Genomic DNA, 144,179 nt, shown 5'->3' with positions numbered 1-144,179 from the left:
TCCTCACGTTTGTTGTATACCTAAAACTATTCTTTAAAAAAAAATAGGTCTTGAAAAAAATCTAATCTAGTTGATGACATAGGTAATAAGAACAATTTGCTTTCATTGTTAGTTCACTTGTGACCAGGATTCAATCCTGACCAAATACTGACCGGACAGGTGGCCTCCTCTGCCCTTATAACTCTATTTTTATCTTTCTAAAGTCTTCTGGCTTTCTCAGAGTTGACGCACTCTTCTGTCCAGAGTTTCTGAGAACTATGATTTTTCCCAAGGAATGACACAGAATATTGGTATTTGAAAAACCTTTCAACTTCTTCCCAATACTTAAATTGTTCCTACAAATCCAAAGCTATATTTTCTCCATAAGAATAATCCTAGGTACATCCCTAGGTTGTTCAATGGTTGGGAATCTGCCTGCCAATGCAGGAGACATGAGTTTAACTCCTGGTCCAGGAAGATCCCTCATTCTGCAGGGCAAGTAAGCCTGCCAGCTACAACCACTGAGCCCATGCACCCTAGAGCCTGAGAACTGCAGCAAGAGAAGCCACAGCAGTGCGAAGCCTGGCACAACTAGAGAGCAACCCTTGCTCACCACACCTAGAGAAAAGCCGAGTGCAGCAATGAAGACCCAGCACAAAAAAATAAAGTAAAAATAATAATTCAAAAAAGAATATTTCCTTTTTTTTAAAAAAAGGAATATTTCTAGTGATAAAAGTCTAATTCAGTAGGCAGTGAGATTAACATGGAAAACAACTGCTTGGACTAGCGAATAACGTGGATTAAATGGCTACAACTAGCTGACTGTAACAATAACTCATATTTTATAGCATTGTGTAAAATTTTTACAGACTTTACAAATTCCCTTCATAAATTCATATCTTGCGAAATATTTGTGTCAGCAAAATATCCTGGTCCTTTAGGACTTCCCCAGCAGTACAATGGCTAGAACTCCACCTTCCAATGCAGGGGGTGGAGGTTCGAGCCCCAGTTGGGGAACTAAGGTCCCTGGGTGTGGCCAAAAAAATTTTTTTAAATACCCTGGTCCTTCAAACAATCTTAAGAGATGGGCAAACTAAGGTGCCCACTTTAACGATGGTACTCATTTAGATGAGGAGATTGCAACTTAGATAAAAGCTAAATAACTTGCAGAAGAACTTGAACTTGGGTCTTCTGTTTCCATATCTATCACTTTTCCTATTATCCTATCATACCCTCATATGATGCACTTTAGTGTTCTTATAGAACTTCACAAATCTCCTAAGTGCCTTCTCCTACATTTTCTCATTTCTCCCACAAAGATAACTTTCTAGTAGAATCACATTTTAAAAGATATTCTTCTTAAACTAAAGGATTAGTCACATTTCAGGCAGTATGACAAATCCATGGGTGATTTATTTTGAGTCTTTCAACACAGGGAGCCATATGCTCCCAAGGATGTACCAAATAACACTAAAAAGAGAAATTTAACCTAGATAAGAGGGATGATCCTTTAACTTGGAGATGGGTTAGAAAAAAAAAAACAGAAATTTTCGAGTTAGTTATTCCTCTATTTCTTAAGAAAAAGTGCAAAGAACTTCGTAAAAGATAATTTCGTTAAGATTTTTAAGACTTAGGGAACATAACATTTTGTTAGCAATTTATACTCAGTACTTTCCTAGACATAGAAGCTCACTGTAAGAAGTAAATGTTGCTTAAAAACAAAGAAAGAGAACATATTGCTTGTGTCATAAAGAATTTATATGACAAAGCAAAATATCAACATAGACAAAATCATATATTATAAAAGTAGCCACAGACTTCAGAGTGAGGGAATGATCAGCTGGGGCTGAGGTTACTTGAAAGTTTTCAGGAGGCAGGAAGATTCACAAAGCTCCTTTGGTGATATGACAGAGGGAGGAGCATTTTATGTGTTTTGTGTGGCATGAGCTTCCCAAGAAGCTGGATATATTACATATTATATAATGCAATCTTCTAATGTACATAAGAAACCAGGAAGAAAACTGCCTTGTTGGTAAGAATGAGAAGATGAGAAGCAACAGGAGCTGAGAGTCTCTCTTTTCTGACTAAGATGTGGAACTTGGAATGGCATGGTAGCCAGTCATATCCTACCGGAAAGTTAAGATACGAAAATGTTTTCATAGGAAAACGTTTTCATATGTTTTCATAGTTAAGAAAAAAATGTTTCTGTTCTGTTCAAACAGAACAGAGCAAGCGTTCTGTTTGCTCTGTGTGGAAGCAATGAGGAGGAGCCAGGATGTTGTGTAAGAAGACCACGTGTAATAACAACAACCCACAGGCAGTGAGCTAGGCACCAGAGCTTCCAGCAGAACAATCTCATCCTGTTTCCAATGTGTTCCCAAAAGGCAGCAGGGGATAAGGTGGAAGTCCACCATACCCTGTGTGGGTGAGAGAAGATTTCTGGAGGAAATATGGGAACTGATGTGAAGAGTGGCTACGTGTGAGTCAACAACAGGGAGGAATGCTGAAGAGGGCATTCACAACAGAGAGCAATGTCCATGCAGAAAGAAGGAGATGGGGGAGAGCCGGTTGGAGCATCACTGAGAGAAGGAAGTGGAAATGTGGCTAAAAGTCCTGAGGATGAAAACAACCAGCAGAGAAATACAGGGGAAAGGGCAAAACTGAGAGAAAATGTGAACCAGGAAGTAAATGGCCTTGCTGATAAGAATGAGATGAACGAGAAAATATTAGCAGGACTTGGTTACTGACTGGCACTGGAGGATAAAAAGGATGATGGGGTTTTAAAAAGTCCCAAATGTTGTGAGTCTTGGGGACCAAAAGAATGAGAGTAGTGTTGGCTATAACGGAAAGGCAGGAAAGTACTGTGTGAGGAAGGAAGAGAAGCTAATCTTGACCTTCCTCTTGCTAAATTTCAGGTAACATTAGAACATACAGGTATCAGGTGGGGAAGAATTTGGGGATTGAAGAGCATGTGAAATTGAAGGATGGGGCTGAGAGCTGGAGACAGATTTAGGGATAGTCCAGACACAGATGGAAGCTAAGACCATGTGTACATGAATTACTTGAAGGAATTCAATGTATTTGAGAGTATCAATTATTTTCTAATAGAACTCACACACACAAAGAATAGATCAGAGTATGGCATAACCCTACTGTACACCTCCTTCAGACATTTGGAGTACAATTAACAAAGGAGCATAGTGTTGGTAAACTAGATCTACTGACTCTTACATGTCAATATCCAGTTGGTGGACTTCCCTGGTGGTCCAGTGGTTAAGACTCCCCTGCCAAAGCAGAGGACAGGGGTTCAATTCCTGGTCCAGGAACTAAGATCCCACATGCCTGGAGGCCAATAATCCCAGGCACCAACTAGAGAGCCTGCATACCACAACTAAGACCTTATTCAGCCAAATAAATATTTTTTAAAAATGTATCTAGTTGGTTTCTGTCAGGAACTATGAAACTGACACTTCTCAACTATTTATTAAGATCTACTATGAAATTTGCATTTATTCTCTCCACAAAACTTTTTCACTTGTATGGAAAAGTTCAAGAGATACAAATATATCTAGTGAGATATCTGTCTAGACATTAAATATCTTTTGATAAAAGAATATCTTGAGGATTAGTTGAATTTTAACACACATATACCATATTTCCAATAAAACATAAATAGGCTTTAGAAATTAAAGAAACTTAATATAGCAATTATATATTGAACCCTAGTTCACCTGATTTGAAAAACTTTTAGATAAAATTATTATCTAATTTTTCAGGTCTAATAATTTTCCCTAAGTTAAATCAATGGGATCTGTATGAAAAGTTATAGATAAAGTAATAAACCTAATAACAAAGTAACCACTAACATAATTTACTCTGAATCATCTATTAGTGACCTGGGTAATTTTACTATTTTTACTAGGTTACCAGGTTAAACTAGACATCTGAAAAAATAGGCTCTATAAGAAATTCAAATAGCTCCTGCCATTCTTGAAAATAAAAGAATATCCCTTCACAGAGTAAATAGACATAGCCTTTCATTTTAGGTGGTCCCAAGGATAGGCACTGATGACTAATATTGGGCAGATATTTTTGACCGGCACTTTTCAGAATATTATAATATTACAAAAGAGAAACATCTACTGAAGTCAATTCTGTGTATAAGTTTGTGTGCTCAATTGCTCAGTCGTGCGTGTCTGACTCTTTGCAACCCCATGGACTGTAGGCTCCTCTGTCCATGGAATTTTTCAGGAGTGGGTTGTGATTTCCTCCTCCATGGGATCTTCCCAACCCAGGGATTGGACCTGTATCTCCTGAGTCTTCTGAATTGGCAGGCATATTCTTTAATACTGTGCTACCTGGGAAACCCAAAGTCAATTCTACCACTCACCTTTTGAGGAATTTGAACCTTACTAGTTAGAATTCATATTTTGTTGTTTGCAATAAATAAGTACTGTACTAACCTCTGGATATATAATCACTATAATATTTATTTTAGTAAGCTATAAAAAGCAGCAGGGCTTCCTTTATGGCTCAACTAGTAAAGAATCTGCCTGCAATGTCGGAGACCTGGGTGGGATCCCTGGGTTGGGAAGATCCCCTGGAGAAGGGAAAGGCTACCCACTCCAGTATTCCAGCTTAGAGAATTCCATGGACTGTACAGTCCATGGGGTTGCAAAGAGTCGGACACAACTGAGCCACTTTCACTCACTCACTCAAAAAGCAGCAAGTATTATCTTCAAAACAAAATAGGTCAAATAACTCAAGGAATTAGTATGAGATTTAGAAAGAGACTAATTTTCCAGATGATTTAACTGAAGACCTATTGAAACAGAGTTTTATTTTCTATGAGATAATTAATAAAGGCTTGTGAAGTGAAAGTTGCTCAGTTGTGTCTGACTCTTTGTGGCCCCATAGACTATACAGTCCATGGAAATCTCCAGGCCAGAATACTAGAGTGGGTAGCCTTTCCCTTCTCCAAGGGATCTTCCCAACCCAGGGATCGAACCCAGGTCTCCTGAATTGCAGGCAGATTCTTTATCAGCTGAGCCATCAGGGAATCCCAAGAATACTGGAATGGGTAGCCTATCCGTTCTCCAGCAGATCTTCCCAACCCAGGGATCAATCCCAAGTCTCCGCATTGCAGGCGGATTCTTTACCAGCTATGAGGTAAGCCCTTATAGCTTAAGGCTTAAAGCTCCGTAAAAAAAGTGAGTGTCATTATAAATGGCTGGAAGGGTATTAGCAAGGAGATTTGTATCTCTAGATGGTGGAGAAAAGGTAAGCAGCAAGGCTGCATACTTTTCTGTGTCAGAAGGAGAGAAAAACCCTCAGATCTCTTTGTTGAACATGCTATGTTGGGGGTCCCACCATCTTTACTCTGGATGAATTGTTAGGTTTCCTAGGACACAGAAGCTATTACACCAGTGCTTACAATTTGTTACAATGAAAGGATACAGGCTAAATTCAACATGGGGAAAAGGCACATGGGGCAAAATTCAGGAGAAACCAAGCACAAGTTACCAGGTGTCTTCTCTCCGTGGAGTAGCAGAGACCCATCTAATTCTCCTGGCAAAGATGCACATAAAATAAATAAATAAATACTGCCACCTGGGAAGCACACCCAAGTGTTGGTGTCCAGGGCTTTTACTGATCTCACCCACTCCAGCCTCCCCTACCTCAAGCAAAAACAAGATAGTCAAACATAGAGCCCTTTATTAGCATAAACTATCTGGTCAAATCAGCAAGGTCTCAGACATACAACACCTTTATCTAGCAGAATAGTGCCAGGATTCAGCACTTACCTCCCAGGAGCCAGTCAAGGTAATCCTGAAGACTGGCCTTTTGGGGGATGTGCAGGGATAGAGCCTCCCAGGCCTGCTGGGGCACACACATTAACGACAAGACTTCCCACTAAGCATACAAATGGTATTTACTAGGGATCGAAAGATAATGGTGAGAAATCTATACCTATAAAATGTTGTTAGGAGGACAAATACTATGTATATGCTTATTCGCTCAGTTGTGTCCAATTCTTTGCTATCCCATGGATTGTAGCCCACCAGGCTCCTTTGTCCATGGGATTTCTCAGGCAAGAATACTGGAGGGGGCTGCCATGCCCTCCTCCAAGGGGATCTTTCCAACCCAGGAAAAAAACCCACGTCTCTTGCATCTCCTGCATTGCAGGTGGATTCTTTACCATCTGAGCCACCAGGAAAACCCTGTGCATGCTATTTATTATAAATAAAATTAAAATTTACAGATTTATGGGTGAGATGGTTTGCTACAAAATGAGAAATGATCATACAACAGGTAATCAACAGGGTGTGTAGAAGAAAAGTTTCATAACCAAAACTATACCATTTGTTTGAATAGTGTCTGCAGACAAAGTGAAAGTGAAAGTCACTCAGTCATGTCCAATTCTTTGTGACCCCATGGACTATAGAGTCCATGGAATTCTTCAGGCCAGCAAACTGGCGTGGGTAGCCTTTCCCTTCTCCAGGGGATCTTCCCAACCTGAGGATCAAACTCAGATCTCCAGCATTGCACGCAGATTCTTTACCAGCTGAGCCACAAGGGAAGCCCAAGAATACTGGATCAGGTAGCCTATCACTTCTCCAGAGGATCTTCCTGACCCAGGAATTGAACCGAGGTCGCCTGCATTGTAGGCGTATTCTTTACCAAACGAGATATCAGGGGATGACTGCAGACATTGCTTATAAGGAAACTCGTCTGTTTAATCTAAAACCAAAATTTATCCTACTGCAGGAGAACAGGGACATTTTTGGAAGCTCTGCTGAGTGGTATCAGACTTTTCCAAGACTATTTATTTGTGCCTGATGTTTCCCTGAGTTTCTGAATCATTAGTCAAGTTTGGTGCTGGTTAAAAGCTAGAATTCAAGAGTCTAAATTGAGGATTCAAGCCTCTGCTGTGTTCACAAGGACATAGGTGGATGAGATAACTCCTCTCAGATTTAAGACACATTGTTCTAGGTATGAATCAAATGGTACAAGATCAAGATAGCAAATAAATGGATAATATAACAACCCTGGGAAAGAGAGAAGTCCTTTAAACATTTAGTGGAATATTCTAATCACATTCCGAAACCACATCCCAATAAATACCCAATAAATAGACTCCCTAAATAAAGATGTAATGTCCCTAAAGAAGGACTTCCCAGGTGGCTCAGTGGTAAAGAATTAACCTGCCCCAGGTTCAATGCAGGATACAGGATGCTTGGGGCTGGTGCACTGGGATGAAACCAGAGGGATGGTATGGGGAGGGAGGTGGGAGGGGGGTTCAGGATGGGGAACACGTGTACACCCGTGGTGGATTCATGTTGATGTATGGCAAAACCAATACAATATTGTAAAGTTAAAAAAAAAAAAAGAATTAACCTGCCAATGCAGGAGATGTGGGAGAAAAGCAGTTTTGATCCTAGGGTCAGGAAGGTCCCCTAGAGTAGGAAATGGCAACCCATTCCAGTATTCTTGCCTGGAAAATTCCATGGACAGAGGAGCCTGGCAAACTACAGTCTATAGGGTTGCAAAGAGTCAGACGTGACTGAACACACACACACATACGCACAAAGAAGCTTTTCCTTTTGGACCCAAGAGTGTGACTGTCTTCTTCTTTCTGTATCTAAGACTCTGTGTCTAAGGACACACATTTAACTCAGCCACTAAATCACCATGGTAACGAAATGGGTGAAGCACTGACAGAGGCTGCTACAAAAAATAAACACTTTCAACCAATCATTGCTGTAAACCCACAGTGAGTTCGTAGTTTGGTTTCTTGCATAAAACATGTGTTTGACTTTCATGACTATTCTGGCAACAGATTCTTTTTTTTTTTTAATTTAAATTTATTAGATTCTTAAAGAGAATTCCAAGGAGTACTGACATGCACCCTGTATATTGAAAAGTAAGAAACATCATTGTTTCATACAAAGTAGTAATAGCAGTGTTTATTAAATATGTAACTAACAAGAAAAAATAAAATAAATTATATATATTAGGTGGGAAGGGGTGGGAGGTGAGAGGGAGGTTCAAGAGAGACGGGACATATGTATACCCATGGCTGATTCATGTCGATGTATGGCAGAAACCAATACCACAGTGTAAAGCAATTATCCTTCAGTTAAAAATAAATACAGAAAAAATTATATAAGACAAAGCCTAATTTTGTAAATAATACTAAGTAAATATAAAATTCTAAATAAATCTAAAAAATATGTCAAATCTGGTTTGGAGATGGTATGTATACTAAAAATACTTTGGGATTTAACTCCCTGACATAGCACCAGTACAAGCAAAAGCTGTTTTCTAAAAACTTATGTCTGAAACTATGGAATTTTAAGCTAAAAACACTACTGGGTTATTTTTATAATTTCTATGTTTTGTTTATACATGACAAGAGGGGACAGATTTCAGGCTGCTATTTGCAAGCACTCTGCAAATAGCACACTGTGGGTGCAGATAGGCCCCTTATTATCAATAAATGAAAAACCAAATTGGAAAAAAAAAAAAGAAACATCATTTCATTATAGATAATGAAGACGTATCTGTTATGGTACTTAAAGTAATTCATTCTGGGAGAAAAAGAAACTAATATTTCTAAACAAAATGCCTAGGGTAGTAAATTCTTTTTTTCCCATGATAGCTGTGGCTTAAAGAATATTTTTTTTTAAACCCAAATTAATTTTCTATTGTTTGATTTTATTTTTAGGTTGAATGATAAATTTCTTTCTAGTAATAAGTCACATGTATTATTACTATTATTATTCACTGGATGATAAATACTTCCAATGAATATATTCTGATGTGTGGCATTTGGAGACCAAGAAAAATATGAGTACCCTCTCAAAAACAGGACTAAAAGCAGCTTGTGTATCTTTATCATCCAAATAATATTTATTGAATACCTACTATGTGCCAGATGCTCTTTTAGGTTATGGCAATACTGCAACTTTTAAAAAACTAGGAAAAAAACTTTATCCAAGGATCTTAAAATTTTACTCATTGATAGTTTTCAATAAAGCATCAATGTTTGACCCCACTGTGGTAGAGGGAATAGCAGAGTCAATTTAACCATGATTCACAGCTTCTTCTGGGGGTTCACATACAGTCTAGACCTGGCAGGAAGGTGCTATTCCAGAGCTACATACGGACAGCAACCTGCAATCTAACAAGAGCTTAATCCTATTTATAAGCTAGAAATTAAAAGATGTATTTAATTATCGGTTCTCTGGTGCTTCTGTTATCTTTTGGTATTTATGAGAGTTAATAAACTGCCATGGTTTCTGCAAATATAACTGGCAGTAATCCACAATTGCTTGAGTTAATTAAGCAGAACAATTGTCAAGAGCTAAAAATAAAGTGAATGTGTATGGATGGAACAGCACCAAAGAGTGCAGACAGTCAATTTGCAGATTTTCCCTAATAAATGGTGTGTTTCACTAGTAAATGCTTGTTCTTAATGTATTATTCTATAAAGCATAGCATATTCCCAACATTCAGAGTAATAGAAAATAAATTTTTAGAAATTCAGTCTTTCCAATAGCTTGACTATATAATCCTTTTTAAAAATACTTATTTATGTACTTATTTACTTATGTTGGCTGTGCTGGGTCTTCTTTACAGTGTGCAGGCTTTGCTAGTTGCGGCACACATGGCATGGTTGCAGCATGTGGGGTCTTAGTTCCCTAGTCAGGGATCGAACCTTGGCCTCCTGCAATGGGAACATGGAGTCTTAATCACTGGACCTCTAGGGAAGTCCCTGTGATACTTTCTGGTGCTTAAATTATCATATAATTAAAGTATCTTCACATTATGAATGCCCTTTTATTATTAATCATCTTTTGATTCTAAGATGAAGGTGGCAAAGATGTTGATGCTAGGGTTGCTTTATTCAATTCAACATATTCATTAAAAGTTCAAATATTCTTTTGTTGGATTATTATGTGTGCTACGCTCCAAGGAATCTGAGCTACAGGATATTCCCTTCTTACATCCATGAGTACTTACTAGGTATCAGACCCCAGATAAGGAGAACAATAACAAAAGACTAGAAGAAGCAGAGCCTCAGGGATTTGGGCATTGAATTGGTATGTCTCATATCCTAATAGGGCATATTAGGATAATATCCCCTAAAATTATCCTAATAGGATATGCCCTAATATCCTATTGCTCAATTGGTAAAGAATTGGCCTGCAATGCAGGAGACCCAGGTTCAATTCCTGGGTCAGGAACATCCGCTGGAGAAGTGATAGGCTACCCAATACAGTATTCTTGGGCTTCCCACTAGTAAAAAATCTGCCTGCAATGCAGAGACCTGGGTTCGATCCCTGGGTTGGGAAGATCCCCTGGAGAAGGGAAAGGCTACCCACTCTAATATTCTGGCCTGGAGAATCCCATGGACAGTATAGTCCATGGGGTCGCAAAGAGTTGGACATGACAGAGCAACTTTCACTTTCATATCCTAATATGTTTGGTCATCATTGTTGACGGTTTTCTTTCTTAAGTTTACTTCATCTATCATGTTTATTTCACTAATTCTACTCTGTCTATTCCAGAGCAGTTACTCTTACATGGTATTTCAAACCACACAATCCATAAACATATATTTCATGCAAATACAGAGGATTTCAGGAGTTACAAAATCTAGATGCCAACACAGAGTATGTACATACGGAGATAAATATGACCTAACAGTTTACTCCAAGTCTTGATGGAATGGAATTCATGAGTGGACACAGCAGAAGAGATTTCATGGCAGTGCTGAGTGATGGCATGAAATGTCACCTGAGGTGAGGTCTTCCTGAAAGTATGTGTGAAATTCTAGCTCTAGAAGTGTTGGAACCAGTGCTACTGGTGTTAAGCATTTGTGAGTTCATGATGTCATCTACTACTATGTAGTCTATTTCCTCAAGGAGTCAATGAACGATATTTGAGAGAGCCTTGCACCCAAATCCAGGTTCTGTTACTCCCAGGATAATCTGTGATCCTAGAATAAGTTACTTAACCCTTAAGCACCAGTTTCCTGCTTTTTGTAAAGCAAAGTAGAAGCGAAAGATAACTATATCAGAGATTTGTTGCAACGATGGAGTGACTGAAACAGACGTGGTCTCTCCCTTTCAGAGAATAGTCAAGTAAAAAGATTACTATACCCATGGACTGTAGCCTGCCAGGCTCCTCTGTCCATCCAATTCTCCAGGCCAGAATACTGGAGTGGGTATCAGTTCCCTTCTCCAGGGGATCTTCCCAACCCAGGGATCAAACCCAGGTCTCCCACATTGCAGGCAGATTCTTTACCAACTGAGCCACAAGGGAAGCCCAAGAATACTGGAGTAGGTAGCCTATCCCTTCTCCAGTGGATCAAATCCAGATCACTTACACTGAAGGTAGATTCTTTAGCAGATCTCCCACACTGAAGGCGGATTCTGAGCCACCAGGAAAGCCCAAGAACACTGGAGTGTATACCCTATTCTTTCTCTAGCAGATCTTCCTGACTCAGGAATCAAACTTGGATCTCCTGCATTGCAGGCAGATTCCTTACCAGGTGAACTACCAGGGAAGCAAAATCTCCTGAATGTCATCTTGACTCAGTCATGTTCATTACGGGAAATGATCTAACTGCAAAGAACAGAGCCACACTTTTAATGAGAGATAAAATTCTAATATGAATAAGTGGCTTTTCATTTCTGAAGCCCCAGGAATTTTTCCTACAGGAATCAGAGCAGCAGAATCAGGAGCTCGACTGATTGAGAAGGTAGGGACAGAGAATGTACTGGGGGGAGATTTTATAAGGGTGTTACAGTGTTGTAATTCAGGAACTGCCTGTTGTATTAACATTTTAACTTAAAAGTTTTATCAAGTATTAATTACCTCTTAAATAGAATATCAACTCTTGAAAATTTTCCCTTACCTGTTCTGGGCTGAATTTTGTGTATCCCCCAAAATTCAAGTGCTAAACCCTAAGCCCCAGTGTGATGGTATTTGGAGGTGGCATTTTGGGGATATCATTAGGTGAGTAGAGCCCTCTTGATGGGGTTAGTGTTCAGAAGAGTCACAAGAGAGCTGAGCTCTCTTTGTGCCATGTTAGGATACCGCTAGAAGGTGGCTGTCTGCCAACCAGAAAGAGGGCCTTCACTAGCAACAAAATTTGCCAGCACCCTAGATGTGCAGATGACACCACCCTTATGACAGAAAGCAAAGAGGAACTAAAGAGCCTCTTGATGAAGGTGAAAGAGGAGAGTGAAAAGCTGGCTTAAAATTCAACATTAAAAAAACTAAGATCATGGCATCCAGTCCCATCACTTCATGGCAAATAGAAGGGGAAAAAGTAGAAGCAATAACAGATTTTCTTTTGGGGGGGGGGGCTCCAAAATCACTGTGGATGGTGACTGCGGCCATGAAATTAGAAGATGCTTGTTTTTTGGAAGGAAAGCTATGACAAACCTAAATAGCATATTAAAAAGCAAAGATATCACTTTGCCAACAAAGATCAGAATAGTCAGAATTACGGTTTTTCCAGTAGTCATATCTGGATGTGAGAGCTGGACCATAAAAAAGGTTAAGTGCCAAAGAATTGATGTGTTTGAACTGTGGTGTTAAAGAGTCCCTTGGAGAGTAAGGAGATCAAACCAGTCAATCCTAAAGGAAATCAACACTGAATACTCACTGGAAGGACTGATGCTGAAGTTGAATCTTCAAAACTTTGGCCACCTGATGCAAAGAGCCGACTCATCACAAAGACCCTGAGCTGGGAAAGACTGAAGGCAAAAGGAGAAGAGGGCACCAGAGGACAAGATGGTTAGATGGCATCACAGACTCAATGGACATGACCTTGAGTGAACTCCAGGAGATAATGGAGGACAGGGAGGCCTGGCGTGCTGCAGTCCATGGGGTTGTGAAGAGTCAGACACGACTGAGCAACCGAACAACAACCATCTACAACTTCCCAGCCACCAGAACTTCAAGAAATAAATGTCCCAGCCTATGGTATTTTGTTAAAGCAGCCTGAACTAAAACATTGTACAAATACATTATTATACTTATTAGCAATTTCTCTTTTTTGTGTGACTCCCTCTACTTGTCCTCTTTGACTCTCTCGCACTAATTAGAACTGACTGATGGCAGTGTGCCAAGTGCAAAGCATTTCACAAGCATCAATTTATTTAAGCTTCACAACTCAATAATGTATTTATTTAGATACAGTCCAGATGTATATGAAATACAGATGTAATTATACATCTGTAAGTATCTATGTAAATACTGCATTTACAACCATCTGTATCATCTGGGTATGAAAGTGAAAAGTGAAATTGTGAGTTGCTCAGTCGTGTATGACTCTGTGATCCCATGGCTGTAGCCTGCCAGGAGACTTGGGTTTGATCCCTGAGTTGGGAAGATCCCCTGGAGAAGCGAAAGGCTACACTTCAGTATTCTGGCCTGGAGATTTCCACGGACTGTACATCCATGGGGTCGCTCAGAGTCGGACACAACTGAGCGACTTTCACTTTTAAGTTATCTGTCACATTTGTTTCTTTATCTTCTGGGTCTAGGTCTTCATCGATCTTTTACTATGAAGTTGGGAGAAATCACATCAAGGCAGAAAGCCAGATTCCCTTTCAAATCCAGATTGGCAATATGTGGTTGACAGAAAATGAGCCACTGCCAAAAAGACTACAGCCCAGGAGAGAACTGCAGTGTTTCCCAGTCTTTACACTCTGTGACACCTGTAGACTTCATCAGGGTTTCTTCCAGTGATCACAGAGCTTCAATGTAGCAAAGCCTCCAAGTGGAAATGCTGTGGCAGAACATATAAATACTTTAAAATAGTTTTATAGTTTCTATTATATGCATCAATTGCCCTCCAGAAATGTGATTTGCAACCCTATCCATAAAATTTAAGCAATAATTTTAAAAGTACTCATTTGAGCGGCAAAATTGTATTCCATTATTTTAACTTGCATTTCTTTGACTATTAACGAGAGAACATTTTTAACATTTTAACATTTTTAACATGTTCATTAACCACTTTTACTGCTTGTTTTTTAAATGACCTACTCATGTCCTTTACTTAACAGGCCATTCAAAAAATACTGTGTACAATTAAAGGATGCAGTTTCATGGAACAGATCATTTAAAGGCACTAAACAAAAGTATTATTGTCACTATCAGGTAACAGGTGTAACTTGGAGAATGACAAGTAAAAATACAATTTATCTAACATTTTAAAGCAAAGGTTTTTATTTATGTTCTGGGAGTACTGTCAAGGGTAATTCCCTAAGTCTCAGGAAATTTATAGTAAACCCTTTTCCTTGTGGGTTATTACCACCATCCCTCACATCCAAACTTTATGTTCAGCTCTTAGCAACTGATGTTCCTCATTCATTACTTCAATCGAATGCTACATTTCTAGATTCTTTTCCTAGGATTATTAATAGGCCAGAAGAAATTTAGATAAAAACAACCACATTTTTCCATGCTGCACAATATGGCTAGAAAAAATCCAGCTTTAGAATGTCTCTAGAGTTGTCATTGAATGTTGTATGAGTTTCACAAGAATCTTATTTCAACATTTATACAATTCTACCAGGAAATTTCAGGAATTCCTTTCATCTTCTAAAGTGCTTTGGGGTCCATGACAATGTTATTATTTCTCCTTGGCGTATATACCACTCCCCTTGTAAATCTCTGCTTTGTAGCTACATCCAGGCAGTTGAGCAGAGGTACCGGACTGTTGGAAGAAGTCATCAAGAGGACATGACTACCACTTGACACATAAGCTGTGTCTGGACAATCAGAAGCTCCCCACCCCCTCCCCGGCCTTGGAATGTACATTCTGCTCACTGTTTCCACAGCTAGAGCCATTTTCAAAGACACAACTTTGAGAGATCAATGGACTGTTGAGACTATCTGGACATTGAACGCAACTAAGGCCTCTGTATTTTTTTTAATTTTTAAAAATTTTTGGTCATCCCCTACAGCACGTGGGATCTTAGTTCTTTGACCAGGGATGGAACCCATGCTCCCTGTACTGGAAGCATGGAGTCTTAACCACTGGACCACCAGGGAAGTCCCTCTATATCAACTTTTAAGATACTACTAGCAGGCAAATGCAGAGATTACTTCCTATGGCCACCCAAGTCAAGCTTCATTTTAAAGGTCCTTTGCTGATTAAACTGGCCACCTACCAAAATTTGGAGTGGTCTGCCTCTCTTTGGTCTCTCATCCTCCATGTCCAGGGGCCAGTTTCAGATTTCACCTAGGGAGCTCCTAAGGTTTTGAACCAATACAGATACACCCTTATTTCATATCCATGATCTTTAAAAAATTTCTGCCCAAAGTTTAAGAATCAATTGGTATATGCAGTACAAATAATAAAAGGAAAATCACCCTTGCTTTATATTTGAGTTACACTTAAAAAGAAAAAAAAATATTTAACACCTTACAACCTCTAACTACTTCCCTTGGGGTAGTTTCTCACTGATGAATTCCTAGAGAACATAACAGTTTGACTGTAGAAAGTCTTGGCACAGAAACTGAGGATTTGGGTCAGTCCAAGTTCTGCCCATTAGGGTGAAACAGGAAGAGTGAACGCTAGTGCTCAGATGCAGTTTTTAGGCAGACTAGACTAATAATAATGATAAGAGGAACCTCAGATCTCCCAAGGGGATATTAATGGGAAGGCAGAGCAAGGAACTTGGAATGGAATCAATGCTGAAGGCCCAGCTTTATGACCCAGGGGCCACTAACAGCACAAAATGAACCTCAGAGAATAATGGCATCCACTGGTCAATGCTGAACTGATAAACCCCAGGCTGAGTTGGCAGTTGGGTAACCTGTATGGCCAAGCAGAGATCCTTAAGTACAGAGTAATATCAAAATTTCCTTGAAATAGCTTAAGCTCTTCCTGCTTCTATCTATGGTTCTATAACTAGAGCAGAAAAGGGCCTAAAGCCTGAAGAAGCATGTGTTTTTGAGGGGCACAGGAGATCAGACTCAGCAGTGAGATGGAATAGGCAATTTTCCAAGCCAGGTTTCCTGTATTCCCGCTCCATTCATACTCTCCATGCACTACCTGGACAGTTCCTGCATTGATGGGAAAGTTATTTGATTCTCTAAGCTAGTGGATATATAGAATTCAAAGAGTCAGTCTTTTCTTCCTTTAAAAATTAGGTACAGTAAAAACCATTTTGGAAAACAATTCGGCAATTTCTTATCATCTTAAACATATGCTTATCATCAGTTCAGTTCAGTTCAGTCACTCAGTCGTGTCTGACTCTTTGCAACCCCATGAATCACAGCACGCCAGGCCTCCCTGTCCATCACCAACTCCCAGAGTTCACTCAGACTCACGTCCATCGAGACAGTGATGCCATCCAGCCATCTCATCCTCTGTCGTCCCCTTCTCCTCCTGCCCCCAATCCCTCCCAGCATCAGAGACTTTCCCAATGAGTCAACTCTTCGCATGAGGTGGCCAAAGTACTGGACTTTCAGCTTTAGCATCGTTCCTTCCAAAGAAATCCCAGGGCTGATCTCCTTCAGAATGGACTGGCTGGATCTCCCTGCAGTCCAAGGGACTCTCAAGAGTCTTCTCCAGCACCACAGTTCAAAAGCATCAGTTCTTCAGCGCTCAGCTTTCTTCACAGTCCAACTCTCACATCCATACATGACCACTGGAAAAACCATAACCTTGTGATGCTGCTGCTAAGTCGCTTCAGTTGTGTCTGACTCTGTGCGACTCCATAGACGGCAGCCCGCCAGGCTCAGCCATCCCTGGGATTCTCCAGGCAAGAACACCGGAGTGGGTTGCCATTTCCTTCTCCAATGCATGAAACTGAAAGGTGAAAGTGAAGTTGCTCAGTCGTGCCTGACTCTTAGCAACCCCATGGACTGCAGCCTACCAGGCTCCTCCATCCATGGGATTTTCCAAGCAAGAGTACTGGAGTGGGGTGCCATCATAGGACCTAGCAATTCCACATCTATGTATTTAGTTAATAAGGTAGCTATTATCACCCGTTTTATAAACGAGTAACCCTACAAGGCTGCATGTAGGGTAAGCGACTTGCCCAGAGTCACAGAGCTAATGAGTTGTGGGAGCTGAAATTGATACTCAGTGTTATGTCCCCTCTTCCCCACCAAACCTGGCATTTCATTATATCAAGGCATCTCTTGAAAAAAAAAAAAAGGAAAAAAAAATATTTTACCCCAAGTTTAGCTTAGGAAGGTAAAATGGAAACATCTTTTTAAAATTAATAATTCATTATTGTGAAAACTGTATTTTTGTAAATATTTTTATCAGTGATTTTAACAATATCATTCGTGTTTCCTGTTTTATTAAAATATTTTAATATTTAATACATCAAATCAATTGCCTATGGTATTGACTTCATATAAATGGAGGTTGTATGATTATTACTAAAACACTTTACTAGAGCCTTCATGAAAACCAAATTCTTATCTCAAGACCAGTTTCTGAAAGAATGAAACAAGCCCATCTGGTTAGCTGTCAAGAGTTACACAAGAACTTTTGTTGCTGTTGTTACACAAGACTTTTTTTTCCCCTGTAAATCAATTTTACATTCATTTCCAATTTGTTTACTAGCACAGAATTATAAGTCTGTCTTAAGTCTGTATAAAGTTACATTTAGTAACTTCTCCATTCTCTAGATATAAACATTAGAAAATGTCTCCCTGGACCTCCCCTCCCCCACCGCGCACGCTCCGCCCACCGCGGAGCCGCGCCCTCAGTCACGAAGAGCAAGTGAGCGCGAGCGACGGCATTCTCGCGCCCTCTCAGGGAAGAAAGCGCCTTGCTTCGAGCTTGACCCCACCAAGGCGCGAGTGCTCTACGATGCCAAAAATCGTCGATGTTTTTGTTGGGAAAGACGAAAAAGGCAGAAAGATCCCAGAATATCTGATCCATTTTAATGGTTGGAACAGAAGTTGGGATAGATGAGCAGCAGAGGATCATGTCCGTGACGCCGATGAAAATCGGAGATTACGGCGGAAATTGGCCAAAAAGGCTGTAGCTCGCCTGAGAAGCACAGGAAGAAAGAGGAAGCACGACAGGTTACCTGGGGTGGACTCTGTCTTAAAAGCCTCCCTGCTGACGAGAAAGATGAAAACGAAGAAAACTCAATAAACAGTTCCTCTGACAGTGAAGAAAAGAACGGAGAAATAAGTGAAGAAAAAGATACTGAAAGTCTGAAGTGAAGGAAGGACCAGGGCTGCACGCAGAAAAAAAGGAAATGGAAGAAAGAACAGTAACTATAGAAATCCCTGAAATTCTGAAGAAGAAGCTTGAGGATGATTGTTACTATATCAACAGGAGGAAACGGTTAGTGAAAGTTCCGTGCCAGACCAACATCATAACTATTTTGGAATCATACATGAAGCATTTTGCTATCAATGCAGCCTTTTCAGCCAATGAGAGGCCTCGTCACTATCATGCTATGCCACATGCCAACATGAATGTGCATTATATCCCAGCAGAAAAGAACGTTGACCTTTGTAAGGAGATGGTGGATGGATTAAGAATAACCTTTGATTACACTCTCCCATTGGTTTTGCTCTATCCATACGAACGTGTTCAATATAAAAAGGTGACTTCGTCCAAATTGTTTCTTCCCATTAAGGAAAGTACCACAAACAATAATAGGAACCAGGAGGAGCTCTCTCCAAGTCCACCTTTGTTGAATCCATCCACACCACAGTCCACAGAGAGTCAGCCAAACTCAGGTGAACCAACCACTCCCAAAAGGCGCAAAGCCGAGCCGGAAGCCTTACAGTCCCTGAGGCGGTCCACGCGCCACTCTGCCAATTGCGACAGGCTGTCCGAGAGCAGCGCCTCGCCTCAGCCCAAGCACCGGCAGCAGGACATGTCCGCCAGCATGCCCAAGCTATTCCTGTACCTGGAAGAGAAGACATCTGTTCATAGCAGATCATCCTCGCCTGTTCCTCTGACCCCTAGCAAGGAAGGGAGTGCAGTGTTTGCTGGCTTTGAAGGCAGAAGAACCAAAGAAATAAATGAGGTCCTCTCCTGGAAACTTGTACCTGATAGTTATCCTCCAGGTGACCAACCACCTCCACCCTCTTACATTTATGGGGCGCAACACTTGCTGCGTTTGTTTGTGAAACTTCCTGAAATCCTTGGAAAGATATCCTTTTCTGAGAAGAACCTGAAGGCTTTACTGAAGCACTTTGATCTCTTTCTGAGGTTTTTAGCAGAGTACCATGATGACTTCTTCCCAGAGTCTGCCTATGTTGCTGCCTGTGAAGTGCACTACAGCAGGAAGAACCCCAGGGCGATTTATTAAGGTTTTGATGGTCCTAGAACAGCTTCTTAATCTCTTGGTTCCCAGTAAAGAACTACAGAGTCCGTGGACGTTCTTTACACAGAAAGCAAATGTGACACCCTGGGGGGCTCTGGCAGAGACGGGTCCATTTGTTTGAGTTGCTTATCTACTGTAGTTATTTCTGTTAAGGATTACCTCCTGGGTGCCTCGATGGTCTCCAACATTTAACCCTTGCCACCATACATGTGATCTGTGATGGCAGGAAAACAGCAGCTATGTTCACAATGAATCTTTCATAAACACGTGCTTAGGTTGGGCTGTTTCAGTAGACCAAGGTACTTGTTAGCAGTGACCATGTCTTTTAGTTATTTGTTAGCATTAAAGAAAATCGTTTTGCAAACTGTTTTCATTCTTGTGATGAGGCTGAGCAACTCTGTCCCACAAATTTTTAGTTTTGCTTGGATACTGCAAAGTAGTCCCCACATATTTTAAAGGGAATTGACATTGCTGGCAAAAGAAAATTTGCAGCTATACATTTGCTTGTTACAGTTATTTTTCTATAAAGCCTTGTTTTTGGTGATCTAAATAAAGCTTTGCCTGAATGTCTAAGATTTTGTAGCTACACTTGGTTGTGTAATATTATGGTTCCTTTTCTGTAAAATGTTATTTTTGGCCATTTCAAATAAATCATTGTCCATCTTATTGGAAAGAAAAAAAGAAAATGTCTCTCTGATTAGAGAATTTAAAAATTACTAAAGCTGTGCTCTACGAATCTATAATATTATGCTTGCAAATAAATTAGAAATGAATATAAAATTGTTTTCAAGGGGGAAAAACAGCAATTATACACTTTGATTAATATAAATAGGCCAGAATTTTACCTCTAATTTAAAATAGAACCACAAAGTGTTTGAGAGGGCTGACAGTAAATCAAAATAAAAATCATGACTGCACCAAAGAAACTTTTTACCTCCTCTGTGGTAAGAACTGATTAGAATTCAAAGAGCACAGCTGAGAACAGTTATCTCTGTAATGTACTGCTGGCATTACTCTGGTTTAAGAGGAAGTAGCTATTACTGAATTTTATTGAAACAAATAACTTCACTGGAATAAAGTGTCTTACTTATATATGAATCATTATTTTTAGTAAGTGAAGATCTGCCAACAAAAAGAGTCAAAAAAAGAAGACAAATGAAGAAAACCTACCAACATTTATGGAATCATAGATCAGGCTCTGTGTAGAACTTCCACAATCTTAATTTAGCAATAAATGCTTGCCTGTGAATTCAGGCTTAAAACTCAGGAGCCTAATACAAATCCAGTGACAGTCCTTAAATAAGTAGACTACTTTCCTCCTGTATTTTTCCATGTCCTCATGAAATTCTTGTGCTTTTATGAAGAGGTCATTATATTTTCAGCATGTATCTGCTACTGCTGCTGCTGCTAAGTCACTTCAGTCGTGTCCGACTCTGTGCGACCCCATAGACGGCAGCCCACCAGGCTCCCCCGTCCCTGGGATTCTCCAGGCAAGAACACTGGAGTGGGTTGCCATTTCCTTCTCCAATGGATGAATGTGAAAAATTAAAGTGAAGTCGTTCAGTTGTGTCCGACTCTTAGCGACCCGATGAACTGCAGCCTACCAGGCTCCTCTGTCCATGGGATTTTCCAGGCAAGAGTACTGGAGTGGGGTGCCATTGCCTTCTCCTCAGCATGTATACTTACAATTTTTTACTCATAATATTTGTATGAAAGTTCTGGGTTAATCAATTAAAAATATTTGCTAAATGCTTTTAAATCCACAGAGCAGTGCGAACTAGGAAAACACCCACATTGTCAGACACCCTGTGAATTCAGTGCCTCCTGGGAACTCTTGAATGGCATGGCCACTGAGTCGGCTTGATAACTTAATAAACAAAAATAGATTTGAATTCTGTTAAGAGCCCAAGTCAGCCTCAGGCACTGAGGAAGGATACCAGCTCTGCCTATGAGATAAAACATGCCTGAATAACTGAGCTTCTCCCTCATTTTAATCTCAATTCCTGGTTTCATGCGTACACAGAGCCTATTTAAAAAAAAAAAAGACCAGAGTTCTCAAGTTCCTGAGGAAAGGGGGAGGCATGAGGTGCTGAAGGCAATCATCTATCAAATGTCCCTTAGATACATACAAGAGGCATTTTCCATTAAAGGGGTGGAAATGGGAGCACCTAATAGGGAAAGATGCAAGTGGGACTGGTTACCACAGAGAAGAGAGCTCATATATGAATATGACCAAGGCATCTGCTAAATATGAATCAAGAAGTAAAATCTGTTACTCAGTGGAACCTAGATTTTAATAGATGATTCAGATGAGTGTTTTCTTTTTTCTTGTTCTTACTTAATTGCCTGTGTGGGCTGGGGAGCAAGTCCAAAAATAATAGCTAAAACCCTGTGGGTCATTGTAAATGAGTTTCTTCTGGTCAATTCTTGTGGTGACATGAAATTTCAACTTCAAACAAGGACAAGTTTTACAAAAATATTTAGTCTCCAATCCAACAAAGCCTATCTGATGAAAATCACCTATTTGCCAGTTCTAATTTTATTTGTATGTACAAACTATGTTAAAGTGCAACAGCAGGTGTCTGGATTTAAGTAAGAACTTGTCTAAAATAATAAGGATAATAAAATTTCTTCCCAAGCTTGCCTGGTTGGTTTTCTTTGTAATATTTTTTTAGAGTGCTCATTTACATTAAATAGCATAGTATTTCAAGAAATACCAGGTAATGGTGTATTATTTTGGCAAAAATGCAAGCATTACTGACAGAAAAACATTAAATAACATGGTAAATTTGGCATGCTGTTACAATGTGTGATATGGCAATGGAGACATTAATAATTCCTTTTTTAGAATTATTAACACCTAAATATCCTGTTAGACTCTCCCAGGCTCTGTATGAAGTAGGCTACGTCCAGTCACTTTTGTTATATATGTGGAGGAAAAAAGCCCTAAACACTATTGGGCTTCATGGAGAGCTGGAAAACACACACACACACACACACACACACACACACACACAGAGTCCTAGCTTCTAAACCACGCTCAGGACTCAGCTTCCCTCTCGGTTTCTCCCTCTGTTGTCTCAGCGTGCACATGCACACACGCACACACACATTTGGCACCATCCAATATGGAGCTGAGTCCTATTGGACTGAGTCCTCAAACCAGATCACCTCATTAGCTGGTGGGCTCTGCTTCCCACCTATTTGGAGAGTTGCTTTGGGCATAGAAAAAGATTGAATCAATCAGTAAGGGTCATGAAAATTAAGTCATATGACAAGAAACTTCTTCAGTTTCTTCAACTATGGCTAAAAGTAGTAGCAGTTTGTCCCTAGAGTGCCATGGCCTTGTCTCATAGTTAAGTTACGCAAAGAATTGTTATGGAGAACACAAAAGTAAGAAGTCTCTACCTTCCTAGGGAAAGAAAGTGAAAGTCACTCTGGTCATGTCCGACTCTGTGCAACCCATGGACTATACAGTCCATGGAATTCTCCAGGCCAGAATACTGAAGTGGGTAACCTTTCCCTTCTCCAGGGGAATCTTCCCAACCCAGGGATCGAACGCAGGTCTCCAAATTGCAGGCGGATTCTTTACCAGCTGAGCCAGCCACAAGAGAAGCCCACCTTCCTAGCAAGAAACTTCCTAGGGAAGTTTCAAACTATTAATCATTTGTTTTTAGGTGGGATTTCATATAATTGTCTCACAGGAGTTTAGAGTTCTCCTTCTGCCTTAACTTAGAGAAACTCCCTCCCTCAGCTATTCAGCATGTTAAATGACAAATGCTTTAAAATTAGGTGCTTTATTTAAACTTTCTTGATTATCACAGCAGGGATATATCACTTTACAAAGAAGACTGCATCAAGGTTACATCTTAAAAATGAATAAAAGATTTTTGTAACTAATTCTCAATTAAAAAAGTGAAAAACAAATCTTTCTAAATTCACTTAAACCACATTCTTCCAATCAGCAAATTTGGTCATCATGCTAACTGAATAAACATATTCAATCAGAGAATGTTTACCTCTATCAACAAAATGGATGTTTAACAGTCTTTTTTCATATCTTGGGCTTCCCAGGTGGCACTGGTGGTAAAGAACCCGCCTGCCAGTGCAGAGACCTAAGAGAGGTGGGTTTGATCCCTGGATTGGGAAGATCCCCTGAAGGAGGGCATGGCAACCCAGTCCAGTATTCTTGCCTGAAGAATCCTATAGACAGAGAAGCCTGTTGGCTACAGTCCATAGCATCACAAAGAGTCGGACATAGCTGAGTGACTAACACAAGTGACAACACATTCACATATTATGGTTGTTTTCTAATCCATTGCCACCACTGAGCTTACAGCTCCTTGAGGCTGGGAGTAATATCTTTCATTTCTGCAGCAGCAGAACCTAGTCAAGACCTAGTTCCAGATATGTTTGTTGATTGAATGAGTGAAGGTATTGCCTGGATTTCATTAAAAAATAAATGTCTTTTCAATTTTAAATAGTAATCAACATGTAGTTAAGCCATTTAATTTCAAAAGCATGCTAAATCAAAAGTAACCTTCAAAGGAGCGATCAGTGTGCACAGAAAGTAGACTGTAGAGGATGAGGTGAGGTGAGGATGAGGGAACAATGAATGCAGCATGTGTCTTCTCAAATTCTGTAACAGAAGGAAGAAGGAGAGGATCATGGCACTAGGGAAGGTTGAGAGAGAAGATTGGGTGATTGGAACTTCAACAAACCAGCATATTGAAAGGAAAGAGTAAATACAACAGAAGTAGTTAAAGGTACACGAAAAATAAAGGCTACTTTTGGAGAAAGATTCAGCAGGAGACAGGAGAGTAAAGGATCAAGAATAAAAGAGAGGGTGAGAGGAAGTGGAAGTCTGGGACTGACACATATACACTGCTGACCCATAAAAACAGATGACTAATGAGAACATACTGCACAGCACAGGGAACTCTACTTAATGCTCTGTGGTGACCTGAATTGGAAGGAAGTCCAAAAGGGAGGGGACATGTTGTGTATATGTATGACTGATTCATTCTGCTGTACAGTAGAAACTAACACAACTATTCTTCAGTAAAAATGAATTTGAAAAGAATAAAAGAGGAGAGACATTATCTTAGAGAGGAGAAGATACTCTTCCTTTCAGGATGAGGCTGACAGGAATACAGACGAATTGAGAAAAGAATTCATCTAGTTCACACACAGACCTAAAATATTATATAAATGTAAATAGACGATACAGTAATACTGAGGACTCTGAGGAGCCATGAAATGTCACATGAACTGTAAATCGAACATTTTCATGGATTCTGGGTTCTCCTTATTCTAAAAATGGGATTTTGTTGCTGCCCTCAAAACAACAAAACTCTTCATTCACACACATGTACATGTTGTTCTGGAACGACAACTTTTAGTTTGCAATTTTTCAAATTAGCAAGTGTTATAGCAAATATTGGTGCCAAAATTAAAACTTGCAAAACTCATTTATGATTATTTAAACATAAAAATTTTTAAATCATCAGTTTATTTGCATATTGCTTCATGAGTTAATATACTAAAAAATAGTTTCTATTATGGCTTCCCTGGTAGCTCAGTGGTAAAGAATCCACCTGCCAATGCAGGAGACGTGGGTTTGATCGCTGGGTCAGGAAGATCCCATGGAAAAGGAAATGGCAACCCACTCCAGTATTCTTGTCTGAAAAATCTCATGGGACAGAGGAGCCTGGCAGGCTACAGTCCATGGGGTTTCAAAGAGTCAGACACGACTTAAGAGACTAAACAACAATATAGGTTTTCTCTGGTTAATCAAACTTGGTTAAAAGCAAAGCAAAAACAAAAGAGAGTGTTTTAGAAACACCCAGCTGTCGATAATTTTCCCAGTGAACCTGAATACACACACACACGCACACAGCAATTTGGGAAAATGTTGCAAAATCCAACAAGACTTGGAAACCAAAATAACACGAAGCAAATAACCATCGGTTGATTTATTCCAGGGAAACCCTCTATTCATTTGGTGGCTTATTACCACCAGGATACATGATAAAGTGTTGCTGATATAGTATGGAGAATAGCACACACCACGCTGATGAACAGTAGCAGATAGAAGTCCCATTCCTGTAGCAGCCAGCCTGAGCGTTCCCAACAACAGCTTCCCAGCTTGGATGAAGGCAGTGAGTGTCCACCTTCCATCATAACCAAAGAGCTTGGATTTCTCAGTCATCTCATCCAGTTTCTTCAGGGTCACCGATAATTATATTCACGTCCAATGGACAGAGGGCTTCCCAGGCGCTCGTGGTAAAGAATTCACCTGGCAATGCAGGCAATGCAGTTCGATCCCTGTGTTGGGAAGATCCCCTGGAGAAGGAAATGGCAACCCACTCCAGTATTTTTGCCTGGAAAATTCCTTGAATAGAAGAACCTGGAGAGCTTCAGTCCATGGGGTCACAAAGTCGGACACAACTGAGCAGGCACACACCCCACAGTGGACAGAAGGAAAAAGCAATCCTCTGAAAGTAAGGATAATCCTTGTAATTTCCACCTCTGAGCATTTAGAGATGAACAGAGATAAGAAACACCAGGAACCCTGTGCAAGAGAGATGAGACCAGTCAAAACAGATGCGACTAAAGGAATCATTTCTAGAAAGAATCTAGAGGTGTGCACTTCTGGCAGTAACTTGAGCTGCGCCACTCTAAACAGTAAGTTCTTTAGTGATACCGTGCTGCCATCTGGCCCTTCAAGTGTTGTTACTGGAGAGGATGGTGACCGTCAAAGAGTGTGGGGGAATGGAGCTGCCAGATAGATAGGTTTTTCCTGATAAAGCGGCAAGTTAGTGGCAGAAATGGCCATCAAATTCTATGTGGAAAAATCTAGAAGCACCTACCAAGTTCTGCTACCAATACACAAAAGAACAATTAATTATATCCTAACGTTCTTGAATAATCTTGGTGTTCAACAGTACTTTCAGGATGAGAAGCTAAAAGGCAAAGATGGTGGCACCATCAGGAGTCTGGTTTAGGGTTTATACCTTCCCGGAGCACACCCTGTCCAGGTCATAACGTGTATCTGTGGATAGGGTCACACCCAGCTGGAGGTAGTTTAAGGCATATTTTTGCATACTGAACTAATTAAAAAAATTCTCTTCCTGGTATACTATCATCTATTCTCATTGTTTCAGATAACAGGATTTTAATTAGGAGACTAGATCTTTTTAAAAATCATTTTTAAAACAGTTACAAATAGGAAGATCCCCTGGAGGAGGAAATAGCAATCCACTCCAGTATTCTGGCCCCAAAATCCCCAAAGACAGAGGAACTGGCAGGCTACAGTCCAAACAGTGGGACACAACTGAGCATGCACAGCAGCAGCCCCTTAGACAGAGAGAACACTGTAACAATAATCTGACACAGCGTTCAGATATACTCTATGAAATATCATCTGACTTGGCCTCTACTTCTGGCCAAAGTGAGGTAATAGGGACCAGAATTACCCTCCTGTCTGAAACAATCAAGAAAACCAGGCAAAATATACAAAACAGCAATTTTCAAGACAGGGTAGATATCAGCCAATCAAGGACAGGAATCCTGGAGAGGAAACAAGTCCTGAGTGTCCTCAGTTATGTCTGGAAGGACCCTGATCTGTTCCTTGGGGTAAGGAGATAGCTGAGAATCCCAGGAAACCAAGACCCTCAGTTCTGAGGTCAGAGTACTGGAGAGGAGAGAGCTGCACAGAGAGAGAGAGAGAGAGACCCAGAGATCTGTGGGGGATGGGTATCCCGCAGGACACTGATCTGACATTCATGAAGACTACCAAGGACAGGGACACAGCGTCCAGTTATCCCTCATTATCTTTGAGGAAACAGTTCCAGGCCAACCCAGATACCAAAAGCCACAATTGCTCCAGTCCTTTACAGCTGACCATCCATATCCATGTCTGTAGAACCCAACTGGTATCTTCATTTCACTGGCTTAGCTACTTCATATAGAGCAGCTGGTTTTTGAAAAAGGGAAAGAAAAAATATTTCAACAGGCTAGTAAGGACAAAAAAGACCCTCTAATTTAATCTCACTAAAACCAACATCTCTAAAGTAGGCCTATTCCTATCCACTGTATAACAACTCATTTATTTTTTGTTTTTGTTGTTCTGTTTCTGTCGGAATAACAAAGCCAGTATAGACAGTCTCCAGATATCCTGCACCCTGTTTCTCCTACTACTTATATCTTACATTTATTAAAGTACAACTGTCACAATAAAACAGTGTAGAAACATTATTAATTCAAGTCCACACTTCCTTGAGATTTCTCCAGTTTTTCCTAATGTCCTTTTTCTGACAGTCACTTATTTGTACAGCCTTGAAACTACTATTTCAGTGATGGTATGAACAGAAAATGCATCAAGCATGTGCTCTTTCAAATGAAAAGCTTTTAGTGTTACCCTCATTTGTAAAAAAGTTACACTCATTAAAAAATACTGCTATTTCCAACTTAAACCTCCAAATGAAAACTACATATTCTGAGATGTACACACTCTTGTAAAAGAATAACTTAGAAGACACTTAGGACTCTGGCAAAGATTTGGGGGACTTGGGTTCCCCTAGTCCCACTGGTCCCTCTAAGGGCTTCAAACTGCTCTCCTAGCAGATTTGGAAATCTTAGGATCAAGTACTTCAGAGCCCTCTACTGGTCACTGCTCACCACTGCAACCTCATTTTGGTTCATTCTTGACAACAGTAATCTCCCTGAAAATATCTTCCTCCACCAAGGACATGAGGGAGGGCAGTTTTCATGGCACCATGCTAAATGCCACATAAGTGCAAACAATGTCCTAAAGGTGAGAATTTATACAATTTAAAAAGTTTTCCACTCTGCCACACATAATGTGGCAAATTTGAAAAATGTTAAAAGTAATAATCAGCAAACCACCACCAAATTCACGGCCAAATTCAAGACAACTGACTCCAAAGAGAGTTAAAGGACATTGACTACAGTAAAATGATCTTTTCATAGATTTTATTTTCAATTTAACAAGTCAGGAAAAGATATAAACTTTAAAAAAATTTTAATTAAAAAAAAAAATTAAACTTTCAAAAGGTGAAGACATCAGAAAAAATTCCTAGATCAGCAACCTGTGATTTCCTCATGTATTTTACTCATGTCTATCAGTTTCAAAAACACTTTACTTAGATCTCTGCCTCACCTTTCTTCTCTTTTGCTTTGGCCTAAGACATTGGTGTGCATGCTCTAGAACAAAAATTTGGGGGGGAGGAGGCATAAATTGTTAACAAGAATGAAATCATACCAAGTATCTTTACCAACCACAATGGAATGAAATGACAAATTAGTAACGGTAGGAAAACTGGAAATGTCACAAAAATGTAAAAATTAAACAACGAAATATTGAACAACTGAAAGATCAAAGAAGAAATCACAAGAGATTTAAAAAAAAAAAACCTCGAGATAAGTGAAATGTAAACACGACGTATCAAATTTACAGGAGGCGGTGAAAGAAGAATTAAGAGGGAAGTTCAAAGATATAAATATGCACATTAAAAAAGACCTCAAATCAATAACCTAACTTTATACCTTAAGGAATCCGAAAAAGGAGAATAAACAAAATGCAAAGTGAGCAGATGGAATGAAATAATAAAGATTAGAGCAGAGATAAAATAGAGAATGGAAAAACAATGGGGAAAAAAATCCAATGAAATAAACGGTTTTCTGCCACAGCTGGGGGTTTGGGGAAGCAGGCCAGGCCGCCCAGGCATCCCTGGGGGCAGGAGGCACCTACTCTGTCCAGGGGCCCTCACTGTTGTCAGGTGAGTCCCGGCCGTGGTGGGTGGGAGCTGCCGTGCTTACAGCTGCAGGATGCAGTTTATGGTATCCTCTTCAGGGACCCTGTGAAGAGTGGGAGCAACTAATGATAAAGCCTGCCCTGGAGGTGGACTCAGCCGTTCCCCACTGGGCAAGGCTGACCTTTCTTGAGCACCCTAAGGAAACACAGAAGAACTGAGGAAAAGGAGATGAACAGAAAAGGCCAGGCCCCTACTGGGTGAAGTGAACCTAAGGATTTAGCACCCCCCTTTCTTAGATCTATAGAGAAGGGTTATTTATTAGAGAAAGGCTTCGATTCTCCCAATAGAAGAAGGACAGAATGAACAGAGGGCAACACAGCTGGGCCCAGGCTAGGCTTAGGCGCCAACTCCCATCTCCTTTTGTTAATTTCCTCAAGCAGATTCAAAACAAAGTGAAGTTGATTCTCAGTTTATTGTAAGTCTTCTTTTTACAGTGTTAAGTTTCCAAAAGGTCAAGGCAGTTTTATCTCTTAAATAACATGTCAATGATATAAAACAGCCGGAATCAAAGTAGAGAAATATATACAATATAATACACTAAGTATTTTCAATATTGTTAATTGGATTTTTCATATTAAATTAAAAGAGGCTATTCTGATTTACAATGTCATTTCTCTCATTAAAATTAAACCTATCAAAGACATAATGTACATTTTTCTTTTACAAAACCAGCACAGCAGCATTAATAAAACTGCGCATGATTGTAATTTTTATTTTTCTATAATACAACTGCACCCGTGTTACAAAAACAAACAAAAAAGGCATTGCACTAGATGGTTTGAATACTGCTTAAATCAGTATGTTAACACTTGAGGAATAATGAATGGCCTAGTCTGTTTTATCACCAGGCTCATTCACAAGGGTTTGTACTCTGCTAGCTAAAGCAAACTTTCTGTAGGTAGATAACTTTCCTCAGCAGTTTTATATAAGTCCACCATTAATGGGTAAAAAGCCAAGGAACAGCTAATGCCACAAAAACCAATACAACCCTACTATTTACAATACCAAATAAAAGCCAAAGCTAGAAAACCATTCATTTGCTGAATCAAGGGAACAATTATAAGTAGAACATTCTGTATCTATAAATTTGAGTATCTATAAATTTGAGTATCTATAAATTTAAAACATTCAATAGACTACAAAAGGGCTTGCAACAGTTTATTCCCCTTGTTTTTCTCAGGCTTGGGTAAAAAAGAAAAAAAGGAAAAGGAAATCTTTATATTTTTAGTTCTGATGGCATTAAAACAGTTTATATCTGTAGATAAGATTTTTATACAATGCAACATGTTTACATAGCTTTCTTGTGCTACTATCAACTATTCTCAGAATGTGTTTTTTATGCTACAGAGGAAAGTATTAACATTCCTTCCTCATTCTTAATTTTTCAGCATCAAGGTTCTCCAGGCCTCGGTGGGGAATTCAACAGAGGTAAACAGTTACTCGGTGCCTAACACTGAGTATACAGTATTTGAAAAGGCTTATATATCTGGTAGTGGCCTAAATAAGAGCAGCAGGAGGCCAGGTATACAGTTCTACCACTCATGACAAATTAAGTTTTATATTTTCCCTTCATTAAGACAGTTTTAAATGGACAGATCACACTTGCAAGGAAACAAGTATTACTTCAGATTACATTACACTGGAATTTTTTAGCCACAAAAATACCTAAGCAACAGCAGTACTTAAAAAAATAATAATAATAATTGGTTCTTCAAGTCATGGGCAAGGAAACCAAAATCAAGACACATTATTGTCAAGACCTATTTCAATGGAGCATTCAAGCTGTACATAAGGTATTGAGACCAAAACAGATAAACAATCTGATTGCATCTGGAGGAAGACACCTGCTCCTGGAAGTGTTCCTGACTACAGGTGTGAGCAATGGATAGGGTAAACAACCCTAAGTATCCTGACACAAAAAAATAAACAGAGACGCCAAGACATGTTTACACTCAAAATGAGATGCAGTATCCATTGTTCCTGGACATGAGAGGAGTGGATATCTCTACATCTTCCAGTTCTGGACTGGTCTTTGACAACAAAACCAACATCAGGGCTTTGTATTGTTCAAAAGGCACACCGTATGTTTTAAAAAAAAAAAAAAAAAAATGCTTGTCAGACCAGTTAGAACCCTTGGTCAGCTTGTTTCTAGTGCAAACCATGTCTCTAATAAGCACCAAACACCAAACACCAAACTAATGCTTTCATTTTCTCAAGTAAACTTTCCAAAATGTTCCTATTTCATAAACTTAAGTCTCTGTAACTGGAATGTATCCAGACTTTTTCTTATTATGTGGAAGCTGCAAAAGAAACATGCTACTATGGGAAGCCTGAAAGGGTGGAAACCTTAAAATGTTATAAATCCCCAAATTAGCCTTATTATGGAAAGAAGCCACAAGAAAGTATCTGGGGTTGTGTTGTTAGCCATAGTTTAGTAGTTCTGATCACTTTTTAGACAAACAGAAACTAGTAAACAAGGAGTTTCTTACTAAGAATACCTTATTTCGTAATATTTCTCAACAGTCAGAACTGGCCTAGAAATTCGTACAGAAAGTTAGAGAACAAGGACGTCCATATGGGAAACATCGTAATTTTATAGATGCTACAGAAATCACTAGTTATACCTATAGTATACACTACAGGTCCTTTACCTCTACAAAGAACAGGCCAAGTGCTTCCCTCGCCCAATTTCTTGGATCAGGCCTAATTTTTCTTTTTAGATTAAAAATAATCTTCCATTAATAATTATCCCTTTGGGGATTTAGTCATTTTAGACTCATTTAGTAATATCTCCCTGAAGTAGGAGAAAAACCTAAACTATGAGCACGTGCAGACAAGTGCAGTTCTGCATATTACTTGCACAAAAGTTGTAAACAGGCTTAAAAAACAGCTCCAGAAAAAGGCCTGAAGTTAATGGCTGTGGCCTCCTGTCACCCAGACAAGAAGTGATAGAACTTGAAAAATATCAAACATACTTGAAAACAGGGCAAGATACAGAACACGACAGGATTCCCAATTTAAGTCAAATTCCTCAGCAGAACAAGAACAGCTTGCATCCATCTCTTTAACTGGCCATTGATAGAATAATTCAGAATTGTTTTAGAGTTTCAGAAATTCTGCTAATAGGCAAACATTAAATTGTTACATAAGAAACACAAGAAAAATTCACCAGCTCTACCAATCCTTTCCAGAAAAAGAATGTATCCAATGTGAGGCCAGGAGAGTCACAATCTATGACACACTGTTTGCTTAAGGGGACTGTCAGCAAACATGACAACCCATTGTTCAACCAATCTCATCTCCAACCATACATTTGTTCTCATTTGAAATGAATCTAGATTTCAGCTTATGTGAACAAAATACTTGTGCAATTTCCCAGCTCACGGTTAGCTAACTTGTAGGTATCAAAAACCAAAGTGCAAATCCATGGAGTTTCAACCCTTCAGCTACAGATGGTCTACCCAACTTCAGAACTGAAAGGCCTTTGCACACTGTGGTGAATGTGACAAAGAAATAAAACATGTAGCTGACTTGTGGTCCTTTGGTTCCAGGCCCCCTTTTCTTCCTGGTCTGTTTCAGAGTATGTGCTTCATTTCAGCAGTTCAGACCCAAGCCTGTCCAGTGGTCTGGCACCATCAGGAAATACTTGTCCATGGCTTCACAGAATCTAGTCCTGTACAACTCTGGAGAGACCACGGTCGGCATTTTACCTAGGATTACAAAAGGGTAAAGGGAAAATAAGGAAGCTGTTACGTAACTGACCAGACCACTGACTTTGACTGCTATGTTCTTTTATGTAAACGAACATAAAATGCCATGTCATGTAAGCACACACACTATGATGGGCTCAGAAAAAAGGGAGGGTGCTCACTGTACGACATGACAAGGGACAGGTCCTTCCTGGTAGGACCTTTTTATTTTAAAAGACGCTCTTGCCTAGAAATGAGAGATGTCTGAAAGCACACCTGGTGCTCTCAGTGCTCAAAGAACTTAAAGGACTTCAAGCGTTAATCAGGACAACCTCCTGTTCAGGAACTCTGGCCTTTCTTTAACTTTTCATTTTGAGAACCTCTGGTTTCTTACCAGAGTTTCCCAGATGATGCAGTGGTAAAGAGTCCACCTGCCAAAGCAGGAGGCACAAGAGAGGCGCATTCGATCCCTGGGTCAGGAATATCCCCTGGAGTAGAAAATGACAACTCCAGTATTCTTGCCTGGAGAATTCCATGGACAGAGGAGCCTGGTGGGCTACAGTCCAGGGGGTCTCAAAGAGTTGGACACGACTCAGCATGCAGCAGGCACCGCATCTTAACACATATTTAAGATCCCATATTTCCCCATTTAAACAATTCCTTTTATTATTTGATCATTTTGGAAATGATGATAAAGTCAAAGATAACCAGTTATGTTTTATAATTTTTTCTGAAGTATCCATTTGTTATATGTTAACTGATGAGGAAGATAATGAGAACAGTTTAAAGAGTAAACTGAACAAAAATTCTGCTCACCTTGTCCTCCTAAAATTCCTGTTGATTTCACAACCATCTCAAGCTTTTTGTCCCAGGTAAATGTTCGGATATAATCTGTTGCAGGGGGTGAGATGAGCAGTAAAAGCTCTCTTAATAAATATAAGCAGATAACAATCACAATTACCACTGCTATTACTTCTACATTAGTTAATATTGAGTGCTGGCAATATTGTAGGTGCAGACAATATGCCAAGGGCTGTCCTAAGGGTTTTTTACCATATGAATTCTTCCAAACCTCATAACAACCTCACAGGGCTTTATCTTAAGTAAATTCCTGAATACATATATTTTTGATAATGAAAATGGAAATGAGAAATATGAATCAAAGTACTAGAACAGAAAAACTATTATTTTTAAAATTTCAAATGAGTTTGTGAAAACATTCAATAAGCTATTACTACAACAGGCTCAGTATAGTCTTCAAAGATTACTCTGGCTTCAATCATGAACTGCACGTAAGACATGCTCATCGACCTACCTATAATTCCAACTACTAGCTCATTGCTGGTATCGTCTCGCCCAACTAGCAAAGAATAGTCTATAATGAGGTGGCTAGAAAGGAAGTGGGAGTCGCTCCGGATCGAGGCTCTCAGCACAGCTTTGGAATGAGAACGGATATACAGAGGGTTGTCTCGAACCATCTTTAAGAGATTTTCATCCAGAAGAACAACATCACAGCTCTCTTTCCCGGTATCGGTTTTTACATTTCGATTCCTAAGTGAACCCTTCAAGTCAAAAACCTAGCAGAAAGAGAATTCTCTGTCATTTATGTGAGTTGCTACAAATGGTTAATTAATATAATTAAATTTAAAAGGCAGAAAGCTTCCTGTACCCACTATCCTTATAAACACTTTAATATTTAACTTTAAAATTTATAACTTATGTAAGTCATTGAATGCATACACTGTAATTATATAATACAAAAAGCAAATGGTGATATAATTGTATCATATGAAACTAATAACTAGGTACCCAAATATTCAAATATGTCAGAAATATACTGACCCATTTAATCAACTATAAGAAACATTAACAAGTAACTCCAAAAGTATATTGCTGAACCATAAAGCAGTTTGAAAAACAGATGTAAACAGTCTTAGGAAATTTCAAGTTTTGATATCAAAACTGTGTAGGACAATGCAGAAGCAACAGCATATTTCTAGGAATTTCTAGACAGTAGGAAAAGCAATGCTAGTCAGGGGACTTGGGAACTAGACCAGTGGAACCGGAGGTGTATTCTACAGACCAGCTAATCAGTTGTTCCTGACTCAAGATCAAAGAGAAGCTGGTGCCAGAATGTAAACTGATTACACATCATTAAACCTACAGTTTAGTTCAGCAGCAGCTTTTGCTATAGCAAGACTTTCTCAATGAAGAAAGCAGTACATTAACTTACATTCTAAAAAAAAAAATTACATTCTCGTTCAAGCTCCTAGCTCCACAGACTGGAAACAGTTCAAAGACCACTACATTGAAGAGCACTGTTCTAGAATCTAGACCAACTTGAATTCTAGGAAGAGCTGTGAGACCTTGATAAACTCCTCAATTCCTCTGAGCCTCAGTTTCTTCATCTTTAAAATGGCCAGATCCATTGGATCTGCCTTCTTACTCTATAATTCTGTGTTCTAGGATATTGTTTATGTTAAATTTTAGGACCAGTCCACAATATTCCTCTTTATTCTTTCAGTAACTCAAAAGTTAAAGCTGACCTAGTAACCAAAGTTTAATATTTACTATCAAATACCATGTTATTCTCTAATCAATATGTTCAGGAACCAGAAATACGAAGGGATCCAGCAGCTAAATAGTTCGCGTGGTTCATTATCCTTACCTGTGCCATCTTTCTCCCGTAGAAAAGATTTTCCATGACAAGGAGATCTAGCTTCTTCTCAGTGTTGTTCTGAGAATTCTTATAACCAATTCTGTAAACTCCAAGAATCTTGGCCAATGCAGTAGGCCTCTAATTCAGCAAAGATAAAAGTAACCTCTTATCAAAAAGGATTACTTATGAATATTATGCTTAGTGAAGTCAGTGAAAAATAGATATTGTATGATATCACATATGATATCACATATGTGAAATATGTGAAATCTAAAAAATATAGATACAAATGAATGTACATGCAAAATAGAAACAGACTTAAGAAATATAAAACCAGCTTGTGGCTGCCGATGCAGAGAAGGAATGGGGGAGGGACAAATTTTTTCTATGAGAGTAACAAACTACTCTGTAACAAACAGAAAAGCATAGAGAAAACTGCCCTTAGGACTTTCAGGAGGTTAAATGGACCAGTAAATTCTAGTTACAGATCAGGGTTTAGGTTTCTACCTTTTGCTGAACGGCATTTGTAATGTAATTGAAGTAGTGTGGTGCGAAGTCAAGGAAAGACTGGACTTCCAGACGAGGCATTTGCTTCAAAATGAATCTGTCATCTAAAAGGCAAAAATTTCACGTTTATTCAGTTGCAATATTTACTGAGGTAATCTAAAATAAATCATTCTAAGAATCCTAAATGACTTGCTCACTTCATGTTTTGAAGGGATACTTTTAATATGATAACACTGAGAAGATTTTGATCAGAATATAGTTCTCAAGTTGAAGGTTTGGAAGGGCTTCTGAGAATTTATATAGTCAAGAAAACTCTACATTTGACAGTTGCACACCTGAAGTCATAGCTAGATGATCTACTTTTTAAAACTACCAAGTAAAATGTTACAAACTCCTTTGTTAGCAACCCAGGAACTACCAGTTATAAAAGTGCCTATCAAGCACATCTTTCCTGATGCATTTTCTCAAGTAACTGCACTTTCAGTGAGTACGGAGAACTCAAATAGTAGTACAAATGGTCACAATCTGCTGTCAACTTCTGCAGGTTAAGAACTTGGCCTTCCAGTTTTCAAGTCAAATGTTTCTTTTTTTTTTTTTTTTTATTTTTAAACTTTACATAATTGTATTAGTTTTGCCAAATATCAAAATGAATCCGCCACAGGTATACATGTGTTCCCCATCCTGAACCCTCCTCCCTCCTCCCTCCCCATACCATCCCTCTGGGTCGTCCCAGTGCACTAGCCCCAAGCATCCAGTATCGTGCATCGAACCTGGACTGGCGTCTCGTTTCATACATGGTATTTTACAGTTTCAATGCCATTCTCCCAAATCTCCCCACCCTCTCCCTCTCCCACAGAGTCCATAAGACTGTTCTATACATCGGTGTCTCTTTTGCTGTCTCGTACACAGGGTTATTGTTACCATCTTTCTAAATTCCATATATATGCGTTAGTATACTGTATTTATGTTTTTCCTTCTGGCTTACTTCACTCTGTATAATAGGCTCCAGTTTCATCCACCTCATTAGAACTGATTCAAATGTATTCTTTTTAATGGCTGAGTAATACTCCATTGTGTATATGTAGCACAGCTTTCTTATCCATTCATCTGCTGATGGATATCTAGGTTGTTTCAATTTTTATCTTTTTCCCATCAGCTCTGAGGTACCTTGTGAGTTTTCTAGAAGTTCTCTGTTACTATTTACATGTGGAAAACTCAGGACTAGAAAGAATTTAGTAGGGATTTGATCAATACCTGTCTTTCATTATACACTGTACACCATGTATTTTTTCAATGTTCTTCTTTCATCCTCTCAAGCATGAAAAGAAAAACATGTTTGCTAAATGACACATCACATTACCTCAGTTCAAGGGATTCATAAATTATCCGAGTGAAAAAAGATGGATGCCGCTTAATTAGCAAATGATCAAAAAGGCCTTGGAGAAGGAAATGGCAACCCACTCCAGTATTCTTGCCTGGAGAAATTCTTGCCTCCAGTATTCTTGCATGGACAGAGGAGCCTGGCAGGCTAAGTCCATGGGGTCGCAAACAGGTGGACACAACTGAGCAACTAAACAACAACAGCAAAAAGGCCTACCTTCAGTAGCGTAAAAGGCAGCTCCTGATTTGCCTCCTCGGGCCTGCCACGGAGAAGAGTGAGAAAGGGAACGAATGAAATCTTCTTCGCTGCTGCCCAGAATCACTTCTCGCATCTTATGAAACTCTCCCGCATAGTAGAGCCGACAGTAAAACTTGGCGTTGGCATCCGAAAATTCTATAAACAGAAATGTTTTTAGAAAAAAGCTCTTCTGAATCAGAAATATCTTTTCCTTCTTGCCCACTCCCCACCCCCACACTAAATGCAAGCATTTAATTTTCTCCATGATAGTATTTTTCATGTTAAGTCTACTACATCCCTGTTTATCACTATTCTGTTGTCTTCAGGAAGGATTAAAAGAGTACCTTAGGACCACCCTTACATATTTCTAGAAAAACAACCAAACATAAAACAAGACTCGGTTCTAATTTTATGCTGGTTACTGCATTTTCATCGTTGTATGATTACATCTTAAATTTCACTGTGTTACTATCCTGGGTAACAAAACATGTACACACAACTCCAGATGTCTTGGTAAGGTACTATGGCTCTAAATTATACAAGAACAAATTATTTAAACCTTAGACATCTAATTAAATTAAAATTTATAAATTAAATTCAATTTACAAATAGATTTCCTTTTAAATTAAATAATGTAAAGTTTATAAACTAAATCTAGATGAAACAAATGCTCATCAGCACAAAGACTTAGTATTCATTTCAAGAGATAGGATATTTATCTAGTGTGAAGCTAGGAGCTTCAAATAATGGAGTTTGTTCAATTATAGTCCTGGGTGCCCAAACCAGAGATTTATCTCATACTTACGAAGCTCCACATGAGGATTTGTAAGTTGTTTCTTCTGTGTATCTCCTCCATCTACTTCATCTAAAAGATTTAACATCATTAGTAGAGCCAAAGTTTTAGGCAGTTATCAGTTAATTTTGTGTATTCTTTTTCCCTGATATAAACTAAAAACTAAGTCAGTTAGTATTATCCTAGTCAAGCCACGCTCAAACAAGCATCATGCATACAATTAACTGTAAATTATTACAATAAAAATGTATGTACATTTTGAAAGATCAATTTTAGATTAAAAATCAGAGAATTCAGATTGAAGAATAATTTTTCTTATAGTTAAATAATCCCTATGATAGCAATAAACTTACTCAATTCTAACATCAAGACTTTCTGTGGCTATTTTACCAAAGTTTATGAGCAGTTTTCCCTGTGTATAGAGTAATGCTTTCCCAATATTCTGAGATGCTTTATCATATACTAAGATATATGTACACTATAGAAAATATACTAATATCTACTTCAGAGCTGTTTTGTTTTTCTTATTTGACTAATGTGTCTGGCAAACTTATTGCCAGACAATTATTGTGGAGTTGTAATATATTTTAACTCTAATTACTATAGAGTTGTAATACATTTTAACATCTAGAAGAACAAGTCATCCTCTAAGTTTCCCATTTCAAAATTATTTTTTTCAAAGCATCAATGCCTTCTAAGGATCACAGCCTATAGAATACTAAACACAGATCTTAATTATTAATGAAAACGTATCATGCAATTTCTATTTCTTAAACTACTAATTCATGCTGTAACCCAGGGGTTGCCAAACTACTCCTCTAAAGGGCCAGATGGTAAGTATTTTACTCAGTTGCCACTACTCAACTTGCCAATATAATGGGAAAGCAGCAGACAGTAAGTAAATGAAAGGGAGGGTGTGTGTGTTCCACCACAACTTTATTTACAAAGACAGGTCAGCTTAGTTATCTGACTCCTGGTCTAACCCTGTATTCAAACACCACCAGGTAGATGTATTTTTTTAAATACCTAAATGAAGGTGGGTATCAGTAGCTTCTACCTTACAGAGACTGGAGAAGAAAGGGGATGTCTGAGAGGGCAATGGGATGACCTCATTTGAACATACACTGTGAGCTACACAGTGAGACAGATGCCTAATGTCACTTAGTCCTCAGTAAACCTTGGAAGACACTGCTTTTCCATTATCGGTACAGCAAGTAAGGATTTCTGATTCCTCTACTCGGGAAGTGAGAACAGTGATACCTGAAACCAGCTGGATTCTCCCAGCACCAGGCTTTTCCCACCCTACCCCACCACGGTGTGAGAAGAGCGGGAAGGCCCTGATTTCTGCAGTAGAAGTATCTACTTAAAGCTGTAAGGAACATAACCAACTGAAGTAAGTAAACTGAAGCCTAAAACAAGCACATTTGGTCTCCTTCAACACACCTTGAGGCTCAATGCCTTGATTCTCCGTCCCCTCCTTGCCCGTCTGCCCCACTTGGTAGTAAGCACTATCTGCTCCACGTAAGGTCTCTCTCTTCTGGGAAGAGAGGTCAGGGCTTTTCCCTGCTGTCCCTCGGAAGAAGGACAACATTCCAGAAGCCTTTTTGGCTAAAAATAAGAGGTAACATATTAAGTACAGGTCACTGCACGTAGAAAACTAAAAATTTAAAATTCATTCCTGTGTAAGCAGTAACCATTATATCAAAGTAATAAATAAGAGTAACACTGATGGATTCATTTGCACAGATTATTTTTCCATATGGTTTACGGAGGCTTTAGGGGGCAACCAAGCACTCTTATTATCAAGAACAGAAGAAAAGCAATGTTCAGATAGCTACATACCAAAATGTGAGAAATTATTAAATATAGAGAAAGACTTTAAAAATTTTCTTTCCAAGGCTGTCATAGTATCTTAAGCAACAAGTTTAAGATAGGGCTACATTCTTATAGTATTACAGTACAGCTCATTAAACTAACACAGAACAGTATTCCAAGCTACGAGGATTCAAAGTTAAAAGTAACATATTTATATCATCTGTGTTCCTATATTTTAACACAGCAAAATATATAATTTGAGTTTTAGCATTTTTCAAAAATAAGTAGTATAGGATGACCAAAGATATCACTAAAGCTTGCTCTATACTTTTATTCTTCCTTTTGAGCTTCATCATATCATTAATACATATGATCCTAATTTGGGGGTAGCCTTTCCCTCCTCCAAGGGATCTTCCCAAGCCAGGGATCTAACTGAGGTCTCCCGCATTGCAGGCGGATTCTTTACCAACTGAGCTATCAGGGAAGCCCTTTGTACATTTACCATTAACAAAATCCACACTAAATCTCAATCAATAAGTGCTTACTTAGAGTGGCAGACACTATCACATTCTCCTCAATACCCAATCCCACCTTGCTCCTTGCTAACAGAGCTCCAATTTTCTTTAGGGCAGCAGCATGCGGAGTCCCAGGAAAAGAATCATGATTTGTATAAACTAGCCAGGACAATGATGCTCACCACTTTCTCAGTCTCCTTTGCAGGAAAGGGTGGCCATGAGACTCAGTTCTAACCAATGAGACTGAAAAGGAAAGGGAATTTCCTAATAAAAGACAAGAGCAGAAGCTTATACTTCCCTTCCTTCTGCCTCAAATGCAGACATTAGAGTGGGACATCTCTGACCATGAATAAAATTTAAGAGAAATCAAAGAGAAACTAACCCTTATGTTGTCATGACAAAGCCAAGTAGCTGAACCAATGCCAGCAACTGCGCATTTGCAGACGTTGCTATTTTAAAAAAATAAACTGTCCTTTGTTTAAGCCCCAGTAGATTTGAGTTTTCTTTTCAGTTTAGTCACTCAGTTGTGTCCGTCTCTTTGCAACCCTATGGACTGGAGCATGCCAGGCTCCCCTGCCCATCACCAACTGGGTTTTCTGTTACTTGTAGGGAATATTCCTAACTGACAAAGTCAAAGAAACACAACTGCAAATCTCTGCTCCCCACTACCTGTGTAACCTTGAGCAAAGTGCTTAATCTAAGTCTTAACTTACTTTCTGAAAAATGGAGATATGTCAAATATGGGGTTATTGTGGGAATTAAAGAAGATAAGACATGAAAAGTTCTTTTCACAATGCCAACAATGCTACAAAAACAAACAAACAAAAAAAAACTGATACTATATTTCTTATGTTGCATGCTTTAAACTGAAAGCTCTAGCCAAGAAGGCCGATCCTGCTTCTTTTTTGCATGGACCTTCTTTTTGCATGAAACGCTTCTAGGCGTTTCAAACTCAAAAACTTAAAAATCAAAGAAAAGTGAAATATACACAAAAGAAAATATATAAAAATTTTACAACCATATTATAGTTCAAAGACCAGAAACAATAAATCCTTGCCAGATGGCATTTCTTATTTAACGTGTTTTCTTCTTCAAACCACAATTACAAACAAAAGTACTTCTCCATCTGTAATCTTACTTGGCTGTGGTTCTGCTTCTACCGCACGGTTTGTCTGTCCTCCACTGATCTCAGGTAGTCTAATTGGGCTGCTACTCTTTGGTCTGCTGTCTGAAGTACTAAAATGAGAACAGAAGAAAAGTTGGTTTTATATGATTCAGACACAAAACAACAAGTACTCTAATTCCTATATTAATCTACTTCCCACCTAACCCCACCCACAATATCAGAAATCTGGTTCATAATTTATATAAACACAGGTTAGCATGGAAGAAAAAGTCTTGAAATGTATACTAGACTTTTAAGAAAAAGAAAAATGTTAAAGCTATAAGAATACAGGGTCTTAAAATATTTTTCTCAGGTCTATCAGAGCTATATTATAGCACCCATAAGTCAATGGTGACAATTATGACAATTTCTGTCTCAAATACCTAAAATACCAAAAATACTTAAAAGAGCTGATTTGGCAGAGGTTTGCTTTGTTTTTTAGCTGTTAAGATCTTTAATTATTATGGAAAATTCTTAAATTATTTAAAGTACAAAGCTAGGCAGTAGTTTACCAATTTCAGAAATTAATTTTCACAGCAAAGAGAACTTAAAAACTTAAAAATGTAAATATGCAATACACTTTGAACTTCTATGATAATTATAAGAAAACTGTAACCTAGCAGACTTTTTAAGGTCTTTTGCTATACCTGAATTTTGTTCTGTCAATTACTGGCTAAAAAATGAGCGCCACTGATTAAACTCTAGAAACTTTTACATCAACAATAAGCTGTAATAAAACTGAAATACGAACACCTAGAAAATGATATAGTTCAATTAAAATAAATTTTCCTCAATCACGTATCACCTGTTTGTTGGAAGCCCTTCTTCAGCACTGTTCCGCTGAGTGGCTTTGGACAATTCCTCTAAGGCATTCCGGTATTCTTTACAACTTAGGATGGAAACAGGTTGAAATATGTTAAACATTAAGGTCTTCTTTTAAAGTAAATCATATGCTTTAGAATAAGCTTTGCATTATAGAAACACAAACATTATAAGCATCTACATCTAATGTACTTAGACAAATAACATTAGAGTTAAATAACAAAAATTATCAAGTAGAAACTTCATGAAGAAAGTCAATATGTACACCAAAAAATAATACAAAATATAATCCAACACACCAGCCAGACTCAATATCCTAAACAATGATTGTGAAGGCCTCCATACTAACATTTAGATCAAATGCCTTCAGGGTTGAACAGCTAATTGAAAAGCATGAAACTTCACCATTTAGTGTAATAGGGAGGAAAGGGACTTGAGAGTGCTTTTCAACTTAAAAGTGCTAAACTTTAAGAAAAAAACATTTTTTTTTTAAAGTTGCACTGTCCAACAAAATCCAACTAGCAGCCTGGGAACCCTGGTTTAGATAAATCAGATGTGAACATGTATTATTTTTCCAAGATATTAGAAAAAGGTGACGTCAACTAGAAAATCCGCTTCCTAATAGTAAAAAACACATATTTTTTTCATTGACTTTCCTGCCTTTCTTATCTATTCATGTAGTATGTTCAGTTCAGTTCAGTTGTTCAGTCGTGTCCAACTCTTTACAACCCCGTGAACCCCAGCATGCCAGGCCTCCCTGTCCATCACCAACTCCCAGAGTCCACCCAAACCCATGTCCATTGAATTGGTGATGCCATCCAACCATCTCATCCTCTGTTGTCCCCTTCTCCTACTGCCCCCAATCCCTCCCAGCATCAGAGTCTTTTCCAGTGAATCAGCTCTTCACATGAGATGGCCAAAGTATTGGAGTTTCAGCCTCAGCATCAGTCCTTCCAATGAACACCCAGGACTGGTCTCCTTTAGGATGGACTGGTTGGGTCTCCTTGCAGTCCAAGGGACTCTCAAGAGTCTTCTCCAATACCACAGTTCAAAGGCATCAATTCTTCGGCGTTCAGCTTTCTTTATAGTCCAACTCTCACATCCATACATTACCAATGGAAAAACCATAGCCTTGACTAGACGGACCTTTGTTGGCAAAGTAATGCCTCTCCTTTTTAATATCCTGTCTAGGTTGGTCATAACTTTACTTCCAAAGAGTAAGCATCTTTTAATTTCATGGCTGCAATCACCATCTGCAGTGATTTTGGAGCCCAGAAAAATAAAGTCTGACACTGTTTCCACTGTTTCCCCATCTATTTGCCATGAAGTGATGGGACCAGATGCCATGATCTTAGTTTTCTGAATGTTGAGCTTTAAGCCAACTTTGTCACTCTCCTCTTTCACTTTCATCAAGAGTCTCTTTAGTTCTTCTTCACTTTTTGCCATAAAGGTGGTGTCACCTGCATATCTGAGGTTATTGATATTTCTCCTGGCAATCCTGATTCTAGCTTGTGCATCCTCCAGCCCAGCGTTTCTCATGATGTACTCTGCATGTAAGTTAAATAAGCAGGGTGACAATATACAGCCTTGACGTATTCCTTTTCCTATTTGGAACCAGTCTGTTGTTTCATGTCCAGTTCTAATTGTTGCTTCCTGACCTGTATACATATTTCTCAAGAGGCAGGTCAGATGGTCTGGTATTCCCATCTCTTTCAGAATTTTCCACAGTTTATTGTGATCCACACAGTCAAAGGCTTTGGCATAGTCAATAAAGCAGAAATAGATGTTTTTCTGGAACTCTCTTCCTTTTTCGATGATCCAGCAAATGTTGGCAATTTGATTTCTGGTTCTTCTGCCTTTTCTAAATATCTGGAAGTTCACGGTTCATGTATTGCTGAAGCCTGGCTTGGAGAATTTTAAGCATCACTTTACTAGTATTTGAGATGAGTGCAACTGGACGGTAGTTTGAGCATTCTTTGGCATTGCCTTAGGGATTGGAATGAAAACTGACCTTTTCCAGTTGACTAACCAATAAAATGAGAAGCAAAAACTTCATGAACATCAAAAGGCAATGATAAAAAAAATGTATCATATGGAATCTTCTAAAGGAAAAAACTCCTTATTGTCCAAATAGTAACTCTAAACTCTATAAATGCTGAAGTCTATAAATCTATCTTGTTTACCCCTTATACCCAGTACCTAGTATACCACACATTGCAACATTCAAATATTTGTTGAATAAATGGACAACCTGTAACCAATAATAAAAATAAAATTTTAATTTCAATGTCTTTCAATAGGGAAAAAAATTTTTATTAACCATCTTAGATTCTACTTAAACTAGGTACTATCACTGCCAAGACATCATTAATATTAAAAAGCTTTGTTATTTTAGACACGATATATAAAAATTTCTAAACAGGGGCCCTTCTTTAAGACACATAATTGTGGCATGTAAATGAATTAAGGCCTAGGAACAGCATTACTCTAGGGAAACTTGACCTTCTATGTGTGGGAAGCAAGAAGGAAATAAATGAAAAACACAAAAAAGATATTCAGAGGATTAAAGGCAGCTATGTTCCAAGTATTATATCAATATATAAACCAAAGGAAAGGATACAATGGACACGTATTATAATATAGAGAATGGACAGAGGATATAAGAATTAGCAAATAACTTGCGTAGTTAACTTAATTATTAGAAGCTTGCTTAAGAATCATCCTGTTAATACTTGGGTAAACAGTACATTACCAGATACAAAAAGAATAAACTGTCGCACCCAAAGGATATATATTCTCTACTTATATTTACTACTTTACATTTACTTATATTTTGCTCTACTCTATGTAACAGAGCTCAACAATACAGCAATTAATAAATAAATTCACATAAAATATGAAAATACGAACACAGGTGAAAAAGCCCTATAATACCTGAGAGCAAAAGCAATGATGGAGCTGGGCTCCTTCTCACAGACTGCAATGGGCACTCGTTCATGTTCATACATTAAGTAGTGTTTATCTGGATCGCTGTTCAAAAACACGTAAATCAGAACAAAATTAGCAGAAAATCACATATACAACCCATTAGCACAATTACAAGTAAATCTCAGGACAATTTTAAGTTAACTAAATAATGCATAATTACATGAACATAATTAAGCCAAAATGTATGCAGAACTGGAACAAACAGCCAAGGAAAACAGATCAACAGAAAGTTTTTAAAGGCAACTGAAAATTATCAGAACTGTTTTTCAAATCAGAGGGTCCTGGAATCATCAAAAAAAGTTTTCCACGTTGGCAAAATGTTGGGCCATATTTATCTCAAAAGGTATTTACAATGAATAGCAGAAGTTTAAGAGATTTTGTTCTACTGTAAGTTTGAAAGAAAAGTCTTTTGGAAACTGTGGAAATGTACCACTAGTCCAGCAGTAAATGACATAAACTATTCAAGTCTGAAGCAGAGAAAACAGAGGCCTTTTACACATTTATACCACAGAACACACAGCTCAAGACATGAGCTCCTGAGAGCAGGAATTTCCCTTACTGATCTTTCTCTACATCCTGAGGCACTAAAGCTGCCACTCTGTAAGTTTAAACATTAACTGAATAATTAAATACAGAAGTCAATTAATTGAGAACAAAATCCATATTAACATACATCTGTTTCACAGGAGCAAGCATCATCAGCTGATAGCCAGACATGTCAACCAATGGAAGAAAAACCCTCACAGCCAGCCTACGTTTTTCCCCCACTATGAGAGAACCTTGTACACAAAAGATCACACAAAACCTTGCAAGGGCCATTGCAGTTCATCACCACTGTTAGAAACACACCATGTCCCAGTAAAGTACTGGGTCAGTAATACCCTCATATACAATCAGCAATATGTTTTTATGATCATGAGATCAATTGTTGTTGTTATTCAATCGCTAAGTCATGCTTGACTTTTTGCAACCCCATGAACTGCAGCATTCCAGGCTCCCCTGTCCTTTACTATCTCCTGGAGTTTTCTCAAACTCAAGTCCATTGAGTCAGTGATACTATCCAACCATGTCATCCTTTGTCATCCCCTTCCCCTCCTGCCCTCAATGGAGCAGTATATCTTTTAAAATGTATATATAGATATAAGCAATTCTTTATTAATCTATTTATCTACTGTTAATATATAAAGACTACATGTTCCACAAAGTAAATTATACAAAAAGACATCTCTTTTATGGTAATGGAGGATAATTTTGGATTGAGAAATACGTATATAAAGTTAATGGAGAGTATATCCATAGAGAAATCTTTAAAATGAAGTGAAAATAAAACCACCCAACAGCCACTGGCTTATATAATACTTACAAAGGAAATGGAATAGGGTTATAGCTATTTCCTGGAAGCAAATTTGCAAAGATGGCTTTCATGGTTGATTTTTCCTTCACCTGGCTGTCTGTAGATCCCAGCAAATGTCCATCAAATACATCTAGAATGAAAAATATTCTACTTATATATTAATATTCAGGAAGAGTAAAAGTATAAAGTGTCAACTATATTTCTTTTCCTTTTTGGAACACAGACATGGGCACACCGTAATTACCAATTATGGTGTAAAATTTTTGATCTAGTAATAATGACTATCTAACAGGAAGCAACCGTGAAGCATACACAGCTCTGACCCCAAGGGGCTTGTTTTTTTTACATTTCAACATGTTTGAAGTTGAGATCATCCTGCAATCAACAGCCTCTTACCCTCAAGGGGCCAGGCAGCAGCCGTGGTGAAATTACTGGCCAAGCATGCATGAACTCAGTCCCAGCTGTTCCTGTTGCCACTTCAACTCAGTTATGAGCACTGTGGCTATTATATTTGAGCTTAATTGCAATTTAAAAGTTATGTTTAAAGTTTACACTATAATTAAGTAGTTGGTGCTTAAACAGAAAGCAAGGCAAGAGAGGGAAAAGGCATACATCTATTATTGGCGAAACAAATGTTTGTCGTTGGAGAAATGGTTGAAATTTTCTTTCTTTCTTATAAGGGAACAATCGTGTGCTTTATGAGACTTAAGAAAATATTAATAATATCCCCAGAAAGTAGATAAAGCTGAATAGCATTTTGTTACTGAGACAGTCACATGTCAAGCAGTGCAACTGAAGGGATATGGTAAAAAGCTACATCTAAAAGAGCACTTTCAATGGTACAAATTTTAAATCCCAAGGGATAAGAAAGCATTGTGCCCCAGTATTCAAGAGTGTTTGTCTTTACTGGATGAAGTACAGAAATAGTGACTTGACCTGTACCTTCAGAACTGCTGGCAGTATCGAGTTCTGGGGGCCCTCCCATGACCTGCTCAGGCACGCCTTCAGGAGAAGTAGGCAGCTGGAGATGGGGGGAACTGGTGGAGCTCTGACTGGACAGGGTGGCTAAGAAGCGGTCCTCTAAAGAAAAACACCGTGCAAATGAGTCACTTTAAAACATTATGTCCATTTCTACCTAATAACAATATTTTCAAAAGGCCAAAACCTTTTTCTACTTCATAAACCAAAGAATTTCAGCTTCTTAAATAAAGTTACATAGGTCATTTCACAAATGAATTTCAGAAATTTTAAAAATGGACACAAAAATCCAGACAGGTTATATGACGACCACAATCAGATCTTAGTGACAGCAGGATGACTGGCAACCAAGTCTAGTACCACCCCAATATTCTTTGCACCAGACCATAATGCCTGGGCTTCCCTAGTTGCTCAGCTGGTAAAGAATCTGCCTACAATGCAGGAGACCCCAGTTTGATTCCTGGGTTGGGAAGATTCACTGGAGAAGAGATAGGCTACACATTCTAGTATTCTTGGGCTTCCTTGATGGCTCAGCTGGTAAAGAATCTGCCTGCAATGCAGGCTACCTGGGTTCAATCCCTGGGTTGGGAAAATCCCCTGGAGAAGGGAATGGCTACATACTCCAGTCTTCTGGCCTGGAGAATTCCATGAAGTTTTTATTTCAGCCCATGGGGTCACAAAGAGTCAGACACGACTGAGTGACTTTCACTTCACAATGCCTACTTAAATATTTTGCTCATTCAATTTAATAAGGAATGAAATTATGACACTATTGAGGGGGAAAAAATTACGTTTATTCTCAAGGGGGAAATTCACTTAATTATAATAGAAAAATGCCAAGAATTCCAAGTTGAGTTTCTATTCTACCAAGATAGTCTAAGTAAATTTTCCTTCCAATTCCCTAGAGTGGCACCAAGTTATTCAATGAAATATCGATGAAAAACAGGCTTAAGTCAAGAAAAGATTTTAGCGATACAAAAATATCAACTAAGCTTTGTCTGATTTTTTTTTTTCTATGAAACCAGGGACTTAACTGTAACACAATTAAGAGAGAAATTCAGTTTCATCTTTCTGTTCTTCCCCTAAAAAGCAGCCTTCTCTATTGATCATCTGGCTTTCCTGGTAGCTCAGCTGGTAAAGAATCTGCCTGCAATGCAGGACACCCCAGTTCAATTCCTGGGTTGGGAAGATCCACTGGAGAATGGATAGGCTACCCACTCCAGTATTCTTGGGCTTTCCTGGTGGCTTAGCTGGTAAAGAATCTGCCTGCAATGAGGGAGACCTGGGTTTGATTCCTGGGTTGAGCAAGCCCTGGAGAATGGAAAGGCTACCCACTCCAATATTCTGGCCTGGAGAATTCCATGGACTGTATAGTCCATGGGGCTGCAAAGAGTCAGACACGACTGAGCAACTTTCACTCACTTCACTATTGATCATCTATTTCTCTATCCTAACTTAGGCAATGCATTTTACAATAATCTTAAACTGAGACTGCTTACAAATGTTTTACAGCAAGGAAAAAAATGTCTTTGACCGACTGCATCAGAAAAAATTCTCAAAATTTAGTGTTTAAACAACTTCTAGACTAAGAAACATCTTTAAATTCAATGGCAGGTGATCACCAGACTCAAGGACCAACCTTTTTCTCCATTTGGAAGTCCTGGAGAAGCATTCCGTGGAGATGCATCCACTGCACTTATCTGTAGAGAAGGAAATATTCTGTTCTTAAGGAAATGTTGAAATCACACTAAAAAAAATTTTAACAAAGTAAATCTTACGCTTTCAACCTCTTAAGAATTATTGATATTGATTCATTTAAAAATAATAAACCCATTACATATTACTATAAACAATACATTTTAATTAAAAACAGATTTTTTTTTAATTGGTAAAAAAGTGACATTGTTTTATGCTTTTACAAATATTTCAATGTCTAGAAGACATTAAAGTCTTCTTTTAATAGAAGACAGTTAAATTCCTCTCTACTTCTGCATTTAATCTGTTGAGCTATATTATTATGACTGAACTTATAAAGATGATCTAGGCTCACACAGTTATGCAGTTGAAAAGGGGAAATCTCTCAGAGCCCTTGAAAGGGTCGAGGACCTCCAGGGTCCTTGAACTACATTTTGAGAATTCTGTTCTACACAGTAGCTCACAGACCCATTAAAATATCCAGCAACTACTTATGATTATCCATTAAGCCCAGCAACCTTTATTATCCATTGGATTTTCTCAAGTCCCATAATCCATTGATAAAATATATATTTAAATGACTGTCAGCCCTGTGTATAATGTCGTTAAAAGTCATTTCTTACACTGCTACTTACAATGTCCTTTGATTTGCTCACCCTAGCAGTGACTGCCCTGGTCATCCTATATAAAATAACTCATCATCACCAACTCCCTTGGCATTCCTCTCCATTTCTCGTTAATTTTTTCCTCACAGCTTTGTTTCCACTTGTTTTTTAAATGTTTATTGGTTCATCTGTTTATTGTCAGTCTCATAAACAAACGTTCCATGGGAACAGTAACCATGGCCTTCATCCACAAATGTGAACTTTTGTGTTCACGTTTGTGAACCCTGAAAGCCCTGCACTCAGAACAGTGTCTAAAAGCACTCAATAAGTATTTATCAGATGAATGAATATAAACACAAAGGCAGTGCTACAGATTTTCAAATCAACTTTCAATCTTTCAAAAAGAAAATCATCCATTAACTGACTTTGTATTTTCAATTCCATGTCTTACAGCACTAGCTTCGCAGTTTCATCAGTAGGCAAACAGAAAGGCCTCTAGCAGTGTGTGAGAGCCATTAACGGTCCCAGACTACTTGAAAATACTAATAAATCATCTTCATAATTCTTACTCTCACTCAAACTTTAAGGAAAAGTGATTCCTACACAGTTATTTATGAGACAAAAAGGAGAATTCATTGACACAGTGTTCCTAAACAATACAAAGATCTAAGGCACTTGGACCCATCATTCCATGAAAATACTCTGCTATAAGTACTATACACTTGTACAAAAAGAAACATTCCCTCAAAAGCCCTCATGGTATCAGAATATTAAGTCCTTAAAATATACTGACATTAATTCATCTGTTCATGGTTAGCACAGTGGCAGAATTTGGTGATGATACCAAAGAACTGCGCACCCTGAGACACACACACACACACAGCACACATACCTTCAATCAAACATGAATCCAGATGCTGTCGTGAAAGGATTCTACCATGTATGTAAGATCACAAATCAGTTAGCCTTAAACTAGGGAAATTAAGCAGGTGGGCCTGACCTAATCACGCATCCTTTAAATCTGTGTCCAGAGGTTAGACACAGAAGAACTCAAGAGATCTAAAGCATGAGAAGGATTCAATCCACTGCTGTAGGCTCTGAAGATGAAATGGGCCACCTGCAAGGAATCAGGCAGCCTTGAGGAGTTGAGACTTGCCTCTAGTCAAATGCCAGCAACGAAAGGGGGACCTCAGTCCTATAACCACTAGAATTGAACTCTGCCAACAACCTAGATGAGCCTGGGAAAAGATCCTGAGCCTCAAATAATCACCCCATCCAAACCTTCATCTCAGCCATGAGATCGAGCAAAGAACCCAGCCATATACTCTGCCAGAGTCCTGACACACTGTGAGATAACAGATTTATGTTTTAGGTCACTAAGTTTGGGGTAAGGTGTTATACAGCAAGAGAAAAGTAATACAGTTAGGAAAGGTTAATTAAATCAACATATAGAACTATTAAATCAACATATAGAACTGGTGCGACCTCTTAAGAAAAACTTCCCACTAAGCACAAAGAACACCCAAAACTCATAGTAAAATAGGACTCTGTTATGCAGTCCACTGGGTCGCTAAGAGTCAGACACGACTGAGCGACTTCCCTTTCACTTTTCACTTTCATGCATTGGAGAAGGAAATGGCAACCCACTCCAGCGTTCTTGCCTGGAGAATCCCAGGGATGGGGGAGCCTCGTGGGCTGCCGTCTATGGGGTCGCACAGAGTCGGACACGACTGAAGCGACTTAGCAGCGGCAGCAGCATACACCCAGTGCGTCCACACCTTCTCCTTTACAGCACCTATTGCCTCTGTGATGCTATCCTCAATGATGCCAGTACACAGCAGCTTTTGATAAGTATTTCAAATAAATGAATTATAATGTATTTTATTTCAGGCAAAGATAAAAAAAATTAATCCAGGTCATACCAAGAAACCTGACTGCTTCAAAATTAAAAACGCTAACATTATCAATAAAGTATGTATTAAACTACCACTTCTAAGTGGTATAAGAGAAATTAATTCTATTTATCACAATGAAGGCCCCAATACAAAACATTACCTTGCTTTCTTCACCTTGTCTCAGTCTTCCAGGACTTGGAGGAACTGAAGGCCGCTTCCTACCCTTCTCTTGTTGGAAAAGGTCTTGCAGCCTACAATTAAAGAAAAAAATGAAAAGTGAAAAGAAGAACATAGTTTTCTTTCTAATATCCTGAATAATGCATACACATATTCTCCTTATAGCTTTGAAACCACAAAAATTAATTTTCCTATTTCAAATGCAATAGATTTTACAGCTGTAATAACTAAGAGTAAGTTTTGTTTTATTTCTAATCAACTAATCAGTTGTTATTGATATGATTATGGTTAGAAAAGAATAGCAAGTTATAATGAGACACCAACAGACCAAGGCCCAAAGCCCAGCTCTGAAAATCAACAGCTGTATCACTTGGGCAAATCCCTTAGTCTCGTAGAGCCACAGTTTCCTCTGTAAAATGAAAGCAGTATATACACATGTGGGACTCAACATCAAATAAAAGAGTGCATGTCCATCCGGTGCCTTACTTAATGCCTAGCATCATCCAAGTGCTTAATAAATAAATGCCATACTAATCCAAGTGAACTTGTCAATATGCATTAAAAGAAAACATTTCCCCAAATAAATATTTAAATACAGGTATAACATACACAAAACAATCAGTTGAAACTCATGGCCTAACACCCAATAATTACTCTATGGTTTACTATTACAGATAAATTAGATTCAGTTAGCACACATACTGGAGAAGGCAATGGCACCCCACTCCAGTACTCTTGCCTGGAAAATCCCATGGATGGAGGAGCCTGGTGGGCTGCAGTCCATGGGGTCGCTACGAGTCGGACATGACTGAGCGACTTCACTTTCACTTTTCACTTTCATGCATTTGGAGAAGGAAATGGCAACCCACTCCAGTGTTCTTGCCTGGAGAATCCCAGGGACGGTGGAGCCCGGTGGGCTGCCGTCTATGGGGTCACACAGAGTCGGACACGACTGAAGTGACTTAGCAGTAGCAGCAGCAGCACACATACTATATTAGAAACAGCAACAAAGGTTATTCTCTCTTTTTTTTTTTTATCTTTGCAAACTGCACTTTAAAGGATGAAAGAAGTGGAGGGTGGTAGGAGCGATAAAAATAAAATGTCCTAAACTTGAGAGTAAAAGGCAACATCCACAACTAACAAGGATATTTAAATCAAAAACATCATGGCAGAGCACATTTTGCAATAATATGAAAGAAACACCTGACTGCAGAGTCACACCTGTTATTCCAAGCTTGCAGCACCTCACAGAGGCTTTGTTTCTTGGCGATGAGGGACTCGAAGACTGACTGCAGTTGCTGGGGGGTCTCCATGGAGGAAGACAGGAGCCGTGCCTGCATCTTCTCAGTCCAGCTCTTGAACTCACTTTCTTCCATCTAGGGGAACAAAAACCACTCCAGCAATCTGAGACGCACCCAAAAGGAACTTCTAACAAGTTCACAACTAACTTCTGGGTTTCTGTCAGAAAAATGAATTACCTCTTTTTGTGCAAAGATATCTTCCATTTTTTCCTCTCTTGATTTGCTAAATGTATCAGTTTTCAAAGACGCAAGTCTTTCATCCACAGCAAGATATACCTGTGAAACTCTTAACAAACATTAAACACTTTAGAAAAGTTAGAATCAAACTGTCTAATCTCACACAAGTAGAAAAAAGATGGGCAAAACCACTATAATATTGTAAAGTAATTAGCCTCCAATTAAAATAATTTTTTTTTAAAGTAGAAAAAAGATATACACAGAACTTTACTAATATCTTATCTAATTAAGAATCACATATAATTTTGAAGAACAAAAAAGACCTGAAAGGATGTACATCAAAATTTAACAGTTGTTATGCTTGGGAGGGTCTGATTTCTTTTTTAATACTTTGGTGTATTGTCTACATTTTCCCATTTTTACATCAGACATATACAAAATACAATTAGGAAAATAGGTTATTTCTGTTTTCAAAGAAAGCTGACTGAACAAACAAGATATTTAAAGTAGTTCAGATTTCAGGTAGTACTAAACAAAAACAGATGATCAAAGAAAATGAAACTTACTTCTGAAAGAAGTCCTTCAGATCCTGAAGAAGGGACACTTTTAGTGGGACTTGACGTTTAATGAATATTTTGGGAAGTGGAACACACACTTCAAGAAGCCGAATGGGAGAATAACTGAGAGGAGAAAATACAAGTAATAGTAGAAAAGTGAAAAATATTTTAATATTTTGAGTAGAAGTGTATCATGACAGCCAACTAAGTCTTATGGGCATAAGAGATCTTAAAGTTTCTATAAAATGGCATTTTCAAACCAAAAATACTGAAGACCACTTTCAATCATTACCAATATCCTTCCCAGTTTTAAAAAGATTTTGTTCTGTGTTGTTTTTCCCCTGCATTGTGCTTTCATCATTTATCTCCTGAGGCCACCCTCGTGTGCTTTAAAAACAAATGACTGGGATAGAAACCTCCAAGAAGAGAGAGGAACTCCTTCCTACAATTAGCTTGGACACAGGTATTCACTACCTTCTCAGCTCCCAAGGATTCTTCATGAGTTTCCTTTCCACTTGAAGTTCATGTTGTCTAGTGAACACTATATCCAACCTAGGCCCTAGGTTCATGGTTAATAGCTCTTGCTTGAAAAAGGATATAGGTTCAATTACAAACATTTTCTGAGGACTTATTATGTGTCAGATGCTGTTTTAGGTGCTGAGCAAGGGCCAAAATTCCTGCTGTCATGATTCAGGAACAACAAGACTTGGGCAATAAATAAAAATGAATACTTAAAACATACCTTATGCCAGAGAGTAGGTGCTACAGAGCAAAATAAAGGGCGAAAAAGAAGCAAGGAGTGCTAGGGGTGAGAGGGAGTCAGGGCAGGTGAAATCTGAACAAAGATCTGAAAAAAGTAAGGAAAAATAAGCAAATGTCTAGAAGCAGACAGCACAGAGATGGAAGAGCAATGAGAGGCTCCCAGGAAGGAGGTTACCTGGCATAACTGAGGCCCAGCCTGGAGGCCAGCGAGGCTGAAACACGGTGAGCAAGGGGAGAGGAGAAGGGGTGAGAAGCCTGAGTACGAGGGGCTTAGAGACCCATAAATGGACTCTGGCTTTCACTCAGGGTGAAATAGACACCGCTGGAGGCTCCAGAGCACATGAGTGGCCTAAGCTGATTTTCATACAATAGGACCACTCTGACTGCTGTGCTGCAGGGCGAGGCTAAAGGGAAGCCGGTTGAGACTATTGCAATAATCTAGGGAAGGACGACAGAGATTCAGCTCAGAAGGGGAGTGCTGAAGGTGGTGAGATATGTTCAGATTCTGGATATATATGGCTATGCTGGGTCTTTGCTGCTGTGCGTGGGCTTATCACTGCAATAGCTTCCTTGTTGCAGAGCACATCTAGGGGGCAGGCCAGGCAGTTGTGGCCCAGGGGCTTAGCTGCTCCACAGCATGAGATCCTCCTGGACCAGAGATCAAACTCATGTCCCTTGTGTTGGCAGGCAGATTCTTAACCCCTGGACCCCCAGGGAAGTCCCTAGATTCTGGATATATTCTGAAGGGTTTCTCAGTCATTTAAAACCATTCTTTGAACTAGTGATTTCAGCTCTATCCAGTTCTATCCAATTATCCTTATGCTAAGTAATGTCTTAGCAAAAATTCTGACAAGCTCTCAGATGCAAAAGCAATGGTTAAGAGTCACACCTACAATAGCAAATCTACCAGTTTATATCATGACTCCATCACTTGCTAGCTCTATTTGTAGCTATAAGGTCTCTAAGTGAGGGTAATAGTAACACATTTCTTAAAGAATAAAATAAATAATAGCACTGAAAGCTCTTCACAGAGTAAGGCCCTGCATTTGCAAGGCTGATGGGTGGGGAACAACACACACCAAAAGTGAGTTCAATCTACTAACAGTGGAAATGCTACAAAGCCTTCCAGGGAGTATGTGTCTGTGACAAGGTTGCTCAGACTTCTTACCTGAAAGACGCCACCATCTGGTTATAGGAGAAATACTGGTGATAATCGTGGTGGATGGAGTGACCACATGGCTCAGCATTGGCTCTGCGGGTGTACTGGTGCCCATAAAACCTAAGTTCCAGGTATTTTGCAAACGACATGGACCAAGACTCATTGGAAAGAGCAACAACTGGTGTTACCTGAAATTCAGCATAAATTGTTATCTAATCACATACTGAGATGAGAATCTCTTTAAAAAAATATATGTATTTTCTTCTTTAGTACAAACCTAGTATATTCTGACTGCAGAAAACTAGAAAAACAAAAAAATATTTGGAGGTGGGTGGGGTGAGGGATGGCTACGGACACTGTCTCATCAGTAACCCTACCACCACCATCAATATGCTAGTACATTTGCTTTCTTTCCAGACATGAAAGCATATATCCTTAGCCAGGATGTTTATAAATAAAAACTCTTTCTTGTAGCTTCATAACCTTGATTATTAGTAATACATCATATTTTCCCACATTGAATATTCTTACGCAGCTTGATTTTTAACAGCTGCAGAATATCCTATTATACGGACATGTTTAACCAATCCCTATTGGTGGGCATTTAAAACATTTCAAGCTTTTCATTATTTTGATGAACTTTTCAATGTGGGTATATAAAACACACTTGTAAGTATCCATAACGATTTCCTTGCAATAAATTAATAAAAGTGGAAATTGGTAGGTCAAAGAAGGGCATGAACATTTATCTGGTCTTTGATACTTTCTGCCATACTGTATAAACCAGTACACCTATTTGGAGACACAATTACCACCAGTATCTGAGAGTATCCATTTCCCTACTTTCTTACTGAGGTCAGGAATTATGTATCTTTGAAATGTGACTTATTTAAAAAATAAATAAAAACATACTTCACTTATTTTATTTATTCATCTTTTATTATTACTAATGAGTAACATGTATTTGCACATGTCTACTGGCCATCTGTATTAAATTGCTTTCTCATGCCCTTTGCCTATTATTTCTATTACGGCTTATAGAAGTTTAATAGTAAGTATATTAATATTGGGTCATATATGTTGTAACTTTTTTGTGACACATAAAATTTTTCACTTCTGTGTAACAAAAACTGTTTACCTTTTCCTTTCTAGCATAACCCCAAAGGCTGAAGTTTTGTTTTGCAATCATGTGTATATACCAAACATACAAGATATAAAGATCAAATTTAAGTTACTTATTTCAGTAGACAATCTACAAAAGTTCACACATTCTACAACAAAATATTGCCAGCTGCCTAACAATGACTAAAGGCCTAGAAGAACAAGCATATAAAGACCAATTATTGCAACACATGATTTCACAGATGTATGTTTCTACTGAAGACTATCTATCTTTGACTTTGCCCTCCTCAACCACTAATATTGAAATAGGCTGCACTATTATTTTGTCTGTAATTCCTGTATGTGATTCCAAACACACTCCAAAATAAGCCAATTAATATAACAATGAAGTTAAATCCGGCACATACACATTACAAACAATTTGAATAAAAAGTATGTATTAAAAACAAAATACTAGCACCAAATATTTCCTCCAGAGATAGAAAAGCACAGAGAGGAAACAAAATATACAGTTTTGTCCCCAAGAATAAATATGAGAAACAGCAGAGATCAATTAAACATGGCCTCATCTGCATCTCTTAAGACAGAAATGTTGATCTAGACTAACTTACACAAGCATTCTAGCACACTGTAATTATTGTGTTATAAGACTGTTTCCTCCCCGAGAGGACAGGAGCCAACACCTTGTTCTTTCTTCATTCCTAAGGCCCAGCACAGTACCTGGTACCTACGCGGTGCTAAATAAGTGTCTGCTGATGAATAAACAAACATAATCGAGAACAGTCAAGATAAAGTCTCCATATATTTTACTGGACATGGTACCTATATTTTATATAATAACTGATAAATCCTAAAATGGAACCTTCAGGAAATAAACATTAAAGGGAACATACAGCAGGTAAAATAAATAAGAGCCAAAGACAAATGTCCAATCCAAAATAACAGAGGCCACCCTCCCCCACAAAGAAAGAACTATAGAAAGAAATGATACTACACGAAATAGTACAGCAACAGGGTACACTTACCTGTTTGCACATTCTGCACCAGGAGTAGGTGAGAATTGTATGCTGATATCCAGGTACTGGAGAATCCAGCTCCTTTAGGATTATCTGCACACAGCCTTGGCCATGGACAAAGCGTCGAATGTGGTGCACCATGGGGGTATCACAGAACATGCTAGGGCACTGATAGGAAGGCCTTTGACAAAAAGAAAGTCCTCACATTAACCATGAAACCGAGGAGCCATGTATAGTGAATGCTGGCTAATCAGGACTGCATACGATAATGCAGCATCCTCTGCAGAGTAAGGATGATGGTGGATGATCTGATCAGGGTACCACTTGTCCTGCTACGAGCCTGCAGAGTTGAACACTCTGCCTTCAACCACATCACAGTGATACGTTCCAACTGTTAAGCACCTTCCATTTGCCAAGCATTTCTAAAACATCATCTCATTTTACTTATTAAAACTCTTGATGTTTGTGAAGTTTGTTAAAAACTATAAAGGGGGCTGGTAAAGATTAACCCAGGTGATGCTAGTGCTAAAGAACCTGCCTACCAATGCAGGAGACACAAGAGATGAGGATTAGACCCCTCGGTTGGGAAGATCCCCTAGAGAAGGAAACAGCAACCCCCTCCAGGATTCTTGCCTGAAAAATTCCATGGACAGAGCAGTCTGGGGGGCTACAGTTCATGGAGTCGCAAGGAGTTGGACACAACTAAGCATGCACACACAAAGATTAAGTTACTTGCTCTTTGTCATGTAAGTGGCAAGCGAAGGCACTAAGATTTAAACTGAGGCCCTTAGTTTCTCTTGTCTTTCATTTGAATCACTGTAAAAACAGACATCCTAAAAAAAAATCTGCAGGACTGCAGGGCAATTAGATGGGCATAGATCTGAAAAATGAACTGGAGAAGACTTCCTGGGTTGAATATAAAACAGATTACTTCTCTGTACAGTAAGCCCTGATGTGAGGCGTGAACAGGAAGGTCAAACAACAGTGCTCCAACTCATGTTTATGTTTAGGTTGAAATTCTGTGCATCAAAAAAAGCATAAATAGAACATAAGGAGAAAACTGGTTCTTACCGGAAACAGTATCTCTCTAAAAATATTCCTAATGTAAGATCATTTTTTCCATAAAATTCCATTGTTACAATCCTAAAAGAAAAGATCATTTCTTAGAAACATATCATTAGAATTACAACCCAGCAAAGACATTTTCATCAGACCCCAAATTGCTATCTGTTAGATGTACTTATAATTCAGTATTATTACCAACAAAACAGGTAATATTCTTTTGTTGTTACAGAACAGGTTTTACCTTATCTGATATAATAGGTTTGGACTACCATATTACAGCATCATATCCATTCCCAGTCCATTAGTATCTTATGAAACTATTTAATCAAGATACATAAACAATAACATGAAATGGGTAAGTCTGATTTGCATTAGGAAGAAGTACAAGTTTCCTTTACAAAGCTTTAAACTCCATCAATATAAAATGGGACTCCTGTCTCTGCTCTCCAGTCTATACCATTACTAAGCACGAAGAGCAGCAGCTCATATTCTTCCAGGAGAGCCAGTTCCTAAATTTATATCCAACTTTATACCTAAATAAGAGAGTTCAGCTACACATACCCTTTTGAAACTGACATCTTATTCAAACTCGACCTAAATTCCCAGAGAAAATTCCCATGGGCTCAACCAGACCCAAGTCAGCCTGATGAGCAACACCGATGTAGAAGACTCCCTGATCTCACTGGTAGAAATGAGTGTTTCTGGTGTCAAAAATTAAAATATGGAAGACATTCTTTTTGTGGCAAGTACTCCAAAAACAAGCAGTTATGTTCTATAGTACTTAAGACCAGAGGTAAACTGTATAATAACTAGACTTTGTGACTATCATTGGAAATAAATTATAACATTATAAAATGTGTTTCTATCAATCTACTTAGAATTAAGTTTTAGAATAAAACTTAAGGCAAAAAACTGACTTTTATGAAAACAATGCCCAAAGAAAACCTGCCTGATTTGTGCATGTTATCAAAGTGCTTAAAACTAGCTTTTATGTAACAACTTTAACTTTTTTATAATTACAAACTGTTCTTGCATCCCTCTTCACTCTTAACATATTTTTATTTACTTCTACCCATGAACAAATCCAAATTTCATAATTTAATTTACAAGTTAAAAGTTCCATCAATTCACATATGACCAGCAGCTTGCCGTGTACCTACACAGCCTAATGGCTGAATTTTTTTCAGTTGCTGGAATTGTGTTCTTAAATGCAACATGCAAGGGAGGGAAGGAGTCCTACCAAGGACTGACACAGGCACTGGGAGCATTGCTGGACTGGGCAGAAGAGCTGCTGAAGAGCACACACAGCCTCTGGTGGTTGACAGGGTTCAGACAGTCCACCTGGAAGGGAAGGAACATCTGGGTGAGCACTCCAACTCCAACGCCTGCCTTCAACATCCAACACACTCCACTAGGTTTGTAAAGCCTCTATCAGCACTACAGGGGTTCCAGTGAAGACTGAAAACTACAGGGAACTAAATATAAGGAAGAAGAGCAGTTAATTTTTAAGTTAAAACAATCCGAAAGGTTTAAAAATGCAAGCATGTCTAAACTTGTTTTCTTACTCTTTATATGTACAAAACTACATTAAATTATTTGGGGAGTAGTTATTTAAATATGAAACAGTCTGAATTGATAGCTGGATATAATCTCAACCTGAGACACCCAGAAATCTAAATTCTAAGGTATTTATTTGTATTTTATACCTGCTTTTGATCATTACAAAGGTAACATCTGTCTCTGTAAAAATTTAAACAGCTCAGAGGAAGATGCAAAAGTCCCTGAAGTACATAAAGCCTCTCCTCCTCTGAAGCTGCCCCACCTCCTAAACTGATAAATTTGACTGTGTGGTTAAAATCATGTATTTGCGCTAGCTCATACATATATAAACATAAACACCCACAGAAGTATACATAGGTGATTCTGTTTTTTTATAAAAATGGGATGATGCTACATATATTAAAACACAATCTGCTTTTTAACACAAGAAAATATGTCATGGGCTCTCTCTGGGTCATTCAATGAGATCCAACTCATCCTTTTAACAGCAAACAGTCAGAAATAACCGCTTCAGTAAATATCCTTGTACATACATTACAATAAAATGTAAGCATCCTTACACAAAATGCTTACTTATCTGTGTTTTATAGATAATGTACAAGGAATGAGTTATAAAAGATAGAAATCATGAATCAAAAATATATATGTGCTCATGTAAATTTAAAAGACCCCCAAATCACTTTTAATAAGTTTATATAAATGTATAAAATATATATTTATATTAAGTTTATTGTAAGCATTTTTCCAAACTTCATTAACCATGGCTCTTATCACATTCCTTTTTTCCAGTTTTATGTATTAAAAACAATATACTATCATTATTTAATCCTTCCTAGACTCGTCTATGGGGTCGCACAGAGTCAGACACGACTGAAGCGACTTAGCAGCAGCAGCAGCAGCAGCAGACTTGTAAAAGTGAACATCTATTTGTTTTATTAAACAACTATATTTTCTCCTCAAAAGATGGATTTGTTCATGAGTTTTATCACCTATAATTTCCTATAATAAGGAAAAAAAACACATCCATTTCCTATAATAAGCTTCCAACTCTACTCTCCTGCTGGCTACCATTAAAAGGATCAACAAAGACACATCACATTACACCCAAGTCATCATGTCAGAAATTTTAAGCAGCTCCACACTGCCCCCTACCTCACAGTTCTTCTGAGTTTGCTGTGAGCTTAGCCTGAAACCTTCAAATCTAGTTTCATCACATTACACTCCTATTTCTTACATTTTAAAGCAACACGTTAAGACAAAAGAGACCAAAAAAAAAAAAAAAGCACAGATGAAATATTTAATAAATCTGCATGCAAGCTGTCATATTTGACTTTTTTACCTTGCCATAGCAGAGATTTTCCACCCATCTTAAATGTACACAAGCACAAAAGCAGTCTTGCTCACCTTTGTCGACCACACTGCATCACTTGTAATCAACCCTTTTTCTTCATCACCTTCAGTTCTGCTTCCTGATTTTCCACTTGAGGTGCCTGACGCCTCCTTTGAGTAAGCAAAAGGGTCTGAGTTTTTTTGCTGGATTCTTCCTCCTCTGGCCCGATAATCGGCTAGCATTCTCCCCAAGCTCTGGCTGTCCCCCAGGTGCTCAGCAATTCTGGTGCTCACGAGCTCATGTGAGGGCAGGACTTGAATGGACTTGGCCTGAACACTTCCATTCATGCCCTGAAGGCCAGAGAGATCCCTAAGCATCTGTTTCTTTCGCCTGCTCTCCATTTCCTTGAACTCCTTATTGATGAGAGGAGACCAGTAAACCTGTTCCGCAAAATAATCTCGGGTAGAGCATCTCATGCCCTTGTCAGTTAAAAGGAAGGGCTCTCGGAATGTGATGACTGGCGAGATACAGAGGATCACATCTTTCAACTCTTGCTTAAAGGTCAAAGAATCAGTCTTCCGTTTATCTTCAGAAGAGGTAACTTCCTCGGTAACATACAGGCCAGTGTCATCCTGCAGAGGGTCTCTAAAGGCTCTCATCTGGCTTGTGGGATCCGGAAGCTCCTCTGTTTGCTGCAAAGCCTCTGGCTGCTCACTGCCTATGGCGTCCTGTTGGTCATCCACATGGAGCGGAAGCAATGACTCTGGTACTGATGGAAAGAGAGCACAGGGGGCACCCATCGGGCAAGCTGCTGGGGCATGCTCTTGAGGCTTCAAAGAGGCAACATCCTGTGACACACTCTTATTTTCCTGGTCACCCTTCTCAAACAGAATCCTTGTTTCTAGCAAACTGCCATCATCAGAAGGCAGAAAGTCTGGGGGGAAGTCAGGCTCCCGGGGGAGGGGACTTCCGCTGAATGGCTCCTGTGAAGCCCCTTCATCCTCCTGTCCTTCAATCAGAGAATGGAAGGAAGGGTTTTGCGTTAATGTAGGAGGCATAGCAAATTCATCCATAAGGAAGGAGATTTCTAGTTGAGAATGATAAGCTACACAGATCATAAATATTAAGATCTCCTTAACTCGAGCCAGCTCATAATCAGAGCCTCCTCTAAGCTTGATTGTACAGCCCAGGTGCTGTGGACAGCCTTCAAAAAACATCAGTGTCTTGGTTTGTTCTACAAATAAACAAACACAAGGTTAAAAAGGTTTAGGTGGCAATCCAGAAGTCCAGACAGAATTAGTTCATTATTTTAATGTCTACCAGACAAAAACTCTTAAGTAAGACTACTTTGTATGCTAATAGCCATTTCCTACTATTAATATATCAACATCGTCGTTCTCATGAGTTTCATTTCCTCAGGTCCCCCCTTTCAGGTAAATCTACACTAAAGGTCACTCACCATTAGGCAACTGAAACATCTGCATGTAAAATTTGTGACAGGTGCCCAGGTGGGGTTTGGTAAGCAGCTGGTCCATTGACATCACCAAATCACCTTGGGTCATCCGGCTAACTCGTTCTAAAACTTGCTAGAACACAGAACAACATCATATTACAAAATTAAAGAAGAATAAAATTTTAGTACATTTTATATGGAAAAATAATAGAAACATTTGAAAATGCCCTCACCAAAAAAAAAATAGAAAATAGAAAATGCCCTATTTTCTTTCAAGATGAATTTCCTTGATTTTAGTAATTATATGACTTTTACTGATTCTAGATAAGTCTACACTTAGCAATCAATATGTGCTTACTAAAATAAACCATACTCACATTAATAACATCAAGATATTTAAGCATTATTCACTGGCACAAGACACTGATTCAGGGGTGGTGGGTGGGGAATTTCCACAACTGACCTCTATACTAAAGAAGGTAATTTTTCAAGGGAGAGAAAATTTTCTGCTTTGTACGATTTCCCAAACAAAATGACGCCTCCACAAAGACTACTTAATAACTAATGTCAACTACACCTATGGTTTGGTAGACACTTAATAACTCATTATGTATGAGTGCTACATTAATTATACTTTCTTCGAGCCTGAGATTCTCCAGTCTTAAATAAGGACAGCGCTGCCGTGCCTGTGCTTTCAATATATATAGCACAGCTAAGAAATAAACAATCAAAGAACACTGTATATCTACCACACATGCATATAAATTTACAAGCTGTCATTTTTATAAATAACAGAAAAATAAGAACACTCACTGATTTTACATTAATGACCAAAGTAATGCCGTGTTCCAGCAACATATCCTGTGCAATTCGAGATACCGTTTTCTCAACCAGAACCAGTGTGGGTCGAACATCAACTATTCGCTGAACATAATTCTTTAGGAATTCCCTTTCCTAAGTAAGATAAATAAAAAACATTGTATGTGGTACAAATCAAGATCTAGATAAGTAAAAATACTAGGGCAGTGTGACTAGTAACATCAAACTAAGTTTTCTTCATTCACAAACCACTACTAATAGAAGTTTCCTACTAAGTAAACATTGTACTGACGTGTTAACTCATTTTTCAGGTCCTCAATCTCAGGTAAAAATTGGCTAAATATCACTTACCACTGTGTAAGCAAATTAATTCAAACACAACCAAGAATACTATGCTAGAAAGAGTTTCAGGAGAAACTTTATTCTCCAACTCACTAATTTTTCTTTGAAGGACTTTGAGTTCTTAATAACTTGTAATAAAAGCCAAGAATCCAATTAGCTAGCTCTTGAAGCTTAAAAAATCAAAAAATTCTCACAGCTTCCCAAATGAAAGCAACTAAGTATTTTTAATATAATTATGGATTTCCCCTTTTACATTCTGAAACTAACCAGAATATCTCTTCTTTCAAGGTATTTGAATAAATAACTAACAGATACTATTTCAACTACTTCCTAATTTCTATCTCCCAACAGATAATATTCTACTTAGAACAGTGGTAGTTACAAATTCAAACAATGTTTAATACAATTTCATGACAAAGGCTTACTCTCAAAGCAAATGAATGTTGTAAATAACAACTAGAGTTTAAAAAATATAATTAGTTAATGGCTTTATAAAATCTCTGGACTCAGGAGACAATGGAAGGTGGGGACACACCTGTCACTTCTGCTCCAAATGCCCAGTGTTTTCTGAGTCAATTCTGTATTCGTGGTCAGAGCCGCCAGCAATGGATGAGCCTATTCCCTACAATGAACTTGCCCTGTTGTATTTCTTTTCACCTTTCTCTGTCTTACTGATAGAAAGTGGACATTCTCAAATTCTCCATTAACAAAAAGAATTTTTTTTTCCCATTTTAAAATTTTCTTAATTTTTATTTACTTATTTTTGGTTGCTGCACAAGGGCTTTCTGTAGTTGTGGGGGCTACTCTAGTTGCAGTCCATGGGGCTTCTCATTGCAGTGGTTTGTCTTGTTGCACAGCAAAAGGCTCTAGGGCGCGTGGGCTTCGGCAGTTGTGTTACATGGGCTCTAGAGTGCAGGCTCCGTAGCTGTGGCCAACGAGCTGAGCTGCTCTGCAGCATGTGTAATCTTCCAGACCCGCATTGGCAGGCGGATTCTCGACCACTGGACCACCAGGAAAGTCCCAACAAAATGAAATTTTTTTCCCTGAAATGTGTTAATTTCCTACTCTGCTTATTAAATTGCAATTTAATGACATCTTAGATTACTTTATTTGTGCAGCTTCAATAAAGAAGAACTAAAATTCATTTTTTTTTTAAGTTTCTGGCCTCCAATATAGGGATAGCAAATACATTTCCTCACAGTTCCAGCTCCAGTCAACTATTATGATTGTACATGCAACATCTTGCTAAAATTGGGGCTTGGACCAGGCTCAGCAAGGAACAAGTATCAGGAGGCAGGCCAGGAAGACAGAATGGAGCAGGGGTAGAACAACAGACCTCTGGGGCAGACCTTGTGAAGACAGTATGATGCCCAGCCTAATTTTATCCTTGCCCTTTTTTTCTCACTCTCCTTTTTTACTAGCTACCTTTCAGCTTCCTCTTTGACTGGTCATGCCATGATGAGTTCCCCCATTCCAAGCAAACGGCAGGGGTGGGGGTGTTAAATCAACTGACATTTTCTATCAATTCAAACTAAAAACCTGAATAGGTCAGGACTTAAAGATATAATAAACTATGTTCTGAAGCACTGATGAACAAGATGCTTTGTTGCTGTTATTCAGTTGCTCAATCGTATCCGACTTTTTGAGACCCCGTGAACTGCAGCACGCCAGGCTTCCCTATCCTTCACTATCTCCCGAAGTTTGCTCTAACTCACATCCACTGAGTCAGTGATGCCATCCAACCATCTCATCCTCTGTCGTCCCCTTCTCCTCCCGCCTTCAATCTTTCCCAGCATCAGGGTATTTTCAAATGCGTCAGTTCTTCGCATGAGGTGGCCAAAGTATTGGAGTTTCAGATTCAGCATCAGTCTTTCCAATGAATATTCAGGACTGATTTCCTTGAGGATTAACTGGTTTGATCTCCTTGCTGTCCAAGGGACTCTCAAGAGTCTTCTCCAACACCACAGTTGAAAAGCATCAGTTCTTCAGTGCTCAGCCTTCTTTATGGTCTAACTTTCACATCAGTACATGACTACTGGAAAAACCACAGCTTCGAGTATAAGGACCTTTGTCGGCATAGTGAGGTCTCTGCTTTTTAATATGCTGTCTAGGTCTGGAGCAAGCGTCTTAATTTCATGGCTGTAGTCACTGTCTGCAGTAATCCTGGAGCAAAAATAAAGTCACTGGTTGTCACTGTTCCATTGTTTCCCCATCTATTTGCCATAAACTGACGGGACTGGATGCCATGATCTTAGCTCTTTGAATGTTGAGTTTTAAGCCAGCTTTTTCACTCTCCTCTTTCACTTTCATCAAAAGGCTCTTTAGTTCCTCTTTGCTTTCTGCCCTAAGAGTGGTGCCATCTGCATATCTGAAGTTATTGATATTTCTCCCCGCAATCTTGATTCCAGCTTGTGCTTCATCCAGCCTGGCATTAAACATCTTCTCCTATCTTAAAGCTTCTTTTCAGATTATGGATTTACTCAGACATCCAATTGTGCGGTAGTTTGAACGTTCTTTGGCATTGCCCTTCTTTGGGATTAGAATGAAACTGACCTTCTCCAGTCCAGTGGCCACTGCTGAGTTATCCAAATTTGTCAGCATATTGAGTGCAGCACTTTAACAGCATCATCTTAATATAATTATACAAGTTACAATTAACAAGTTATATTAATTAAATCATGTTTATTAATATACATTTGCCCAGAGCATATGTGTCCAACATGAAGACTTCAGTCTATTAACCTGGTCATAAAAGGGGAGTTACAGTGGATAAATATAAGGACAACTTTTTGGTAACTAAAAACAATTTTACACATTTTAACATCTCTGCAATCAGGATGCATCTTGCAAACCATGTGGTTGTGATTTAAGTCTGTAAGTCTTCCACTGACACCGGTGAGATCACGAAAATTCCCAGCATCAAAGTAACTCTATTTACCACAAACCATAACTGTGTTTCTTCTGATTCCTTATTTCAGTTCTCACTGAAAAGTCATAGTAAATCAGAGCTAGAAGGAATGGCATAAATCTGGTTGAAACCCCTCATTTTTACTGATACCTAGCTGAATTCCGAACAGGAAACAGTCCCAGTTAACAGAGTTCATTAAGCAACAGAGCATGGTGCCTTTCTCCACAGTTAAATTTTTTCTGTGTCTATGAATTGAGAACAAAAGTTTCCCTGGTGGCTCAGTGGTAAAGAATCCGCCTACCAATGCAAGAGACATGAGTTCCATCCCAGGTCCGGGAAGATCCCACATGCCTTGGAGCAACTAAGCCTGTGCGTCACAACTACTGAGGCTGTGCTATAGAGCCCAAGAGCTGCAATTACTAAAGCTACGAAACCTAGAGTCCGTGCTCCACAAGAGAAGCTGCCACAATGAGAAGCCTGTGCACCATACCTAGAGAGTCGCCCCCACTCACCACAACTACAGAAAAGTCCATGCAGCAACCAAGACCCAGCACAGCCAGATAAATTAATTTTTTTCTAAAAAGTGACTACTCCTATCACTTGCAAAAATGTGTTCATGAATTTCCAAGTAATGCTTTTCCTAAATGTTTCTGGAACCAAATATTAAGTGTTTCTGCTATAATAGGAAAAACACATTTCTGAAAACCTCCCATTCTGAACAACTGCAAATTAATTAATAGCATTTATGGGAGAAAAGAAGTTGGGGCAGACAACCTATGCAACTTCATATCAAGAGCACTAATAAGAATAATAAGTGGTACCTTGACAGAGAACTTGGACAGCCCAGCCAAGCAGCTCAGCCTAGCTGGAGGTGGCCTCAAGGGAAATTTTAAATGTACAAAATCAATTGCAACAATACAACTGGAAATGGAGCTCCAAGCAATGAGTGCCCAAAAGCCATCCAGGACCAGGGGCTGGGTCTCCCTGGGGAGAGGGCTCTTTCAGCAGGAGCTCATTTCTAATCTCTTAAAATGGAGCTAAAGGGCTGTGTAGGAACTGAGCCAAGGCTGTTCTTCCTTCCAGCTGAGGGCTATAATCCTACTAAAGCTATTCTGGGCCTCCTCACTTAAGAAAAACCACACAGAAATGGACACAACTTCCATCTGACATCACTCCCTTTTATTAACTATATGTAAGACACTTGGTGTTCTAGAAACATGTTTTAGTAGAACGGTCTGTCCTGAAAAACAGGTGTTACCACTGGGAACCTGATTAGGTTAGACAAATCCTTAATGTAAGTTCATGACCCCAGTGGGAAGAAAAAACAGGATTTGGATTTTCACCTTTTTTTCAACTACTCCCCAAAAGTCACATGTTGCCATTAACACTTTGCAACTAAAAACAGTGACAAAGGCTTTGGTAAGCTTCTAAAGTATGATGCATAAGAATGTCTTCTATAATACATTTTTTTAATGAAACAAGAGCAATGAAGTTTGCCTATCAAATTTAACCAGCTGGAAGAAAGCATAAGAGATGACAAGTATCTCAGTATACAAACATTCCTCCAGATTATGGTTTCAGTAAGGAGTTCTTACCTGAAGCACAATAGGATCAATGCAAGTAAATTTGGTTTCTTCTCTGTAGAGATATTCAATGGAACACTTCAGCAGAAGAATTTTGGGGTTTTTAATAGAAGAATTCATCTAAAATATAAATGAACAGTTTGCTAAAACTTTAAAAGTTTGCAATTTATAGACCTCCTTTAATCACAACTCTAAGTTCATACTGGTCATAATTCCCCTTAAATAGATTCTCTCGTTATATTCAGATTAAAATACTCTCATTTATTTTGTGCTATTCTTATTTTTTTTCAAAGCAAATAATTAAAGCCATGCAAAGTTCTTTAAAAACTGGCTTCTTTTTCACTAATGCTATTTCACCCAATTTTCTATACTCTTAACTATCTTTTTTTAAATCTCTAATGTTTTTAAGAAAAGATATCACACCCTCAGTAGGAGGGAGAGGGACTTAAAAAATAGGCTACTTGATAAACTCCCAGAGACCAGCAATTCTAAAAGCAGAATTTAACTTTTCTAAGATTCAAGAAAAGTAGAGGAGGGAGAAAGGAATTAAAACATCTGCTGAACATATTTTTGATGGAATAAATTTCTAACGGTCTTAAATTCGCAAGACAAACTGGGAAACAACAAGTTAACAACAGAAAATCTTAAAGCACATCCAGAAGTAGAGACTCAAACAATATACCCTCACCACACAACTAAAGCCACAGGCAGAGGAGCCTGCCTCCTGCAACACAAGTTTCCATCTGACCAAACTTAATAGGTTCAAACTAGTAAATGCGCCTGAAAACAGTGATTCATCAGCTGGGAAACTACATTCAGGGCTTTTTTAGTAACTACAAATTAAAGACTATCTCTAAACATGGTCATTGGGCCAGACAGTCATTCACGCATATGTGACCACCACACTCACATAACCGTTTTTAATTCTGGAGATGAGCACAACATACCTACCTCTGAATTCAACAATCATTTACTCTGATTTAAAGTACTACTTTGATGGGTACAGTGCTGTTTTAATAAGACGCTATGTAGAAACATGGACTATGGATCATTGCTATGAAATAATATCAAATTCAAACATAATTTTATTTATCTATGGTCACTAATACTTTTCAGGAAGTTTAATATCTTATAAAAAATATATTATTATTCTCAGCTTAGAAAAGAGTGAAAACAGACTGTAGTTTATCGATTCAGTTGCTCAACCTTGAAATTTGCCTGAGCTCTCACTGCAACCAAATCAGTAGTACCAGAGATGAGGCCAGGTGTCTCTATTTTTAACACATTCTCTTAGTGATTCTGAAGCGCAGCAAGGTTTGAGAACACTGTTACAGATCATCGGTTTCTCTAAAACTGAGAACCAGTAAACAAATAAACAACACTGGAAACACCCAGAGTGACTCCATTAAAAAGTCCCACCCAAATGCAAATTGGTGCAGCCACTATGGAAAGCAGTACAGAGTTTACTTAAAAAAATAAAAACAGAGCTACCATATCATCCTGCAATTGCACTCCTGGGCAGACGTCCAGAGAGAAACTCCAATTTGAAAAAAATACACACACCCCAATGCTCACAGAAGCACTATTTACAACAGCCAAGACACAGAAGCCACCTAAATGTCCATCCACAGATGAATGGATAAAGATGTAGTAAATACACACACACACACACACACACAGGAATACTACTGCTGCTGCTGCTGCTAAGTCGCTTCAGTCATGTCCAACTCTGTGCAATCCCATAGACGGCAGCCCACCAGGCTCCACCGTCCCTGGGATTCTCCAGGCAAGAACACTGGAGTGGGTTGCCATTTCCTTCTCCAATGCATGAAGGTGAAAAGTGAAAGTGAAGTCGCTCAGTCGTGTCCAACTCTTCGAAACCCCATGGACTGCAGCCTACCAGGCTCCTCCATCCATGGGATTTTCCAGGCAAGAGTACTGGAGTGGGGTGCCAACAGGAATACGGAATACTACTCCGCCATAAAAAAGAATGAAATCATGACATTTATAGCAATAAGGATGGAGATTATCATACTAAGCAAGTAAAAGACAAGTATCTTGATTTCACTTATATGTGGGATCTAAAATATGATAAAAATGAGCTTCTTTAAAACAGAAACAGATTCACAGGCACAGAAAACAAACTTATGGTTAGTTACCACAGAGGAAAGTGCAGTGTGGGGGGCAGAGATAAATCAGGAGTTTGGAAATGGCAGCCACTGTGTATAAAACAGATAAACAACAAGATCCTACAGTATTGCACAGGGAACTATATTCAATATCTTGTAATAAACTTAATGGAAAATGTGAAAAAGAATATGTATACATGCATATACCTATAACTGAATCACTTTGCTGTATACCAGAAACACAACACTATTAATTAACTACACTTCATTAAAATAAAATTTCATTTAATTAAAAAGTAGTCCCACCCTTCCTCTACCCACCCCCCCATTCTCACTCCCCTAAAACTACTAAATGAGAATTTCTAAGGTTTGAGCTTAGGAATCTACATTTTTAAAAAGGTCCTGATACACATTACATTTGCTAACCAGCAGCCTTCAGAATAAAGTGAGAGACAAAGCCCTCATCTGCTTCCTCCAGCCTCATTTCCTGCCAGTTCCTATCTGGCTCCTTAGGATCTCAGACTTTCCTTAGTACAAGGGGTTATTTACCCTTCTCTCTGTGCTGGTGCTAGAAAGAGGCCTCACAGCTGAAGGTACAGAGAAAGATACAGAATTCCAGTCATAATTCTGTGTTCAGCCCTATGAGGAAGAACAGTTTTAAAATGGTAGGCCTCTGGAAGAATTCTGGTCTGTTAGAAAATCTTTTATCCCTGAGATGTGGTAGGGTCAAGGGAGAAATGACACCAGCATCCTCTCAGCCTGTTGACTGGGAAGCCTTCTTCCGTCTGATGAGTTCTCACTGTCCAAGTGCCTGTCATCATCAGCTCTGGGAGACTCTCCCTGAACCCCCAAATTTTACTGCTAGTCACTCCTCCCTGTCCAATCTCCTTTTCCTCCATGGTGAGGGCATCCTCAGCTTGTTGGCTTGGCACACAGTCATAGTTTGCTGAACTTCAATGTTGAACTGAATCACATTACCTTTTTATGTGCAATATTCTTGGTGCAAACAAATCCATTGACAACCACAGAATCAAATTTCTTTCCACCTGGGATCTAAGAAAACAATACAATTCAATACACATCTTTAGAATGCAGTCAAATGAATTCTCTAAGTATTTATTTCCACTTTTTATTTTCACTATTATGTAACCAAATAAGAACAAAAAGTTCTAGGATGCACTTCTTCCTTTCAACCAATAATTAATGGCACCTTCCTACAATCATCAACTCTCTAACATACTATTTGGTACTCTAAAATACCCATTTGACCAAACAAATTAATGCCAGATGTCAATTAAAACCAGTATTAAACACCATAGGCAAAAATTATAGGCAAAACTCCACTACTCTCTAAATAAAACAATTACCCACTGCTTTTCCTCAGAACAGTAACAGCCATGACTACTCTCTAAATAAAACAATTAGCCACTGCTTTTCCTCAGAATAGTAACAGCCGTGTGTGAAAAGAGGCCTTCTTATAGATGACACATCAAGAAGAGGAAGTAGGAAAGTTCGGGTTTCCTACTCATTGCAAGCCCAACTTAGCCCCACCCCCACTCATCTCTCACTTCCTAAGAGTGGCTTTTATGACCTTTAAGTGCACTGCTACCAAATAGGACAGAAAAACTTCCCTCTCCTCACCGAGCATCCTTCCTGGTAACGACCCTTTCAGATTACCATTAAGAGACAAATTACTAGTGGGCCCATCTCATGAATGCCGAACAGGAGAAAAACATTGGCAGAGCTCACTTTTTTGATGTGGACAAACTGGCGGATATCCATGTCATCATCCCGGTTCTTGACGTCAGGTCGGACTGTCTGAACAACCTGGCAGACCAGGGATACGATGATGTCCCTCCAAGACGTTGACAATGACTCACTATGGAGCAACTGTTGGAGCAGCGCCATCATGTGGTTATGATTAGCTGAACTACAAAAATGTTACAGGAGAGACAAGTTTGCACAGTTAATACTGCCAGAGACAACAGCTCTGAAGATGCAACACAGTCTACAAAGAAATCAGCACATGACTTAATGGCTTACAGGTAAGATCTTCTTGGTCATTTTATTCTTTCAGCATATCTGCACCTTAATGCTTTTGCATATAAAGAAAATCTGTGAATATCTTCAATTAAGATAACCCATTTAAGGGAGGTTCAAGAGGGAAGAGATATATGCATACTTGTAGCTGACTCATGATGTTGTACAGCAGAAACTAACACAACACTGTAAAGCAATTATCCTCCAATTAAAAAATTGAAAAATAAATAAAACAAAAAGTCTATGGGTTTGATAAAAAAAATAAATGCCCTATTTAATTCAATTAAATTTTAACACATAAAAAACAACGGGGATAGACAAGCACAACTAGGATGCTCTGCTTTATTAGAAGTTTCACCAGAACAGGCTTCATTTCCTTAGTAATGTTAGCATGTTTGACTTTACAAGGAAGAACTATACAAATGCCTATCAAGTCACTTAAGGTTAGAAAAATGGCGAATTAAAATGAATAAGCTCACTGCCTTACAGCAACCTCTCCATAGCTTGTTTCTCTCCATTCTCCTCCCTCAGCAGCTCCAGGTTGTTATGATGCCAGCCCAAAGGTGTGAAAGGCAGTTCTTTGGATTTTTCCTCAACTCGACGGTTAAATAAGGATTCTAAGTGTAAAATAAGAAATTATATTCATGGTCAAGTTTTATACCATCTACTCAGAGATTTAGAAATCACCAACTTGTCTTTTTAAAATTTTTAAGTTAGCCAATTCAAATTATTGATGTAAAAAAAGCAAGGACATGTTTAAATTCATAGATAAAAAAATTAAGTCTGAGTTAGATCGTCAACATTCTCAACAGCCAAAATCAGAGACAGAAGTGTTAAGAGTAAATTTACATAAGCAACCAGGGCTCTCAAAAAAGTAACTATAAATACGGCTTTTGAAAAGCAAATGAAATGAGATTTGTTTACAGTCTTTTTATTTATTTGGGGATATTAAAAAAGAGAGGTGGTTAATTTTCCCTATAAAATCACAAACTGAACACTGCATTCAACAGATATCAGAATGCAAGGAGAACTTGTGATAGTGTGGGTGCTGAGAAAAGCTCAGCTTTGATTCATCTGAACCAGGATATGACAGTCTAGAAAGTCTACTCATACAATCCTTTCAGTGTTTCTTTTTCAACACTAGAACAAAAAAGGCTTTCTTCTTAATTGGCAAAACTTTTACAAGTCAGACCAAAAAATTAACTGTGAAGAAATCAAAACATGGTAAATAGTAATTTATATAAAATTTTGTAAATGATCAAAACAAAAAAAAATAGGTAATACTAAATGCTTTGCAAAAAAGATGCTCACTAAATAACTTTTGAAACTGTGATTGAATAAATGGAAAGAAAAGAGGTAAAAATTCTCTAGTCTTTTGCCTCTTAAACTGAACAAATGACAAAAAACCTTCAACTAAACAGTCCAGCAGCCTCCAGATAAAGGCAGTGTCCATGACAAGTGAGGTACAAGAACAGCACATTTCAATTATGTAAAACCCTTGGTCTATAAACATCTGGTTGAACCAGACGCTTGAAGGTGAATTTAGAAACACTAAGTTGTGACACTATCTGTCAGCAGCTGCCCTTGTACCAGCTCGCCCTCTTTTATGTGAAACCCTCCCATTATCTGAGGCCTAAGCTGTAGCGTGTTATGGACCAAATAAGTGTGTCTTCACTCCACAGCAAGCTAAGTAGGGATGGGGTTAGGAAAAGTTCGTATTCTTCTGTACTTCCTTTCGTCCCCATGGAAATGATAGGCAGAATTAGTTCTTTATTTCCTTCAGTCCACTTGTTGTCCAAATCCAGAGAGCAAGCAGCATCCTCAATTAGATGTGATCTGCCTGTGGCTTTTTGATAAGCTTGACAATCACTTGATGATATGTCTATCAATACTTAATACTATATTCGTGATACAAAAAAGCATATTCGTGATATAGAAAAGCCTTTAAATGAATAAAATTCAAAATCTAGGTAAAGACTTTTAAACAATTATTTTTCAGATCAGAGACCTCTCAAACTAAGTCCAAGTTTATATTTTTGGTTCTCAGCAGTTTCAAGGCTACTACCCATATTGAAAAACTGTGTTCCTATGGTACTAAAACAATATAATGCATTGTCAGTACTCACTCAGTGCCAATCAGTATCCTGGGCCCACAGTATATCTCCATGAACAAGAAACATCATCCCATGTATAGCTTTTGATAAAATTACCTTTGATGAAGGCGTCACTTATTGATAGCTGTTGTCCTCCATTGTCAGAAATCAAATACTCTGCATGCCAGGGAGAGAACAGAGAGAGGAGGAAGGAAAGGACAGGCCCATGACTGTAACAGGCTAGCATAATTATACAGAAAACACACCCACACACAAAGTATTACTCACACTAAACCCATCACAGCCAAGTCACGGAAACTTTAGGCTAAAATATCGATTTATAACTTATTCTGCACACTTCATACTAAACTTGATATACTTAATAACTCAACAGAGCCATGAGACAGCAATGACAGATAATCTTTTTAACAGACCACTTTTCTCTTATCAAATCTGAACTGCTTTATGAAAACTGAGGTCTGTCACAGATTTGCATGACAAGCCTAAAAAGTTACACTCTTTTTCTCATCCATAGACATATTATGTAACAAATAATGAGTTCAGATAAAGAACACACTGCATAAAGAAAACATAAGGTGGGATTTTTTGAATTTCAAAATATAAGCTATAAAACAAATTAATACAAAAATGATAATGGAAGAGAATTAAGATATAACTTATCAGGATTATATTAGTTTTTAATTTGAGGTTTTTTTTGTTGTTTTTTTTTTTCAACATCTTTAAAAATGTGTTTATTTTTTAAAAAATCAGTTGTGTACAAAAGTGTTTCGTAGTTTTTAATTCTCAAGACAAATACCCAGCCCTCCACCCCTGGCCCACCCTGCTTCAATGGTCTTTCTGGTAACCCACCCATTTTCCCCTTACAGGAAGTTAACGGCTCAGAACAGATCCTCCTATAGAATTTATCATCACTAACAGATTGTTTAGAATAGAGATCTAGAGAAGCTAACAAGCAAGATTCTTTCTCGGTGAGGTTAATGAGTATCCCTATAATGGCAGTAGACTTCCAGCAGACACCACAACAAAGCACCATCAATTGCTGAAAGCTAAAAAATAGATATTATTTTCAATAGTATTCCATTTTCTATTGGAAAAGTCTTTAAATTACATTAAATAAGTCTCTTTCCCCCCAAAGAAATAGTCTAGCTTTTATTACGATGCCTGTAAAAAGTAGGTAACAGCAAGCACACAAGGATCATTTAACAGCACAGTGCAAATGATTTCTGAATCCATTCACCCCCAGGACTTTTTTCTCTTGTCTTATATATGTTTAGAAAAAGAACAGTAAAAGTACAGGTCTAGGGAAAGCATACCCTGTTGGAAATTATTTTTATAATTCTCAATGGTTTGTGATTTGTTAGTTGTAAAGGCTTCAAAAATTATAGTTAAATGTATGTGTAGTTTTATCCCATCTGGGCAGATAATTTGCTACAAGTCACTGATACTCAAATAGTCTTCTGTGATGATCAGGTCTGTTTCCTGAGTGTGTGTCTGACTTTTAAAAGAACAAATAATTAGTTGTGTTAGTATTTCAGTACAGACTGAATGAATAAGTAGCAGTTTGTGATCCAAATAAGTATGCGGTAAGGTATATAAATATTTGAGGAACTTGGTACTAAATTAGATGCCCCATGCTGGCTCCCCCAAATGTTTGGAATTGTGGCTGTGATTTACATAAACACATAATGCATTCAAGTATATATATGTGTGTTTATATTCTGACCATTTTGCTTTTAAGAAGCATCTTCTGGGAAATGAAAGGCTGGGTTTTTTTCTTTTTTGGGGGAAGTGTTTCACATTTGTGATTGCTGATAGTGCATAAAACTATGCAAAATAATTTTAAAGTATGAGAAAGAACTGGCAGATAAAGTACATATTGCTTATTTTTGCAGTACAGAATGCAGCATGTTGTGTTACTGCTGCTTAACAAGTTTATCAGTGTGAAAAGCAATTATTAGCTCTAAGTGTATGCCTGATTTGAGCTTTTAAAACTCTGCAATAGGGGTGTAATAATGTGTCCACGATCCTTGTTAGTAACACAGGAAACAGAAACTTTGTTTTTTTAGTTTTGTTTTAGAGATAGATTTGGGCATGGGACAGTTGGAGCCATGTATACTTTCTTGTACATAGATGGAAACAGTGTTTGGATAGGAAAGAGGAAGCTGTTTACAGTTAACTTTATTTCATGGATTTTTACAAAATAATGTATGACTCACTTTTTACTTGTACGAACCACTGATTTTGAAAATTTGCATTTCCATTCTTTTAGTACTAGTTAAAAATAAATGCTTAACATCAGCTGTTTACTATCACTGGGGAAGAAGTTAACTTGAAATATTTACTGATAAATAGCCTTTTCTTAAAGTGTGACTTTTCTGCCTTGTCTGCATACTATGTCACATGTTCTATTTGCACTGTTGCAATATGGGTGAAAAGTCTTGTGGCATAGGGCTAGGGAAATGTCAGTATCTCACTTGTCCCATTTGTTCTGTTACTGTTCTGTGGGACTGATCTACCCTCATAAACCTGTGATCATCGCCTAAATGTTAAGTTGTGAATGTGTCACCTTTTGCTTGGTTATTTCAACCAGGCATTGAATATATATGTATATGTATATATTCAGTGCTGCTGTATATAATCAGATGTGGCACAGTTTATCAGTTTGGTCCTGGGGGTGAATGGATTCAGAAATCATTTGCACTGTGCTGTTAATTTGAGTTTTAATGTTTCAAAAATTCTAACCGAACACTTACAAATAGTTGCTAAAAGATAACTTCTGAACACACTCTGAATGTGTTCTTTCAAAACTTTTAGAATATTAAATATTATAAGTGAAACTTATTCTTTACTTTCTCATGACCTTTCCTCTAGGTCTGTGACCAAGCACAGCTCAAATGAGGTTCTTTCTACCGTGCAAATTTAACCACAATGCATTTTAAGTCTTTTAAGGTAAAGGTGATCCACAAAATTCTTTTCAAGTAGATCTCATTTATAAACAAAAGGGCTTCAAAAGCCAATACACTCATCCTTCAAAACAAAAAAGCAGAGAGAAAAAAATTTAGCAAGTTCAAGTGTGCCATGCCAAATACAATATAATCAAATACGTGGACCAGTGAAAACAGGTATTATACTTTATTTCTACACCTCCCTCACAGAAATTAATAATGCCAATGCCTGTTTATCCAACTAATATACAGAGGCTTTAGAAGCTTTACTCTTCAGTCTAAAGGATATATATGTACATATATATATATAAAATTTCAGAAGCAATGGATTTTCCCCATTTTATTATGAAAAAACTTTAAACATACAGGAAACCCTATATATCCTCCACCGAGACTGAACAATTGTTAATGACTTGCCATATCTGATTTCTCTGTGCACTTTTTTCCCAGACCATTTGAAGTTACACGTATCATGACATTTTACCACTAATACTTCAGCATGCATCTCTTAAAAAATAAGAGCATTCTTCTCTAGAACCATAATATTTACACACTTAAGAAAACTGACAATTTCTTAATATCATCATATTAGTCCATATTCAGGTTTATCTGTTTCCAAAATGCTTTAATAAATTTTTTCCCCTCAAACCTGGATCCATTAAGGGTCATACATTACATTCTCTTCATTTTCTCTTAATCTAAAGTAGACCTTCTACCTTTTTCTTTCTCCTGATATTGAATTTTGAAAGAATTCAGGCCAAATGTCACATTCTGGATTAGATGGATTGTCTCCTCACGGTGCTGTTTAACTTGCTCTTATATCCCCATGTTTCCCTATAAAATGTGGAGTTAGGTCTAGGGGTTTGAGGAAGTCATGCTTTTCATTTTCTTTTATAGGTACTACCTGCTAACTTTCTAAGAACAGTTCAGAATCCTGCTTCCAACACATAATAAAATATATTTTAACTGCATAACTCTCCATAACAAATAGTGAGAAATTAATCAAACCAGAAGATCACACTGACTCAGTTTTACAAGTTTCTGAAAATGAGTTAGCTTATGTAATACAAAAAAACATGAGCATCTTTTTAAGCATAGATACTTAAACAAATGTTAAAAATTTGTATTTCCTCTGTGTTAAAAGCTAGAGAATGATCCCTAAGAAAAGATTTAACAATTTTAGTAACCATTATTTTTAATGGAAAGATAAGAATCACCCATTCTCATTTGTATTTAAGAGAAATGAACACCAGACGCAGGAGAAATCTACTATTCTTCATTTTCTGAATTAGATCATTCTGATGACTTTATTTTCTGGTAACCAGTGCTTCTCTTAATTACAATGTAGAAAAAAACAATTTATTATGTCTCAACTTCACAAAATAGAAAAAAAAAACTCTTATTATGCTAAAAGCTAACGAGAGAGAAGTGTGAAAGCCAGAAACATTTACTAAGGGGTAAAAGTCCTCAAATTACAGGCTCTCTGAAATCAATACTAAGAAAGAAGGTAATTATTCTGGTACGTGTGTGTATACACATATATGGGCTTCCCTGGTGGCTCAGACAGTAAAGAATCCACCTGCAATGCAGGACACCTGGGTTCAATCTGGAATGTTACTCAGCCATGAAAAAGGAATGCAATCTTGCTATTTGTGAAAACATAGGTTCACCTAGAGAGTATTATGCTAGGTGTAATAAGTCAGAGAAATACAAATACTGTATGATTTCCCTTATATGTGGAGTCTAAAAACAAAACAAATGAATAAACAAAACAGAAATAGAGTTATAGATACAGAGACCAAACAAGTGGTTGCCAGAGAGGAGGAGAGTGGAAGAAGGGAAGAAATAGGTGAGGGAGATGAAAGGGTACAAACTTACAGTTGCAAAATAACTAAGTCATGGGTATGAAATGTATCATGTGGGGAATATATTCAATAACTGTAGTATCTTTATATGGTGACATATTGTACTGAACTGGCAATCATTTCAAAATGTATAGAAAGACGGAATCACTGTTGATCAATTATACTTCAAAAACAAACTCAGAAAAAGAGATAAGATTGGTGGTTACTAGAGGGAGGGCGTTGGGGAAGGGGAACTGGATGAAGGCAGTGAAGAGGTACAAACTTTCAATACCAGGGACGTAATGTATAACACAATAATCAACACAAGTATATATCATATGTGAAAATTTTTAAAGTAAATTCTACGAGTTCTCACCATAAAGAAAAAATTTTTTTCTATTTCTTTAATCTTGTATCTATGTAAGATGATCGATGTTCACTAAACTTAGACTGTGATGAAGAACTGAAGTTACTCAGTCGTGTCTGACTCTTTGCGACCCCATGGACTGTTGCCTACAAGGCTCCTCTGTCCATGGAATTTTCCAGGCAAGAGTACTAGAGTGTGTTGCCATTTCCTTCTCCAGGGGATCTTCCCGAGCCAGGGATCGAGCTCGGGTTGCCCACATTGCAGGCAGACACTTTACCGTTTGAGCCATACTGTACATCTTAAAATTATATACTGCTTTTTGTCTATTGTATCTCAATAAAACTAGAAGGGGGGAAAAATAACAACAAAAACCAGGCACTCTCCATCTCCTCATTATCTTGGATTTCACTTCTTCTTAGCAGTGAGTGTTCTTTCTTATCTTGACAGAAGTTTTAAAAAAAAAAAAGCTTCAGTTAATATTATATCAACTTCCCCAAATAACTGACCTAACTTTTCTTTCTTTGCATCACAATTTTAAAAATCTTTTCCAAGATATCCTTGACATTCCCTGCAGTCTTCAGTATAGTCTAGACTTCTGTTTACCTGCCACTTTTTTGAAAGCACTGACTCCTCTTTTCAGACTGATCCTCATATGAAGGCTAACTCTCACAATTTTTGTAGAAAAAAAAATTTTTTTAAAGGTTGAGGTCAGAAAATTGCCAGTGGAGTTGTGACAGTTTTTCCAACTGTCGGTGCTTCCCCTTTCATTTTCCTTAGAGATGCGATTTGAGGGTGCACTGTCAAAACGTCAACGGGGCCTTCTATTTCATTCTTCTCCTAAGATTATGAAGTTGGGTTTCCTAAAGCAAATGTTTAACTGCGCTCAGCAGCTCACTTTTTGCTATTATGAATTTCATGATGTCAGTTCACTTTCTTCCTGATTTCAAAAGCTCCTTAACTTTCCAAGAGATGAAATCATCAAGTCAAAAATGTATTCTATAACTCTACTTGCAGCACAATGAAATTGCCACCAACTACATCCAGGGAATAGATACCTCTATCAAGATAGATCATGCCACCTCTGAACCACATCTGTCATTCATATGACAAAAATCCAAATCCTCCACATGACCACCATCTACAGTTAATTCTCACCCAAGTGCCCAGTCTGCTTCACTTTCCTACTCACCCAATGTTCACCACCATTTTTCCAATTTCTGCTTTGAGGATTCTGATAAAGATGTGTATCATACTCATGTTCAGTGCTAGTCAGGTCTCTCCTTTTCTTAAACCTAAACTGGCTTTTAATTATATCCAACAAAGTAAGCCTCATCATCTTTTTTTTTTTTTTTTTTTTTTAAAAAGCATTTCTTTTCTGCATCCTGCTATGGTCAATTTTACTAATGGCTTAACCTTATTTTTCCTTTTATACCAAATGTCCTTTGAATTAAGATTTTTGAGTCAGTAGACTAAAACCTCAAATAGAACAGCTAAAAGAATGATTTTTTTTTTTTGTATTAGAGAAGAAAACTTTTTTACAAATACAGCATGTACACAACAAGCATTTTAAGTAATAAAGATGCTTTGGAATGTGTGATGTTCTTCACCAGTCTAGTTCAAGCACCTGGAAAGGTTTAGTGAAACACTATGCTACTGGGTCACAGAATAAGTAAAGAGGCTTTAAAATATTAAATGAAAAAAGAGAAATGAATAGAGCAGAACATCCATGTTATAATGCAAAGAAATGCCACCTTGGCAGTTGCACATTATGCTAAGGGAAAAGCAGTCAGATGCTGTTCCCTTTAATGACTAAAGCTTTAAGCTGGGTGTGGTGATACTAAGGGAGGAAATAAGAAATGAAAGGAACTGGAACCAACCAAAAAGAAAAAAAACATGTGGAGAAGAGGTGTGGGAAAAATGAGAAAGGGTGGACCAAAACCCACAGCAAATCCCCTCAGCCACGGGGACAGAGGAAGCAAGGAGGACAGGCCGGATGAGATCCACGGCCCAACTCTCCAGCCTGTACTCAGATTCCAGGTGGTGACTCCCTCCTACCTTTTTGGTCAGCAGGGTGAGGGGGCACATGTGGGTACTTGGAGGGCTTCTTGATATGGAAGTTCACGTTGTCCAGCTCCACGTTCAGGCTGATGGAAGCGGCTGAGTCACTGTCCACTGTGGACTGGAAACTGCTGACTGATGTGCGCTTGCTAGGACTGGCAGAGTCTTTTAGTGTTGGGGAGGGGAAAGAAATACAGGGAGAGGAGGGGAGTAAAAACGGGTTTCATCAGGGTATTGGAGGAAAGGAGAAAAATGGTTTTTTTTTTTAATATACAAGCCCAATGTGCAATACCAAAATGGATACAGTATTTTCATGTATTGATACTTCTGTGTAGACTTAATAAAATTTGAACCAGTTAAATATAAAGTGAATTTTTTAAATAAATATATTGGAGGTTCTGCAGAGAGAAGGCCTGATATCATAGCGAAGAGGTGAGAAAGTTGTCTACTGCAATATTATTAGCTCGGAGTTATTTTTAAGCTGCTGCAAACTAAAGACTACAGCGAAATCTGAAAACACCAGTGATTTAATGAATTGGTTTCTTAAGAAAATACTGTATCTAGGACAATGATTGCTATCAGATGTTCTTTACGTTTAGTTGAAGCCATAAAACTTAATAGTAGGATTGTTCCAACTAAATAAAAAAAATACTCTATCATACATACACATTAATGATTCATAAAAACTAAAACGTCAGAAAGTGAAACTCACTAGTCAAATTATCGTCACCTTCTTCAGCTATCTGCTCAGTGTCACTGTCATCAAACTTGATGTCTTTAAACCAGGATGGCTCAGAGTGTCCTTCCACAGAGTTCACCGAGTCACTGTCCGGAGAAGGGGTCTCGGAAAATTCTGTACTCTGAAAAAGTCAAGACAGAATCCAAGCAATTGACCCACAATGGCAACAATGTTGAGGCTGTCACACTACAAATAAATTCTAGCCTAATATTTGTATAAGGCTAACCACTGAATATATTAAATAAGCAAATAAGTAGGAACTTTAAGTTGTAAGCCAGCGTTATAACTGGCAATTCCACTCTTACAACTATAATATTCACGAATCAGCAGGCTAAAAGGCAGCATATTATGACCAAACATATTATACAGATTTTATAGTGTTTCATTTCTTTTATTCCTGAGAGTGAAGATGGCTTAGAATTTATCATAACCCTGTGCCAATTCTAGGACACAACTTGGAAAACTGTTAGATTTTCAGACATAACACCACCAGTCTTTGGGATCATCCATCTTTTCTACCCAATGATTTTCCAACTTTAGTTCACAAAGGTGTTACTGGATATTATTTTATCAAATTAATATAAACAAAAAGTTTATGTTAAAGTTTTTTAAAACTTCTAAGTACGTGATTTCCATGTTCCTAATCAAACTAAAGAAACAGAAAAAAAGAATATTCACCATTTTATCAGTTATACAATTTAATACTGCTATGGAGTCAAAATCTATTGCAACAGTAACATTAAATTTCTTAATGATTTTATTACATATACTTCCTCTTAATCCTAAAAAAAACAGACATAATAAAATTAAAAACCACTAAGGGTAAATGACACTACAAAGTCAAGCTTAAGAAAAGCTGCACAAACTGAAAAGTTTGGGATTTCAAAGGGTTTTTCATCACAACTACCAACCACGTAAAAATGTTAGAGCTTTCCTCAAATGGCAGGGACAACATACTAGAAAAGTGTATCACTGGGTAACTCAACGACTTTTTATTCCCAATGACGAGGAAGACTTGGTAACGAAGCTCTCTGTATTCTCATTAGCCGTACCACTGAACACTACCTGCAGCGGCCTGTACAGCGCATACTCATCCCTGAAGAGCTGGTCGTGGTGACTGACACAATCCAGCCAACGTCCATCCACCATTGCCTGTCCAATTGCTATAGCCTGTGCCCTGAATCAAGACCAGAGAAAACAAAAACTTTTAAGAGAATAATTTTACAAGATGAGACACCAACTGAATTTATGTTCTATTCTAATCAGAGTTGGAACTTCAAACAGTCCTTGGATAGGTGAGGGATAAAACAAGAGAGATTTGAAGCTTACTTAAAAGATTTTCTCAAGTACCATAGTAAAGAAGAACCTACAGAGAAGGCAGTCCCAACAAGACCTAATTTCAATTACACAAACATCAACAAGTACTCAAGGCAAGCATCATTAGTTCAGTTCAGTCACTCAGTCATATCCAAGTCTTCGCAACCCCATGGACTGCAGCATGCCAGGCTTCCCTGTCCATCACCAACTCCCAGAGATTACTCTATTCATGTCCATAGAGTCAGTGATGCCATCCAACCATCTCATCTTCTGTTATCCCCTTCTGCTGCCGCCTTCAATCTTTCCCAGAATCAAGGTCTTTTTCAATGAGTCAGTTCTTCACATCAGGTAGCCAAAGTACTGGAGTTTCAGCTTCAGCATCAGTCTTTCCAATGAAAATTCAGGACTGATTTCCTTTAGGATGGACTGGTTGGATCCCCTTGCTGTCCAAGGGACTCTCAAGAGTCTTCTCCAACACCACAGTTTAAAACCATCAATTCTTTGGTGCTCAGCTTTCTTTGTAATTCAACTCTCACATCCACTGATCTTAGCTTTTTCAATGTTGAGTTCTAAGCCAGCTTTTTCACTCTCTTACACCTTCTTCAAGAGGCTCTTTAGCTCCTCTCTGCTTTATGCCATAAGGGTGGTGCCATCTGCATATCTGAAGTTATTGATATTTCTCCCAGCAATCTTGATTCTAGCTTGTGCTTCATCCAGCCCGGCATTTCTCACAATGCACTCTGCATACAAGTTAAATACGGTGACAATATACAGCCTTGACATACTCATTTCCTGATTTGGAACCAGTCTGTTGTTCCACATCCAGTTCTAACTGTGGCTTCTTGACCTGCATACAGAATTCTCAGGAGGCAGGTCAGGTGGTCTGGTATTCCCATCTCTAAGAATTTTCCACAGTTTGTTGTGACCTACACAGTAAAAAGCTTTGGTGTAGTAAACAAAGCAGAAGTAGATGTTTTTCTGGAACTCTCTTGCTTTTTCGATGATTCAACGGATATTGGCAATTTGATCTCTGGTTCCTCTGCCTTTTCTAAATCCAGCTTGAACAGTTCATGTACTGTTGAAGCCTGGCTTGGAGAATTTTGAGCATTACTTTGCTAGCATGTGCTGCTGCTGCTGCTAAGTCGCTTCAGTCGTGTCCGACTCTGTACGACCTCATAGACGGCAGCCCACCAGGCTTCCCCGTCCCTGGGATTCTCCAGGCAAGAATACTGGAGTGGATTGCCATTTCTTTCTCCAATGCATGAAAGTGAAAGTGAAGTCGCTCAGTCATGTCTGACTCCTAGCAACCCCATGGACTGTAGCCTACCAGGCTCCTCCGTCCATGGGATTTTCCAGGCAAGAGTACTGGAGTGGGTTGCCATTGCCTTCTCATGAGATGAGTGCAATTGTGCAAGCATACCCCTGTACTTAGTAGAGGAGGATAAAAAAGACTGTTGAGAACAGTATGGCTCCTGTCCTCAAGGAGCTTACAGTCTTTGAGAAGATAATACCAAATATTATAGATGTAGGTATAAAATGTATACACACACACACACATATATATACATGAAATAGACACTAACACATTGGATTTATATGGCATTTTATAATTTATCAAAAAATTTAGTCCATATTATTTCATTTTCACAGCTTCTTCACAGGATCATATTTTCATATTTTTCTCATTGGAGCTGAGAAGTCAAGTCTCAAACAGACTGAATAACTTCACAGAGGGCATAAAGTTAAGAAAAGATACAATCCAAACTGGAAGCCAGAGCTTCACTGTTTACAGCTATTTCTTCTCTTCCATATACTTGTTTCTTCCTATGGGAGGAGGAGTAGCTACTCTAAACAAGCAGAAAAGCCAAGCGACACGCCACCCTGAAAGGCAACAGGACCTGTCTGGTGCTTTCACACAAATGATTTGTGAGGCCAGATAGCACACTCTAGGTGTGGCTAATGGACCCAGTTCTGAAGACAGGTTGAAAGTCCACATTAGGGAGCAGAAACAGGAGAATCCACTGTGGCCTTGCTGCTGCTGCTCCTAAGTTGCTTCAGTCGTGTCTGACTCTGTGCGACCCCATAGATGGCAGCCCACCAGGCTCCCCCGTCCCTGGGATTCTCCAGGCAAGAATACTGGAGTGGGTTGCCATTTCCTTCTCCAATGCATGAAAGTGAAAAGTGAAAAGTGAAAGTGAAGTCGCTCAGTCGTGTCCGACTCTTAGTGACCCCATGGACGGCAGCCCACCAGGCTCCTCCGTCCATGGGATTTTCCAGGCAAGAGTACTGGAGTGGGGTGCCATTGCCTTCTCCGACTGCGGCCTTAGGTTCTAGCTATATTCCCCAATCCTGCTTAACTGCAGAACTGAGTTTTGGGAACTACTGCACATTTCTGCTTTTAATAAATAAGGTAAACTGTGACCCCCATTTGGCTCCTTGCATCTACTGATTACAACACAGAAGGGAGGAGGGTTGAGTAACTAACACCCCAAACACCAAATGCAGAAATCAAACAGCATCCTACTCACAAAGCAAGCTGTTTCCTTTATGACATGTCATTAAAAATAAATTCATAAATTTTTCTTAAGACCCATTACCTTGTAGCAATGTGTCCATTTCGGATTAACCAGTTGACTAACTCCTTTCCTACAATGCAGTTGGGGTGTGTTCTCAGCCAGTAGCGGTGATCCTGAAACTCCATTCCACTGCTGTGATGGCAGATTTTCTTCCATAGGTCTTTTAACTGAACACTGTCCTGAAATCACATTATAAGCAAGCAATTACTCCTGAGAAAGATACTATACACTTTCAGATTTCTTCCTGTGATTTTTATACTCATTAAAGGAAACTCAATTCAGATTTCTTTGTCAGAGCTAACTTACATGATTTAATAGAAATGACACATGCATGGAGAACAATTTGTACTCAGCTCATCTAATTCCAAACAACTTTTTCTCTTGGGGAAAAACTATCCCAAGTAATTTTTTTCAATATATTATCAGTCTCCTGATTATCTGAAAAGAAAATTTCACATTCCTCTTTGGAGACAGAACGAATAAGAAGGGAATAATCACGTTACTCTAAAGTAACTATTTCTGTAGGTTTCACTTCATCAGATTTTCACCTATACCCAACTTTCATCAGGGAATTACTCCCTGCTCAAGAACACGTCAACACTGCTCAGCATCTACAGGTTCTAATCTAAAACTGACAAAGACTGAATTCACCACCTTCCACCAAGTAGCCCCAAATAACTTTCCATTCTCATTGCCCACAGAATCAAACTTAACATCCCTCCAAACCTCTCCCAAATCATAAACTCTAATTCAGTCCATGGAAAATGCCAGGCTTATTCTCACCTCTATACCTTTCCCCACACTTTAAATAAGATTTTCTTCCTTCACTGCCCACCCAAATCCATTCAATCCTTCAAGATCCAGTGCAAGCCTTTCAGTTTAAAACCTTTCCCGACTTCTCCACTACTAGCACTCTATTTTTTTTACTACTAAAGTATTACTTCTTTTACTATCACGGACCTGCTCATTGACCTCATTTTTACTTTCTGAATTATAAACCTGAGGAGTGAAACCATATCTTCCATTTCTTTGAGTCACTCTTATGATTGAACACAGTAGTTTACAGAGATAAATTCAATAAACTGATTACCACCTACTTAAACATATAATATTAAATGTCTAAAAAGTATTCCACATGTATGAGAAACATATCCCAAAGTTTAAGCAGCAATCTGGGATATAACTCAAAGTTAAGCTCTAGAATTACAGAGGTACCTGAATTCTGATCTTCATAGTGGTCAAGAAAATATTAATGCAGCATATGAGCATGGGCTGCTTGACCAATTTCAGGTGAGCCTAATAAAAACTTAAGCAAATTAGTTCCTCTAATTAATATGCTAACTGGCTATTTCAATTTCATTTGCCTTTAAAAAAAAAATCAATGAGACGAAACATTCTTCATGCTCAAAACTTGCAACGGCTCAAAGATATTGGACTGGTACCAGAAGAATTTTGCGTTCATCCTCAGTGGTCTCTGTCCGAACATACGTTCGGTTAGCCTGGGGACTGACAGACGTCTCGTATGATGGTACCATTGGAGACGCAGATCGATCCAGTGACAGATTAGTAATGCTGGCTGATCTGGAAATTGAAAACAGAAAGTGAAAACACAGTTGTAAATTTTTCATCGACAGAGAGAATTACAGTGAAAGTTCATTTTTAAATAAATGCTTACTTGCCAATGTTAGGGGCACTTTTAAAAGTAGTTATGATGGTTATGTATGACACTATTTCTGGGAAAGCTGGAAGAAGAGTATCCAGGAATTCTCTGCACTATTATTTCCAACTTCTATGTTAGCCTGTAATTATTTCAAGTTAAGTTTAAAAGGAAGTCATTATGAGAGGACTGTAAGAAAAAATTATATTTGTAGTGCATATAGCAGTAATATCCCAAACGAAATAGGTACAAACTCTCCTTAAAATGATGAAAATTAGGGTGTTTTCTTTTTGAACTGATGAATATAAAGCATCAGTCCAAATGTAGCTATCTCTGCATTCCTACACATACCAAAAGGAATACTGTAATTTGTCCCATCTTTTAAAACACTATCTTGACTTTGCATTCCTCTGCTGCATTCCCCTGCTTCAGTACAACAAAACTCATCTCCAATTCTTCTTTCACTCTCTCTAGAATCCTGAACAACCCACTGAAACTGCCTATACCAATATTTATTGTTCACAGTCAAGTTTTCACTCCTCATTTGACAGAGCAGCAGGATAACTCCCTCTTCTTTGAAATACTTTCTTCTCTTGGCTACTAAGACAACCTACTCTCCTGGCTTCCTCTGACCTTATCACTCATCTCTCCTTCCCAGTCTCCTTTTCTGGTTCCCCTTCAATTCCCCAATCTTGGTCCTTGGTCCTTACTTCCTCACTTTCCACACTTACTCTCTTGATGTTCTCAGACAGGTTCATAGTTTTAAATATGATTCACATGATAACACCACGCAAGTTTATGTCTCTGACTTGAATCCCTGTCCTGAACTCTAGATTTATACATCCAACTATTTGATATCTCAGTTGGATGTCTAGAGGTGTATCAAATTCAACATGTCTAAAACTAAACTTTTCCTCCTTGTCTTCTCCATATCAATAAATGGCAACTCTGTCTTTTCAACTGCTCAGGCAGGAACAAGCAAGAATGTCCTCTCTTAACATTTATTTTCAGAATCATACTGGGAGCATAAGCTAATGCAATAAGAAAATATAATAAAGGAATACAGAATGGGAAAAAAGAATTAAAACTTTCTCTCCTCACAGATGACCATCTATGTAAAAACCTGAAAAGATCAACCAAAAGACTCCCAAAATTATAACAAGGTTGCAAGATGCAATATTAATATACAAAAGTCAGTCACTTTCCTATACCAGCAATGAACAAATGAAATTAAAAATTAAAACACATTACCATTTACATCAGCATTCCCCAAAACGAAATACTCAAGTATAAATCTAAATATGTACAAGATCTGAAAGAAGAAAACTACAAAACTTTGATGAAAGATATCAAGGAACTAAGTATATGGAGAAAAAGTCATTGTTCATGGATAAGAAAACTCAATATTGTCACGATATTAGTACTTCTCAACCTGATCTATGGATTCAATCAATCTCAGTCAAAATGCTAGCAAGCTGTTCTGTGGATAATGAAAAACTGATTCTAAGGTTTATGTGTTGAGGCAAAAGGCCCAAAATAGCCAGCGTAATATGGAAGGAACAGAGGAGTGACACATCCAACTTAAAGACTTACCATAAAGCTACAGTAACAAAGACAATGTGGTATTAGTGAAAGACAGACAAACACCATCAGTGGAACAAAATACAGAGCCCAGAAACAGATCCACATGACACAGTCACTAATCTCTGATGAAGGAGCAAAGGCAGTTTAATGGAGCAAAAATAGTCTTTTCAAGAAATGGTGCTAGAACAACTGGACCTCCACATGCAAAAAAATATTAACCTAGACACAGACTTTTTAGACCTAGACCATTATAAAAAATTAACTCAAAATGAATCACAGATCTAAATGTAAAATGCAAAGTCAACTCCTGGAAAATAACATGGGAGAAAATCCAGATGGCCTTGGGTACTGAGATGACTTTTTAGATACAATACCAAAGCATCATCCATGAAAAAACTGATAGGCTAACTTCATTAAAATTAAAAATGATGAGCATAAATATGTCTTTTATGCTCTGCAAAAGACAACATCAAGAATTAGAAGACAAGCCACAGACTGGGAAAAAAACAACTGCAAAAAATTTCTTTGACAAAGGGCAGTTATCCAAAACATACAAAGAACTCCAAAAACTCAACAATAAGAAAACAACTCAGTTAAAAAGCAGGGCAAAGACCTAGACAGACACCTCACCAAATAAAGTATACAGACAGCAAGGATGGGAGCATATGAAAACATGTTCAGCATCACATGTCATAAGGGAATCCCACATTAAAACAATGAGTCAGCATTATACACCTATCAGAATGGTTGAAATCCAGAATACAGATGACATCAACTACTGGCAAGGATAGGGAACAACACAACTCCCATTCATTGTTGGTACAGCTACTGTGGAAAGCAGTTTCTTACAAGACTAAACATACTCTTAACTATAGGATCCAGTAATCACACTCCTTAGTATTTATCCAAATGAATGAAAAATATATCCCCACTAAAACTTGCATATACATGTTTATAGAAACCTTATTCATCGTTGCCAAAACATGGACACAACCAAGATGTCCTTCAGTAGGTGAGTGGATAAATAAACTGCTATAGTTCCAAACAATGGACTATTCTCCAATGCTAAAAAGAAATGAGCTATCAAGCCAAGAAAAACCACGGAAGAAACTAAAATGCATATTGCCAAGTGAAAGAAATCAATCTGGAAAGGCTATATACTGTATGATTCCAACTATGTAACATTCTGGAAAAGGCAAAACGATGAAGACAATAAAAAGGTGTGTGGCTGCCATGGGTTGTGGGGAGTAAGGGATCAGTAAGTAGAGCACAGAGGATTTTTTAAAACACTGAAACTATTCTGATCTCTACTTTAGTGGTGAATATATTTCATTACGTATTTGTTCAAACCCATAGAATATACAACACCAAAAACAAACTACAGACTTGAGTAAAACTGAGGTCATTGTAGGTTCATCAACTTTAACAACATATCACTCTAGTGTGGGATGTTTATTTATAATGCGAGACATTGTGGGGAGGGGCTATATGGGAACTCTCTGCAAGTTCCAATCAATTCTGCTGTGAACCTACATTGCTCCACAAAATGAAGTTTATAAGCTTTTTTTTAAGTAAAAGATGATGATATCTGCAACTTACTCTCAAACAGTCCAGAAAAAAAAAAAAAAGTAAATGGGCAAAATGTAAATTAGTGAATCTTAATGAAGAATGTATGAAAACTTATTCCACTCTATTTCTTGCAACTCTTTTGCAAGTATAAAATTTTCTCAAAATAAATAAAAAATGAAGCTCTACAACAGCTTCCCACTCACTGATTAAATGCCAAATCCTTACAATGAACAGAAACAGGTTTTACTCCTGGTACACAGGGCTCCCAGTTACTCCCTGCCAGGCATGTTTCCTCTGGGGAACTTAGCTGTTCCCTCTCTGCTTGGTAAACTGCTCTATAAAATGTCCGCATGGTTTACTCCCCCACATCCTCAAGTCTTTGCTCAGACATCACCCTCTCTGTGAGGTCTTCACTGAGCACACTCTTTAAAATTCCATCCTCCTCCCCTATTCCTTACGCTTTTGTGTGCTTTAAACTTTTGATTCACTGCTGCTGCTGCTGCTGCTGCTAAGTCGCGTCAGTTGTCAGTCGTGTCCAACTCTGTGTGACCCCAGAGACAGCAGCCCACCATGCTCCTCCATCCCTGGGATTCTCCAGGCAAGAATACTGGAGTGGGTTGCTATTTCCTTCTCCAGTGCATGAAAGTCAAAAGTGAAAGTGAAGTCGCTCAGTCCTGTCTGACCCTTCTCGACCCCATGGACTGTAGCCAACCAGGCTCCTCCGTCCATGGGATTCTCCAGGCAAGAGTACTGGAGTGGGGTGCCATTGCCCCCTCCCAACATAAACCTGTTCCTGCATTATTCCATATTTACAGACTTCAACCTTACCCCAGCCCAGGTACCTCATAAACTTAAGCTCCCAGACATTAATGAAGTGTATAAAGCTAACTGAGGACAGTACCCTGTACAGAGTAGGCACTCTGATTTGGATGAAGCGATGCAAACTCATTCTTACTAGAAAGACAACTAGAATCACATTAGCAAATGAGGTGCACCTCACGAGGGACAGCACATTAATAACTGTACTTACTGCTGTACTACAAATACCTAATTTGCAGGCACTTATTAAGCACTTGCTGAAAGAATAAACTGAATGTATGATAAACCATGGTGAGTCAGATGCCTATTCTTTTGGGTTTATAACAACTTACTCACCAATTAACTTCGTAATAACTGAAAGTGTTTTCAGGGGGAGGTGTGGATGTTAGTAAAATTCTAGCAGGTTGAAAAGGAAATGAGCAGTTACAGAACAATTATAAGCAACTATTTCAAGGAATTTGGCTAAGAAAATATATTGAGAATATAGAAAACTGTAGGCAAAACACAAAGGAAGGGGGTTTGTTTCTTTTTAATAGGTAAGACCTGAGTTTGTTTAAATGCAGATAGTAAGGAGTCAGCAGAGAGAAGTGGAATATAAGGAACATTAATAGTGTGACTAATAAGAATGATCTCTGTTCGTTTCCAAGGCAAACGATTCAATATCACGATAATCCAACTCTACGCCCCGACCAGTAACGCTGAAGAAGCACAAGTTGAACGGTTCTATGAAGACCTACAAGACCTCGTAGAACTAACACCCAAAAAAGATGTCCTTTTCATTATCGGGGACTGGAATGCAAAAGTAGGAAGTCAACAAACACCTGGAGTAACAGGAAAATTTGGCCTTGGTGTACGGAATGAAGCAGCGCAAAGGCTAATAAGAGTTTTGCCATTGTCTACACATGGACATCACCAGATGGTCAACACCAAAATCAGATTAATTATATTCTTTGCAGCCAAAGATGGAGAAGCTCTATACAGTCAGCAAAAACAAGACTGGAAGGTAACTGTGGCTCAGATTATGAACTCCTTATTGCCAAATTCAGACTGAAACTGAAAAAAGTGGGGAAAACCACTAGACCATTCAGGTATGACCTAAATCAAATCCCTTATGATTATACAGTGGAAGTGAGAAATAGATTTAAGGGACTAGATCTGATAGAGTGCCTGATGAACTATGGACGGAGGTTCATGACATTGTACAGGAGACAGGGATCAAGACCATCCCCATGGAAAAGAAATGCAAAAAAGCAAAATGGCTGTCTGGGGAGGCCTTACAAATAGCTGTGAAAAGAAGAGAAGCCAAAAGCAAAGGAGAAAAGGAAAGATATAAGCATCTGAATGCAGAGTTCCAAAGAATAGCAAAGAGAGATAAGAAAGCCTTCCTCAGTGATCCATTCAAAGAAATAGAGGAAAACAACAGAATGGGAAAGACTAGAGATCTCTTCAAGAAAATTAGAGATACCAAGGGAACATTTCATGCAAAGAGGGGCTCAATAAAGGACAGAAATAGTAGGGACCTAACAGAAGCAGAAGACATTAAGAGGTGGCAAGAGTATACAGAAGAACTGTACAAAAAAGATCTTCACAACCAAGATAATGACGATGGTGTGATCACTCACCTAGAGCCAGACATCCTGGAATATGAAGTTGGCCTTAGGAAACATCACTACGAACAAAGCTAGGGGAGGTGATGGATTTCCAGTTGAGCTATTTCAAATCCTGAAAGATGATGCTGTGAAAGTGCTGCACTCAATATGCCAGCACATTTGGAAAACTCAGCAGTGGCCACAGGACTGGAAAAGGTCAGTTTTCATTCCAATCCCAAAGAAAGGAAATGCCAAAGAATGTTCAAACTACCGCATAATTGCACTCATCTCACATGCTAGTAAAGTAATGCTTAAAATTCTCCAAGCCAGGCTTTAGCATTACATGAACCGTGAACTTCCAGATGTTCAAGCTAGATTGAGAAAAGGCAGAGGAACCAGAGATCAAATTGCCAACATCCTCTGGATCATGGAAAAAGCAAAAGAGTTCCAGAAAAACAGAAAGTGAAGAACAACTAAAGAGCCTCTTGATGAAAGTGAAAGAGGAGAATGAAAAAGTTGTCTTAAAGCTCAACATTCAGAAAACTAAGATCATGGCATCCGGTCCCATTATTTCATGACAAATAGATGGGGAAACAGTGGGTGACTTTATTTTTCTGGGCTTCAAAATCACTGCAGATGGTTATTGCAGCCATGAAATTAAAAGACGCTTACTCCTTGGAAGAAAAGTTATGACCAACCTTGAAAGCATATTAAAAAGCAGAGACATTACTTTGTCAATATAGGTCCGTCTAGTCAAGGCTATGGTTTTTCCAGTAGTCATGTATGGATGTGAGAGTTGGACTATGAAGAAAGCTGAGCGCCAAAGAACTGATGCTTCTGAACTGTGGTGTTGGAGAAGACCCTTGAGAGTCCCTTGGACTGCAAGGAGATCCAACCAGTCCATCTTAAAGGAGATCAGTCCTGGGTGTTCATTGGAAGGACTGATGTTGAAGTTGAAACTCCAATACTTGGGCCACCTGATGCGAAGAGCTGACTTATTGGAAAAGACCCTGATGCTGGGAAAGATTGAGAGCAGGAGGAGAAGGGGACGACAGAGGATGAGATGGTTGGATGGCATCACCGACTTGATGGACACGGGTTTGGGTGGACTCCGGGAGTTGGTGATGGACAGGGAGGCCCGGCATGCTGCAGTTCATGGGGTCGCAAAGAGTCGGACACGACTGAGCGACTGAACTAAACTGAATACAAAAGAATAAGGGATGACAAGCAGAATACAAATGGAGAAGCAAGGTGAAGAGGAAAGAATGAGCTCCAAATGTAATTGTTGGTAACTGATGCTAAGAGTTGGTGTCGTCCCCTTCTGTCATCTCCCCTTTTTGCTCTGTAGCTGAAAGTGCAGTCATCTGCTAATAAGTCAGAAGAAAGTAGGGTTGAAGACAGCAGAAAAGAGTAGAAAAGGGCCACTGTGAGAATGCAAGTGACAGCTGACTAGCTAAAAGGAAAACAAAAGTTTAATTCGGCTTTTAGAGCTAAGAAAATGTACAAAAATCAATCCTGTCCATTTTATGTTTGTTCTTCTCAATACTGTAAAAAAGAAAAAATAGACATAACAGGCACAGAACACAGTGTTTTCATTTGGCAGTTCACCTATTTCGAGCAGGAGATTTCCCAGCATCCTCTTGAACAGATACAAGTCTTGTTGAAAGAGCAGTGTTTGAGGAGTCTGGATGAATTAAACTAGAAAGAAAATAGGAATATACTGAGATGATTTGAGAGTTACAGGCAAATCCAATTTCAATAGAGTGCTATAACATTTAAAAGCAGGTTGTTTTCTGCAATAATGAGCTTATGGGTCATTATTTTCTTCTTTCAGTTGAGGTAGAAATAGGATAAATTTTGTCTTCGGGATAACAATACCAAAAGATCAATAGAGGAAGTTTATTAAGTGAGTGTGTATGTGTGTGCACATGCATGCATGCTCAGTCACGTGTGACTCTTTGAGACCCTATGAACTACAGCCCACCAGGCTCCTCTGTCCATGAAAGTTTCCAGGCAAGAATACTGGAGTGGGTTGCCACTTCCTACTCCCGAGAATCTTCCCGATCCAGGGGTCAAACTTTCGTCTCTTGCATCTTCTGCATTACAGGTGGATTCTTTTATCACCACACCACCTTGGAAGCCCAGAATCTTTGCAACCCCCTGGGCTGTAGCCCACCAGGCTCCTCTGTCCATGGAATTTCCCAGGCAAGAATACTGGAGTGGGTTGCCATTTGCTCTTAAAGGGGATTTTCCCAACCCAAGGATCAAGCCCACATCTCCTGCATCTCCTGCATTGCAAGCAGATATATTCTTTGCCGTTGAGCCACAGGGAAGCCCTAGTTATTAAGTGTAACAGGTGGCAATAAAACAATAAAACTGGCTGAATGAGTGACTTATAGAACTCTTCACATCACATATACAAAACAGAAGTACTCTGGGGTAGAAATCCTGAGCTCAAATATTTTATTCTTAGTCCCTAACTTAGTGGAATAGCACTGCAGATACATAAGTGACTGTACCTTTGCCAGGCAAAATCATCCTCTAAAAATATGTTGCGGCTGGCTTTTCTACTCCCCACAGGTGTACGGGGTTCATTTGGATCAAGTACAGACACAGAGGAAGCAGAGTCTGAAAGAGCATTCAAGTCTTCACCAATGGAATTACTGTCTGTGGAATGAGCATAACTTAAGGCTATTTTTCTACAGTATGTACAGGCTCGGAGGTCCCCTAGGAAGAAAAAAAAAAAAAAGAAGAAAACTTATTAGATGATAACTAACCTATCTACTTACCAGAACTATTAAACCCTTGGCTTAATAGTTAATCTAATAATGGGGAACCATCTTCAAGTAAAGACTACCAAACAAGACCTTTTTTTAAAAGTGAAGTAACTTTGTTAGCTCTGTTATATATTTTAAAACCGAAGAGGTTGGGAGGGAGGTTTAAGAGGGAGGGGATATATGTCTACATATAACTGATTCACTTCATTGTACAGCAGGAACTAACATAACATTTTAAAACTGTACTCCAATTAAAAAAAAGAAAGAAAAGCAACAGGAAGAGCAAATATGTGGGTAAATAAGAATTTACCATATAAAATAATAAAAAAATTTTTTAATAAAAACCAAAATTATGATAACTCCATCCAGCTACCCAAATTACTGCAAATATTTATAATAACTTAAGAAAATATGATTCAATGGACTAGAAAACTCCGCTACAAGAGTATTCTTCAAGGTTCTAGAAGTGAAGTAAGGGAATCTATGGAAGACAGAGGTTCAAGGAAAAAAATTTTAGTTGAATACATAAACCAACACAAATAGAAGAAACACTTTTTACCTCGGTAACAAGGAAGGAAGAAAATGTTTAGTTCTTTATGTGAAGTCATAAAGATTGACCTCCACAAGGGGGCACAGTTTCAAAAACTGTTTAAAAACAAACAAAACTGGCGTACAAACAATAAGAAATATGGGTCGGGGGAACTATAAAGGAAATTCTCATGGTAAAAGTTAGGATGGAAATGAAATATTCTTGGGAAGACAATAAGGTTATTTAATAATTTTAAGTGTTTTTTTTTTTTTTTTCCTGGAAGCAGTCCTACCCAAATATAAGTTTCATTTCTACCCTGTTCTTCTGCAACAATTTTTTGTGTGATTCTATAACATTTTAGCATACTAAAAAAGGAGGTAAGATAATTAAACTTTACTAATAACATGTTACATAACAATTCTACCTTCTTTTTACCATTAACATTAGAAAACTGAAGTGACATGGAACAAAAGACTTCTAGAAGTCAACTGTACTGTGTTTTTACCATAATTACTACAAAGGACAATATATGGTCTTATTTTTTAAGAACTATTTTATAGTACTCCATTTTATTAAATTATGCATGTATTTTAAGCAAAATTAAGTATCACTTGTTGGGTTACTCATTTCTAACACAATTCAACAGACGAATCTAAAGAAAAATGTCTCCAATCATGAACCACCACCAACCCCAAACCTCTTCCCCCCACCAAAAAAAACTGAACTCTAGCCCAGGATAAATGAGAGTGGAGGACATACCACCACTAGCTGACCAAGGTTGAATTTCAGAAAAGAGATAAAATTACTTCCTGCAGAAAAGTATTTAAGTTGCCACAACAAAGGCTTGGTTCTTACACTGTAAAGAAAATCTCCCTTAATCAGTCAGCTATTACAATGAAAATGATCAGGTAAATTAAGGGAGCCAAGCTTGACCAGAAAAGTTCTCATTTCATGGAGAATCCTCACCAGCAAGGGCCTATAGAGCAGTAAAAAAAAAAAAAAAAAATTACATGAGGTGTTGAAAAGGCTGACAAGACACAGCCCCTCAGTTCATTGGAGACAACAGACAGATACAATTCAAAAGTTGTAAGGCAGACACAAAGACAACACTGCTACTACCATTAACAATAATAACATCCACTGATCTGTTTCTAGGTGCCTAAGTATTCTAGGTATTCAGGGTCACAACCTATGTTTGTGTTCAGAATCTATTATCCCAACTGCAATGGTCAACTTTATGTGTCACCTTGGCAAGACTGATGAGTCGGTCCAACAATAGTCCAGCTGTTGCTGTGAAGGTTTTTTTTTTTTTAAGATGTGATTCACATTTACAATCTGTGACTTTAAGTAGTTACCCTCCATAATGTGGATGCATCTCATCCAATAATTTGAAGGCCTGTGGAATGCTCTAAAGGAAGGGATCCAAAGGCTTAGAGAGTCTGCTATGAGCTGATTTACCAGGTAAGATCTGCTCACTTGCCCCAGGAGGACCCAGGGCACATACCTTTCACCATGACTATGAGAAAAAAAGATCTGTGAGGGGAGCACCAGCATCCCCTGTAGAGTTTTGTAGTCACCTCTCTCTGTGGGAATTATCATTGAACTATTGGTGCTGAACTGGAAAACCTAAATGCACTGGGACCACTGGATCCCAGGTTGGCAGGGGCAGAGTGGTGGCATTTAATCTCAAAAGACAAGGTTAGCATGAACGGACATCAGAGTCAAAGCGGTAACCAGAATAGTATAACACATATAGAGATCTGTGACACCTCTGACCAGGGTGTTCCTAAAGCAAATGGGCAGTCTTCTAAATCCTTACTGGATTTGTATAAGAAAAAGCGTTCTAGATCAAGACAACCAAAGTCTATCTTGAATCAAAATGAGTCATGACCCCTCAACAAATTCTCAGGCCCAGAGTTCTTTGAATGGACGCTGGGTCACCTTGAGGTAGGGATCCACTACACTGCCAAAAAGTATATACTGTTAATCTTCCTACGAGGTCCCCTCTGAGGACCTATAGCCTTTTACCAGAGTGACCATGCATTGAGAAAAAGGTAATAGTCAAACTTTTAGGGGATTACTGGACTTTGGCTCTGAACTAACACTAATACCAAGAATCCAAAACGTTACTATGATTTCAAGTCAGCAGGGGCTTACAGAAGTCATGATCAATAGAGTTTCAGCTCAGGTCCATCTTACAGTGGGCTCAACAGGTCCCCAAAGCCATTAGTAGTTATAGCTCAGTTCTAAAATATGTAACTGGAATAGATATTCTCAGCAAATGGCAAAACCCCTACGTTTCTTCCCTGACCTGTGGAGTAAGGGCAATTATGGTAGTTCTGGCCTCCAGACAACAAATTTCTGTTTATTCTAAGCCACTCAGTTTGTGGTATTTTGTTAAGAGAGCCCTAGGCAACTGAGGTATCAACCACCTTAAAAAGACAAGATTTTACCCAAAGAGTAATGGGAGCTCTGAAAGGATATTAGGCAGGGGACATACCCTGACATGATCAAACTAGCATTTAACAGGACACTGACTAGAGTACGAAAAAACAATCTGAGGTAGGGAAAAATTAAAGGTAAAAAAAACTTTAAAAGGCTGTAGCCATAATCTTTCATCATCTTTCATGGATGAAAGATAATTGGGGTCTGAACTCTGAAGCAGTTTAGGTTTAAAAAGAAATTTTCAGTGAATAATAAAAATAACATGAGAGAGATACTGAGAATGTTCTCTTTTTGGTAACTTCTGTACATCTTCCACTCCCTAATCACTACACACACCATTGCTTAGTTTCCTTCTGCTTCAATAAATAATTTTAAATTTCTGTATTACTAAAGTTCAGGAAAGAATAGTAGTAAATGTAATTTGCTAGAGCACAGTGTTAAGGAATATATATCTGCATATACTTTGTATATATAAAATACAAAATTTGTATTTTGTAAAATAAAAACTCTCACAGTAACATAAACCACTCTAACCATCACTCTAACCATCCTGCTTAATAAACATGAATGATGCCGTGGATTTTCCACTACCATCTATGATACACTGTCTTTTACTCTTGTCATTTATGAACATCTCCATCTACTTTATTACCTGACTACAAAGTCCTTTAAAGCAAAGTCGTGTCTCCCTCATGTTTGTTCTCCCCATGTCTCACACATAAAGTCCAAAATAAACAATGACTTAACATGGGTCCCCTATTGCAACTATTTTATTGCTGTGACCTTTAAAAACTGCAAAAATGTCGATAAAGCTTATTTACCTGTATAACCCATAAATTTTCCAGGGATTTCTTGATTGCAGCAACGACTGCAGAAAATCTGCCCACAGAGTCGGCAGTGGTGTCTGCGCCTAAAAGTGGTAAATTTCTCATTACAGTCATAGCACTCTTTACACTGGCTATCTGGCATCCAGTATTGCTTCAGGTCACTATCCTGCAACAATAAAAATGTGTGAAGGCTTCTTGAAAATACTTTTTATCAAACTGCAAAGGCAAATACAACGCTAGTCAAAATCTTAGAAAATTTCTTTTGCAGAAATTAACAAGCTATTTGTAAAATTCACATGGGAATGCAAAAGTTCAAGAGAACCAACCAAGGCAATCTTAAAGAATGAGCTGAAGGACTTATAATGTCTGTCATTAAGATTTATTCTAAACCTACAGTAATTTTAGACAAAGTATTAGTGTAAGGAAAAATGGAGCTGTGGAACAAAGAGAAGAGCCCTGGCACACCCTCACACATATATGTAGACTTATGACAAGGTGTGTAACGCAATCAGTGAAGGATGGTCTTTAAAAAAAGAAAATGGTACTGGGTCCAACTGGACATCAATGGGGAAAAACATGAATCTTGATCCATATACCTTCACATCAATAAAAAAGCTTCTCGAAGAAACCATGGAAGATAGTCTCCCATGGTTCATTTTTTACTGCCCCTGGGTTGGAAAAACACTTTTTAAATAGAGCACAAAAAGCATAACCCATAAAAAGAAAAAAATTTGATAAACTAAAATAAGGAACTTATGAGTAAAATCTGCTGTCCACAGTTGGAGTAAACATTAACTGAACTTTCTTTCAAGTGGCATTGTACCATTTTCAGTGAGCACCGCATGATCCCCATATAAGTGCTTAATAAGTAATCTTCTAAAGAATCTAGATAATACCTGGCTCTTCCCCTCCATGATTTCCTTGAGGCGTTTTAATACTGTGCTGAGGCTTCGGAGTTGAACAGCTGTGCGAGGGTCATGACCTCCAAAAGTAGGTTCTGCCTTCCTTCTGGTGTCTGAGTTAGGATTACAAAACAAAAAACTACTTTAATAGTATCAATGCAAAGTGCTTCTTACTTTTACCATATAGTTATGTTTGCCAGCCAGTGACACAGACTGAGAGTTAAAACTAGTCTTTATAAGGGTAAGAGGCTGTTCAAAGTGTAAAACACTGCTTCACAAGCAAATGAGGACTGAGACAGCACCGTTTGAGACCACTGATGATTTTGAGGCCTGGATGGGAGCATCACTTAACATGGCATAAAACTCATTAGTGATTTCTTGGGCCCTTCAGTCCCAGGTCAGAATAAATCTCTGCTAGAAATTTAGCAGAAGGAAAAGCAATGCCAGTGAGTTATCCTAGCCTAGTCTCCACAGTCATCAGGTCAGCAACAGGGCTGAACAGTTCGGCTAGGCCTTACAGATCACAAAACCAAAGGCTTGTGTTGCAGATCATTAGGAAAGAACTTAATAGCCAACCTCAGAGTCTGACAGACTTCAGAACACCCAGGATGGTAATTTATGCACAGACTTCCCTTCACCAATGTCCAAGAAGACTTCTCTTTACCAAAGAATTGCTACAGCTCCAACCCTACCCTTCCCTGCCACCTCCCCTCCCCTATAGCTCCAAGCAAGAAGGAATCACTTGCTCTTGAAACAGCAATACTGAAGCCAGTCCTGTCAATAAAAAAATAGGCTTACATTCCAGTTTTGTGGCCAGAATGGGCTCTGCCTACCAAAGCTATCATATGTTATTTCTTTATTTCAGAGCAAGATTACAACTAAGGTTTCTACCTATCCCTGGCTCCAGCAGTTTTTAAACCTAAGGATGAAGGAGAGTTGGCCTGACAAAATGGATGAACACCTCTATTAGCTTAATCTCATTAACCTCATAACCTATGGCAAGGCCCTCTCTAAATCCTTCTCAAACTCACTATTTGCTACATTTGCTTTAGATGTTCTTTGTTTTGGATGAGTGGCAAAGAAAAGACTACAAAGAAATGAGAAGTTAATATTTAAATCTAAACTGATGAAGAACTTCCATCGATATTAATTATGGAAATACTTATTTAAACGGCACTTACGTTACAAAACTGAAAACTGTATCTTTCTATAAACAATACCTTAATCTCAGCAGATACATTATTACTACAATAAAAATGTATATTAGAATGACAAAACTGCTCTTGAGTCTTTGTGATAAACCAACTCTCCATGATTTATGAACTGCAAAAGGAGAGACAGATGAAGCTGTTAGAACAGGAAAGCTGTGGTCCCATGCACGGGAAATAATTAACTGCAAAGCCCCTTGCGTATAGCCACTTAGGAGTATAAGAGAATACAAATAGCATCATCCATTGAAAAAGCAGGAGCAAGACTATTCCTAGAAACAACAGATGATGGCTTCAACGTGGATGAGGATGAAAAAAGGAGAGAAAATCCGGTTCAGCACTCTGCCCTCAAGCAATCATCTCAGCTGCTTCTCTTGTAAAATGAATATTCTTAATAGAAAATCAAATGACTTCCCAGGGTCACAGAGCTGGTAAATTGTGGAATCACAGGCTTTTAATAGGAAAAGGAACTAGACTGGTCAAACAGTCCCAGGCTCATCAAACTCAAATGCCTTGAGCAGCTAAGGAAGAATCAAAGAATCAAGTGGACTGAGAAAAGACTGTAAGGAATGCAGCAAACTAGACATTACAAGTTCCACCTAGCAATATTTAAATTCAAGCTTATCAAAATAACAAGACAAGGTTTGGTAAGCTGTCAGTTTGTAACCCCTACAAGACTAGATTCTAGTCTAACTCCTCAATTTTATAAACAAAGAAATCCTATGCTTAATTCAATATAGGATACAGTCAAAAGAGTTCCCTTAACAAAAACAGGAGTGACACTCCGGACCGGGTTCAAGAACTAAGGAGTTTAAGGTTCAAAGTCAGATTGGGATGGTCTCTTCCTTCCATCCATCTGAAGTAAGGAACTTACTTCTCCCTCTCCCTCTTCCTTCCTTCTGATTCTTCCTACCAAACAGCTGACATAACCCAGGCTAGGGCCCTCTGCCCTGGGAAACCTGCAGAGGTGATGCAGCCAGCTCTGCTCCAGTCCTCTGGGAAAAGCTCTCTTTCTGCTCGGCTTCGCCGCCTCCTCTGACCTATTGGTAGCAGGTTCTGAGACAAGTCCCAACTAGCCGTTAATAAAATATGCTTCTGCCGACCACCATTACCTGTGCCTGCCTACTTGTCACTCGAAGACCTTGGAGGGAAGACTGGCCAGACAAGACAAGAGCTGATGTTCACAGACACCTGATTTCCAATGCTGTACCCCTTTTCCCCTCTTATGCCACCTCTCATTGCCCTTCCCCTACCACCTTGAGTCAGGCAAACCACTTCATTGAGTTGAATAATCTAACAGAAATAAAACATACAACAACTCACTTTAGCTAGTCTCTTGATGCAGGCACTGATCCCAGTCTGTACTCAACAGAAGAGCATGAAAATGAAGGCGATGACAGTATAGCAGAACAGGATGGAGAACAAACAGGTGAGAGGAGCTCAGTTTATCCAGCCACACTGACAATTTGCACCCCGACAAGGACAGAAAGCCAAGAGCAAGTGGCAGCCCACTGATGGAACTGAGAGACTTCTGCAACCAGCGGCATGCACATCACATTACACTGGCCACCCCAAGAACAGATGTAGCAATCACAAAGTTCAAACCAACCTGAGTTCTCCTGGGGGTGTTGCAAACTGTCCTCTGCTGAAACCCAAGCAAGTAATTAATCAAAAACAAAAACAAAAAACCACCAGTCAAGAGATCTCTGCCTTGTCCAAATTAAAGTTTACTGAAATGTTTAAGAACTCTTGTTTGCTAGGTCACTTCAGTCATGTCCAACTCTTTGCAACTCTATGGACTGTAGCCCACCAGGATTCCCTGGAGATCCCTCTGTTGCTGAGATTCTCCAGGCAAGAATACTGGAGTGGGTTGCCATGTCCTCCTCCAGGGGATCTTCCCAACCCAGAGATCTACCCCATATTTCTTATGTCTCCTACATTGGTAGGTAGGTTCTTTACCACTAGCATCACTTGGAAAGCCCAAATTAAAGTTTAATGAAATGTTTTAAGAACTTCTGTTTAGGTATCAACAAATTATTTCACTATCCAGGTAAGTTTCATTAATTCTCAAGAGTACCTGACCATTCCAAATAGCAAAAAAGTTAAGTCAATTAACAACCTGGGAAACACAATGACTGGGAAAAGTCTAATACTCAGAGAGGAATGAAATGCGAACAGTATCATACCTAACACTGAAGATCGACGCTGGAACTCCTCATTAAGCCGCTTTTTATAAGGTGTAGGTGATCTCACAGATTGTGTCCTTGAAGGGAGCTGAGGGCTGGTCCAACTTCCACTCAGAGACTGTTGCTCTCCCTGGCCCCCTTCTCCTCTCTCTGTAGCAAAGGAAAGCTTGGAATTATTGGAAAAACTAAGACTCAAGAGCTCAGCAAAGAAAAGGAAATAGATGAGATTTTTCAGGAAAGAATGTATACTTGTATCACATACCTAAGTAAAACTTAGGGTTAAAAAAAAATTCAAAACAGGTGGCAAAATTACAGGCCAATAATTACATCCTTGGTACATGTGACCTTCGATGTGTTTTACTTTTCACTAAAAAGTTGAGCATGTTAAGGAAATAGAATGCAAGCTCCACATGAAGGCTGGGATCTTTTGTTATTCTATTTCATTTATGGGATAGATTCCCTGGTGGCTCAGAGGGTAAAGCGTCTGCCTGCAATGAGGGAGACCGGAGTTCGATCCCTGAGTCGGGAAAATCCCCTGGAGAAGGAAATGGCAACCCACTCCAGTTCCCTTGCCAGGAAAATCCCATGGATGGAAGAGCTTGGTGGGCTACAGTCCATGGGGTCGCACAGAGTCGGACACGACTGAGCGACTTCACTTCACTTTCCTTGACTATTAACATAGTGCCCAGTGGACAGCAGGTGCTCAATAAACATTTGCTTAATAAAAAGACTATTGTAAATGTAATGTATCCCTGCAGGATCCTGGAACACAAAAAGGACATTAGTAGAAACTGGAGAAATATGAATAAAACACATACTTCAGTTAGTAATATTTTGTCAATAATGGCTCACTGATTATAATAAACATACTCTACCAATGTAAGATGTTAATAACATGTACTCTACCAATGTAAGATGTTAATTACAGGGAAAACAGGGTGTAGGGATATATGAGAACGTCCTGTATTATTTTCCTAATTTTTACATAAATTCAGAATTATTCAAAATAAGACTGTTCAGATTTCTTTAAAAAAAAAAAAAAGATTACTCTTTTCAAAATTTTGGACTAATGGGAGATTTTACAGAGCTTTAAACATGCCTGCTAATAAAAGTCAGTTAATACTATTAAAATTTCCACTGAGTTAAACTATTAATCCATAAATCCCTTTCAACAAGAGGGATTACTTTCTAACACATTTCAAACAATATTGTCAAATATAAAGCAAAAGACGTAGACCATGTTTTTTAACTATTCTAATGAGTAAAAAACATATTACTTAAAAAGAGCTCATTTTAAAAACAATTTTCATTTGATATCATTAAATGTATTAAACAGATTAACAAGCCTGCTGACAGCTTTTAATTTTTGAAAAATATGAACCCTTCCTCCCATGTGCTCATTCTTTAGTTTTATTGCTTTCATTAAAATCTTTTGGCTATTAACCTCTAAAAGAGCAAAGTCCATCCTATGGACTTCAGTTCAGTTCAGTCGCTCAGTCATGTCCGACTCTTTGCCACCCCATGAATCGCAGCACGCCAGGCCTCCCTGTCCATCACCAACTCCTGGAGTTCACTCAAACTCATGTCCATCGAGTCCATGATGCCATCCAGCCATCTCATCCTCTATCATCCCCTTCTCCTTCTGCCCCCAATCCCTCCCAGCATCAGAGTCTTTTCCAATGAGTCAACTCTTGGCATGAGGTGGCCAAAGTACTTTCCATCCAAAGAACACACAAGACTGATCTCCTTTAGAATGGACTGGTTGGATCTCCTTGCAGTCCAAGGGACTCTCAAGAGTCTTCTCCAACACCACAGTTCAAAAGCATCAATTCTTCAGCACTCAGCCTTCTTCACAGTCCAACTCTCACATCCATACATGACTACTGGGAAAACCATAGCCTTAACTAGACGGACCTTTGTTGGCAAAGTAATGTCTCTGCTTTTCAATATGCTATCTAGGTTGGTCATAACTTTCCTTCCAAGGAGTAAACATCTTTTAATTTCATGGCTGCAATCACCATCTGCAGTAATTTTGGAGCCCAAAAAAATAAAGTCTGCCACTGTTTCCACTGTTTCCCCATCTATTTCCCATGAAGTGATGGGACCAGGTGCCATGATCTTCATTTTCTGAATGTTGAGCTTTAAGCCAACTTTTTCACTCTCCTCTCACTTTCATCAAGAGGCTTTTTAGTTCCTCTTCACTTTCTGCCATAATGGTGGTATAATCTGCATATCTGAGATTATTGATATTTCTCCCAGCAATCTTGATTCCAGCTTGTGCTTCTTCCAGCCCAACGTTTCTCATGATGTACTCTGCATAGAAGTCAAATAAGCAGGGTGACAATATACAGCCTTGACATACTCCTTTTCCTATTTGGAACCAGTCTGTTGTTCCATGTCCAGTTGTAACTGTTGCTTCCTGACCTGCATACAGATTTCTCAAGAGGCAGATCAGGTGGTCTGGTATTCCCATCTCTTTCAGAATTTTCCACAGTTTATTGTGACCCACACAGTCAAAGGCTTTGGCATAGTCAATAAAGCAGAAATAGATGTGTTTCTGGAACTCTCTTGCTTTTTCAATACAGATATATTAACAAAGGGAAAAAAAATGATGATGCTAACTTTAACCTTGTTTTAACATTTAGTTTTCAATTCCAACTTTCCATTCCAATAATTACTAAGAGAAAATTCTAGCTTTCTTTTCTTATGCAATTAAACCCAAGGACCTATGATGAAGGCTACTTCCTAGTTAATATTCACTTTCTTGTAAAGACACAGCATGAAAGTTAACAAGAGAATTTCAGAGAATCAAGATGACAGGATGTCTGATCTTTAACAGGTCTTACCTTTGTTAAATCGAAAGAGATTGACAAAAGAACTATACGCTGATTTAAAAGGAGGCTCGTCCTGATCAGGAGTCAGAGGTTTAAAGTGTGTGAGATGAGAAGGACTGGTAGGAGACCGAGGCAAGTCATTAGCGGAGTCCAATGTTGGGGAAGTCTTATCATCTGTGGCCATTTCATGAGTCTAATAAACAAAAGAAATAAGCAAAAGTAAGTTCCTCAGGAAGCCCAAATAGCACCCAAGTCTAGAAATCTGACTTCAAAAACTCACACCTAAGAAAACCAGAGTACTTAAGTCTACTTCAGCATACGTTCCAAATCAATACTTGAAAACACTGCAGTCTAGATCATAAGGAAGAGTTTCAATTATCTAAAACTAGGAACGTTTACAGTCAATCTCATTTTCAAAATTAATATATTTTTAGGTATTTGTATTTTATGTATATGTATTTGTAGTTTCAAACACACACACAAAAAAACCCCAAAAGTATTAAAAATTTGAAGGCAAGGAAAAAATGTGAACAGGCAAAAAGGAAAAAAAGATTTTTCACTTTATTTATATGTTTTTCATTCTAAGATTTTTTTTCTTGAAAAAGAAACAGCTCTTTAAAGTTGGGGGGGCAGTAAACTGGTTTTACAAAAGCATACAAATTCTTCAAAGTTTTATTTTACTTATTCCAATGTTTGCTTTTTTAAAAAGTATCAAAAAATAAATACTTCCAAGAACGGGAAATAAAAGTCATCCTCTAATGACATTTCTATATAACCTCAAAAGTTATCTCAAACTGACTCATCAGCTATGAGAATGATCTAAACCAACAAGCTGATCCCCATTAAATGTCCTCCTAGGCACAGAAGCCTGGTTTTTCTCCTTAAGTCTAAACTCATATAGGCATTAAAATGAAGATCTTAAAGTGCTTTTCCTTCTAAATAACCAAAAATCATAATTCAACCAAAGGACTGTTACCTACATCCTCAGATGCAGGTAACAGAAAAGCACAGATGTCTATTTTCTGCCATATTGATAAATACTTCAAATAAAAGAGAAGACCAGGAACTACGCATAACTTATTAGAATGCTATAGCTTGTAATCTTGTATTTACGAGGACACCACACTCTTATAAAATGCTCTTCACTTTCAAAATCTTACCTACCATCTCATTTCATTTCCATAAATGCCTGGAACACAAAACTGGCCTTATTACTACATTTTACCTCTGAGGCAACCAATGTACACTGACCCTAAAACAACTTTCTCGAGGGTCACATAAGCTATTCAGTGGTCCAACTATAACTAGACGCCAAGTTTCACTCCAGAATTACTTTTTTCCCCCCGAGGGCAGCATTTTTTATCTAATTATTTCCTCTTTTAATGAAAGAGGTACTTCAAGTTTGTAATGGTTTTGGAGGCATACACTCTTGGTTTCAAATTTTGACTATGAAATTTCTTAGCTGAGTAAACCCACCTAAGAGCCCTGTAAGATATATATTACCATCCTCATTTTACATAGTGGAAACTGAGGCATAGTGTGACTAAGTGGGATAGTGTATGTGAAGCACTTTTAGCAGAGTACTTGCCCATAAAAGGCACAGAATTCATTTTTAGAGCAAAATTATTTTGTAGCTCTTCACAGACTTTAAATTCTGGTCTATTTGAATTCTAACTGTTAAGGATGTTGCCTGAATAATAATTTAATTGTTCATTAAACAAAACAAAAATAAAACCACTGACAAAAAGAATTTCGGCAACAAACATTTATTGGAACGGGGTGGAGGGGAAGAAAAAGAGGAAGGGACAGGAGGAGAAGAGGAGGAAGGAAGGAGGGAAAGGACACATCCTTCGAAAGTGTCCTGACAACCCACACTCCTGCAGAAAGGGTTGGGAAATTAGCTGATGATTGACTGACCAAGTGTAAACTCAAAAAAGTAAAAAAAGAGGTGACAGCAGTAACAACCTGAAGGCCTCAGAGAACATCCTACACTCTGCTTTGACACAAGTAACATGAGAGGAGTAAAGCAACCTTCCTGGAGAGTCTTAGCATCACACCTAAGAGTCACTCACAAACAAACTTTAAATTATTAGACTTTGGAGATGTGAGGATAAAAATTACCATGAAAACACTGACCGATGTAGTCTCTAAAAGATACAATCACACAGAGTTAATCATAATATTTATATAATGATATCATGACCAAGGAAAAACTACCTTACAACTCTTTCTCTGGTAGCTTAATAATAACTGTCTGTGACATGAACTAGGATTCTTTACTATCTGAGAGGTAACCAGAAGTATTCACTTAACTCATTCAAAGACCTCTCTCATGTATCACCAACACATTGCCTCTTCTCCTTTGCAGACTTGTATATGCAGATCCACTAAGCACTATCAAAAGGCTTGTCAGGAATTGACATTTAGAAAATAAGCCTACTCCATCAGTCAAATCAAAATGTTAGCAGACAGAAAAACCCAAGTATCAGTTCAGTCATTTCTACAATGACTTAAAAAAAGTACAATGTTTAAAAAAAAAAAGATACTCAAAATATATCTAACAATGCAGGACAGCTGAACACTAGAAATGTTAGTTTCCATCTACAAAGATTTTTTGTGTTCAATTGTTGACTGACAAACCAACAGATGGAGGCTTTCTAAAGGAAAACCACATGATCCATATTCTTCTTCCCAGAAAGAAGAAAAAGAGGACATGGGAGAGTAGTCTTGCTCTTCAAAAGAAACTTAACCTGCTCACCTCTGTCACAAACTCGAATCCAACAGAAAGAAATTAAGAATATTTTTTGTAAGAATTCTGACAGTGGGAGTTTGGGAATGCTAGAAAACAAGATTCAAATAAATCAGAAACAAAACACTACGATATAACAAAAGACGACCTCTCCTATCAATATCGGAGTAATTTTACAAGAATGTGCACTGAATCAGTACCTTATAATTTAATAAATACTCATCAGATAAACAGAAATGACATACGGAATTCCAGCATTTCTCATATTTCTTGAATGTCTCAATAATAACATATATAAACCAGAAGACCCCTGATTTCCTAAAAATTTTCCATTTTCATCCTCTTGTTGGGAACGTTCTAAGCAAGGGGAAAATACTAATTGGGAAATCAGGTCTTCTCCTCAAGAGACTGACACAGGTACAGACGGAACGGTTTCAAAGAGCAGACAAGCACTATCGGAGGTAAATACATATTTGAAACCTCACTATTGGTATCGTTTCTGTACATTAGGAACTATTTTGTCTAGTCTAAGTATGTACCTCTGAAACACAGGCTCAGAGTTTATCCATCAGAGAGAGGAGGAACTGGACTAGGGACCTCAGAAATAAGCTCAAATACACGGGACAAGACAGGAGCAAGGGAACTTCAAATGCTTCCAAGGAAACCTCTTCAAGACAGTCCCACCCGGATCCCTTCCCCACTCGCTACACAAGGGGAAGCCGGAGAATCAGGGGAGCCGCCTGAATTGGAGCACAGGTTCTCTGCCCTTCCTTACCCGGCCTCCGCCGCAGCCCGGCCTCAGCCCTAGTTGTGAAGCCCAGCTGTCGCCTGCACTTCAGAGTTCCCCTCCGCTCCGGCCATAGAGCTTCCTAAACCCGCCTTCTTCTCCCCACTCAGGCCCAACCGTCCGCGTGCCAAGTCCCTCCCTTACCTGCGCTTCCCGCCCCAGCCCCGCAGGCCACCCTCCACCCCAGCCTCGGGTTCACCAGATCCAGGTGCAAGGAGCCTAGCGCCGCGGTACTCAGGCCGCCGGCGGTTGCGGCAGGAAGCAAAGCTACTTACATGGTTGCTGCGGCTTCTAGCTTCTCACCGAGGCTCCGCCCCCTGTTCCTCCTCCCCTCCAATCCGCAACTCTCCGGACGGTGGCTCCGCCCTCCGTACCCCGCCCTCACGACGTTCGGATCAGACGCTCAGGCAGAAGGAATCCAGCCCAGATAGAGTCGTGCTCGACACCTTGACCGAGATTAAGCCGCCTGCCTTCCTAGAGGAAGCCACGGCGACTGCGCGCGTGAGTATCACGCGTGCCGGGTCACCAGACGGGTGCAGGCAGGACTGTGGTTACCGTATGTTTTCGATAATATGGGCACTCATACGACAGAGGATGAGATGGTTGGTTGGCATCACCAACCCAATGGACATGAGTTTGAGTAAGCTCCGGGAGTTGGTGATGGACAGGGAAGCCTGGCGTGCTGCAGTCCATGGATCGCAAAGAATGGGACACGACTGAGCGACTGAACTGAACTGAACTGAATGTTACCGCGCTCAGCTTTCTTACGGACTGACACTTGTGCCTAGAGCGAACACTGTTAGACTTGAGAGATGCTGCTAAATGGTCACGTGATCTTAAACACGGAGAAGGCAATGGCACCCCACTCCAGTACTCTTGCCTGGAAAATCCCGTGGACGGCGGAGCCTGGTAGGCTGCAGTCCATGGGGTCGCTAAGAGTCGGACACGAGTGAGCGACTTCCCTTTCACTTTTCACTTTCACGCATTGGAGAAGGAAATGGCAACCTACTCCAGTACTCTTGCCTGGAGAATCCCAGGGACGGGCAGCCTGGTGGGCTTCCATCTATGGGGTCGCACAGAGTCGGACACGACTGAAGCAACTTAGCAGCAGCAGCAGCAGCAGATCTTAAACAAATTACCAATTTCTTCAGGCTCTAGACCTCTTATCTGTAAAGTGGGGCTAACGATAGTAGCCTTCACAGAGAGTTTTGTGAAGGTTAGGTAAAATATTGTACGTAAAGCATTCGCACAATGTGTCTAATCCAGTGATGTTAGCGCTATAGCTAATTTTCATTCAAGTTTTGTGGTACAAAGACTGGTGCACATAAGGTTACCAAGCCCCGACTTGCTCAGCCTGGCTCTCGTTACCCATCATTTTGTCCTGCTGACAGGATGTGGAAGTTGGCAGGAGCAGTCAGAAGGGAAATGAACCCCAAAGTGAGGTGCTATTTTAATTAAATTCTGCAGGCCTATTTCCCCCAAAAGTTTTGGCAAATTCTCACCCAGTTTTCCTTGAGTTGGATCTTTGGAGACACTGGACAGTAGCATGGAAGCCTGAAGTCTGGTAGAGGTATAAATCTCAGTTACCATCCTCAGCTGAGCGCCTCAGCAATTACCCTGAGAATTGGTAGTCAACTTCCTCTTCCATTCCTCACTTCTGCAATAGCCGCCACCACCACCACCCCCCCTCTACCCGTGTTATATTATTCTCAGCAAGAGAATCTTATTCTACCTGAGTGGAATAGACTGAGTTATTCAGTGCAATCCCTAACTGCCTAACCACCCCTTCCACATTTACCTGCATCCACATCCACCCTTACCGCTTCCCAGGTGGGGCAGCAGTAAGGAATCCACCTGCCAATGCAGGAGGCATGGGTTTGATCCCTGGGTCAGGAAGATCCCCTGGAGAAGGAAATGACAACCCACTCCAGTATTCTTGCTTGGGAAATGCCTTGGACAGAGGAGCCTGGCAAGCTACAGTCCATGGGGTCACAAAGAGTCTGACACCACTGAGTATGCACATGCATACATCCACTCTGGCCTGACTCCTGCCCTCTGAGTAAAAAGAGCCCCTTCTTCCCCAGTTCAATCCTCCCAGCTCACAATCCACCTTCTTGTCTCTCCCCTTGGAAGTCACCAAGTCCAAGCTCATACTGCTGCAGCATAACAGGCCAGTAAATGGAGAGACAAATTGTTGGGTCAAGAAATAGTGACTTTATTCAGAAAGCCGGCAAACCAAGAAGATGGTAGACTCATACCCTAAAGAACCATCTTGCCTGAGTTAAAATTTAGGATTCTTTTATACTAAAAGGAAAAGGAGTAAAGTCAAACATTTCCAGATTCCAGTCAGCCCCCTAAGGGGATGTGTTAATTTTTTCCTCCCTGCATTGTGCCTGATCAGGGTTGTTTCCTATGTGCTAAATAAAGGCAATTTAGTTTAATGCTCATTACCTAGGAGGCAAAGTTCCTGGAGATGGGTTATTATGTGTAATTTAAGCTCATAGGCAGGGCTCCCCAGGTGATGCTAGTGGTAAAGAACGTGCTTGCCAATGCAGGTGACAGAAGAGACGAAGGTTCAATCCCTTGATCAGGGAAGATCCCCTGGAGGAGGACATGGCAACCCACTCCTGTATTCTTGCCTGGAGAAACCCACGGACAGAGGAGCCTGGCAGACTACAGTAGAGTCAGACACAACTGAATACACATGCACAGAAGCTTAGACGTAATATCCCTTTAGTGGTTAACTTGTAGTAGAGTCAGAGAAGGCAATGGTAACCCACTCCAGTACTCTTGCCTGGAAAATCCCATGGATGGAGGAGCCTGGTAGGCTGCAGTCCATGAGGTCGCTAAGAGTCGGACACGACTGAGTGACTTCACTTTCACTTTTCCCTTTCATGCATTGGAGAAGGAAATGGCAACCCACTCCAGTGTTCTTGCCTGGAGAATCCCAGGGATGGGGGAGCCTGGTGGGCTGCCATCTATGGAGTTGCACAGAGTCAGACACGACTGAAGCGACTTAGCAGTAGCAGCAGCTGTAGTAGAGTACAAAATTTCTTCCCTATTACAGGAGATGACACCATATCTTCAACCTCTCTTTTTCCAGTGACTCCTCCTCAGCTCGTAAATGTCTATGCTTTCCAGAAACAAACATTTTAAAAGAAGCAAAAAGAACTACCCCCTTGTAACTAGCCTGGTGATGTTAATATTTCATAAACCTACAACAAAGTATAAATTCGACCAAGACATGATATGAACAGGATAGTCCAACTAAGACCCTAGTAAATAAAGAAACTCCATACATGGTAAAAGATAAACTGAGGCATATTAAAACCTTCAAGGGTTTATTTGAGCAAGAATGGGGCGTCACCAAATGCAAAGTGGTTAGAAGCACTCTGGCAACAGAAATTTGGGCATAGACTTACAAAGAGGCAATGCAAGAAAATGGATTGACTCTAGCTTAGGCCGTTGCCTTATTTAGGAAAGCCTAGGTGGCTATTGGTAATTGGTTACCCTTTGGTTTCAAATTTCTAACCTCGAGTTATTACAGGCTTAGGTTTTGGTTTGCTTACTTAGGCTACTAGGACATTAGAGCCAAGTCTGTCTAAGGTCCTCCTGGTTTAACTTAATAATGGTAAACAAAACAGTTATTTGATGAATATTTTTTGAGTGACTAATTTGATGGAAAATGTGTTAATTCTGCACAAGGGATAAAACTGTGAACAGGACATAGTCCATGTCCTCAAGAAGCTTACAGTCTAATATATGTATTGGCATACAGTTTAATTTCTGTGAAAAGGAGACAGAAAACAGGGGAAAAAAATCAGTTTACATTCTCAACTCGTTCCAGACATCAAAATTAACTCCAATTGAATTATATATCTGTAGAGAGATATTTCGGAGAAGGCAATGGCAACCCACTCCAGTACTCTTGCCTGGAAAATCCCCTGGATGGAGGGTCCTGGTAGGCTGCAGTCTATGGGATCGCTAAGGGTCGGACACAACTGAGTGACTTCACTTTCACTTTTCACTTTCATGCATTGGAGGAGGAAATGGCAACCCACTCCAGTGTTCTTGCCTGGAGAATCCCAGGGATGGCAGGGCCTGGTGGGCTGCCGTTTATGGGGTTGCATAGAGTCGGACACGACTGAAGCGACTTAGCAGCAGCAGTAGCAACAGCAGAGAGATATTTGTGTAAACATTTTCCTCTAAAACTCTCATTGGTTGTAAATCAATTATACTTAAAATAGATTATATATATATATATAGTAAAAAGAAAAAAAACTCATCATAAAATGGAGCAGGACCCTCCCTTCACCATGTCATCTACCTGCCTCTTGCCTGTGGAAAACTTTAATCAAAGAGTAAGTTTAATCAGAGAAATGAGAACATGTGAAAACAAAGGAAAACAGTCAAAGGAGACTAGATAATAATAATGTAGTCATTAAGCATAGTCAAGGACCTTTAGTTCTTTCTCAAGGGCTGTAGATAATATTCTGGGTTATCATAGCCTATGAACTGTCTTATAGATACCAAACACCAGGTGAAGTTAATGACATGATGACCAGACTGTACCCAGGACGTGAGCTGCCACAATTCAAAATGGGAACAAATGGACCCTGGAACTGAAGATTAATTGTACCTAAAACAATCAAGATAATGCTGGTCAGACCACTGATGACAAATTTGAAGCTGACTGTTAGAGACGACTATGCTGTTTGTGCATGTAGCAACCCCTCCCACCACCACTCTGTTTTTAGAAGCTCTCCTCACCCACTGCTTGTGGGAGGTGGGGGTGTTGTGGGCCGGGGTGGCTGGAGTCGGGGGGAGTCGGCCTTTGGACAGATGTCTGTCACCCTCCCCGACTCCAGTTGCCAGCATGTGAACAAACAAACTTTCCTTTCCACTAATCTGGCTTGTTTGTCAGCTTTTGAGCAGCAAGCAGCCAGATCCACACACTCCTTTCGCTAACAATCAGGGCACATGTTTATAATTTTTGCTGAGTCTATTGTTCTTATGACAGTACTATGCTTATATTCCTCTATATGTATTAGCTGTACTTGTACAGAAAATAGTCTTAGTCTTTCTTTTTTTATATATTGATTAGAAATATTAAATGAATTAAATAAGGAAGCCATTAAACTGAGGCAGTTCCAGTGCCTTAGTAGCATGTGTAAGCAAACCAAAACCTAAGCCTCTAATGCCTCAAGGTTAGGAATTCAAAACCTAGGGTCAAAATCAAAAACAGCCACCTAGGCTTTCTTGAATAAGCCATTAGCTTAAGCCATAGCCAATTAAATAAAGTTCCTTGCTTTGCCTCTGCCTCTTCTCTATGAAAGTCTTTTCCTCTAGCCCCTTTCTATGGAGTGCTCTTAACCACTTTCCATTTGGTGATGACCAATTCTCAGTCAAATAAACTCCTAAAAATGGTAACATGCCTCAGTTTATCTTTTAACACTATCAGTATGAATTTGTGAGGATTTCTTTTAATATGTTATAATTTATTACTGACACCATTCTTTTTGATGCTCAAGTTGTTCCCAGTTTGCTCAGTGAGAGCCCCTTCCAGCTGGCTTCTGAGTCCACTTAACATGCCTCCATCACTTTTTGAGCATTTCCTCACATGCTGACACAAATGTACCTAGAACCAGCCAGCTGTCTAGGGAGGCATCGTTCCCTTTCATAGGTAATATAAGGATGCTTTTAAAAATCACAAAATTCATTTCTGGGTAGGATGTAATGAAATCGGAACTCTCTTACACTGCACATAAAGACATAAATTGGTATATATCCCTCCTAAATAATAATTTGATGGATCTAATAAACACCCTAAAAATGTTTGTACTCCTTGATTCAACTATTTTAATTCTAGCAATCTAACTTAAGAAATTGATTTGAGTGTAAAATAAAGGATATCTAAATATCTTTGTCAGGACTTGCCTTGTGGTCCAGTGGTTAAGAATCCACTTGCAATGCAGGAGATGTGGGTTTTGGAAAAGGCAATGGCAACCCACTCCAGTACTCTTATCTGGAAAATACAGTCCATGGGGTTGCTAAGAGTCGGACATGACTGAACGACTTCACTTTCACTTTTCACTCTTATGCATTGGAGAAGGAAATGGCAACCCACTCCAGTATTCTTGTCTGGAGAATCCCAGGGACAGAGGAGCCTGGTGGGCTGCCGTCTATGGGGTCGCACAGAGTTAGACATGACTAATGTGACTTAGCAGCAGTAGCAGCAGCAGATGTGGGTTCGATTCCTGGTCAGGGAACTAAGACCTCACATGCCATGGAGCAACTAAGCCCACACACCCCAATTACTGACCCTGTGCCAACTAAGCCCACGTACCAGCCTGTTTACTACCACTAGAGAGTCTGGCACTGCAATGAAAAGTTCTCAAATGATATAATGAAGCTCTTTGCATGCTTCAACTAAGACCTGATTGAGCCAGATAAATAAAATATCCTTGTCACAGTTATTTAAAATAGTAATAAGTAAATAGATAAATAAGGAAACATTTCTAATCAACACAAACATAAAAGGAATACAATCAAGTGATGGGCAATTATGCAATCATCAGAAATTATACTTACTAAGACTTTATAAGGGCTTCCCCGATGGCTCAGTGGTAAAGAATCTGCCTACAATGCAGGAGCCACAGGGAGACATGGGTTTGATCCCTGTATCAGGAAGATTCCCTGGAGAAGGGCCTGGCAACCCACTCTAGTATTCTTTTTTGTTGTTGTTTTAATGCATTTATTTCTACTATGAACATCTCAGAGGGAAGAGGGTAACAGCTGATAGTTGACTGAAAGGAACACAGAAGAGGAGGAAGGGAGTACCAATCTAGCCCAGACATGAAAACAGGCAGGAAAAAGTGAGTTGAAGCAGAGAAGTGACCACAGGCGATGAAGGATTCAGTTACCTAGGGAGGGAAAAAAATTAGCTACCAGAATACACCTAGCAACAGTTGCTTTTCAACTACTCCTTGGACTGGACGTTTCCAAGATTTAACCCTTGAATGAGTCACAGAATTACCAGAGCAGAACTAAAAGCCAAATAACTATTCTCCTAAAATAGAGACCAGAAACTTAATTTTCAACTGCCTTGAAGATTCTTTGTTGCTGGAAGGTGCATGGGTAATTGAAGGCAAGAGTACTTCTATTCAGTTCAGTTCAGTTCAGTCGCTCAGTCGTGTCCGACTCTTGTGACCCTATGAATTGCAGCACGCCAGGCCTCCCTGTCCATCACCAACTCCCGAGTTCACTAAACTCATGTCCATCGAGTCAGTGATGCCATCCAGCCATCTCATCCTCTGTCGTCCTCTTTTCCTCCTGCCCCCCAATCCCTCCCAGCATCAGAGTCTTTTCCAGTGAGTCAAGTCTTCGCATGAGGTGGCCAAAGTACTGGAGTTTCAGCTCTAGCATTATTCCTTCCAAAGAACACCCAGGACTGATCTCCTTTAGAATGGACTGGTAGGATCTCCTTGCAGTCCATGGAACTCTCAAGAGTCTTCTCCAACACCACAGTTCAAAAGCATCAATTCTCAGGCACTCAGCTTTCTTCACAGTCCAACTCTTACATCCATACATGACCACTGGAAAAACCAGAGTACTTCTATAACTTGCCCTAATCATTCCGTTCATTTGTGGTCTCACTGGAATCCAAACCAGGGTTTTTAACTGTTGGGTTTTTACTTGGTTTCATTTACACTTTTGCATTCTGCTGCTGCTGCTGCTAAGCTGCTTCAGTCGTGTCAGACTCTGTGCCACCCCATAGACAGCAGCCCACCAGGCTTCCCCGTCCCTGGGATTCTCCAGGCAAGAACACTGGAGTGGGTTGCCATTTCCTTCTCCAAATTCTTGCCTGGATAATACTATAGACAGAGGAGCTTGGCGGGCTACAGTCCATGGGGTCACAAAGAGTTGGACACAACACACATGCAAGACTTAATAAAGCACGCTTCTTCACTTGAAATAAGTCTTCTTGAAAAAGTTTTCATATCTCCCTTCCCCAACCTCCCATTCACATTTCAGTCTCCTATAACAGGGCTCTGAAACCTCTAGGGTCTAATGCCTGAGGATCTTGAGGTGGAGTTGATGTAATAATAATAAAGTGCACAATAAACGTAATGTGCTTGAATCATCTCAAAACCACCCCCTCGACTCCCCCACCCCTACCCTCCCGCCCTACCCATGGAAGAACTGTATTCCACGAAACTGGTCCCTGGTGCCAAAAAGGTTGGGGACCAGTGTCCTGCAGTATGGCTTATACCAAAATCATTCTGCTGGAATTACTCTTCTTAAAGTGCATTCTGCTTACCAAAATTATTTTCAGGCTTTGTCTTCGTTGACCTCTCTGTAGCAATTCCTCCATTATGGTAACTTTCTCTTCCTTTGGCTCTCCACTGGGCTCTGCTGACTCTTCTACCACACCACCGAAAGTCCTTCTCATTCTCTTTGCAGGACTTCTTCACCTGGCTCCTAGAGATAGTAAGTGTTCTCCAGAGTTCTTGCGGAGGCAGACCTTTCTTCTCACTCTATTCTAGATGATCTCAGTCACTGTATGGCTTCAACTACTCTCAATACATGTTTGCATTGTTGTTATTGTCTCTCAGTCCTGTCTGACTCTTTGCGAGCCCATGCACTGTAGCCAACCAGGCTCCTCTGTCCAGGGAATTCTCCAGGCAAGAATACTGGAGTGCATTGCCATTCCCTTCTCCAGGAGATCTTCCCAACCCAGGGATCCAACCTGGGTCTCCTGCATTGCAGGAATATCCTTTCCTGTCTGAGCCACCAGGAAAGCCCACAGGCTTGAATTAGTTTGCTGTAAAAGGCCACAGACTTGGGTGGCTTAGATAACAGAGGTTTATTTCCTCACAGTTCTAGAAAGTGAAGAAGAACCAAAGAGCCTCTTGATGAAAGTGAAAGAGGAGAGTGAAAAGGTTGTCTTAAAGCTCAACATTCAGAAAACTAAGATCATGGCATCTGGTCCCATCACTTCATGGCAAATAGATGGGGAAACAGTGGCTGACTTTATTTTTTTGGGCTCCAAAATCACTGCAGATGGTGACTGCAGCCATGAAATTAAAAGATGCTTACTCCTTGGAAGGAAAGTTATGACCAACCTAGACAGCATATTAAAAAGCACAGACATTACTCTGTCAACAAAGGTCCATCTAGTCAAGGCTATGGTTTTTCCAGTAGTCATGTATGGATGTGAGAGTTGGACTATAAAGAAAGCTGAGCACTGAAGAATTGATGCTTTTGAACTGTAGTGTTGGAGAAGACTCTTGAGAGTCCCTTGGACTGCAAAGAGACCCAACCAGTCCATCCTAAAGGAAATCAGTCCTGAATATTCATTGGAAGGACTGATGCTGAAGCTGAAACTACAATACTTTAGCCACCTGATGTGAACTGACTCATTTGAAAAGACCCTGATGCTGGGAAAGATTGAAGGCAGGAGGAGAAGAGGACAACAGAGGATGAGTGGTTGGATGGCATCACCGACTCAATGGACATGAGTTTGGGTAGACTCTGGCAGTTGGTGATGGACAGGGAGGCCTGGCATGCTGCGGTTCACGGGCTCGCAAAGAGTCGGACACGACTGAGTGACTGAACTGAACTGAAATTTCATGGCACATGTTTATATTTGTGTTTATAATATTTGGGACCTGGTAACATTAAAATATTCAGATTTTCTTATTGGCCAAACAAAAGGCAAATGGTGTCAAGGCACACAATATAAATCAAACAAAATTGGTTGTGGTCTGTTTTTATCAACACATATTTGATTTACAATCTTGTGTTTCTGCTTTTAGCAAAGTGATTCAATTATACATATATATGTATACATTCTTTTGTATATTCTTTTCCATTATGGCTTATCACAGGATATTGAATATAGTTCCCTGTACTGTACAGTAGGACCTTGTTGTTTATCCATTCTATACATGAGCGTTTTTTAATTTCATGACTGCAGTCACTGACCACAGTGATTTTGGAGCCCAGGAAAATAATATCTGTCACTGCTTCCAATTTTCCCTCTTTTATTTGCCATGAAGTAATGGGACCAGGACTATTTAAAATCCTAAAAGATGAAGCTGTTAAATTGATGCACTCAATATTCCAGCAAATTCGGAAAACTCAGCAGTGGCCACAGGACTGGAAAAGGTCAGTTTTCATTTCAATCCCAAAGAATGGCAAGGCCAAAGAATGTTTGAACTACTGCACAACTGCATTAATTTCACATGAATATGAACCTTTTATGCGAACCTTTTTACCATGCTAGAAGGTAAAATCCTTTAAGCTAGGCTTCAACAGCACAGGAACAGAGAAATTCCAGATGTACAAACTGGATTTAGAAAAGGGGGAAGAACCAGAGATCAAATTGCCAACATCCGTTGGATCATAGGAAAAACAAGGGAATTACAGAAAAACATCTGCTTCATTGACTATGCTAAAGCCTTTGACTGTGTGGATCACAACAAACTGTGAAAAATTTTTTAAAGAGATGGGAATATCAGACCACCTTATCTGTCTGCTGAGAAACCTGTATGCAGGACAAGAAGTAACAGTTAGAACCAGACATGGAACAATAAGTGTAAGTGTTAGTCCCTCAATTGTGTCCAGCTCTTTTCGATCCCATGGACTGTAGCCTGCCAGGCTCCTCTGTCCATGAAATTCTCCAGGCAAGAATACTGAAGTGGGTTGGCATTCAAAATGGGAAAGGAGTACATAAAGGCTATATATTGTCAGCCTGCTTATTTAACTTCTATGCTGAATACATTATGTGAAATGCCAGGCTGTATGACTCACAAGCTAGAATCAGAATTGCCAGGAGAAATATCAACAGTCTCAGATATGCAGATGATACCACGCTAATGGCAGAAAGTGAAGAGGAACTAAGGAGCCTCTTGATGAAGGTGAAAGAAGAGAGTGAAAAAGTTGGCTTTTAAAGCTCAACATTTTGATGCTGATGTTGGGAAAGATGGAAAGCAAAAGGAGAAGTGAGTGGCAGAGGATGAGATGGTTAGATAGCATCACTGACTCATTGGACATGAATTTGAGCAAACTCTGGGAGACAGTGGAGAACAGAGGAGCCTGGCACACTGCAGTCCATAGGGTTGAAAAGAGTTGGAAACAACTTAGTGGCTGAACAACAATACATGATAGTTGCATGTGCTAACCAGAAACCCCAATCTATTCCTCCTAGACTCTGCCTTCCTCCCCTGCCCCTTCTCTCCCTTGGCAACTGCAAGTCTGTTCTCTATGTCTGTGAGCCTGGAAGATTTTCTAAATGAATCCTTACATGGCATCCAATAGAAAAGCCAAGCTAAATTCAAAAGAATCAGAATGTGAGCAGAAAGCCTCATATTCAAATTGCAAGAGTAATATAATTTCAGCATTTATCATCTATTACATTTAATTAATGTTGTAAATGGTAATATGGGCTTCCCTGGTGACTCAGACAGTAAAGAATATGCCTGCAATGCAGGAGACCCAGGTTCGACCCCTGGGTCAGGAAGATCCCATGGAGAAGGGGATAGAAACCTACTCCGGTATTCTTGTCTGGAGAATTCCGTGGACAGTGAGCCCTGGTGAGCTACAGTCCATGGGGTTACAAAGGGTCAGACACGACTGAGCGAACTAACACACAATGGTAATGTTTTTTATAGTTTTGGTCCTAATCATTTTTCTTATAAATTTTTTATTTTATAGCTGTATGAGAGGTATCAGTATAAGGTGCATATATCTATATATATTAATATAAGCCACTTCTCTGACTCTATTAAAAAAAAAGCTTTTCAGTTGAAAAGTACTTCCTACATTACTAGCTTAGGAAACACTGTTTTAGATGCCGAGACCCTCTGAAGTTTCACCTTGCCTCCCACATTGGCTTAGAGCCAAATGTGTAGCCCCCTTTTGGCACTGTTTAGGATTTGATGGGGGGAAGGAAATGGCAACCCACTCCAGTACTCTTGCCTGGAAAATCCCATGAACAGAGGAGCCTGGTAGGGTACAGTCCATGGGGTCGCAAAAGTTGGACATGACTGAGCGACTTCACTTTCTCTTTTCACTTTCATGCATTGGAGAAGGATATGGCAACCCACTCCAGTGTTCTTGCCTGGAGAATCCCAGGGACGGGGGAGCCTGGTGGGCTGCCGTCTATGGGGTCTCACAGAGTCGGACACGACTGAAGCGACTTAGCAGCAGCAGCAGCAGCAGGATTTGATGGAATACATTTTGTAATTAAACTCACCTTGGTTCTGTATACTTTCCTGTATTTATTCAGTCTTTACCTCATTTTCTTCACCTATACTCAATGTCTTCTGTCATGCTATATTGTATACATCTTGAAGACTGCCCTAAATCCTTTTTGGAACAAGAATGTATACATTTATAAATAATTTTAGTAGTGGGCAAGGGGTAATAAACCACAAGAACCTGATATAATATGAAGTAAATTTATAATCTCAGGTTATTTGGAGTCTCAGATTCAAGATGAAAAAACAAAACCATATGTAATAAATTCTGCACAAACATTTTCTTTAGGATTGATTGGTTTGATCTCCTTGCTGGCCAAAGGACTCTCAAGAGTCTTCTCCAGCACCACAATTCCAAAGCATCAGTTCTTTGGCGCTCAGCCCTTTTTATGGTCCAACTCTCACATTCGTACATGACTACTGGAAAAACCAATAGCTTTGACTCTACGGACCTTTGTCAGCAACGTGATGTCTCCGCCTTTTAATACACTAGCTAGGTCAGTCATAACTTTTCTTCCCAAGGAGCAAGCATCTTTTAATTTCATGCAAGCCATCACCATCTGCAGTGATTTTGGAGCCCAAGAAAAAAAGAAAATCTGTCATTGTTTTCCACTTTTCCCCTTCTATTTGCCATGAAGTGATGGGACAGGATACCATGATCTTAGTTTTTTGAATGCTGAGTTTTAAACTGGCTTTTTCACTCTCCTCTTTCACCTTCATCAAGAGGTTCTTTCAACGTAAAAAAATCTTCCTTTTCTCTTGGGAAAAATACCAGTGCCCTCGAGTGTCCAAAATACAGTTTGCATAGTGCCCTTCATAATTTTCAAGAGTAATAAAAATCCAATATTAGAGATAACTTTAAAAATAAATTTTGGTGGAGAAGGAAATCGCAACCCACTCCGTATTCCTGCTGGGAGAACCCCAGGGACAGAAGAGCCAAGTGGGCTACATTCCATGGGGTCACAAAGAGTCGGATGTGACTTTGCAACTAAACAACAACTGTAGAGCACAGTGAACTATGTTCAGTGTTCTGTGATAAACCATAATGGAAAGGAACGTTAAAAAAGAATAATATATTTATGTAATGTATATCTAAACATTTTGCTGTACAGCAGAAATCGGCTCAGCATTGTAAATCAACTGTTGTGGTTCAGTTGCTAAGTCATGCCAAACTCTTTGTGACCCGATAGACTACAGCATGCCAGGCTTCCCTGTCCTTCACTATCTCCCTGAGTTTCCTCAAACTCATGTCCATTGTAACAGGAGGGAAAGGGGCAGGGCACAAGTTTTGAAAGAATGACATAGCCCAAGAACACAACATAAACTTAGTAGAAACAAATGGGGCCAAGATGGCAGACAAGACTAGACCTTGATCCTCAATCAGCAAGTGAAACGACATACCCAGAGGTGCCAGGACAGTTCCAGTTCAATTCAGTTGCTCAGTTATGTCTGACTCTTTGTGACCGCATGACTGCAGCACACCAGGCTTCCCTGTCCATCACCAACTCCCAAAGCCTGCTTAAATTCATGTCCATCAAGTTGGTGATGCCATCCAACCATCTCATCCTCTGTTGTCCCTTTCTCCTCCTGCCTTCAACCTTTCCCAGCATCAGAGTCTTTTCAAGTGAGTCAGTTCTTCCAATCAGGTGGCCAAAGTATTGGAGCTTCAACTTCAGCATCAGTCCTTCCAGTGAATATTCAGGGCTGATTTCCTTTAGGATGGACTGGTTTGATCTCCTAGAAGTTCAAAGGGACTGTCAAGACTCTTCTCCAACACCACAGTTCAAAAGCATCAATTATTCAGCCCTCAACTTTCTTTATAGTCCAACTCTCACATCCATACATGACTACTGGAAAAACCATAGCTTTGATTAGATGGACATTTGTCAGCAAAGTAATGTCTCTGCTTTTTAATATGCTGTGTAGGTTGGTCAAAGCTTTTTTTCCAAGGAGCAAGCATCTTTTAATGTCATGGCTGCAGTCACCAACTGAAGTGACTTTGGAGTCCAAGAAAATAAAGTCTCTCACTGTTTCCATTGTTTCCCCATCTATTTGCCATGAAGTGATGGGACCGGATGCCATGATTTTCATTTTTTGAATGTTGAGTTCCAAGCCAACTTTTTCACTCTCCTCTTTCACTTTCAAGAGGATCCTTAGTTCTTCTTCACTTTCTGCCATAAGGGTGGTGTCATCTGCATATCTGAGGTTATTGATATTTTTCCTGGCAATCTTGATTCCAGCTTGTGCTTTATCCAGCCCAAGCATTTTGTATGATGTATTCTGCATGTAAGTTAAATAAGCAGGGTGACAATATACAGCCTTGAGGTACTCCTTTCCCAATTTGGAACCAGTCTGTTGTTCCATGTCTGGTTCTAACTGTTGCTTCTTGACTGCATACAGATTTCTCAGGAGGCAGGTAAGGTGGTCTGGTATTCCCATCTCTTGAAGAATCTTCCACAGTTTGTTGTGATCCACATAGTCAAAGGCTTTGGCATAGTCAATAAGGCAGATTTTTTTTTTGGAATTCTCTTGCTTTTTCTTTTTCTTTTTTAATGAGCTATTTATTTAATGAAGTACATTTCCAGGAAGAATCAAGGCAACCATGTCATTTTGAAGGACTGGGTGAAACCCCATGACTCTCTGAAGTCCCAGCTGTTAGCAGAAAAATCATCTAGACTTTCCTGCTGCACCTTCTGTTGGTTTTTATGCTGTTCACAACGGTTCCCAGCCACTGTCCAAAACCAGACCCTGTTTATGCTACTTTGGTCTAGCCAGCAGAGGGCTCCCAAGCTCTCTTTCCACAGCTGCTGCTGCTGCTAAGTCACTTCAGTCTTGTCCAACTCTGTGCGACCCCACCAGGCTCCGCCCTCCCTGGGATTCTCCAGGCAAGAACACTGGAGTGGGTTGCCATTTCCTTCTCCAATGCATGAAAGTGAAAAGTGAAAGTGAAGTTGCTCAGTCGTGTCTGACTCTTAACGACCCCATGGACTGCAGCCCACCAGGCTCCTCCATCCATGGGATTCTCCAAGCAAGAGTACTGGAGTGGGGTGCCATTGCCTTCTCCTCTCTTGCTTTTTCTATGACCCAAGGGATGTTGGCAATTTGATCTCTGGTTCCTCTGCCTTTTCTGAATCCAGTCTGCACATCTTAAAGTTCTCAGTTCCTGTGTTGTTGAAGCTTAGCTTGAAGGATTTTGAGCATTACTTCGCTAGTGTGTGAGATAAGTGCAACTGTGCAGTAGTTTGAACATTCTTTGGCATTGTCTTTCTTTGGGACTGGAATGAAAACTGACCTTTTCCAGTCCTGTGGCCACTGTTGAGTTTTCCAAATTTGCTGGTATATTGAGTGCAGCACTTCAACAGCATCATTTTTAAGGATTTACAACAGCTCAGCTGGAATTCCATCACTTCCACTAGCTTTGTTCTTCGTGATGCTTCCTAAGGCTCACTTGACTTCTCATTCCAGGATGTCCCTATTTCAATAAAATTAAAAAAAAAAAAAAGAATAAATAAATATGGGGCACTGAATCCTGGACTAAGCATGGGCTTATCCTACAAATCATAATCTAAAATACTTCTCCCCGGCCCTCCATGTTTTCAAAATTAAGGAATACACTAAAAATAATTTCCTGCAGAGGACAGAATTTATTTTAATCCACTCTTTTCTAAGGCCTCCTTAGATCTTTATTTGAATGTCACTGGAACTCAGATGATTTCATTAACCTTATTGTCTAATGCAAATAACTACTGCATTTATTTACAGTTCTCCTTATTTAGTCGCCAAGTTGCCACCGACTCTTGAGACTTCATGGACTCTAGCCGGTCACGCTTCGCTCTCTGTAGGATTTTCCAGACAAGAATACTAGAGTGTGCTGCCATTTCCTTTTGCATTATTTATAGCACGCAATAGAAATTGAAATTATAGATACATTAGCTCTGAAGACCTAGTCATCGGCCGTGGGTGAAATTTACTGTAGAGTGCCTGCTTGCGCAACTGTTCAATTCTTTGCATTCCAGCTGTGCGGAGAAGCCCCCAAAGTGACTTCACGCTTGCCCTGAACACTCTTTGTGCCCGAGTGCGTTCCAGTCTATGGCACATCCGGAGTGTGCCAGGAACAGGATAGGTCCAAGCCGCGCGGTCTCCGGTTTGTCTTTATTGGAGACCTAGAAACTCACTCCGCCTGACTCTAGGTTGTTACAAAACCCGGGGCACCCCTTCGCGGCGTGGGATTCAGAACACCAGCGCCGGCGCGCCCAACACCCCAGCCTGCAGGTGGCAATCTCGTCCTTCAGCAGAAGAGGGGCGGCGGCGGAATCCAGCCGCGCAGCTGCGTCCGCCTTTCCCCATCCAAGCGCAAGGAAGGCGGGGCCACGGATTCGCCCCAAGTGGAAGGACCCGCCCCGACCCATGGCCCCGCCCATCTCGGGTGGTCGGCCCGCGGCGATTGGCGAGGGCTGGGGGGCGGAGCTCCAGGAGGTGGGCTGAGGGGGCCGGGCCCGGGTCTGGACAAAAGCCGGGAAGAGGAAAAGCCCTTCCTGGGTGGCCAGATTCTGGGTTTCTGCTGAGGCCCCGTGAGAAGCCGGAACAGTTGGGCTCCAGCCGGGATTGCCAAAGTGGACACTGAGTGACTGTGTGCTCCCGGGTCATCGCCAACGTACCTTCCCCGCAGGTAGCCGCAGGCTTCGAGGGGCGGCCCCGGTCTCTGGCTCCTGCGAGAACGCTCTGTTAGTGGCTAGTGTGGGGAAAAGGACGCTCAGATCTTGAGTATGCTAGGGGAAGTTTAGCGGTGCGTCCTGGTCGCAAGGCAGCGGGGAAAAAAAGCCAGATAGTGGACGTGGGAGAAGGAAATGGGAGAAAGACGGTGCTAGATGCCTGGTTGTGTAGGCGGCCCACTGTTAGGCATTGGAGGGTGAAACTGGGCAGGAGGAGGTGGCATGCGGTGACGTATGGAATGCCGGGTCTGCAGCAGAAGAAAAAACGGGCGTTAGGAATATGCAGGGACTCGTGGAAGACGAGTCTTGAGTTTAGGGGGAAGAAGACGTGCGGCCTCGGCTGTTGGAGGACTTGGGCGTGTGCATGGAACTGGGGCCGCCGGGACTGGTATTGCGGCGGGCTGGAGGCGTCCTTCTGGGGAGCTTGAAGGGGGCGGCGTGGGGCGGTCTCTAGGCCACCTGGTGGCTGCCGGGGGTGGAGGAAATGTCGCCGTCGGCATCTCCAGTTAAGGTGGAGAGGGGTTAAAGGTTCTGGCGCTCGGGAGGGAAGGGTCGGGCGTGGAATGAGGAACCCAACTGGCTTCGGTTGCACAAGGGCCACAAAGAGGCATGCAGGCCAAGAGCCGGCTGGTCACAGCGTCCCCGAAGGACATGCAAACCTCAAGACTAGCTAACGGACGACGAACCCGGGCCGCGCCCACGGACGCGCCCTCCTCCGTGTGCAAGCAGGGGTATTTATTATACTTTATTTGGAAGGTGCATGCGGACCTAAAACTGCCCTTTGCCCCTTAGAGTGCACTCAGCACTGTACTTTAAAACAAATAAATAGGGCTGCCTGGCTTAAGAAAAAAAAAAAGCAGCTAAATTCTCCGGAGAAGAGTGCTGGAGTGCCTTGTACCTTATCTCTGTCTTCTGTTTTTTTGTTTTAGGAGATAGGCTGAGTCTGCAAGATTGAGAGGAGTTGGGGTGATTAGAAATTGTAAAGGTGAGAATAAGTAATTCTTCCCCTTCTTTCATATGGCAATACTGCGTTTAACTGGTCGTGGAGGTCTTGGAGGTGGTCGGAGGCCCTGTAAGGGAATGACTCAGGAATTTTTCCACCAATAAATTGCAACTGTTTTGTTGTTTCTTTCAGTCTAGAATCTTCTCTGCAAGACACTTTTTTTTTTTTTTGCACAGAAATTAGTGTAGTTCATGAACTCAGCGCCCTCCCCGCCCCCCCCCCCCCGCCCCACCCCCAGAAGCAGCTCTTCTTAAACTACTTTGTGTTAGTTCAGGTTTATTTTCTATCATTGCACATGTGTGTCCGGAGAAGGCAGTGGCACCCCATTCCAGTACTCTTGCCTGGAAAATCCCATGGATGGAGGAGCCTGGTGGGCTGCAGTCCATGGGGTCGCTAAGAGTCGGACAGGACTGAGCGACTTCACTTTAATGCATTGGAGAGGGAAATGGCAACCCACTCCAGTATTCTTGCCTGGAGAATCCCAGGAACAGAGGAGCCTAGTGGGCTCCTGTCCGTGGGGTCGCACAGAGTCCGACACAACTGAAGCGACTTAGCAGCAGCAGCAGCAGCAGCACATGTGTGTCAGGAGATTGGAATTCAGCTGCTCAATAAATGAACTGGCTTGCTGGAAAAGGCCTTCCTTCTGAAATCAGGGTTTGGGTAGAGACAAAAAATCTGAGGGACTAGAGTAAAAAGTGAATTCAGTGGTATCTGAAGCCCACCCTCATAGGATTCAAATCTAGAAGAAATAAAATAGTGTCCTACAGTTTAGTAACCCAGGGTCTACAATAAAGCTTCACTTTTTAAATTAAAAGATGGTAAAAATGTAATGGATAAGTATCGTGAGGAAAACCTTTAATGTTTCAGTTATGCATTATTAAATATAGAAAGATTAATCAGAAAGTGTTTGCTCAACCAAAAAATATTATCACTTATTACTGAAATTTCAAGTTTGCTGTATGACTTTTTATTAACTGTATTTGCTGTTAAAGAAAAATAGCCAAGTCATAACTCTTGCATAATACTTCATAGGAATATGGCCTTGGAAATGTATCAAAACTGAGATAAGTTTGCTGCCTCTTTTTGTTTTGTTTTAAATACAAGGACAGATGTGACTGTGGGATCAGTATGATTAAATCATATATTTTAAGCTGTACTTTAAATTATACTTGAAATTACAAATGGGAAGTAGCTGACTCATTCACACCAGTGTGTTCACTTTTTTATTCTAGTTGAGTTCCAGATGGTCCCCCAGTAATGGTCTAGAGAACCTCCTAAATACTAATATAATAAGCAAAATCCCAGAATTGCCAATTGGGAAGTGAAAATGGGCCTAGAGGTTAGGAATATATCTTGGCTTGTCATGAGGAACCGAATTTAAAATATAAAGGCCAGACAACTTTAAGTCAACTTTTTGAGATAATGTTTATAGACCTCTTCCTTAATAATATTTTAAAGTCAATTCTCCTGACTTTCAGTCCTCAACTGTAAATTAATAGAATAAAAGCAATCTGTTGTTATCTTCTAAGGGGAAAAATTGTTTCCATTAAAGCACTGTGAAAGGGAACAGATACCTTTAGCAGGCTCAGTGCCTCCTCTTACTCTCAGGAAACATGCCTTTCTTTAAGCCTAAGCCCTATGGCAAACCCACTTCAGAATTCTTGCCTAGAGAATTTGGTGGACAAAGGAGCCTGGTGGGCTACAGTCCATGCGTTCCAAAGCATCAGACATGACTGAGCAACTAACACTTTCACTTTTTACAAAGGCCTTCCCAGGTGGGACTTACAGTTAAAAAAAAACCCACGAATACAGGAGACATAAGAAACACGGGTACAATCCCTGAGTCAGGAAGACCCCCCAGAGGAGGCCATGGCTACCCATTCCAATATTCTTACCTGGAGAATCCCATGGACAGAGGAGCCCAGGGGGCTACAGTCCAAAGGGTCGTGAAGAGTGGGAGGTGACTGAGCGCGTCCGTAGGGTGTAGCCCTGCTGTCTCTGGGAATCAGATTGATTAGTATCTGCTACCCTCACATCACAGGAAGACACCTCTTCCAGGAACAACTCCAATCCTCTGTCCCACCCACTGGCAGTTCGCATTTGCCCACTAATGACTGGAAGAATAGTCCAGGAGCTGGGATACCAAGGACAGGCCAGGGACATGTTCTGAGCAGTAGTCCTTCTCTATACATACAGATTGCTCTAATTGAGAAATCACTTTGTATTCAGTGTATCATCACCACTATCCTTTACTATCTCTAGGAAAATAGAGTTCCACCAGGAATTCTTCATCTTTCACTTGTAAAAAGACTTGATTAAATTTTCTTTAAAATGGGTCACTAGAACTTGTTGAATCTTGTTAAGGATAGTTGTTTTAACCAAAACAGCCTCTTAAAAGAGGGGAAATAGTAGTGCCCATCATTCTGTGCATCTTGAAGGCCTAGCACAATGAGGCATTGGATAGACTTGTTCAAATAAACATGATATTTTGGAAATAATCCCATTTGATAAGACAAACCAACAGTCAAGAATAAAGAATAGTGATTTACATTATTAAGGGCATGTGACAGGCTCCGGCTCCCCCACGCTCTAGTCGGATGGCCTTGGAAAGCTTGCTTTCTTTTAGCAAAGTAGAATGGAAAAACAGTTTCCATCTTACAGGGTTGTTGTGAGTGTTGACTCAGAAATCACACAAGAGGCATGTAACACAATGCTTTGTACAGAGAATGTATTCAATTCTAATGGTTAATGTAATTGTTATTAGCTTTCTGTGCAATCATGCTATTATGAATTGTTCTTTTTAGTAATCACCAAATTGTATTTTGCTTTTACACGGTAATGAAACAAATGATGAGATATGTGTCTTATGTTTTTTCCTCTTAGAGGTTTATTGAAATCAAAATGTCTCAAAAAATCCAAGGCGGGTCTGTGGTAGAGATGCAAGGAGATGAAATGACACGGATCATTTGGGAGTTGATTAAAGAGAAACTCATTTTTCCTTATGTGGAACTGGACCTGCACAGGTAAGTGAATCACTTTGCCAAGCAGCAAACTCAGAAAGCATAATCCCTGTGATTTCGGGGTCTAAATCACTTTTTTGCATAGATACCACTATATCTTGTGAATAAAGCCTTGGGCGAGCTTATACGCAGAGAAAACATAGAACTGGTGTGCCCCTGTGCAGAGAGCAGCTCTGATGGTAGTTGTTTACAGCAGAGTAAGGGTTTATTTTCAGGGCACCAAGAAGGGAGTGGAGACAAGTCTCAGATCCACTCCAACCTGATCTTTGAGTTGTTTTTGTTTTTATGTATTGTACTTTTGGGTGCGCTGGGTCTTTGTTGCAGCGCACTGGCTTTCTCTAGTTGTGGCGAGCAGGGGCTACTCTCCAGTGAGGATGTAGCAGCTCCTCAGTGCAGGGGCTTCTCTTGTTGCAGAGCACAGGGTCTGGGCACAGGGGCTCAGCAGTTGTGGCACATGGGCTTAGTTGCCCTGCTGCACGTGGAATCGTCTGGACCAGGGATCAAACCTGTGTTCCCTGCATCGGCAGGGGGGTTCCTGACTACTGGACCACCAGGGAAGGCCTGCTGCTGCTGCTGAGTCGCTTCAGTCGTGTCCGACTCTATGCGACCGCACAGACAGCCCACCAGGCTCCCCCGTCCCGGGGATTCTCCAGGCAAGAACACTGGAGTGGGTTGCCATTTCCTTCTCTAGGAAGGCCTAAGGGTATTTTAAAATTGTGAAATTTCTGTGACTTTTCTTAAATGTTAGTTTCAGGGAAGTCAGGTTGCTTCCAGTTTACATTCTCATGGCTCAGGGGGCTGATCTTGTCCCTGGAGAAACAACTTGATTCTGTTGTTACTGATGATACCTAAATCACAATTATAGGCATTCAGAGTGTTGTCACAATAGCAGTTTTAGTCACCTGAGTCTGGTTGACTAGTGTTAAATTAATACAGGATGGAGGTCAGAGGGGACCAGAGGAAAGAGTTTTAGATAGAGAGATTAATTATAATCTCCGAAGGGAACTCAATTTTAGGGGGACTGGGTTTCAAATATATATGAAATGAATCTGTAATTTTAACATAATACTAGAAATACTGAACTTGTCATTGTTCAGAAGAGAAGAATTACGGTGGCAGCAAAGTGATTTCTCAGGTCTTTCCAAGCCTCTATTTCCTGCAAGGGTTTTGTTTGTAATAAATCAGTGGCCAAGAGTAACACTAGGTACTCTTTGCAGAGGGGAAGAGAATAGAGCTGCATGCCAAGTTGCTTAGTTGTGTCTGACTCTTTTCGACCTTATGAACTATAGCCTACCAGGCTCCTTTGTCCATGGGATTCTCCAGGCAGAATACTGGAGTGGATTCCCATGCCCTCTAGAGGATCTTCCCAACCTAGGGATTGAACCCATGTCTTTTATGTCTCCTTCATTGGCAGGTGGGTTCTTTACCACTAGCGCTGCCTGGGAATCCTCTAATAAATCAATAAAGAATATAGTTAACACAGTTTTATCCTTTTGAAAGGATAAAGTATTTGGAAATGGCATCCCATTCCAGTGTTCTTGCCTGGAGAATCCCAGGGATGGGGGAGCCTGATGGGCTACCGTCTATGGGGTCGCACAGAGTCAGACACGACTGAAGCAACTTAGCAACTTAGCTGCTTAACTAGTCAGTGGACCTTTTTACCTGTTCATTCCTTGTCTTTTCTGTGTTTTATACAGTTATAGCACAGAATTCTCGAAGTTATCTAATACAGTCCCCACCTTTCAGGAGAAGTTCCCTAAACCATTTGTGTCCAAGACCCTGATGCTGGGAAAGATTGAGGACAGGAGAAGAAGGGGACAATAGAGGATGAGATGGTTGGATGGCATCACTGACTCAATGGACACGAGTTTGAGCAAGCTCCAGGAGATAGTGAAGGCCAGGGAAGCCTTCTGGTGGCTAAGCTGTTGAATAAGGGCTTCCCTGGTGACTCAGATGGTAAAGAATCTGCCTGCAATGCGGGAGACCTGGGTTGGATCCCTGGGTTGGGAAGAGGAGGGCATGGGAACCCACTCCAGTATTCTTGCCTGGAGAATCCTATGGACAGAGGAGCCTGGCGGACTAGAGTCCATAGGGTCGCAAAGAGCTGGACACGACTGAGCGACTTTCACTCACAAGCTGTTGATCGTGTCTATATTTCAACCTTGAGAAGGAACAAATACCTGCAGAGGTCCACAAGCACATAGGAAATGAAGCTTTTGAAACATTATCCAAATGATTAAAGAAACATTTTACAGATACCTTATATGGCAATAGGGCTCCCCTGATAGCTCAGTTGGTAAAGAATCTGCCTGCAATGCAGGAGTGAAAGTGAAGTCGCTCAGTCGTGTCCGACTCTTTGCAACCCCATAGACTGTAGCCTACAGGCTTCTCCATCCATGGGATTTTCCAGGCAAGAGTACTGGAGTGGGTTGCCATTTCCTTCTCCAGGGGATCTTCCCAACCCAGGGATCGAACCAGGTCTCTCGCGTCGCAGGCAGACGCTTTACCCTCTGAGCCACCAGGGAAGCAATGCAGGAGACCCCAGTTCAATTCCTGGGTCGGGAAGATCCCCTGGAGAAGGGATACACTACCCACTCCAGTATTCTTAGGCTTCCCTTGTCGCTCAGATAGTAAAGAATCTGCCTGCCATGTGGGAGACCTGGGTTCGATCCCTGGGTTGGGAAGATTCCCGGAGAAGGGAAAGGCTATCCACTCCAGTATCCTGGCCTGGAAAATCCCATGGACTGTATAGTCCATGGGGTCACAAAGAGCTGGACACAACTGAGTGACTTTCCTGTACATGGCAATAGGTGAATTTGCAGAACAATTCCCATGATAATAACTACAAAGATTCTCTTTAGCCTAGAGGCATAAGAAGCTTTAAAGGACAGTCATTATACCTAGAAGGCAGAGTCACTGGCTAAAAACTAAAAAATTTTTGGAGACTTAAACAAGTGTAAGTAATTCCAAGATTGGTATTATTATTACATGATTGGTTCTTTTTGAGGCGAGTGGAATGATTCATTTGTTTTATTTTCTGTTGTCTAGACAGTGATTGGGACCATTTATTCATTCTTTTCGCTTAGAAGCAAAAAAACCCACTGATGTGCTGTAAGCTTCTTCTGATGAAAAATGTTTTCTATGAACGTGAATATTGCTGACTACTGCTGTTTGAGTTAGGAGTGGACTTTTTATAGATATTCAGCACTTCCTAAGTCAGAAGATAAGAGTGTCTTTGTTAGTGCTGATGAAAAAAAATTAATAATCAATCTAAGAAAGAAATGGAGAATTGTATTCATGTCAGCTTGAGTATTATAGCCCAAGAGACAGTCATTCAGAAAGCTCTGAGGACCATTCTGCCAACTTGGTCAAAGAGCAGTTACGTAAGTTTTTGAGACAAAGGGTTATAGGTCTTGTTGAAAATTTACACACAATCCACAGCTGTGCGTACAAAGTGACCCCTTAGAAGATTAAGAAGGAAGGATAGCCTGAGGAGGTCTGGAGGTTGACAATTAATACAGATTGACAATACACCCTCAAGGAGAGGGAGGAGGTGCGAACGGTTAAAACAGTTTGGAATTATTTTTATTTGGAAATATATCACCAGATTGGATGCCCTTTTGCATTTCCATCACAAGTAGTGGGATATCTAAAGGAAGGAAAATACCAGAACTGAAACGAAAGATTGAAGGGCTTGATGGTTCAACAAATTTTGAAAGCTGAAAAAACTGGAAAACTTTTTAAGCCTTAGAGAACAAAATAAACTGTTACATTACTGTTTTGTTTTTCCTGCTTTTGACAAACTATTACCTACTTTAAGGTTTTACAGTCTTCTCTGCTCTGGACAACCAGCTTTCTTTCACAGACTGAATAACCTGCAGTCTGGGTGTTGGTGTATTTTAAGCTATAAATCAGTAGGCTATATAAAGTCATTGCTGGATTCCATTATTTATTCTATAAACTTCAGGCTTGTTTCCGGGAGAAAGACTTGCCTGAGATTTAGGGAAAGGTTCAACATACAGCTAATTGGCCTTAATAGTGATTAACATTTTTTGGCAGTGACTGTCTCAGCTGTAACTCCCACCACTTCAGTGCCAAACTGCAAGAAATCCTTTAAGTCCTCAGCTGCTTTATTTTTAGAGCACAGTATTTTCTAAGGGGAAAATAATACTTAGGTTTGGATTTTTATGCTAATCAGATGAAGAAAGTCTGCAGAAAGTAGTGGTAAAGAGTAGGCTGAGAGGAAAGAGTACAGTGGTTTGGTTTTTATTTCATTTCCTTCTCAACTGCTTCCCCCAACACAGTGTGGCCCAGTGGTTCAGCCCTTCTTAGAGGTTTTTTTAGTTGGCAGCCATCTTTGTGTCGAGGGTACACCAATGCTAAAACTCAGCAGATTTAGGTATGTATGGAGCCTTCACTTTCTGCAGGGCATGCATAGAGTGGTGCATGCGCATAGACGGGGAGTATCTTCAATCACCTGTAGGTGTGTCTGGAAAAGTTACGCTTTCAACCTTTCCCTCCCAGCTACGATTTAGGCATAGAGAATCGCGATGCCACCAACGACCAGGTCACCAAGGACGCTGCAGAAGCTATAAAGAAGTACAACGTTGGTGTCAAGTGTGCCACCATCACCCCCGATGAGAAGAGAGTGGAGGAGTTCAAGTTGAAACAAATGTGGAAGTCTCCAAATGGCACCATCCGAAATATCCTGGGTGGCACTGTCTTCAGGGAAGCTATTATCTGCAAAAATATACCCCGGCTTGTGAGCGGATGGGTAAAACCCATTATCATAGGTCGTCATGCTTATGGGGATCAAGTAAGTCGTGGTGGCGTGACTTGACTTTCCTTGTTCTTTTCTTGAGGCCTTTGATTGCCCAGCAGTTCTGATATATATGTGCTTTATTCTCTTTTGGTGTCTACTTCCATTAAGTGAGGTATGTGCTCAGTCACTTCAGTCATGTCTGACTCTTTGTGACTCCGTGGACTATAGCCCTCCAGGCTCCTCTGTCCATGGAATTCTTCAGGCCAGAATACTGGAGTGGGTAGCCTTTCCCTTCTTCAGTGGATCTTCCTGACCCAGGGATCAAACCCACGTTTCCTGCACTGCAGGCAGAATCTTTACCACTGAGCCACCAGGAAAGCCCACAAATGAGGTATAGAATTAAGAAATGAATATATATGTGTATATATACACACACACATAGACATTTAGATAAAAGTAAATTTGGATAAACTTACAGGTACCTATCTCACTATAAATGACTTTTTTATAGGCGTGTTTTTGTTTTTTATCTTTTTATTATGTTAAACCATATGATACAGACATTTTCGTATAATTTCCTGTGGTTTAACTAAATCAGTGGTTCAGCCAAACCAGGCTGTACAATAGGATCTTTTTATGGGCTTTTTGGTGTTTGTTTTGTTTTGTTTTGTTTGCCATTTAAAAAAAACTTTTTTTTTGTTTTAATTCCAACGCCTGTGTCCCACCCTACGCTAGCTAAATCTCAATTCCATGGTGTTTTAAAGCTCTCCAGGTGATTCTAATGTGCAGACAGAATTGAGAACTACCAAAGATTATTATATTAAACATGATCATTTCGTGCATAAAAGGACAAACTAACTCAGTAGTTGAAAGCAGTCTCTTCAGAACATTCCTCCTCGGGGGAATAAAAAAAGTCTAGTTTCTATACTAATGTACAATTAGGCTTGTTGCCAAATTAAACAGAACATTACCAACTAAACAAAATAAAAATTCTGTGTTGAAACTAAAGTTTTAGACTTTCATAGAAAGCAGCTCATGTCTTAGAAGAGCCTTAAAAACAAGAGTCTCTCTCCCTGACACCCAGAGGCTTTGATGTCACCATCGTTAAAAATAGTATGGGCAGAGCAGACCACTCTCTGTTCCTGGGAGCTGGGTTACCAGGTCAATCCTTGAGCGGCAGTTCACTTTGTTCTACTGTATATTTCAGGATATCCCTTCATCCTGGCAATTCCCTTCACAGATAATTCTCAGAGGCTCAGAAGAGGGAATGTAAATGAGATTGCTTACAGACTCACTAGTCCTGGGAACATGGCTCTAAGTTGTATCCTTTTTTTCCTTTTCCCTTTTATAAAAATTATTGTGGCATCAGTCACTGGAAGAATGGTCATTCTGTTTACTAAAGTCTACTAGATTGAAAATTGCAAGCATCTAGAAAGCATTTATGGTACTTTGACACCTTTTGAGAAATGAGAATCAATTACTACCCATAAATATCAGAAATGTTCTGCATAGAATAGATATTAGTCTGTCATTATCTGACAGCTCTTCTTTCAGCTGTCTTTAGTATTGCCATAAACAAAGATAAATAAGTGTGACTGGCATCTGCTGGTACCTGACTCTGAAAGTATTCTAATCTAAGCCATTGAAGAAGGTACAAGGCAGCAAATATTGACATATGCCTAGTGTGGGCTGCGGATTTTTTTCCTTACCTGTGACAGAGGTAGCTGTCCTTAGAAGGCCCTTTCTTAAGGGTCATCAGCCTACTGCAGCTGCTTCCAGAATGATTGCTTTCTATGGGCAAGTCCTGGGCTGGGCCTTAGTAGAATGATGTTCATGAAGAGAGCAAGCCCTGAAGGTCCAAGGACCAGACCCTAAATGGGTTATTTGCATTACATCATAGTTGCTCCCTTGTAAGATTGATGGAAGAATCAAATGAGATAATGTGGGATACAGGTTAATCACTTAAAGTGTGTCTCATAGTGAGGACCAGGCATTAGCACTCTCAACATCATCTTCAATGCCATGCTGCACTTAATCACTCCGTCATGTCCGACTCTGTGACCCCATGGACTGTAGGCCATCAGACTCCACTGTCGGTGGGAATTCTCCAGGCAGGAATATTGGAGTGGGTTGCCATGCCTTCGTGGGGGATCTTCCCAACCCAGGAGTCAAACCCAGGTCTCCCACATTGCTGGCAGATTCTTTATCGTCTGAGCCACCAAGGAAGCCCATCTTCAGTGCTACAGTTAGTATATTGTCATCCCCCAAGAGAAGACTTCCTTGACCTCCAGGTTATGGTCATTTCTCTTCCTCCATCTTCCAGTAGCATTTTTTATCTATGCCCGCTGTTGACATTTGGAAGCTCTTAATGTTGCTTCACTTTTGTATGACTTTTGTTAGGTCATAGGCTTTGTAAGAGGGAATACTTTGTTACTCTCTTTCATACTCATATTTGTACTTGGAAAACTGCCCCTTACGTTGTAGGCACCTGATAAATACTGATTTCTAATGTGTACTCCTACTAACTAGCTTTGGGATTCTCTGGACCTCTTTATCTCCGTCTCTCAATTAGAAAGTTGGGCTACACTGTACTATTGTCCAAGTGTCTTCCAGCTCTGTATTCTATGGTTTTTTTCCCTTCATGTAATTCTTGTTAGGACAGTTTGGCGATTTCTTTTCTTTTTTCCCCCTATACAGTATAGAGCAACCGATTTTGTTGTGCCGGGGCCTGGAAAAGTAGAGATATCCTACACACCAAGCGATGGATCCCCCAAAACGGTATACCTAGTACATAACTTCACAGGTATGTTTGTATTTTTCATTTTTTTTTTAACAGGCCATTTAGACAACGTTATCACCGGTTTTTTAAAGTTAGTTGCGTGGCTGCCTAAAAATACAACCTGAATCTATAGTATTTCCACAGGACTCAAAACCTAACATAAAAAAGTCATTGGCTTCCTGTGGCATAAAAGAAATTAGCCACTTAATTCACTTAATTGAAAATACAGGTAGATAATTATGCATCTCAAAACAGGGAGGGAAGGTTGACAGGAATCTGTTATGTGCAAATTACATAAATTAAATGTTAATAGCCCCAAATTGCCTGTTATATAATCCTACGCTTTGGCTCTGGTAGGGTTTGTGTTTGAAAATGGCTCTTTTATTTATTTGCTGAAGTTTTTTTCTGGTTCTGAGTGTTTATTTTGTAAAAGTGGACTGTTTGGGTTTTGTTTTGTTTTGTTTTGTTTTTGCTTCTTCTCTTCCCTCGATTTTGCTGTTTCTAAGGTTCAATATGGCAAATCCCAGCCAAAAGTTGTTGAAAGAACAGAGGACTTTCCCCATTGTTAAGCTTGTTAAAAGAACTCACGTAAACAAAATCTCAAAATTTACCTAGCTGTTGTTCTTCTTGCCTCCTCTAAGTCATATCATTTTAAAGGAATCTAGTTCTGCCAGTTTCCGCACCTCTCTCATCCTTATTCCCAAACTGGCCCTGGGCAGTAGCTTGGATTCAAGTTCTAGCTTTCAGTAATAACAGAGTTCAACAGTAAGAGTTGTGAAACACCAGTGATTTGGCGCATGATTATTTCTGCCAAAGCAGAACCAACTTTCAGTATCCTCAAGGAAATGACAAGAATTTTCATTCTGTGTTTGAAATGTATTCTTAGTGACTGAAGGTTGAGTGCACACTTAAACCTTAAAAGACATGCTTGAAATTTTTTAAAGTGTGAAAAGAATTTAAAAATTATTTACCCCTTCTTCAGTGTGTTTCTGGTTCATATCAGTTCTTGGTATTTCAGGATCCAAAAGACCATGTTTTTCTCATGGGTATTGGCCTTTCAAAACAAGTTAGAATGTCCTTACCTAGAATTGTCTTTCCTCCAATTATGTGTCGCAGAAACGCATGGAATACTGAAATTGGAAGCCTGAACTCAGACATGAGAACTGGAAGCGGGCTATTTTGGTGGGGGCGGGGGGGTGGATTTAGACTTGCTACAGCTGTACCCTATTTACCTTTCTTTTTTTTTCTTGTTTTCCCCTCACAGAGAGTGGTGGTGTTGCCATGGGGATGTACAATCAAGATAAGTCAATCGAAGATTTTGCGCACAGTTCTTTCCAGATGGCTTTGTCTAAGAACTGGCCTTTGTATCTGAGCACCAAAAACACTATTCTGAAGAAATACGATGGACGTTTTAAAGACATCTTTCAGGAGATATATGACAAGTAACTACAGTTCTTTTTTTTCCTTTTTTTGGTCACAAATGGCGCCATTTAGTATAGAATTTGTATGCTTATCCCTTTGATTCTGTGACAAATTGAGTGAAAACCATCACTATCTCATTAAGACAAGGACAGAACTGAGATTTAACAAGGGTTGAAACAAAACTCTTGAGTTGCTTTTAGAAGGGGAATGTGTTCTCAGATAAATGTCCCACATTTTTTTCAGAGCCAGGATTATTTAATGTGTGAGTAAATGTACCCTGTTAGTGATAGAAAGTTCTGATTTTCCACATGTGTAAGTTTCTGAATTGGGCCTATTCCATTTTCTTTCTTTGTAATATTTATTTATTTCACCAGGTCTTAGTTGCTCACGCAGGGTCTTTAGTTGCAGCACATGGAATCTAATTCCCCAACCAAGGATCAAACCTGGGGCCCCTGCACTGGGAGCTCAGAGTCTTAGCCACTGGACCGCCAGGGAAGACCCCATTTCCATTCCTTCTGAAGCCCACTGTTATGATTTAAAACTCTCCTTTTTGAAATTCCCTGGCAGTCCAGTGGTTAGGACTCCACACTTTCACTGAGAAAGGTGTGGGTTCAGTCCCTGGTCAGGAAACTAAGATCTTGCAAGCTGTGGGGCACAGCCAATAATTTAAATAAAGAAAATAAATAAAACTTTGCTTTAATGGAGTTGTTTGAACTTAAATCTACATTTATAATCATTTTACATTCAACAGTGCTTGAGTACTTGTTAACTTTTAAGGTGGCATTCCTCCCTTTAGATACAAGCATTTAGACCAGGGCTGGGATTTTAGGTATCCTTCCCAAGACATTTTAATACCTCCTTCCATTCCCTATCTGTATCAAACTTGGGAGCTGTCCAGGTTTCCTGAATGATACTGGGCAGTAAAATAGTCTTTCTCTACCCCCTTATATTCTTTTTTTAATATATATCCTAAGGCAAGCTCAATCCCAAGAAACCGGTGAGTAGTATATTGAAAACTGTAAAAGTAGTATTAATACTTGGAACACTGTCGTCTTGCTTAATTCTCACATCTCTGCCAAGTGGATGAAATCACCCTTACAGATGGGAAAATGGGAGTTTCATAGCTAGAAAATGAGTGGGCAGGGATTTCAGCCCATGTCTGTTAGATCCCCAAATTTGTGTTGCTTCCACTAAAACATGCTGCTTCCAGCCCCACCTCCAGCCTTTCAGAGAGGCAGATGGTATCCCAACAAAACCAATTTCCCTTGTCTATTGTTCTCTTCTCTTTCTCGTTTCTCAGGCAGTACAAATCTGAGTTTGAAGCTCAGAATATCTGGTATGAGCACAGGCTCATTGATGACATGGTGGCCCAAGCTATGAAATCGGAGGGGGGCTTCATTTGGGCCTGTAAGAACTATGATGGGGACGTGCAGTCGGACTCCGTGGCCCAAGGTAAGGAGCTGGAGGACAAGTGGAGGTGAGGCTTGGCCTGCGGCCAACAGGTGGTGCCCAGGTGTGGGAAGAGGGATTCTATAGCCATTGGTAAAGCTCATGAAATGGTAGCACTGCGAGACATTCAGGTCCATCTTCTCAGCTGACTGATGAGGAAAGTAAGCTCAGACTAGGTAGGCGACTTCTCTCAGGGGTGCCCAGGAAGTAACTCAGTGGGGTTGAATCTCCAGCCTTAGATGTTAACACAGTTTATGTCTCAACTCTTTTCCCTCTTAAGTTTCACTGCCTCCAATGGGCAGCCCAATCACCTAATCTGAAAATCACTGTTTTCCCTGCCTTCCAATAAGAATGTAAAACACTAGGGGACTCGGGAGAGAAGGGGCCAGGGTTATAACCAAGGGGCCTCCCTCCCAAGAGCCTGTTCATCCCATGACTGGTACAAATTACATCCCTTTTGCCAGCCTTGACAGCTGTTCCATACCACGTAAAACATATGTGTTTACTGCTGAGCTCTAAACACATGAAACTGAGCAAAGAAGCAGAAATTCCAGAAACCAGGAGCTTCATGCCAGAGATAAGGACCAG

General features: G+C 39.6%; 2 protein-coding genes and 1 pseudogene across 13 annotated transcripts in view; 2 read left to right on the top strand and 1 right to left on the bottom strand.

Annotated features, from left to right (window-relative positions):
* The first annotated feature begins 17,758 nt into the window (after positions 1-17,758).
* LOC133227969 (male-specific lethal 3 homolog) lies at positions 17,759-19,924 on the top strand (annotated as a pseudogene).
* Positions 19,925-29,554: 9,630 nt separating this feature from the next.
* Positions 29,555-113,795, bottom strand: PIKFYVE (phosphoinositide kinase, FYVE-type zinc finger containing). Of its 11 annotated transcripts, none has more exons than XM_061383074.1 (43): positions 113,684-113,795; positions 108,658-108,838; positions 105,812-105,961; positions 105,235-105,270; positions 102,412-102,530; positions 101,510-101,681; positions 97,457-97,664; positions 96,546-96,635; positions 89,162-89,300; positions 87,741-87,898; positions 84,892-85,003; positions 83,800-83,947; positions 83,085-83,252; positions 75,970-76,029; positions 74,247-74,376; positions 73,469-73,649; positions 72,698-72,772; positions 69,603-69,710; positions 64,752-64,892; positions 63,945-64,071; positions 62,560-63,719; positions 60,836-60,936; positions 59,602-59,673; positions 58,540-58,711; positions 56,402-56,580; positions 54,481-54,594; positions 53,915-54,023; positions 53,658-53,812; positions 52,420-52,510; positions 49,704-49,764; positions 48,029-48,166; positions 47,096-47,216; positions 45,679-45,774; positions 42,728-42,811; positions 41,896-41,993; positions 39,871-40,035; positions 38,440-38,499; positions 37,614-37,790; positions 36,017-36,120; positions 35,519-35,647; positions 34,166-34,427; positions 33,667-33,741; positions 29,555-32,871 (listed from the first exon to the last, which is right to left on the bottom strand). In XM_061383074.1, the coding sequence occupies exons 2-43, from the start codon at positions 108,827-108,829 to the stop codon at positions 32,756-32,758; spliced, it is 6,333 nt and encodes a 2,110-aa protein (XP_061239058.1). In that variant the 5' UTR covers positions 108,830-108,838; positions 113,684-113,795; the 3' UTR covers positions 29,555-32,755. The 11 variants fall into 11 exon arrangements, with proteins under 11 accessions (XP_061239058.1, XP_061239040.1, XP_061239048.1 ...); XM_061383056.1 differs by lacking the exon at positions 113,684-113,795 and adding an exon at positions 112,457-112,563; XM_061383064.1 differs by lacking the exon at positions 113,684-113,795 and adding an exon at positions 112,326-112,430.
* A 15,105-nt stretch (positions 113,796-128,900) lies between these two features.
* The window catches only part of IDH1 (isocitrate dehydrogenase (NADP(+)) 1), a 21,106-nt gene continuing 5,827 nt past the window's right edge, over positions 128,901-144,179 (top strand). The window contains exons 1-7 of one of the 2 annotated variants that reach the window (XM_061383031.1): positions 128,901-129,113; positions 130,086-130,141; positions 133,043-133,182; positions 137,704-137,995; positions 140,639-140,744; positions 141,985-142,162; positions 143,443-143,594. In XM_061383031.1, the coding sequence (XP_061239015.1) occupies positions 133,061-133,182; positions 137,704-137,995; positions 140,639-140,744; positions 141,985-142,162; positions 143,443-143,594 (850 nt within the window). In that variant the 5' untranslated portion in view covers positions 128,901-129,113; positions 130,086-130,141; positions 133,043-133,060. Of the gene's footprint in view, positions 129,114-129,153; positions 129,545-130,085; positions 130,142-133,042; positions 133,183-137,703; positions 137,996-140,638; positions 140,745-141,984; positions 142,163-143,442; positions 143,595-144,179 lie in introns of those variants that run through there. The other variant, XM_061383020.1, reaches the window with a different exon arrangement.

The sequence above is a fragment of the Bos javanicus genome, chromosome 2 (assembly GCF_032452875.1).
Source record: "Bos javanicus breed banteng chromosome 2, ARS-OSU_banteng_1.0, whole genome shotgun sequence".
NCBI classification, from domain to species: Eukaryota; Metazoa; Chordata; class Mammalia; order Artiodactyla; family Bovidae; genus Bos; species Bos javanicus.
The sequence above is the reverse complement of the archived record's forward strand: the minus strand, read 5'-3'. Positions and strand labels throughout refer to the sequence as shown.

What these genes read in the sequence shown, in the direction of transcription:
- PIKFYVE (XM_061383074.1), bottom strand. Translation starts at nt 108,829, where the DNA reads ATGGCCACAGATGATAAGACTTCCCCAACATTGGACTCCGCTAATGAC. An exon ending in AATGGACACATTGCTACAAG is followed by an intron (nt 85,004 to 87,740) that starts GTAATGGGTCTT and finishes GTCTTGATTCAG; the next exon opens with GGCACAGGCTATAGCAATTG. An exon ending in CAGATGGTGGCGTCTTTCAG is followed by an intron (nt 54,595 to 56,401) that starts GTAAGAAGTCTG and finishes TTCTCCTCTCAG; the next exon opens with TTATTCTCCCATTCGGCTTC.